General features: G+C 52.0%; 30 protein-coding genes across 30 annotated transcripts; 16 read left to right on the top strand and 14 right to left on the bottom strand.

Annotated features, from left to right (window-relative positions):
* Positions 1-3,824: 3,824 nt before the first annotated feature.
* On the top strand, positions 3,825-4,816 carry UCRPA7_5509 (hypothetical protein; the record flags this gene model as incomplete). Its single annotated transcript, XM_007918056.1, has 2 exons — positions 3,825-4,260; positions 4,398-4,816. The coding sequence occupies 2 exons, from the start codon at positions 3,825-3,827 to the stop codon at positions 4,814-4,816; spliced, it is 855 nt and encodes a 284-aa protein (XP_007916247.1).
* Positions 4,817-7,682: 2,866 nt separating this feature from the next.
* UCRPA7_5508 (putative transmembrane protein pft27 protein) lies at positions 7,683-9,332 on the top strand (the record flags this gene model as incomplete). The annotated part of the gene is made up of 3 exons (XM_007918055.1): positions 7,683-8,237; positions 8,290-9,193; positions 9,262-9,332. 3 exons carry the CDS (start codon positions 7,683-7,685, stop codon positions 9,330-9,332), a joined length of 1,530 nt encoding a protein of 509 aa, XP_007916246.1.
* Positions 9,333-10,801: 1,469 nt separating this feature from the next.
* On the top strand, positions 10,802-13,317 carry UCRPA7_5507 (putative myb dna-binding domain protein; the record flags this gene model as incomplete). Its single annotated transcript, XM_007918054.1, has 5 exons — positions 10,802-10,874; positions 10,924-11,163; positions 11,219-12,275; positions 12,334-13,053; positions 13,152-13,317. The coding sequence occupies 5 exons, from the start codon at positions 10,802-10,804 to the stop codon at positions 13,315-13,317; spliced, it is 2,256 nt and encodes a 751-aa protein (XP_007916245.1).
* A 1,263-nt stretch (positions 13,318-14,580) lies between these two features.
* Positions 14,581-15,915, bottom strand: UCRPA7_5506 (putative septin protein; the record flags this gene model as incomplete). Its single annotated transcript, XM_007918053.1, has 2 exons — positions 14,581-15,667; positions 15,728-15,915. 2 exons carry the CDS (start codon positions 15,913-15,915, stop codon positions 14,581-14,583), a joined length of 1,275 nt encoding a protein of 424 aa, XP_007916244.1.
* A 4,380-nt stretch (positions 15,916-20,295) lies between these two features.
* UCRPA7_5505 (hypothetical protein) lies at positions 20,296-21,303 on the top strand (the record flags this gene model as incomplete). The annotated part of the gene is made up of 2 exons (XM_007918052.1): positions 20,296-20,311; positions 20,399-21,303. The coding sequence occupies 2 exons, from the start codon at positions 20,296-20,298 to the stop codon at positions 21,301-21,303; spliced, it is 921 nt and encodes a 306-aa protein (XP_007916243.1).
* A 1,099-nt stretch (positions 21,304-22,402) lies between these two features.
* UCRPA7_5504 (putative abc1 family protein) lies at positions 22,403-24,578 on the bottom strand (the record flags this gene model as incomplete). The annotated part of the gene is made up of 3 exons (XM_007918051.1): positions 22,403-22,423; positions 22,490-23,684; positions 23,743-24,578. 3 exons carry the CDS (start codon positions 24,576-24,578, stop codon positions 22,403-22,405), a joined length of 2,052 nt encoding a protein of 683 aa, XP_007916242.1.
* A 6,394-nt stretch (positions 24,579-30,972) lies between these two features.
* On the top strand, positions 30,973-32,191 carry UCRPA7_5503 (putative ph-response regulator protein pali rim9 protein; the record flags this gene model as incomplete). Its single annotated transcript, XM_007918050.1, has 3 exons — positions 30,973-31,159; positions 31,223-31,948; positions 31,998-32,191. 3 exons carry the CDS (start codon positions 30,973-30,975, stop codon positions 32,189-32,191), a joined length of 1,107 nt encoding a protein of 368 aa, XP_007916241.1.
* A 2,458-nt stretch (positions 32,192-34,649) lies between these two features.
* On the bottom strand, positions 34,650-36,107 carry UCRPA7_5502 (hypothetical protein; the record flags this gene model as incomplete). Its single annotated transcript, XM_007918049.1, has 1 exon — positions 34,650-36,107. One exon carries the CDS (start codon positions 36,105-36,107, stop codon positions 34,650-34,652), a length of 1,458 nt encoding a protein of 485 aa, XP_007916240.1.
* A 6,572-nt stretch (positions 36,108-42,679) lies between these two features.
* On the top strand, positions 42,680-44,067 carry UCRPA7_5501 (putative bzip transcription factor protein; the record flags this gene model as incomplete). The annotated part of the gene is made up of 3 exons (XM_007918048.1): positions 42,680-42,811; positions 43,035-43,375; positions 43,548-44,067. The coding sequence occupies 3 exons, from the start codon at positions 42,680-42,682 to the stop codon at positions 44,065-44,067; spliced, it is 993 nt and encodes a 330-aa protein (XP_007916239.1).
* Positions 44,068-45,248: 1,181 nt separating this feature from the next.
* Positions 45,249-46,728, bottom strand: UCRPA7_5500 (putative cdp-alcohol phosphatidyltransferase protein; the record flags this gene model as incomplete). Its single annotated transcript, XM_007918047.1, has 4 exons — positions 45,249-46,075; positions 46,133-46,275; positions 46,345-46,638; positions 46,715-46,728. 4 exons carry the CDS (start codon positions 46,726-46,728, stop codon positions 45,249-45,251), a joined length of 1,278 nt encoding a protein of 425 aa, XP_007916238.1.
* Positions 46,729-47,862: 1,134 nt separating this feature from the next.
* UCRPA7_5499 (putative coatomer subunit gamma protein) lies at positions 47,863-50,836 on the bottom strand (the record flags this gene model as incomplete). Its single annotated transcript, XM_007918046.1, has 5 exons — positions 47,863-48,095; positions 48,147-48,965; positions 49,018-50,332; positions 50,387-50,697; positions 50,761-50,836. The coding sequence occupies 5 exons, from the start codon at positions 50,834-50,836 to the stop codon at positions 47,863-47,865; spliced, it is 2,754 nt and encodes a 917-aa protein (XP_007916237.1).
* Positions 50,837-53,234: 2,398 nt separating this feature from the next.
* Positions 53,235-54,414, top strand: UCRPA7_5498 (putative protein family protein; the record flags this gene model as incomplete). The annotated part of the gene is made up of 6 exons (XM_007918045.1): positions 53,235-53,290; positions 53,351-53,426; positions 53,524-53,956; positions 54,008-54,072; positions 54,128-54,201; positions 54,339-54,414. 6 exons carry the CDS (start codon positions 53,235-53,237, stop codon positions 54,412-54,414), a joined length of 780 nt encoding a protein of 259 aa, XP_007916236.1.
* A 7,285-nt stretch (positions 54,415-61,699) lies between these two features.
* On the bottom strand, positions 61,700-62,815 carry UCRPA7_5497 (putative 5-methylcytosine g t mismatch-specific dna protein; the record flags this gene model as incomplete). Its single annotated transcript, XM_007918044.1, has 1 exon — positions 61,700-62,815. The coding sequence occupies one exon, from the start codon at positions 62,813-62,815 to the stop codon at positions 61,700-61,702; it is 1,116 nt and encodes a 371-aa protein (XP_007916235.1).
* Positions 62,816-66,015: 3,200 nt separating this feature from the next.
* Positions 66,016-67,993, bottom strand: UCRPA7_5496 (putative sulfate adenylyltransferase protein; the record flags this gene model as incomplete). The annotated part of the gene is made up of 4 exons (XM_007918043.1): positions 66,016-67,211; positions 67,266-67,411; positions 67,468-67,678; positions 67,825-67,993. 4 exons carry the CDS (start codon positions 67,991-67,993, stop codon positions 66,016-66,018), a joined length of 1,722 nt encoding a protein of 573 aa, XP_007916234.1.
* Positions 67,994-72,562: 4,569 nt separating this feature from the next.
* Positions 72,563-73,584, top strand: UCRPA7_5495 (putative cation diffusion facilitator 1 protein; the record flags this gene model as incomplete). Its single annotated transcript, XM_007918042.1, has 2 exons — positions 72,563-72,598; positions 73,048-73,584. The coding sequence occupies 2 exons, from the start codon at positions 72,563-72,565 to the stop codon at positions 73,582-73,584; spliced, it is 573 nt and encodes a 190-aa protein (XP_007916233.1).
* Positions 73,585-78,605: 5,021 nt separating this feature from the next.
* Positions 78,606-81,289, top strand: UCRPA7_5494 (putative transient receptor potential ion channel protein; the record flags this gene model as incomplete). The annotated part of the gene is made up of 2 exons (XM_007918041.1): positions 78,606-81,035; positions 81,239-81,289. 2 exons carry the CDS (start codon positions 78,606-78,608, stop codon positions 81,287-81,289), a joined length of 2,481 nt encoding a protein of 826 aa, XP_007916232.1.
* A 1,273-nt stretch (positions 81,290-82,562) lies between these two features.
* UCRPA7_5493 (putative hydroxyquinol -dioxygenase protein) lies at positions 82,563-83,729 on the top strand (the record flags this gene model as incomplete). The annotated part of the gene is made up of 3 exons (XM_007918040.1): positions 82,563-82,799; positions 82,910-83,391; positions 83,459-83,729. 3 exons carry the CDS (start codon positions 82,563-82,565, stop codon positions 83,727-83,729), a joined length of 990 nt encoding a protein of 329 aa, XP_007916231.1.
* Positions 83,730-83,840: 111 nt separating this feature from the next.
* UCRPA7_5492 (putative trna (uracil-o -)-methyltransferase protein) lies at positions 83,841-85,313 on the bottom strand (the record flags this gene model as incomplete). Its single annotated transcript, XM_007918039.1, has 1 exon — positions 83,841-85,313. One exon carries the CDS (start codon positions 85,311-85,313, stop codon positions 83,841-83,843), a length of 1,473 nt encoding a protein of 490 aa, XP_007916230.1.
* A 1,147-nt stretch (positions 85,314-86,460) lies between these two features.
* Positions 86,461-87,288, top strand: UCRPA7_5491 (putative translation initiation factor protein; the record flags this gene model as incomplete). The annotated part of the gene is made up of 4 exons (XM_007918038.1): positions 86,461-86,488; positions 86,757-86,831; positions 86,970-87,092; positions 87,143-87,288. 4 exons carry the CDS (start codon positions 86,461-86,463, stop codon positions 87,286-87,288), a joined length of 372 nt encoding a protein of 123 aa, XP_007916229.1.
* Positions 87,289-87,922: 634 nt separating this feature from the next.
* Positions 87,923-89,022, bottom strand: UCRPA7_5490 (hypothetical protein; the record flags this gene model as incomplete). The annotated part of the gene is made up of 4 exons (XM_007918037.1): positions 87,923-88,168; positions 88,252-88,399; positions 88,465-88,520; positions 88,585-89,022. The coding sequence occupies 4 exons, from the start codon at positions 89,020-89,022 to the stop codon at positions 87,923-87,925; spliced, it is 888 nt and encodes a 295-aa protein (XP_007916228.1).
* A 666-nt stretch (positions 89,023-89,688) lies between these two features.
* Positions 89,689-90,688, top strand: UCRPA7_5489 (hypothetical protein; the record flags this gene model as incomplete). Its single annotated transcript, XM_007918036.1, has 2 exons — positions 89,689-89,899; positions 89,955-90,688. The coding sequence occupies 2 exons, from the start codon at positions 89,689-89,691 to the stop codon at positions 90,686-90,688; spliced, it is 945 nt and encodes a 314-aa protein (XP_007916227.1).
* A 358-nt stretch (positions 90,689-91,046) lies between these two features.
* Positions 91,047-93,307, bottom strand: UCRPA7_5488 (putative urea transporter protein; the record flags this gene model as incomplete). The annotated part of the gene is made up of 4 exons (XM_007918035.1): positions 91,047-92,119; positions 92,181-92,525; positions 93,061-93,093; positions 93,211-93,307. 4 exons carry the CDS (start codon positions 93,305-93,307, stop codon positions 91,047-91,049), a joined length of 1,548 nt encoding a protein of 515 aa, XP_007916226.1.
* A 1,783-nt stretch (positions 93,308-95,090) lies between these two features.
* On the bottom strand, positions 95,091-96,490 carry UCRPA7_5487 (putative rna recognition domain-containing protein; the record flags this gene model as incomplete). Its single annotated transcript, XM_007918034.1, has 6 exons — positions 95,091-95,588; positions 95,668-95,738; positions 95,791-96,025; positions 96,083-96,270; positions 96,318-96,408; positions 96,464-96,490. The coding sequence occupies 6 exons, from the start codon at positions 96,488-96,490 to the stop codon at positions 95,091-95,093; spliced, it is 1,110 nt and encodes a 369-aa protein (XP_007916225.1).
* Positions 96,491-107,327: 10,837 nt separating this feature from the next.
* UCRPA7_5486 (putative elongation factor 1-alpha protein) lies at positions 107,328-109,375 on the top strand (the record flags this gene model as incomplete). Its single annotated transcript, XM_007918033.1, has 5 exons — positions 107,328-107,332; positions 107,500-107,566; positions 107,680-107,742; positions 107,987-108,125; positions 108,267-109,375. The coding sequence occupies 5 exons, from the start codon at positions 107,328-107,330 to the stop codon at positions 109,373-109,375; spliced, it is 1,383 nt and encodes a 460-aa protein (XP_007916224.1).
* A 449-nt stretch (positions 109,376-109,824) lies between these two features.
* Positions 109,825-112,133, bottom strand: UCRPA7_5485 (hypothetical protein; the record flags this gene model as incomplete). The annotated part of the gene is made up of 2 exons (XM_007918032.1): positions 109,825-111,440; positions 111,518-112,133. The coding sequence occupies 2 exons, from the start codon at positions 112,131-112,133 to the stop codon at positions 109,825-109,827; spliced, it is 2,232 nt and encodes a 743-aa protein (XP_007916223.1).
* A 733-nt stretch (positions 112,134-112,866) lies between these two features.
* Positions 112,867-114,055, top strand: UCRPA7_5484 (putative mage family protein; the record flags this gene model as incomplete). Its single annotated transcript, XM_007918031.1, has 4 exons — positions 112,867-112,896; positions 112,951-113,197; positions 113,249-113,380; positions 113,433-114,055. 4 exons carry the CDS (start codon positions 112,867-112,869, stop codon positions 114,053-114,055), a joined length of 1,032 nt encoding a protein of 343 aa, XP_007916222.1.
* A 319-nt stretch (positions 114,056-114,374) lies between these two features.
* Positions 114,375-114,773, bottom strand: UCRPA7_5483 (putative splicing factor 3b subunit 5 protein; the record flags this gene model as incomplete). Its single annotated transcript, XM_007918030.1, has 3 exons — positions 114,375-114,455; positions 114,508-114,714; positions 114,771-114,773. 3 exons carry the CDS (start codon positions 114,771-114,773, stop codon positions 114,375-114,377), a joined length of 291 nt encoding a protein of 96 aa, XP_007916221.1.
* A 519-nt stretch (positions 114,774-115,292) lies between these two features.
* On the top strand, positions 115,293-116,248 carry UCRPA7_5482 (hypothetical protein; the record flags this gene model as incomplete). Its single annotated transcript, XM_007918029.1, has 2 exons — positions 115,293-116,124; positions 116,202-116,248. 2 exons carry the CDS (start codon positions 115,293-115,295, stop codon positions 116,246-116,248), a joined length of 879 nt encoding a protein of 292 aa, XP_007916220.1.
* Positions 116,249-118,698: 2,450 nt separating this feature from the next.
* Positions 118,699-120,952, top strand: UCRPA7_5481 (putative lyr family protein; the record flags this gene model as incomplete). The annotated part of the gene is made up of 4 exons (XM_007918028.1): positions 118,699-118,710; positions 118,777-118,843; positions 118,909-119,636; positions 119,684-120,952. 4 exons carry the CDS (start codon positions 118,699-118,701, stop codon positions 120,950-120,952), a joined length of 2,076 nt encoding a protein of 691 aa, XP_007916219.1.
* An 8,656-nt stretch (positions 120,953-129,608) lies between these two features.
* UCRPA7_5480 (putative aaa family atpase protein) lies at positions 129,609-130,166 on the bottom strand (the record flags this gene model as incomplete). Its single annotated transcript, XM_007918027.1, has 1 exon — positions 129,609-130,166. One exon carries the CDS (start codon positions 130,164-130,166, stop codon positions 129,609-129,611), a length of 558 nt encoding a protein of 185 aa, XP_007916218.1.
* Between the last annotated feature and the right edge of the window lie 7,517 nt (positions 130,167-137,683).

Genomic DNA, 137,683 nt, shown 5'->3' with positions numbered 1-137,683 from the left:
CAGATAGTGACTTGAAGACCAGTATGGAGGAAAGTTTATTCAAATATTGTAGGGTTGTAGGTGTTATTATTGTTGTGATAGGTGACAGTTAGGCTGTCACCGCTAAGGAAGCTATGGAGGGCTATCTATATTTGGCACCTGGTGGTCACCTGGTGACCACCTGGTAGCCAACAAAATATACAATCGTTCTTTACAAAGTCGTATTGGGCGTGCAAAACGTCCCGTCACCCAATAGGTAAACAAAACTAATGGTCCACATAACCGTGCCGTCAAGGGGGGAAACTCCCTGAAAAGTCCCAGCAGCCTAGAAACCTGCACCACTCCATAGCTTGTAATATTAAGACTTCTTAAAACAAGAGGAAAAGTTTGATGATTTTATAGAAGACGAATTCAAGATCCAGAAGAACCAAAATTGAGATTCAAAGTCAAAAAGACAAAAAGATAAAAAGTTTTTGTAATTATTTTATAAAGCTTAGAAAAAACATTCCTCTATGAAGCTGGCTACGAGGATAATAGCCGGCCGAGGTCTCCAAACATACTCTTTCCTAGCCTGACAATGCCTAACGAAGTTGACTAATATGTGTTTCATGCAGTGATGGGGCCAGCAGACGTCATCCTCATTTCACTAAAACGACCCTTCGCCAAGAGCCAGACGCGGCTGACTGTCTTCCTAGCTAACATTGGAATACATCATGATCTTGCATGACCTGGATGCACAAGCCCACCAGAATAGCCTGGTAAGAGAGTTCGTCGTAATCAGCGCTAGGTGTGGGAGTCACTGTCACCGTGCTGGTGGCCTACGAGAGAAATGATTAGTCAAGTTGGCTGGCTTGCCTCCTCTTTTTGATAGTTTGTCAGAGGTCTCACGTCTTTTTTTACGATGCGTGTGGGAGGCTCATTCCTGGGCGACGTGGGCGGAACTGCAACTGCGACGGAGACAATGCTGCCAGCAAGGAAGACAGTCACGAGAGAGGACTTCATGATGAGAGGCTCAAGACAGGCTGTTGTCAGAATATTAGAATAATATCGTGGGCAAAAGAAGACGGGGAGCGTCAACGCCCTGCGCCTGTCTTCTCCCTGTATATAGACAATGGCAAGATCTTGCCGAAGAAAGACGAAGCTGATACTGAACTAATCATCGACATAGGCTGCATTCGCAATCACACAGGTGCATGTCAAGTAATGACGTTCTGTCGGCACCTTGATGGTCCTGATAAGCCAAATGCAATGCGAAGATGCAGTCGCTTACCATGCATGGCACTTATGAGCCACTAATCTGTACCTGGTCTCGCCTGATGCAGCCTCAGCTATAAAATGAATTCAAGGTTCACATTTTTGGAAGTAAAACTATGCATCGCAGGCCTTTGAACAGTCGAGCATTCGGGCGAATGGGAGTGGGAGCGGTTGGTTCCCGTTGGAAAAACCGTTCACCCTCATCTCAGGCACTGGAGGGCGGACGCGAGGCTGAAAAGGGTTCAACTTGGGGTTGGGCGACTGCCCCAATGGGGCTATCTTAAACTAAAATGGCCAACATTTTCAAGTAAAGCGGCGTTGTCTTGACACTACGCTGGAGCACTGCAACAAGATAGGATGTGATAAGCGGCTTTGTAGGGTAAGTTATATGTTCGGTGGGATGTCTCTGCCGGTGCAGGGCTCAAATATCAAGAATCAAATATGGGTAGCATTCTAGCCTGTAGTGCTTGTTGTGTTTAACTTGTATTTCATTCGGGAAGATGGAGATCAACATGCTAACTAACGTACGTAGTAAAAAGCAAATTTCGCGGAGATACCGGAAGAGTTTGCAAAGTCACGCAGAGCAACACTAGGATACGAGCGGTTGCAGAACCTCTGCGATTTGCATCGAAATAGTAATGCATGCACGGCAGCTCTGGAATCCTGTGCACAAATCGCTGCTTTCCTGAAGATAAGGGCTGGTCTCATAGATGGAGGAGTCCTTACGTTGATGAAGTTGCACACTACTCAGTATTAGAACCTCAGCTCACTGTAGTCATGCACTGGATCGCCTTTGCCTATAGCCGCCTGTATATGATGCTAGCAGCAATGGAGAAACCGGCTCCCGTGGCATTAATCGGAACAGGAGTGGCATTTATAAAGCACTCGGATTTGAGACACATCAGTTGCAGCGCATTTACTTGTGACGTAAATAGTCAATGGTCGGGAAATCTAGACACATAGTATAGCACTTGGGCTCCGGCAATGGTGTATCTTCTTGGTATGCTTAAATGCCTATGTTCGTGATCAACGACGATTCAGATGTTTCAGTCAGTGTATGTGACAAAAGTCCTTGGGTAAATGGAGACAACGAGTCGCTCTGGAGGAGAAATATTGCTAGGTGTATTTCGCATGTTTTGCAGTGCCAATTAGGCTAGGCGAGCACGAGGATGGCCCAGGGATGCCCGTATGCTGTCTGGCAGCTATAAAGTATGGGCTTAGTTCATGATATTGTCTTTTGGAGAGTAGAGTGCTGCAATGGCAGAGTGGCCGATTCTGGGCATCCGGCTTGTGGATAGGGACGGCATCGGTTCCGGCTGCGACGAGGATGGTGACCCAGGGGTGAGGGAGACAAGCCTCGGATGTCTTGCAAATCTGCCATTAGTGAAGTCTATTGTTATAAACAATCTGCAAGCTGTAAATGAATTTTTACAGCCTGGATTTCATCTTTGCGACAAAGTAATCATGATATGCCTCAGAGGTGTGTTGTTGATTCCTTGCAACACAACACCGCACAGCATGCAACTTGTTCAGATGTGAAAAGGGGGGAGTGCCAAGGTGGTAAGGATGTGGTCCCAGCGTATCCGATCACATGAGCGCTACCTCTTCGACCACAAAGGAACCCGACTCCTGGCTTTCTTTGCTGCCTCTTCCATAGCAAAGCCAAAAGAAAAAAGTCGTTCAACCAGAGTGCAAAGCAGACAAGTAAAGCATGTTGGTCGGCCACAAGGACGTCCAAAACGAGAAGAAGATGGCGCAACAACAAAACTTCACGGAGGTCGACGAGGACAAGAACCAGAAGCTCGCTGTAGCTGACCTTGTTGATAATTCAGGGGGACGTGCTGTGTCTGTGAGCAACGCAAATGATCCCGTCGTCAACATCGCAGAATATGGTAAGTAGGATGGAGAGTTGACACTGCTACTCCAGATGTCATCATATCATTTCATTTTACATGATACCCCAGATATAATGCTAACACATCTCTCGTGCTAGGCCGATGTGACCTCCCAACAGATTTTTATGAGCAGGATCGTACACCTCAAAAAGGCTCAGAGCCGGTGAATGCCGGTGACAGTCCCGGTGGCTGCAACAAAAGTGTGAACAGCAGCAATGAGGAGAGCTCCAAATCCTCAAGCTGTGAGAGCGATGCATAGCACCACCAATCACCATATTGTGGGTGCGCTCAAGTTGGCGGCTTGCCTTTACCTCCCAATGCGAAAAAGGTCCTCAAGGCCCTGTATCAGTATCGTACTGGCATTCTCGATGCCCAGACCGTGGAAGCCGTGCCACTGGACCCTGCTGAATTTGACCTGCTGGTAGAGTACCTCTATACTCGTGCACAGCGTGAGGATATCCCGGGCTACTCTATCAAATCAACCTCTACCGTCAGCAGCAGCAGCAAAGACCCTTCTCATATCTGCTGCAGTGACCTTGACCTTGACCTTGACCTTGACCAAACAGATGGCGACCGAGTCCGGCGTTTTGTTCAACACAACAGCATTCTTTGGGACTACCAAATTGTATCGCGCCAAGTTGCTATCACCATGAAAGAGTCAAAGCTTCGCAAGGAGCTCAAATTGAGCTTTACACAATGCTGCCTGGAATTGCCGCAGAAATGGCCAACAGCCACGACCAACCCAAATATGGCACGAATATCCAAAGTCTCGAGGCCGACACAGAATATATCCTGCCCATTGCCACAGAGAACGATCCAGATAGCGACTACTTCCCGGACGATGTCAACATGGTCGAGTCGGCACCGCGAGATTCAGAGGGTCATGGTGAGTGCTCCGTCACGCAGGCGACACGGTCCCTCCTTTCAGCGACACGCCAGGCTCCCTCTCCACCACATTCGGAGGAAGACAGCCAGGAAGAGTCCGATCACGAGTACGTGTCACGGAACAAGATCGTCGATGGTGTCATTAGACACATCGTTTCAGAACCCGGCGACTTCCAGAATATGTTGCCGCCTTACATGATCTTCGAAATCGAGTTCGCAAACCCGACGAAGGCGGAGGACATCGAGTGTAAGCCGAAACCGCCCCTCTGTTACTTCTCCGCTTGCGATGCCCCGTTTCCCTAAACCTTGATCATTGAGACTGACCAAATATATCTTACCTACCAGATCTATTGCTTCAATACAAGGGCGCAATCCGATGTGCAGTCTGCCTCACTGTCTCAAACCGCGACCGGCAGAGACGCCTGGAGAACCCCGACCTTCCGTTTGGCGTGAAGATCAACGCATGGAGATGCGCCAAAGACGAGCGCGATGCAGAGCAACGATGCGCCGTGTCGCACATCATCACCAACCTCGTCCTACGCCCCGACCCCCTCCGTCCTTCCGAAGTCTCTGCTCTCGCAAACACCCATGCATCAGACGAGGCTGTCGACTTGCGCCTCAGCGACTTCCACCCCGGCTTGCCGTCCGATGTCCCAGTACGCATCACGAAGCAGGCGATCTTGGAACTTGTCGATCGAGCAGCCGTGGCGCAGTGCAAGGAAGATGCTCAGGTGGCAGCGATGAGGAACTCCCAGAAACAGATTTGCGGGCGTCGAATCGATCGGCAAAGACCAGCTCACTAGCTGCTTCCACCAGATATCTTACCCCTTAGGTAAAAGGTCAAGATTTCCTGCAATGCTATTTGCGAGTTGTCAAAGAACTAGCTCACGCAAAACAATGACTTCTGGAATGGCCAAGCCACGTGGATTAGCGTTGCAGATGAATATGAATAGGCTGCGAACCTTATATTGAGGCAGGATGAAGGGTATTCGTGGATTCGCAAGGGCTACTTGCAAACCCTTCAGAAGTGGTGTTCCCCAAAAAGGTTGACTATGTACGCTCCAGATTGGCTTACTGTCCCACTACATTCCCTCTAGACTAGAGTGCTACGAGGCACTACAGTCTATGCTACTGCAGTGACCACATCGTAGATGGAACAATTTTGCTTTAGCCAGCCACTTCGTGATATACTGCTGACCCACGGTCCTCCAAAAGGTCATCTAGATCAAGGAGGCAAGGGCTGTCCGCAGCTGCTGAGAGAGATTTGGCGAGCTCGACCACGACTGGTCGTGTTCGGCCACATCCATGAAGGATATGAGCGGGAGCATATCTCTTACGATGATGTCTGTCCAAGCCGCATATGACGGAGTGTTGATGGGGTGATGGAGGGCTGGCTGCGGTTGTCCTCATGGCGTGCAGGCTTCTTGCGAGATTCGCTTTGCAGTGTGTTCTCGCCCCCCTCGATGGTCACGCAGCCATCTCAGAGATGCTGTTCTTGTCAATGCAGCCGTGTCAGCTGGGCGTCCGGCAATCGTCGTCGAGCTTTGAGGTTCAGCCTCAGCAGCAGTCCTCAAGATCGAGCGTCTTTTGCTACCCCCTGGATGATCCCCGAGGCGAGAGGCTAGAGGCCGACATCACCGTGCCCCCTCTTCCGCAAGGAAAAAATAAATAAAATCAAATACGTTCGACTCATGCCCGTGCGTTCTGGCGTAGCGCTCGAGGAATTACATGGGCGCAACCCTAGTGACTGACTGATTTCTTAATGACCATTATCAAGATGCTCGAGTCGTCATAAGTAACAACTGCCAGCAACATTGTTTTCCCCTACCACGCAGGTGCCGGCGACATCCTGTCAAGTGACAGCTGACCTGCAATATAGTCATGTTTGTCTACGAAAAGGCGGGCGTCAAAGGGTGAGCGCTGACGAGTTGGGGTGAACCAGTTGCAGTTTGCTTCATGGACCAATATCACATTCTGTAACAACAGTCCGAGGCAGGCGAAGGCCGTGCTGACAAGCGACGTGACTGGCTAATTCCGTCCGTGCAGTTTGGAGCTTTTCGGTGGAAGTTCAGAAATAGGAATAGGTGAAAGGCATGTGACTCTTCTGTAGAGGCTGGGTAGGAATGTGCCTGGTGATACAAGACGATTTTAGTTGTTGGACGTTTCCTATCCTGGGATCTGTCCAACGACAGAAGTGACAGAAGGACAAAAACTTGCTGGGATGGATGACCCCAAGTTTCTTTTCACCGGCTGAATAATGTAAATGGGGCTCTTGCGAGGTATTTGAAGAGGATGGCTTTGGGTTGTGGTTGGGAAAGGGGGGAGAGATTCCCCGTGCATGCGGCGCGCACACAAGATGTAGTCTATCCAGGGGCTGCATTGGCAGCTTACAGAGCAAATACGGTACAACCAACAGTCCAGGAAGACACCGAATGAATGAATGAATGGTGGTCCAACGCGAACAGCAAGTACAGTAAGTAATTACCGATACCTTATCTCCCTGCCGAGATCCCCATCTTGCACCTTGTTCGTTCGTGGAAGCTTTTGGATGGCATTCTCGAACAAGGTTTTGCTAGGGGCAGGCCAATTAGCAGTCAATCTATAATAGGCTTTTTTTAAAATTGGACATACGTACAACGGTCCAAGCTTCCAAGCTTCTCAGCCGATCGCCATCCCGCTCCGCTCCTCATTCAAGTCTCAAGTCTCGCAAGCAGCCAAGACCAAGATGGCGCGTGGCTGAGCCAGGGGTTGATTAAGTTAAAGTAGCGTAAAAGCGAATTCCTGGCACCAGGTACCTAGGTAGAGTCTGGCCCACTGGCGCGCCCTAGCACTAACACTGCACTGCACTGCTCTGCGCTGCGCTGCATCGTACCGCACCGCGCCGCGTTGTATACGTAATAATAAATGGGAAATGGAAATGGGGCTGAACAGGCCAGCGAGGCGAGCCAGGGCCCCATCAATCAATCAATCAATCTCCCTTTCCCTAACGTTATCCCTTTGCCTGCATGCACATACATGCACATGGATGAGCCGGACCTACTACTTTATTAGCGATACCCCGGTTAGGTTAGTTATACCGTATACCTAGGCCAGGTAGGTTAGGTAGTTTAGAGGAAAAGCTCACGAGGCTCTTCATAGATTTCACAGTCTGTCTTCCATCACTACCAGTACTCGTCCTCCTCATAGCGCACGCATCATCGACACTTTTTTCGTGTCATATCTCCCTCCCTTCGCTCGCTAACTGTCCTTTCTCGTCTCAAAACGGAGCCCCGCGTTACGGCAGTGCGGCATTGGTACTGCACTCTTTTCGGTGCTTGCTATTCATTCAGGCACCGTGGTCCCCTCCAGCGCAGGGCAGCGCAGGGGGCGAACGCCAGGAGCCAATCGCTGGGAAACGAGAAACACGTTAGCACCGCCGGCCCGTCATCATCTTCTTTCTGCCCTCCTTTCCTCGTTCCTTAACACGACACGACGCTCGCGGGCATTCCTCTTCCTCTTCGGGCCACGACTCTGCCAATCGTCTCCTTTTGCGAATTGGGGATTGTTTCACTTCTCCATCGCCCATAATCCCATTCTTCTGCTTCCCCTTTCCCCCCCAATCCCGCCGTCGCTGTCCCGACTTTCCGATTTCCTCATCTCTACCATTTGCACCAAATCCACACATTCAAGATGAGGCTACACACTCGCCGACCGCTGGCGATCTTCCTGATCTCCTCCCTAGCTGCCACCGCCCTGGCTGGCTCGGCCGCCGATGATGCCCTCGCCAACCCGTCAATGAAGAAATACGACATTGGCACAAAAGACGCTCCCGTCGACGGCAAGGACGGCAGGCCGCACGAAGGCCCTTTCGTCGAGATAGAAAACCTTCGGAAGCAAGATGGCAGGTCAAGCGACGACCTCCCTGACCTGAAGGACAGGCCAGCAGATCCAACCGTAGTCGACGGCGAGAAAATACCACAGACCAACGATGGCATCATGTTTGACAAGAACAGGCCCGAGCCCAAGGAGGGCACAACGGGAACATCAGGCGGCGTGAGCGAGAAGGACAAGGCGCGAGCCGCAAAGGAGGCGCAGACTGGCGAGAGGGTAGAGAATAGACCAGAGACCCCCAAGGAGGCGCCGCCGCTGCCACATAGCGAGCAGGAGAAGATCTTGGGCAGCGAGGGCAAAGACAAGAGCAAGGCCAAGGACGGCCAATCCCCCGACGAAATCGCCGGGTTTGATGTAGGTTGGAAATAGCCCTTACAATGGCTACAGCTTTCTAATGTGCTCTTAGAAACCGACCGATCTGCCAGGCAAGACACACGATGCCGCTCCTCCCGTCCCCGAATCTGCGAACAAAGACCACCTCGATGTTTCAGCAGGCGGCTCTGGATCTTCCACCAGCAAGGGCAAATACGAGGAAGAGAGCCCCGACGGGCTTATTCGGCCCTTCCACTCCTTCTTCCTCTCCTTGACCATGATTCTCTTCTCCGAGGTTGGAGACAAGACATTCCTTGTCGCTGCGCTGATGGCCATGAAACATGACCGGATGGTTGTCTTCTCTGCGGCTTTCAGCGCCCTCATCACCATGACCGTGCTGTCTGCCGTCATGGGCCACGCCGTGCCAACACTCATCCCCAAGCGCCTCACCAACTTCCTCGCCGCCGGCCTGTTCCTTGTCTTTGGCGTGCGCTTGCTCCGAGAGGGCATGGGAATGAGCCCCGACGAGGGCGTGTCCGCCGAGATGGCCGAGGTCGAGATGGAGCTGAACGAGAAGGAGAGCCAGGCCCGTAAGCAGGGCCGGCGCCGCAGCTCCATCTCTCCCTACGCTCTGGAAATGGGCGTTAACAGGGCTCACACCAGGAAGTCGCGATCGCAGTCCCGTTTCCCCACGCCTCCCCGAAGCCCGTCGACTTCGCCCGGCCGCAGCCCTTCGCCACGAAGGGGCGCCCTGGGTGCCTTTGTCGACGGCGCGCAAAACCTCTTCTCTCTGCTGCTCAGCCCGGCTTGGGTCCAGACCTTCGTCATGACCTTCCTCGGCGAGTGGGGCGACCGCAGCCAGATCGCAACCATTGCCATGGCTGCTGGCCAGGACTACTGGTGGGTGACTCTCGGCGCTGTTCTCGGACACGGCTGCTGCACTGGCGTTGCTGTCATCGGTGGCCGAGCTATTGCGGGCAAAGTCAGCCTCAAAGTTGGTGAGTAACTTCGTTCACTGACCTCCAGTCTACCTAGACCCCTTGTACTGACACTGTCCTTTTTGCAGTGACCATTGGCGGCGCAGTTGCCTTCTTACTCTTCGGCTTTATCTACTTCGTCGAGGCCATCTACACATAGAGCTGTCCACACGATCCAACCGGCCTCGAATTCAATGCTTTGCACAATACACACTCATGGGGCGTTTTATCTCCTACAGACATATAATACACTCGTCACACCCACTAAGCGCTGACGACCATTCTCTTCCTGCGAGCAAAGCGAACGGGGCGCAAATTCCAGGGCCAGGGGCATCCATCCTTCTATCATCAACTCTCATACTCGCACACGCACATCACGGCCGACCAAATTCTGTTGTATAATAAACCATCACTGGAGCAAACACAAAGACACAATTACACATTGTGAAAAAATATGGGAATCAGGAGGGGAGGGTCCGTCACTTGTCTAATTGCATGGGCGGAGTCTAACGGGGGACCAGACCTTGCTTTCTGGATGGATATGAAAAGAGTCCATCTGTATCGTCGTTCGTCCTGCGTATCGTATGTAGAGGTTGGACGGTATCAGATCAGGGTTTGGGGCTTGCGAGGTGGAATTCTCTCCAAGCCAACGGGGGATATATCGTTCCGGCCATGTCATGTAGGAAGATAGAGTAAGATGTGAGCGAATTCGTCGTCACTGTAATGGAGGTTGTTCTCTCTCGTGTCTGAACATGTGCGCATGTAAAAGTGTGCGCCAGTGTTTGCGAATGATGATGCTTTGCAAAGTGATGTTTCATGTAGCATTGTGCAGTATATGCTTATTTGGGGCCCTGGATGTACACACACATATTGCTGATGCAAGAGGCTCCCAGATCTACGGGATGCCAAGGTACATTGGGGAGATCCCCTGATTATAATATCCCAAACCGTGGAAGGGGGATAAATAATTAGGCGTCCATTTAAACCCCAGTCTTCTCGTCTTCTTTCTTGTCTTGGTTCCTGGGACGTGAATAGCACCGCTGAATAACAGGCTTTAGAGATATATGGATCTTAAGCTCATCTCGATTCAACCAGCTCAGTCTCAGCTCAGCTCAATTATTCAGTCGCTTGGTGAGACACTTGGAGCACAAGAGCGAACTTGGAGCGGCGTCGTACTCAAACAAGGTCCGGTAGGCGGGTAGTGAGTGGCTCCAGTCTAAAGTCCCAGGTCCGTCCAACATTCAGCGTCTGTTTTTCCAACGGGTAATTATCGATGCAGTGGGGGTAAGCATAGCGTGCGATATAAAGAAAATCTTAAAGGATAGCATTCTTTGAAAGTTACCTAGCAGCCTAAGTACGAAGGGGCGGAACATACTGGGAGATGCATACCTCCCTACGTAGGTAGTGGTCCCATTTTGGGGCTAGCGGCAGGCTACAAGAGGCAATTCTCTCTGACCCTGACCCTGACCAACCAAAACAAACCTCCTCCACATAAAACGAGCAGTGTCCTAGCAAAAACCCTAACCCTTCTTCTTTCTCCTAACCCTCGTTCTTCAACTCAACCTCGACTTACACGAGTGGCCCTATCTTCACACATCACACACTATACTCAAGACATCAGTCTCAACCATGACAGGCCGCGGCCGTGGTCGCAACGGTAAGGCTGCGGCAAATCGCGCCGGTGAAGATGCCCCTGCACCTGGTAAGCCATATATGCACACGTCCAGCAAGACAAGTTTACATACTGATAGGTCCAGAAAATACAATGCCGCCCCCGGCAACTACCAGAGTGACCAGAAGCGCCCAGGCGCAGTCCAAGGAGGCCAATAATGAGCCTCAAGTCCCTGTGAGGCAGCTGGAAATCCCTCGACGAGGGACGCGCCGAGAGGACCGCGCACAAAGTAAGGCTAGTGTCGCGAGCATCTCGTCACTCCGCTCCGCTCGCACCGGAACCGATTTCTTCCAGTCTCAACAATCTCAGGAACCTCAGGGTAGGCATCTTGTTCTGAACTGGCAAATTTTTATTTGCTGATGGAATCATTTTAGTTGCAGCGAGTGATGTCTCAGAGGATGATGACAACCGGGACCGCGAAACCACGGCTGTTTCCGTAGTAGAATCGCCTGCCCAACAAAAGGCCAGGTTCAGACTGATGAACAAGTTTCTTGAGAGGCTTTACACATCAGCTAGGGATCTCCTAGACCATCTGATTGAGCCAGACCAGGATGATGTCTGGCATGCGGAGTTGCCTGCCTTCCGCGATGCGTTCAACCGCGACCGTGAGCATTATTATCGCGAAGGCAGTCCCTACTTCCTTGACCTTAACTATGTCCTCGAAAGTCTGCAGGCTGACCTTAGCTCTACATCTGGTCTAGCTGCAGCAAGAGTTATCGCTGCGGAGAATGTTGTTTCTTATCTCGCCAACATCAAAGCCACGACTCTGAGTGGACCAGAAAGCGAGATGCCCTTGACCATGCTACAGGCGATGGACAATGCTCTCGGCAAAGTCCTGGTTTCGCTCCAGGCATGTGGTATTCCGCGCTGGGCAGATGATCGCGATAGGGCCGCGCTTGAGCTGGCTTTGGAACTCCGCACACAGCTCTTCATTGCGACCTACAAACAATTCGGCTCGCAACAAGAAGATCCCCTCGGATTACTTGCCCACGTGTTCTGTCATCCTAATGCCGTCGAGAATGCCGAAGATGAGGGGTCGCTCCGTGGACTGTTGGATCGAGGCCCTTATGCACGGCTGATGGGAACCGATGTGAATCTGGCAGTATATATTCGCAATCACTATCAAAACCGAATCAAGGCCATTCTTGGAACGTTCGAATACGAAGGCAATGATCGATACAATATCATTGTCACCCGGCTGGAAAGCGAATTCTCGTATGACGGCTTTGTGGATGATGTAGAGGACTGGGTCCGAGAAACCTTTGACCATATTGAGGATGTGCGGATGAGCAGGAATGCATCGCAGCAGTCTCCGAGCCTGGCACTTGGACCTCGAGAGCAGTCTATGGAGCAATCACAAGCTGATGACTCCCAAACCGACTCGGATCTCAACTCTCAGCCCATTGTTCGTGGCCCGCCGAACTCGTCAGCGTAAGTCCTCCCCCCTTCCTCACCCGTTCTGATCTGAGTGAAGACTAACATCTTCAAGACCTAGCTTGCTCACCTCAGACTCAATCCTGAGACTGAAGCAGCTGGAATCTGGATCTGTAGCCATTCCGCCTTCGAATCAGCGAGCCGCAGCCAATGGCTCCAGCAGTGCCAGCCTGTGGCACCAAGCAGCCACTCCCGGCCCTTCGAACAATGGTACCTTGTATGCCGAGTCTGCAGCGAACTCTGCAAAGCGGCCATATGTGGTGGGTGATGGGCAGTTCGACAACGACGATGACGACGCCTTCGAGACAGACAACAGGGCTCCCAGCTCCCAGCGTCGTGCTCAAGCACCCGGCCGTCAACGGACATCCCCAAAGAGAGTACGCATCGCACCCGGAGAGACCGAGATGCTGCCGCCGCCACCACGTTCGCGCGTGGCCCCGTCCAGCGCTCCACCGCGGCCGTCCGCCTCGGCCTCGGCACTCGGCGCCTCGCAGAAGCTGCCGCCGCCGCCCCCATCCACGGAGCCGGACCTGCTGCAGCTCTCGCAGATGTCCCGGCAGATCTCCATTGCCCACCGCCGGCCTAGGGAGCCGCAGCGCAGACAGGCGTGGAGCCGCGACGACACCAAGACGCTGATCCGCGCCGTGTACACGTACGAGTGCAAGTGGGCCCTGATCGCGCGGCTGGCCGCCCAGCGGCAGATCCCCTTCGACCACGTCCGCGACCAGCAGGCGCTGCGGGACAAGGCGCGCCTCGTCAAGGTCGACTTCCTGAAGTAAGTACGCTGCACACTGCCACTGTCTCTCCGAATCCAAAGACCCTACCTTGTAGAATAGAGAAACTAAAGCTAACGCCTGCGCCTCTCGCACGCAGAACCGACAGCGTCCTGCCGCCCGGCTTCGACGGCGTCGTCCTCGGCCAGAAGGAGCGCCGGATCGTCGTGGACTGCGGCCGGAACCCCGATCGGAAGGAGGCGGACATCGACCCGGAGACCAACCTGCCGACCAACACGGTCTACGTCGAGGATCCGTTCGCGTAGGTGATATTCAGAGGGGGGCGTTCTTCGTTACAGTTGGCTTTCGCTATCGCTATGCGTGTAGAGAGGGGTTCTCTCGTAGGAATATTGAGCTCCCAAGTGTCGTGACTGGCTGCGTCTATTCCCTTTTGGCTTGAGCTTGGGGTCCTTTCGATGCATGGATGGATGGATGGGTGGATGGACGGAGTCTCAAAGGATGATGATGCAAAGTATTGGAGGGCAATTAGCATTCAGATCTGTTTTATTACTTTAATTCTCTCCTACGTGCGCTGTACAGAACAAACCGCTTCTTTTTATGAGTACGTAGCTGCTCCCAAGGACTTCGATTACAATCACTAGGCAGCAAAAAGGCACGAGAAAATGTGAATAGAATTGGAAGAAAGCCTCTGATACTACTTGCATGCTGGCTCGCGCAATCGTAAAGATAGGCAGTTTCATTCTCTCCTGCTCATTCTCCCTCCTCCTGGCTAACAAAAGAGAAACTTATAAAAATATCCACGCATTCTCGATGCTCCTTCTCAGCACACTCCCTGCTTTCAAGCTTCAGTAAGGCTAATATTTGTTGGGTCACAGTACTTGTTCATTCATGCACCCTCCGAAACACTTGTCGTCCTGCAAACCAGCCCTTCCACGCATCTTGGGGGAATCCTAGAAGAGAAGAAAAAGAAGATAGAAAAGCTCAATCAATACAATACTCCTGACATAACACGACTTTCTTGCTTTTCCGGACGTCAAGAGACCTCAGATGCGCAACTCTCAGCCCGCCTAGTCGTTCAGAGCAGAAAACAAACCGTGACATACTCTTTTGAGCAGTGCGGTCGTTCAGGTTCTGAAGTACAAATAGAAGGAAGACATGAGAGGGAGTAGCCGTCCATCTCCGGGTGCGCCCTGGCACATTGATCCGTGTATGTGGGACCAAAATTCCGTGAGGCCGCTATAATGAGGTAGTCTTTCCCATATCGAGATTTTTTACAGCCGAAGAAGTAGATGAGCCGATCCATGGAAAAAAGGAAATTGGGTATGCTGCTGTACGTAGTGGGTTTTTGATGACAGTAAGACAGGTAAAGAAACGTAAATATCGAAGTGTCCGCTAAGCAATCCAGCAAGGGATGTCGGCATGTGGCGCTTTTAATCGAGTCGTCATATGATAAGCCAAACTGTAAGAGCATAAAGAGCATGCAGAACGTCTTCTAGTTTGATGATCCGGACAGATCCAAAGTCCCGAAAAGCACCATAGCGGCTCTGCCCGGACACCTTTTGCATCGATCATCGTCTTCGGCTTGGGCCATCTCGCTGCTTGAGACGGCTGGTTCTCCAGCCCTCGTACCATTGCTCCCTGCTTGCCTCACGAAGCTCGGCACGCCACTCGCTGAAGACTGCATCCTTGAGCCTCAGGAAATCGCAGTGCTCATCATTGTAAGGGTCCGCGAAACCCCACGGGAACTGACGGCCAACAATGCCGGGCTCGTAGATATCGGGGCTGATGATTGACATGGGGATAAATGGGGCCTCATCCTCTTTGAGCTCGTCTTGCCCTCTGCTGCGACGAACAGATTGGCCAGAAAGTCTCTTGGAACTCTTTGAGGCGGGTGACTGCGAACCCTGGATGGGGAGTTCATCCTCTTCCGGAGTCTCGGCATCGCTGCGTACGAGCTCATCCTCGTCCTCCTCTTCAATTCTGCTAGAATCAGGAGTGGCTTCCGAGGCATCATCGTCCAGGCCAAGAACATCAAGAGGATCAAGGTTAGCCTTCTTGAGGCTGTCCCAGACTGCCTTCTTGAGCACATTCATGTGCTTAGTCGTGATAGTGTCGGCTTTTGCAATCACGGGGATCACAGTAGTCTTGCCCTGCAAAGTACGTAGGACCTGAAGATCGAGATCTTCATCAAGACTGCCAATGACACGAGACTGCGGGTGGTATTTCCCATTCTGGCCGTTGGAAGACAGTGCCTTCGCTGCGGAGATGTTGCGATCAAGACGTGCAGGATCGAGGACTAGGAAGGCAGCATGAATGTGGGTATCCTGTACACCAGGTGATCTTACGACCTTCATCTCCTCTGTGAATGTCTCCTCAAACTTGCTCTCCAGGAATGTCGACATCTCTCGGAGCTGCAGGTCGACAACATTCTTCTCCAAACCTTCCGAGTCCCATAGTGTCAGTCCCACACGCTCGCCATCAATTTCTGTCTCTAGATAGTGGGGAATGAAGTTGCCGGATGGTGGCGACCTTGGGGTGAACTCCTCTGGGTCGATGGTGCTCTTGGATCGCTTCTTCGGCGGCAGGGCGAGGGCGCTCTTGAGGAACTCGAGGAACGAAGTCTTGCCTGCGTTCCGGGTGCCAATGATGAGAATACTAAATTGGGATTAGTCATTTGATGCCTTGCGCGAGAGATATGGGAACGGCTTCACATACTTGAAAGGGGTGGGGTCCTTGCGTCTACGGACCCTCCTTGGGCTGTTGATGGTGCTGATCGCACTGCTGGCGTAACTATATCGCCCACGGTGTGTCATGCTCTCAGTGCGGGCGTATGGGTCGACCCAGGCACCGTTCGGGATGGGAGGAACGGGAACGCTGGTCGAGGCACGACCTGGAGGATCCATTGAAGGACGAGGTGTGTAGTCGCCGCGGCCGGAGACGATTGCTACAGAGTCGGGACGAGTCTCGCCACCAAATGACTGAAGCTGAGGTGCGGGAGCGCCGTTGTAGAGTTGAGGCAGACGTGGGGGGGATTTGGGAATTGCAGCATCGCGTTGTCGCTGGAGCTCTTGCTCTCTGAGAGCCTGCTGCTTCTTGGATCCCTTCCCCAGGTCGCCGGATTTACTGCGTCGCAACAACATTCCGAGGCTCGAACGACGAGGCGGGGGGCTCATTCTAGTTGTAAAGGTGAGCACTCAAATGAGCATAGATAAATCGTTTCAGCTCCCAAAGAGGTACTGCGGGAGCAGATTGGCAGGTGAGACCGGGAATGACCACAGCTTGCAGCGCCAATGGTCAAGCTGATACCAGAAGCTCCACGGGAAGGAGCCACACACACACACGCACACTGCAAGGAACTGCACTGAGCAGTTATCGAGGTAAGGTGCGATTTGAAAGGTGGTGGGTGCGGAAGGCACTGGGCGCGGTTTCCCTTCACAGCCTAGACGCTTTTCCTGTGGTTCTTGCCGTTGGCGGCTTTAATGGATAGGTTGGGATGGGGATGGGGTGTAGGTAGGGGAAAGCGCTTGGTTGATTGGCGCTTCAGTCGGGTCGATCTTCGAGCGCCGCTTCTGCTGCTCGCTTGGTGGATATGTTCAAAAAAGGTGAGAGCGACGGAACAGTCGATGGAGCCAAAAGGGGCAGTCGGGTAAAGGCAGGTCTGGTCCAGTCAGGCCAGGTTAAGAAGGGGCAATGTACGTCAAACTCTCGATGTGAGTGAGGGAGTGACTGACGTGGGCGACACGGCGGTAGCTGGCGGGTTTGATGTCTGGAGTAATTATTCTGGTCAGCCTATGACAACTGATCGTCGCCCACTCTTGCAATGGACACCAATTGACGTTGGTCAACCGATGGCAATTGCGACTGTCTGCGACTCGCCCGCCAGAGCTGGATGCTGGATGGATAACTGATGGCCACTCGTCGCAGTTGCAGCAGCAAATTGACACCCGTGAAATTGGCACTAGGGGACCGATTGCTCAGACAGTTTCCACTTTGCCCGTTTCTGCAGCGTACCGGTATGCACAATGCAGCCGGTTGAAGACAGTGCTCATCTCATACACCCAATCCTGCCAATTCCAAAGAAAAGATTATAATACGCACGCTTTTTCAAGAAGGCGAGACTTCGATCGATGGAAATCGCACGCGGCACGGTGGTTCGGCCGTTCTGGTGAGGCGGGTTCAGGGGGAAACGAAGGGTCGAGCTGACGCTGTTTCCAAAGGGGCGGGTCAACGGTGGAGTGAACCGAAGCGAAAGAGAAGGAGAGACGCAAAAGATACGCTTGAAGAAGCGAAACGAGGGTAGAGAAGAGACGCAGAATCAAAGCTGCTAAACACGCCTACAGAGCTCGAGCTTCTGTGTGCAGTTTGGCCCGGTGGTGAGGCTGCCAAAATCCAGAAACCAGAATCCAGGTGCTGCTGCTGCAACCAGGAAATTCCGGGACGGTTTGAGGGGGCAGAAAAAGGTTACACTACTCGCGACGACCACGCAGAAAAGCCCCGACGAGATGCCAATCAAAACGACCTGGTGGACTGTGCTGCGCTGGGCGAATGCTGCGTGAGCCGGGGTGCATCAAGGCCACGCAGGTACGGGATGAGGGAGCAAGCTGCCTGTGTGGAGCTGGCTAACTTACTGCGTAGTAGTTGGAGCCTGACGCCGCTAACCGCAATTTGGAGCATGCGGAAAGGAGCTTCGCCAAAAGGTTGAAGAGCGACAGACACTTGGACAGAACTATCGCAAGCCCGGAATCGGACGAGATCTCAAAGTTTGTCTCCCGTTGCGTTGCAGTCCGAACGGTGGAGGTGTTTCAATTCAAAGTTGGCAATCTACAACGGCGTCCAGCAAGTCGGGGTTGAGTTGCATCACTCTGTCTTAGACGGCGTGGCATATGAGACAATGTCTGATATGTAGTCTCCCGTATCTGGGGCGGTCGCTCGCTGCCGATTACCGCTGGGTTATCTACAACACTTGCTCCGTCTCTTTTCATCCCCCGTTTACCTGCTCTCCACCATGATATCGTCTTCTCAGGCTGCACTGCTTACGAGGTCGCCGCCGGTACTCGAGACGCGCCCCCTTTCTTCTGCCGATGGGCTGACTCCCCAGAGATCTCGAAGAAATAGGAGAAGCAGCTAACAGCCAGATCCTAGGCTACCTGGCATGTATCGCATGTCTCTCCTAAGCCAGTGGAGCTGCTGGATTGGCTCCAGAGTTAGGTAGCCCAGTTTGATGACAGGCGACGCGACCCCTTTAAATTGCAGGCAGCGGGGTGGGTTGCTGGGCCCTTGAAAGTCGCAGGATAGGCCAGGCCAATTAAATCGCGTGCGCTCCGACCAGCGTGAAAGGTGACCATTCCGGACACATTTTCGAACCAAGGCGCTCCATTTTCATGCCCCTACGGCTTCCTACAGGCCCGCCTGCCACGAGCCATGCCTTTTTGCTCTGTATCACCGAATCTATCGAAGCGGCCAGGCAAGACGCCGCTGATAGTGGACGGTCAGCAACAGAAATGCTAATCTTTAGCACTCTTCACCGTATCCACTTGTGCAGCTACCTTCAGCTGAGTTGATTTCGAGACCAGATCTGTAGTGAAGAGTGAAGAGAGCTGTCGTTGTCAGATTTCAACTTTGCAAAAAGGACCTCCGCAAATGCGGAAAAAAAAACCCTGCTATGCCTATCGAGACAATGATTATCAAATCTCCACTGTTTCTTAAAGGGAATCTATATAGATGCTAAAGCAGTATATTTTAATACTAAATGTATCAAATATATAAGGCGCACATGGTTCTGTATACTTATATGTTTGGAATGAGTATGCTCTCGCTAATATCCACGAAGTGTTCGTGACGCATGATTGGGTTGTATTTGAGAATGCATCAAGATACTATGCGCAGTAAGTCCCTTGATTCACATACTCACAACCTGGCTCAACCCATTTTTGGAAAGGGCCTTCTACCAAGATGGGGTCCGTGCACACACGTACGGACCCCGCCGTGAAAGCTGCCGACGACTGGCGGCCGGGGGAGGGGCCATTGTCTTTCTGTCCCACACAACTCACACAACTCGCGATGATCGTCAACAACCGTGACCGCCATGAAAACATAAAGCATATATGCAAGCTCATTCTGATAGCAGAATGATGGCAAATACTATGCGCTCGACAGACCGGAACGGTCTTGTCCCTAGACACCGTTCTCGACATTTGTGTGACGCACCAGACCCACGCTCGTGGCCAGAGAACGTCTGCACCGTCCTCAACTTCATCCAGCAGCATCGCGATCACGAGGGCAATTCCAACAAAGACTCTTTTTCCAATTGGGAGACCGAGTTCTGTGCGCAAACCTCGCTGCCTCTCGAGCCTGCTGAGTACGACTTGCTCATTGAGCTGCTGCAGCTGACCGACACCGACGATGTCACAGACCTTAAGGCCAAGGCTCAAACTCAGGCTCAAAATGTCGTCGAGGATTTCGACGTCGATGCGCTAGATGACGTGCCACCGGAGACAACAGGCAAGTCAAGAGCTTTAGCTTCTATTTTTCCGTTTCCTTTCACTTTCCTTCCTCTCTCTGTTGTACGCGCGATATTCGCCTCTGCCTGCTGCCCGGATAAGACAGCCCACCCAGAGTCCTGCCTACTGTAGTCATTTCCTGCGATCTAGCACACGCGTCTCCAATCACCCTCCCTCGCTCGTTGTTGTATGACATTAGACGGAATCAGATTTTGCTAACTTGCCAACGTTTGCCTACCTGCAGTTTCCAGCGTCCCCATCCCCATCGCTCCCACTGCGGCCCACTTGCTCGAGCTCGACAACGAAAACAAACACATCCAGAGCGACGTGCTCTCTGTTACTTCTCGTGCTCTACTTCGACAGGACCTTGCCTCCCTGGGCCGCCATCTGCACCAGCACATGCGCCCGCTCCTCTACAACCCCCGCCTGTGCACGATGACCATCACACGCCAGCCCGAGACGTCCTTCCACCTGTGTTTCAAGGACTCTTTCGGTCAACTTCTTGCCGAGCGTTCGCAGAGGGCCTGCTCCGGCTAGTACCGGGAGCAGAAACAGCAGCGGAAGAAGTGCGAGAAACAGTGCGGCGAGAAAGACCAGGAGACAACACATGTAAATGAGCTTTTCGAAGGATGCTATTATGAAGAGCTCCACCCGGCCGGCATCCGGTGCCGGTTCGAGCTGCCGCTGCCCGACGGGAGCGCCAGGCCGGGTATACAGCTTGGGTGGGCTTGGCAGTTTCCCAGGCCGATTGTTGTGGAGGTGGACTTCGCGAGCAAGACGAAAATGCGGCAGGCAAAAGGTAGGCTGGCCAGTTTGATTTTCTTTTTTGCTCTGTGCGCCTCAACCGTAGAACTACCATCAAGCTAATCAAAGACATCCACGACAGACTACATCCTCGGAACAAATGGCAAGATCCGTGCCGTCATCATTCTCAATTGCACCTACGCCAGCCGCCAGAAGCGCCTACAGCACCTGAGCAACAGCAACACCAGCAAGCACAAGCACAATCTGGAGCTTCCCGGCAAACTATTCAAGCTCACCATGACGATCCTCCACGCTATCACTACTCTCGAAGGAGCTGAGATCAAGGCCGAGGAGGGTTCCAAGAAGAAGACCGAAGTCTCTCACAGCATCAAGACCAATGGCAAGCCCGAGCCCGAGCAGCATCATCTCCGCCTCGGAGTACACATCTCGGCGGCCCACGTCCCCATCACGTCCACGTCCACCGGCTGCCTCGCCCTCTCCCTCCACGACCTGGACCCACGCCTCCCGCGCCACGTCCCAATCGACATGCCCCTGCGCGACGTTTACGCGCTTGCCGAGCAGGCGGCCGAGGAGCAGGCCTTCGCGGACAGCTACTACCCCGCTGCCACGGCTTCATCAGCGCCAGCGGGAGACAGCAAGGACCAAGGTGACGGCACGAGGAAGCAGAAGGGGCTGAAGCAGGACCAGATTGCAGGCAAGCCGAATGCCACTGCGATGCGCCACTCGGTATTGGCACAGATCAAGGCGAGGTGTGTGGAGGAATACGCAGGGAAGAAGAGGTTCTACAGCACGCAAAGCTGGAGCCGCACCGTCCACAATCCTACCACTGTCACGTCGTCGTCTCTGTCTCCGATGGTGGCTCCAGCCCCACCAGGCCAGGACTCTCGCCGTGCCCTCTCCCGGCCTACAGCATCGGCTGGTCTCGTCGCAACACGACGACCTCTTGGTCTCGCTCTCCTTCATGCTCGCGACGCCGCGCGTGCGGTCAAATGGGCAGGCGGCTTGTTTTCTCGACGTCTACGATGAATGGATAAATGGGGGTGGATAAATAGGCGCACGACTGAACGGAATATGCCTGGATATTGCAAGCAAGGACAGGATGCGTCGAGTGAGAAGTCAGAGGTCTCCTTTTTCCAGCATGGCATGATGTTTGCCACGGCGTTCTGTACGAGTGGACGTTAATCGAGGGTCCTTGCATGGTGTGTTGTGGGAATACAATCTGAATATTCATTCCATATCCTAGTCTGTAGAGGTGTAGTATTAGGTCAAGGTCAAGACGATTTCCCCGCTGCTGGAATAGCCCTCTTGATTGCCGGCTGTCGCTGTTCGTTGCTTCGTTGATGATCCTTACTTAATGGAGTATAATAGGGGTTTTTTTTTTTCGCATTTACAGAGGTCCTTTTTGCAAAGTTGGTCAGATTTGTGCTTCTATATGACCTGCTCCGGATTGAACGCATGGTCAATTATACATTGATTGCTGCATTCTGTATTTCCCTCATTGCGCAGACCCATTAAGTGCGAGGGTCTCGCCCAGCGTGAATCCCTGCAGTTGGGGCTCAAATTCTGTCTCGGAGATCTGCTCTGTGGACAGAGTGGGTTAGTCTGCTCCTACCAGTTCTCATGTCAGTTCTCGAATTTCCGGCTCTTGGAGGCCCAGGATTAGAGGGAAAGCAACGGTTTGGCTTGTTTCAGGATGGCGCCCGCATGAACCATCTTCCTGAAAACCTAATATCCCTTGGAGATGGATATTGCTGGGAGGGACCCGCGTCCTGATTCTTATGCTACAAGAGTCTTGATCATGCTGCCTATGCCAGGAGAGACTACCCTCCTCCACCTGAGGCTGAACGCCGGTGGGCTCATTGTTTGGTTCTTTGGTGCACAGTCTTATGGATAGTATGTCATAACAAGATCAAGATCATAACAAACAAAACTCCAGCCGCAACGCGGCATTGGATCTAATTGACAAGGGTATTGCCTATATACAGCATCGCCAACTCCTTTTGGACCATGAACCTCTTACCGCTTCCGCCTTTCTCTCTTAAGACGGTATGCGTCTATGCTGTCTATGTTGTATAATTTTACAGTAGTATGAGTACAATGGCCTCATTCCACATCTCAGCTTCATTTAGCCTTCAAAGACATCGTGCTAGAATAGCCATGTCAGTAATCTCGTCGACTTGGAAGGATGGGACGAAGTCCGATAGTCACTCACCTGCAGTTCAACTCCAAAGTCCTTGGCCATCCCCTTCATCCTCGCCTCGACCTCATCTTCCATGCCGCCACCAATGCCGAGGATCTGGCGGATGCGGAAGAAGTAGAAGACCACGTCCGTGCCAAACATAACCGTCTTGAACAGCACATGGCGCCACATGTTCTCGAGCCGCTGGTGCCAGGGAAGGCTGCGGTCCTCGAACAGGCTGCGGCTGGCCCACTCACCCATCATCTTGACGCGGTTGACGGGCGAGCCGAGGAACTGGTTGTTCCCCTGGACGATGCGCATGTTGCGCCCGATGAAGATGAGCTCCTTGGGCCACTTCTCCTCGTCGTGCAGCATCTCCCGGATGCCCTGCTTCATCCGCTGCTGCATCTCGTAGTGCCGCTCCGCCGGCGTCTTGCCTTCGAACTCGCCCAGCATGCGGTTCTTGAACGACTCGTCGCCGCCCTCGTACGGCCGCATCAGCGTCGCGCTCGCGAACAAGTCTGCCGCTTTGATGCCCCACTCCTCTGTGATGGCCGTAATGGTCTTGTTGTCGAACGTCATGAGGGACTTCCAGAAGACGCCGTACTCACGGCGGAATTTTTGTGACATGTAGACGTACAAGCCGTGGTCGATGAGGACCAGCTCCGATCTACCGGATGGCAACCTCCGGATGAAGATGTTTCCTGGGTGAGGATCGCAGTGAACGACTCCGAACTTGAATATCTGTGCCGAGAAGAGGTCGATCATGGTGGTCATCACTTCCTTGGGAGACAGTCCCAGTCCACCCTTTCCGCGCGGACCCTTCCAGCCTGTCCTGTCAGGCTTGAGCTGCTGGCTCTGCGGATTCTCCCGCAACTCCCGTCGGACCTCATCCATGTTAGGCGGTTCCAGAGGGGCACCGTGTACACCGGGCGAGCCTTTGCCTCTGCCACCTAGCCACGGCCCAGTCATGGATTCCTTGTCCCATAACCTAATGCCCTCGATCCATTCTGTTGTAAGCACGCGCTTCGAGCTGAGCTCGGGGTACACCGTGGGAACATAGACTCGTCCACGGAGGGAAGGCTCCTCGTTGATAAGCTGGCGCATTGTCTCCGAGTTCTTTGCCTCATTGATAAAGTCCGTCTCCAAAAATAGCCGCTCAGTGATGAAGGGGACAAGACTGTATAACGGGAGATCGAACCACTCTGTATAGATCTTCATCACCACTCTGTCCACGAATTAGCAAGATGACGAGGTAGGCCCATCAACAATGAACAATGACTTACTTGAAAGCCCACAGATCCCACCCGATCTGTTTCGCTATCTCAGGCTTCTGGATCTTGACTGCCACCTCCCTCCCATCTGGCAGTCTCGCCCAATGCACCTGCGCCACGCTGGCACTCGCCCTCGCCGTCCTCTCCATAACGCCCTTGCCCTCCTCCCCAGTGAAGCTCACTCCAAACACCTCCTGGACGCTCCGCCCGCCAAAGTCCGCCTTGACCACCGCCTCGACGGCCTCCCACGTGTCCTGCGGCGCATCGTCGAACATGCGCGCAAACATCTTCTGGAACTCGGGCGGGAGCACGGCACTCTGCATCGCGATCGCCTGGCCGATCTTGAGGTACAGCCCGCCGTTGTGCCGCAGCAGGTCGAACAGGCGCTCGGCGTTGCGGCGGTGCAGGTCCTCGATGCCGCCGGCGGCCCCGATCAGCGGCAGCGGCGCCGGGCGGAAGTTGATCTTGTAGTCGAGCGCGACGAACAGCCCCAGCGCGAACGTGTTGACCGACCGCGCGATGCCGCTCGCGTACACCTGCCGGTCCGCCACGTACACGGTGCCCAGCACCGCCGACAGGATCGCCAGCCGCCGCAGCCATTTGCGCGTGCGGCGGAAGTCGCGGGCGGCGCGGGGGGCGCCGAGCGAGGAGGGTGTCGGTGGACGGAGGGGCTGGAAGGGCGCTTGGGACTGGTAGAGGCGGAGGGAGGAGGGAGGTCGTGTGCGTGGTGAGAAGGTCGGGAATTGCCAGAGCGGCGTCGAGGTTCTTCGGAGGAGGACTGGTGTCGGTAGGCCTTGTGTAGTGGCCCCGGTCCGCCGACACAATCCCACTATGCTCTGACGGAGCATGATTGTCTGTCTGTCTGTCGTTGCCGAGGTGGAAGTCGTAAGCTTCCGAGCCTCATGTAAGTCGTGACAGGACAGAAAAAGAAGGATTAAGAAAATTTGAGTGTGCGATGTGGTTTGGAGCCGGGAGGATCAATGACATCGACGGCCTTATCGGTGTTCTGGTCGCCGGTGTGTCCGATCCTGCCAGGCGGTCTTTTTTTCGGCCGACCAGCGACCAGTCCCCGAACTTAAGCTCCGTAACTGATCGGGTATACAAACCCAGCTCAAGATCAGAGCCTCAACCAGCCGGAGTGATATTCGCAGGTTCGGTCATAATACTGTGAAATTCTTACTTTCGCCCGTTTATTTAGTGGTACCTTTGCTCTTGATTTTGCGGAAGCATCTCAGAGCAGACCATTCTCACGAGGGCAATCGCCGCATTCAGACCGAAGATTATAGCGGCAGATCCGTGGAGTCTCCGGTCTGTCGCTATTAGAGTGCAATGGCTTTCACGGCTGCATTTTCCCCCCTTCTATTTGCATGACATGGAGGGACAGCATCCGCCCATTTCGTGCTCCCCCTTTCCATTCTATGCCGCTACGTTCCATATCATACAAACCCTACCTGTCCGCCTGCACGATGCGAAATTGGCCGCATCAGACCCTCGACTCCCCGGGCTTAGCCCTTTATGACGGTGCCGGTCCGTCTTTGATTCGTCATGAAGGATAAGCCTTGCATGTACGTATTCCTCAAGACCCCCCATCCCACCTCTCCTGCTTCTTCCTGGGAGGCACGGGCTCAAAGTCCGAGTCCTCAGCATCCGCCTTCTCTCTCCTCCTGGCACTCAAACCACCGCTCATCAGACGACGTCATCTCCTCGGGCGAAAAGTCCCGCTCCTTCGCGAGCGGTGTCCAGTTCACCGTCACCATGCCCGGCCTCGGCCTCTGCCTGTCCGTCTGGCGCCGTGCCCTATCGAGCATCTCTGCGAGCCACTTGAACGAGATTCGCACTTCGGCTACTTCCCCGCCTCTATAGATGATCTCGGGCGCGAAGTCGGCTAGGGAAAGACGGATCTCTTTCTCTGTATTCTGATGATCGTGGGAGCTCGATTGGAAGGGCTAAATGGAACAAGAAAACAGTTAGCTTATCGCTCATTCAATGCGTATGGCGCGCGCGCACAAACCCTAGAAAAAGCAGGCATGGTTGGTTGGTGGACGACGGAAGAATGCAGAGAGAAGGAGAGGTCGTGTCGGAGGGGATATGTTGAGAAGGGAAGCAATACCTCTTGTTCAATGATGGATTGTATACCGAGGCAGTCATGTCCGTTTGTGACGACATGTTTGGCTCGGTAAAGGGAGACTGTTGATGGAGCATTAGAGCCGTTGGGGCCAGGAGGGTACGCGATACTGATGGCGATGGCTGTGCTTATATTTCCCACTCCACGCGTAATATGTCCTCGGGCACATTTGGCTACAAGGCGTTCTGCCTGAGAGTATCCAATTTCCAATACTACCCCCGGATAGAGAGCATCATGGTGCTTGAATTGGCCGTCGGGATCGGCTCGGTTGAGACTCCTATCATCACTATCTTTATCTTTGGCAGCGGTTGTTTCGGTACTCGAAGAAGGGCCTCTCTAAGGCTTAATTTCGGTCGATCTCCCGTCAATTATCAGACTAGCAAATTGCCGAGTCTTCTCTGAGAACTGGGTTGATGTAGCGATTGCTTTAAGCTGATCGACAATCTCGGTTGAGAGGAAGCTTAAGAAGTATTCGTGGATAGGAGTAAGCATTTTGATGATGAGGACAGCAGACGTTGGACTGTAATTCAGCCTGTAGCAACCGAAAAGAGATTTGCTCGTCAGCCAGCTGGTCAATCAGGCATTACGTTGTGGAGTGCTAATGGGGTCAGAGCATGGCAAGGAAGAGGGAGGAGGAAGGAGGGAGAAGGATTGTCGACACTAAGCACAAGATGGAGATGGGCAAAACTGACCGTAATTTATCCCGAACGTAGGCATCCAATGTAGGCTGGAGCCTCAACTCTCCAAGCAGTTGGTGGTAGTGACTAGGGCTCATTTTGATGGGAGGAACGGGTAATGAGGGTGGTCTGCCGTTGAAGCACTGCCTGAAGATGAGCACGGCAGGTAGATCGAAGTCGGAGTTTTGGGTACCAGATGCAGGTACATATGCTGAAGGTATTGATAGGCTGTTGTTGTTTATGTCGTTGTTCCTGTTGTCTTGGTTGATGCTGGTTTTGGTGTCGTTGTGAACCGGATCATCAATCCGGACACTGTTGCTACTCGATTCGAAGGTAGGAGTGTGAGGATGATGTCTTGACATGACTGTTTCGGGATGTCGGAGTCCATCGTGTAACCACAAGTGCCTCACTGCACGGCATTCGACGTGTTCGACGAAACCAGGGCAAGACAGAGAGCCAAGCAGTAATTGCGTCTGACTTGACAGTCGTATCTAATGAATGTTCATACAATAAATCGAAGTCGACATCTGAAAGGAGCCTGAAGGGGATAGAAAGACAACGAAAGAGAAAAAGAGAGGTTGTGCGTCATCTTGTGATAGCGCATGTGTTTGTCTTGTCTACACGTAAATACTATCAGGAAGCTGTTAGTGGATGAGTTATCGATTGTGAGCTGTTAGTGGATGAGTTATCGATTGTGCACGCACCCCTACCCCTACCCCACATTTCCAAAGGTTACCCAAGAACATCAGGATTCAGCAGCAAATCCATATGTTTGGCAAATAGCACGTAGTGAAGGGCCTAAAGAGGCCCACAAGGTAGATCCTTTTGAAAGGAGTATAGAAATACCCATAATAACATTGTGGAGGTATTCAAGGTCAGGTTCAAAGCCGGAACTTATTATTTTAGCTGCTGTAGCGCTGTTCAGTGGATTTTAGATCTTGGGGCCCATCTATTAAAAGTGTCATGATGCATATTTGCTATATTTCAGCGCCAGCGACGACTACGTTCGCCAATAGGACTGGCATAAGCATTTCCTGAAAGTCGTCAAGATTGGTCAGAAAAGTACATAGGAGGTAGGCTTTGGGTTGAATCCATGTGGGGTATCTCTCTACTAACCAAGAGATTACAAGAGTAGGAAGTTAGTTTTGCACACACCTGTGCTGTCATAATCGAGAAGAAATGCACGTTATACTTACTAGTTGAGATTGTTGTACCCTCCGAGCGAGTGAGCATTCTGTGCCAGCTTTGCAATCAGAAAGTTCCACTTACAGCGCGTCCTGAGACAAGCAAGCAGAATGGCATAAGCCAACCAATCCACCTGCACAGCGACCTCGACTCGGCGCGGCGTTTGGAGTGATGGAAACTGGAGCCTCACAGCCACACTTGAAGGGATAGATCCTTTCTCTTCTTCAATGGCGAATTGACAAGCTTCCTGAGACAGAGGTCGTAGTACGTAAGCCGCCGCATCAGACCAGAGACTTCATGCGACCACGGCAAGCGAGGCTACTCTTCCCAGGCTACGTCGCAAGCAAACCTCGCCTCAGACAGACCAGACGATAATCATGGCCAGGGCTGCCTCGCTGATACGAGGCGCTGATTGGCGAGCCGCGCGTTGGAATTTCCTCTTTCGCCTTTCGGATACACCACTTGTTTGAGCCTTCGGTTTGGATGTCACTGCCCAGCATTACGGTACTGCAACAGCGGCCCAGGCAGTTGAAGGTCTGATGACGCTTTGCCACTTTGGGACTGCCCCAATACTCCCATCAAAGCATCGATATTGCGTTGGGTCATTTAGATGGCTGTTCATACTTTGAAAGCCTTGCACAAGAAGACACTTGAATGACTCTGATAATTCTAGATGTCCGTCATGGGAGCATTGATAAAGTGACCGGCTTTCATAGGCTCGGATCAGTTGAAATCACAACATATACGGCCATAGCAATTGCCCAAATCAGATCGTAACATCCCCAGTAAGCCCTGCTGAAAGGGCATGCAGTGCCAATCACTGCCAGCTGGTTCACCATGCAGGCTGTATGCAACCAAAACAGGTTGCGAAAGGGCAGATTGGATGCATCTGGAGAAGTCCAGGAAGGCTGCAGGTCTGAGGATGCTCTGCATCTGCATCATCATCATTCCAGCTGGTCATCATGACGGCCTTCGCAGTAATATGCGGCCCTTGGGGATTCCAGTCTGTGGCAGAACGACTCCGTCGCCCCACGTCAGTAGCATTCGGCAGAGGCTCAACCATCTTGGAGCCCTCACCTATGCACTGAGAGCTAAAAATTTGGGAGGGAAGAGTGCCAGCCAATAATTGCATCTCTGGTCCTCGATTTTGGCCATCGATGATGCAAATTGACCAACTTTCTTATCCCCTCGTTGCTAGTGAACCTCTGTCATTCGCCAGGAAAGATAGGGAGGACAGTCCGCCGAGGCGACAAGCCACAGCACACACGCAATCGCAGGTGCAGTGGGCGAATGTCGAGTGCGGCGGCGGGGATGTGTGGCCAACCCTCCCCGTAGCCCTCCCATAGGATCTTGGATCTGCTTGAGGTTCCTTTGGTTCCCTTGTTGCAGACGGGATGCACAGATGGACCTGGACTATTGGAATCGCCCTGGGATGCACCATGAGTGGTGATTGGTGGGATCCAGGGGTTACGTCGAGGGTGCAGGGAGCCATTCTGCATTCGAGCTGGCGCAGCAGGCAAGTCTCTCAAGTGGGGCCGTGGGCACATCATGGCTGCTCCTTGGGACCTTCTGCATCGAGGGCCGACGGGCCTTGATAAGACGGGGGGTTGTAGATAGATTAGCTTCCCCCCTCGCCTTCGGGACAGAACAGTGCTGAGAGGCATACATACATAGTAGAGAGGACTGTCCACCGGCCCAGGCCGTGATGGGATGAGATGAGATGATTAATTCAGGAACAGATCCTTCTCGTCAGGTGCTCGTATTCTGAGGTTCGAAGAGAAAGCGTGTCAAAAAGGGAGGATGCCACTTACTTTAGCTGAGTTAGTCGCTCGACGGCGCCTTCCATTTGGGCGAACACGACATGTTCGTATCGAAGTCGACGATGACCCGAACCTGGAAGTCACGATGCGATGGAGGAAAGCAGAGTGCCTTCCTACTTACTCATTCGCTCTTTCCTCTGTAGCAGTAGCACATAGCACATGCAGTTGGCGGACTGCAGGCTCCGGTTCCACCAGCCTCCTTTTTAGCCTACAATACTGCAAGTACCTAGTTTTTAGCGACATCTGCACTGGAGGAGGACGCCGTCTCTATTTGGGGATATCCGGTGGGCACATACTGCATAGTAGATAGGAGATATCAGCACTGCACTACCTACATATCTTCTGTAGCAGATCCCATGTCGGACTGGGATCTGGGAGTTGTTAGCACAGCACATTACGGTACATACGTACATACACGTACAGCGGAGAGGAGAGCAGTCCACTTGGCGGCGTATCAGCTCTAGACCCTCCGCTAATAAATAAGGAGACTGGGCGACGTTTGCCCAATGCACGCGGAAGCTTGGTTATTAGCAGTTTGATAGCGAGACAGCATGGGTAGGGCGTCCCTCAGGAGGCTACTTGGGCTTGCTGGGACAAGGGATACGCTGGCTCTGGTACTACTGGTAGGAGGTGCAGGATCCACACGTGGGCAACGAGACGGGCGGGAATTGCACTAAGCAAGCGGCCCTTAACGTGCCATTAGCGCTGGACTAGCAGCCAAACGGTCCCAGGCCAGCACGCAAGCCCACCTCCAATCTCCGCCCAGAGCAGTGGGCACTGTGGGCTGGCTCGCTGGCTTCCTTCGCTGGGGCAAGTCCCGCCACAATCCATCTCTCTCACACACACCACTACGCACCACGCACCACGCACGCACGCCCCAGCACCGACCGACTCCTCTGCTTGCTTGCTGGCGTTGCGCTCCTCCTCCTCCAAAACCTGCCGCAACATTCGATAGCGACAGCAATTCAATCCCTACGCTTTCGTGCGGGGATCGATTCGAACGAACAAGCAAAGCGACGACCGGCCAAAGACGAGAGAGAGAGACCAGCGGCAGTGGCTTGGACAAGAATGCCATTGTCTCCCTAGAGACGTCTCCTGCTCAATCGGCCAATTGCACCTGAGACCCAACGGCGGCACTCAGTAGATAGACTACGACTACGACGACGACGACGACTTCCAACTGCGCCTCCTGTTGCCGCCCGCCGCCTTCGTATCGTATCGCCTTTCATGTCGTCGAAACCGCTCACGATCGCTTCCGAGACCGCACATACCCATACCCTTCTGTCACGGACCCTCCCCGCTGCTAGATAGGAAGGGCCTCCTGTGAATTGGTCGGCGACTCCCTCGCCCGCCGCGTCTTGACGGCGCCGGCCCCCGACCTTCTCTCACCCATTCGACCTCTCCTGATCTCGACTTCACCTTAACCGCCGTCACCATGTTGCGACCCGCGACCCCCTTGACGGTGCTGCTCTTGATAGCTTTCGCTTTACTCTTGATATCCGTTCTTTCTACCCCTATCATTCAGGCAATCCCTCTCGGCTCGTTCCAAGGTGCCAACTTTGGTGTCTTTGGCTACTGCAATTCCGGTGGCTGCAGCAAGATCGAGATTGGCTATGATACTTGTTCGTCTACTTCCCCCATACATGCTGGAACTATAGCAATCGACAATACTGACTTCGGTGTAGCGGACGTCTTGCAAAAGCAAGATGCCTCGGACTTCGACCTCCCCAACTCTACCAGGACCACCCTGTCCGCCATTCTCGTCGTCCACCCCGTTGCCGCACTCATTACCTTGATCATGCTCGTCCTCGCCTTCATCTCTCACTTCCACTCGCCTTCTCACTCATCCAGATATCTTCTCATTCTCTTCATCGTTGGAATCATTGACTTCCTCCTCTGCTTGCTCGCATTCCTCATCGATGTGCTCCTATTCGTTCCCCATCTGGCTTGGGGCTCCTACCTCGTGCTGGCGGCAACCATTCTCGTGGCCCTTGGTGGACTAGTATCTTGTGCTATGCGCCGAACTCTAGTCAATCGCAAGGCTCGCAAGAAGAGAATTGCTGAGAACGCTGAGATGAGCGGCGAAAACTACTATAATCGGCAAGCTCAAGAATCGACCGCCCCGGTTCCAATGCAGCCAACCATGCCTGTCGTTAGTGGTGCCAATGGAACGGCCGATAAGCTTCCTACATTTGCGTCATATGAGAAGAAAGACGACCGCAGTAGTGACGAGCGCATTCCCCTCACTGCTCGAAGCCCTTCCGACAGGTCTCCGAATAACATGCCCACAGACATGTCTACCGCAGAGACTGCTTACAACATGTCCAATGGGCCACGACGTTCGCCGTCCGCAAATCGCATGCAGACAGACCAGTACGGGAACCCAATCAATGGACCGCCAGATGCATATGGTGCCGGCATGCGAAGACCATCCTCTATAGATCGGCCGCCCTCTGCAAGCTCAAGAGGCAGCAGAGGAGGTGGAGGCTACCGAGGCCGTGGAGGCTATGGTGGCCGAGGAGGATACGGTCCTTACGGTGGACCACCGCCAGGAAGAGGCGGCTATGGACCTCCGGGCCGAGGGGGTTATGGCCCACCGCCTGGTGGTAGGGGAGGATATGGGCCACCACCGAGAGGTTATGGTGGTCCGATGATGCGAGGCGGCAGACCCCCTCCCCCCGGCTATAATGGTGGACCGTATGACCGGAGAGGCTCACCAGCAGAGGCTTATGGAGCGTATGGCGGCAGAGGGCCTTCGCCTGGACCACCATCAGCGCCGGGGTATAACATGAACCCATCCATGCCAGGTGTCTCCACTGGGAGCTACGATGCATACAATCCCGATCGGGACAGTGAACTTCCCAGAGCTGAGTCACCTCCGCCGCTACCAGGCGCACCTGGTCAAGCTGTAGAGATGGATGCTACTACGGGGAGCCCTCAACATGCACCACAAGGGTTCGGTCAATTCCGTGACAGCGATGCTGATATTGCGGGTATGGTTGGTCTACAACAAGGAAGGGGTCCGACACCTAACCGTCACGATACATATATGAGCGAAACCAGCAAGTATTCCACTGATGAGTAAGTTCTCTCCCTCATGAAAAATCTCTAGCAATCTGTCCTAATCTTCTTCTAGACAGCAGTATGTGCCTCCGCGGCAACAATGGAACCAAGGACAGGGGCGAAACTCTCCATCAGTACCATCGCCATTGAACATCAACCGATCTGCGGAAGGTAGCAGAAGCCCACCTCCAGCAGCAAAGCCAAGCGGCGGTGACAATTACTACGAGGACATAGATCCACGATTCGAGGCGCCGTCCAGACCGACGCCGCCACCTGGTCCCCCAGCGATCCCGGCGACGAACTCATATGAGAGCATACCTGACGGAGCACGGAGCCCGGCGGAGTCGGAGCGTTCAAATTTCACATCAATATCGCAAAGGGGCGTGAACCCGCGATGGAATCCTCCTCCTCCCCCAGCGCCATACCAGCAGCTGCCAGCTCGCCGGCCCATCAACCGGAACGATATGCTGTTGAACAACAACCCTGACTTCCAGCTTCCGGGTACGCGCGCAGCCCCGAGCCCACCTCGTGGATCGCCCGGTATGGTGCCCGGCAGTGCATATCCCGGTGGAGTGTAATCCCATCTCCCAGCCTCTTCCTCAATCCGAATAATGAAAATCATCGGTCTTTCTTGGCTTCATACCGATGTCCTTGATTCCTTCCATACATGTTCATAGACTTCGGTTCTCGGCTTTGCCTTTTGGACGCATCTTTTGATTTCACAAACCTCTTCTCTTGGAAGACAGTACGGAGGCGCAACATCTTGTCTATAGAGCCCGGCTTCTAGGCGGTTCATCGTAATTATCGCCCTCCTCTACCATCATGCACACATCGCACGATATATACCCGCACGACTACCACTTCTTCTTCCAACTTCTCCTACCAACCAGTCCATCACGGGCTGGTGTTTCAGATCGCGGGCTCTCGGCTCTGAAAATAAACCAGACAAGTGCGCGCTTGCTCGGTCGAATAGGCATATTTTTTTTGGCTTCTGGAAAAAGCTCATACGTGCGGACACACATGCACATGCACATGCACATCGGAGGAGTTTGTTTGCTGCTGCTGCTGCTGCTGCTTTTCTTCGATCTGGACTATACCTTCCTGCCGTCTCCTCGATTCATTCTTGAGTCTCAATATCATAGAGACGAAAACGACTTTGTTGGTCCCAACACTTCCATGGGTTCCATCCAAACCAACCTTTTTTCCCGTATAACGATCCGCCGCCACAATTCTTGAGTGGGAGGACAGTCCGAAACCACAGGCTCGATATTTCCTTTTCTTATTTTTTTTCTCGCGTGTGTTTTCTATGTGAATACCAGGGGGCGGCGAGGCGTGTGATGGAGGTTCCGTCCGTCTCCTGGAATGAAAGAGCAGGAGGAAGGCTGGCAGAGCAGAGCATGGCAGCAACAGTGGATGATTTGTGGATGGGAGAAAGATACCATGGACGACGATTCGCTTGTTGCATTGATTGTGTGCCCGTTTTAATGGGGCCGGGCCTATTATGTAGGATAACCAAGCAAATCGAGATGTGAATGGGAAAGAAGCATTTGAAACGAGACATATCGAAGCTATCACCACTATGTGACCCATGGGATTTGACGATGGATCATTATTCATGTCTTTCTGTTTGTCTGCGTGCCTGACCGGCTGTAAGCTGTCCCTAATGGCCAAAGTGTATCAGAGCGGTAATCTCCAACTCAGACTGATGAGGATAGGAATAGCTAGATAGGCCATGGCGGAGCTATCGGATGGTGATACAGTGTAGTACAATATGCCACAAGACTTCGCGCCTGCGGTGCTGTCCGCCCTTGCCAAAGGCTATCCTCAAGAGAGTTCATCTCCAACGCACTCCCTTAGCTGTCCATCACCGGTAGCTACGGGGCCGCGACTCCCGGCATCCATCCAGTCTTCGTCCTTGTCCTAATGTTGGGTAGATCTAATCCTATAGTCCCTTTCCGGCAATGCTATCCCTTTTCTATTTTCTTGGTCTTTTTCGTTTCCTCGCTCTTACGAGGCATAAACCCCAGATCGCCATCCAAAACCAACAGACTAATTAGTCCGTGGTCGCAAGGTTCTCGGCCTCACTGGGACATCTCCAAAGATGCTTGACCTCGCTCGTGCGCTGCGGTCGATATAAAAAGGGGGCGGGTCAATGTCCCAGCCGCTCAAGGTCTTCTTCTCGCCATCGTCTTCCTGATAGCTCAGCAGAGTCGCAAAAGCCATGTTCAGAAGCGGCTCGGCAGCCTCGCAGGTGTCCTGGCTGTTAACCTCTTCGATTGACAGGTGTGGGTAGACCATCCTGCGGCCGCCGGAGATGTTGAAGGTCTGGGCAAGCTCGAGTTCCCGGTTCAGCGCCCGCTCGCCTTCTTCGTCGTTGACGCCGAGCTGTCGATCAAAGTCTCGGCGCTGCGCCTCGCGGGACGCTGCATCCATGGTCTTGCCTAGAAGGGGGTTGCCGTTGTAGAAGCTCGCGTTCACTTTGGCGTTGTGACGCCGGATTTCATCGGGGGTACGGCACCAGTCCTTGCGATCGTGCAGCGGATATCTCTCTGTCCAGTTCGAAGACATTGGCTCCACATTGTGAGAGTTGTAGTTGGTTGGGAAGCCATTTGGGAAGTATCTGGCGGCTGCTTCCACGGGGAGAGAGTCGCGGACACCCTGAATGCGAATACTCGACGACTCTTGGAATTGATAGGCGGACTGATGAAGCACAAGCTCACCACCGATGGGGTCCTTAGCGGCCAGAGAGCGAGTCTCCAAGGGAGACAAAGCTCGAGAAGGGAGTGTGCTAGCTGGTCTGCCGCTACTAACCGCAGCGTTGAAGTCTGATTCGCATTTGATATCTTGTCCTATCGGGCCCCACGGTTTGCCGTTGCCGTCCTGCAAGCGCTTGATACAGGTCTCGAAATTAGGAGCTTTAAGCTGTCTCTGGCCTGGAGGTCCAGCCGTAAGTGGTCGAGGCGCACCTGGTCCGGTCGCGAGCGTAGTGTAGCCGGAAGTTGACCCGGTCGCTGGCTGCTTCGTCTCACCCTGACGGGACTCGCTCCGCTGGAAGCTTGGGAATGAGAGTAGGTCAGGGTGGTTTCGCATGAGATCAGCTCTATCTGGACCATGCTTGCCCATGTCAACACCGGTCAGAACCGATGGATCTGTTCGTGCAGCTCGTAAGAGGGCTGGAGTGATTTTGACCTCCGGCTTCACAGACGGTGCTAAATGGCGTCCATATAATGGGGTCACAGCCCGCAGAGTGTTAGGGCCACTCGCAGCGAGAGGAACACGGGCTCGAGCCAGCTTCTTCTGGGCGGCCTTCTGCATGGGGTTGTCGTATGAGGCTAGATTCGTGATGCCTTTGACGCCGAGCTGTCTAAACATGTATTCTGCTGCCATATCTCCGCTCTCGTCTTCTTCATCATGGCCTCCGTCAGTGATGTTGCTGTTCACTTGTTTGCCCAACTCTGCTGAGGCTGGCCAGCCTGACGGAACCGGTATTCCAGGCGGCGGGGCCATGGTGCCAGGCTTGATCCTGGTCGTTGTTTGTGCTGGTTTGCTCGACAAAATTTGCTCGATCTTGGTGCTGGAAGTGCCAGGGTTCACAGCGCGATCATAATTCTGCTGGAGAGGTGAATACTGCTGCAAGCTGGAGGCAGTTGTTGGTGGAGAGTGACGGCCTTGCGTAGGTAAGTTGGCGAGGAGGGATCTAGGCAGACCTGCGAGATCCGACGGAGAATTGTATGGCCACCGATTATTCCGTCCTCGACGCGTAGGTGGTTGAATAGGTGTGTTGGCCTGTGGGTTATAGACGGAGCCAACAGTAGTATATGTGGCAGGCCTGGACGGAGGTGCATTGGCGGACATGTCTCGTGGTGAACGAGTGTTCACAGTGGAAAGAGCACCGCTCATCTTGCCCCCTTTTCTGGTCAATGGTTTCCTTGGCGAGTCGAAGTGTCTTGGCTATGAAAGGGCCTGTGTGCTCTTGTTAATGATAAGAGAAAGAACGGAGAGGCCTTGTGTCCAAATGGCCCCGACATGAGTTTGAGGCAGTAGCCGCAGTGGTGTAGGTGAAAGTGGTTTGGTAGAAATAGAAAGTGCTGGTAAACAAAGGAAAGAACGGCTTCAAGTGTGCATCGCAACCTTGATGTTCAGGGAGAAACAATCAGGGAATGGTAAGGCATCACAGGTTGTGCCTCAAGCTGTACCAACATAAAGCAAACCAGCAGGAAAACGCCTCTTCAACTTCGCTGATTGAATGAAGATGCGGCGTGAACTGATTGCACCCTCGCAACAGAAGATGATTGTATTTAGTATATCGAGACTACTCATGTCGCTTTGGTGTATCACTTGATTTTGGCCCTGACTGCTACTGTGGCTTCACAATAGACGAAATAGGCAAGTGCGACCTCGAACCTACTGTGACTTCTGCAAAATGATGACTCCACGGGGAAAGAAAGGGCCAAGATCTGTCCCCTTCCAAGCTAGTCAGTCAGTCACCCAAACCTTTGAAACCCTTAACTGACTGCCTGAACTGTCATTTGGCAACTCAATACCAAATCTTTCACATATTTCACGAAGATGCTTGCATGGCTCTGCCAAGCAATTCGTGCTGTTTCTTCAGATAAGAGCTCTTTTAAAGCCACCGCCCTTCCTGACTGATTCCCAGCAAGGCCAGAATCGTATGTTGACAACATTGTGCGAGCACACCACGCCTACTCCCAGCCATCTCCCCTCCTATCACAAAAGGTCAGGCAAAAAGGAGCCGAATAAGGACAAACAGTGCTGCGACTTCTATCAACACTTCAAGGGCTTGAGACGCTCATCTTTTGCCGCTCACTTCCTGCCTACCTACCTAGTCCTGCCGGAACCAATGCAGCTGAGAAGAGAGTATACTTTGAAGTCAATGCCAACAGTCCCTCGTTTAGTTACGAATGATAGCGTAGGTTGGAAAATTCAGCATGCGCTCAACGATCAAATGGGGAGGTGGTGGGAAAATGGCAGCTCACTGCAGGGTATGGGCCAGCAGTAAAGGGGCAATAATTCTCTGACCAGAAAACGGCAGGCAACAATACACCAGATCCCCGGACAGGTTGAGGCCGGTTTACTTCCCTTTTCAGTCATATCTTTCAACAGCTCTAGGACTGAGGGGGGTCGACAACCGATCGGGGTAAAACATTTCATAGCGGATGCTTTGCTGAGGGAGAGTGATCTGCCACCTAGCGCGCATCCATCATGACCAGGGCAGCTCCTTATTAGAATGGTATCCAGCAGGTTTATGACACATTCAAAGATCCTGCAGGTGCACTCCTGTCGGCACTGTGCCATGGTTGAGCTCCAACTTGTATTAGAGGTCATAGTATCATTGACGGCCTGCCATCTTGCCCCTAGTATGCATACATGAATACAACAGAGTCTAAAAAGCAGTATGGCGAGGGTCTCAATCCTGCATCATTCTTTCCAGAGAAAGAGACGTTCAAGACTACCTATAAATATGTTTCAGTCTTGGTCAACCTTGCTTCCAATCAACTGAGAGAGACACCAAACCCTAATTATCATCGGAATCTTCGTACGGAAAGAGATGCTGAAAACCATCATCGACTCGTCAAGAGCCCCAGTACTCGAAACCCAGGCACACGGACCATGTGATTGTGGCTCTCGGGACTGGTGTCGACAGAACTTGGGACAGACAACTTTTTGGGCTGGATGACCCAGACGCTGAACTTGTCCCATCCGACAATAATACAATAGTGCCGGATCGTGGTGCTGTCCTCGTCCTCGTCCTCGTCAATCTTACGGTTGTTCACCGCGCTACTACCGCCGCTACGGGTCACGACTCTTCGCCTAAGTAGCATTTTCTCGTGTAGGAGAAAGCGATTATAGAGGGCGGCGCTGCTAGTCTTGGCAAGTCCCTTGATTGCCTTCGCCTCGGCGTCTTCCTCCGTGGCGTCTTGGTGACCGTTGTCTGCTTGGTATTCGATTCAGAAGAAGGGACACACGGCGTGGTCTTCGCCAATGGTGTACGCCGCGGCCTGAAGACGGACTTAGCACGAAGTTCTTGTCGTCCGTCGGCTACGGGGTCAGCCAGAACGTGATGCTTGCCGAGGTGTTTTGCTGGTGGTGGTTCATTTGGATAGTGCTCTTGGGAAGAGGCTGCCAGTCAACCTCGCCACTGTTCTTGTTCCCCAGCACGTCAACCAGAAGGAATCGAACGGAGCCATGCGATGCGGTGAGCGTTTGTGGGTCCGTCTGTGGTTGCTGAAGGAGTCGCGTCTACCATGTGGGAGCTATCCGGCTGGGAGATAAGACGAGATCCGATAATCAATTTGAGCTCGTCGAGAGTGCGGTATGCCTTGTGGATGTGGTGCTTCATGAGGGTATCGAGGAAATCACTGGGCAGGACGACTCGATACGGTGTTGCGAACGTGACGGTGCTGTGTCTTTTGAGGCAAGGTTGGGAAGCTCGTCAGAGACGACTCGTCCCAGAGGGCATTACAAGTACTGTCCCCACAACCAGCAAGACTGCAATGCTAGGAGGGCGTCATCACGCTGATCCGGTCAAGATAGTTTTGATCTACCGCGATCTTCACTCGTATTAGCGTTAATACGTCAGTGAGTGTCCCTCAGGCATCCTTGCTTCGTCGAACAAGCTCAGGAAAACAACCCTGCCGATGTAGAGGGCTCTCCATATTAATACCACACACCTTTCCTGCAGAACGGGAACCTGTCAATCGATATCCGGCTGGCAAGACAATCCTGTCAAGTATTGAGATTTCTTGAGTTCTACTCGATAAAAGTCTAGTAGATATATGGTAGCCTTTCTTAGTGATAGTATTGGACTGACAGTAAGTGTAGTTAGTTCTTCCATCTCGGAGGCTAAGCACCCAGCATTACTATCAGGGGTTCGAACTCGTGTGGACAGCCTTGCAGGTAGCCCCGGGCCGGCGGCACGGTCACAGTCATCATGGCCAGTGAATTGGCACAATGCTATGAGTGGTGGTGAAGGTCCTTTTGGTGGGATGGTTGATTCTCTCCGATATCGATGTATCTGTGCCGGAGAGAGCCTTCTAGCCTTCTAGGGCTGAGGTTCTGGACCAGACAACGGCCGAGAGTGGATAGAGACCGTGCCAATCCTTCGGGGGACGACCCGGATCCACTGGTGTGTCAGCATATCTATTTTTATGCGGCTCTGAATAAGCTTAAAAGCCTTCCAGATTGGAACCAGTCGACAACTCTTTTTCGTTCAATGCTAAAAGCACAGTGTTAAGCAGTCAAGAGGAACTTCATTCTCGGCACTCACTTGTACCAGCATTCGAAGAACGGTTGATTAGTCCACTCGTATATCCATTTAGTTGATGGCGTCGACATTACTTAGATGTGTCTCAGTGGGGCAGAAACCATGCGCTTGCTTGATCCCTGTCAGGGAAGCTTGCGTGGCAGTGGAGTAGATTTTTAGACCCCAAGCTCTACAACAGGACCGTGCGAGGAGCATCAGATCTTCAAGAAGAAGAAAACACTGGCAGTTGACAACGAAGTGGGAAGATTAGAATGATCTCGTGGCGCTTGTAGTGCCGGCTGTCTGCAGGAGCGTACCTGGCTGCGTGGATAGGGCCTTCATCAGATCAGATCCCCTGCACACCGTTGCACGTGTTCTCCAGATCGGCCTCCGTGATAGCCAGCAGCAGTAAATGCAGCCAAAAGAGGCCGAGACCTACTAGTACGCCAATGCAGAACCCAGTGAGCCTGGAAGCAGGAGTGCTAGAACGATCCAGAACACGGGTAAGGCGTTGATCACGGTCGCTGTCAACGGACGATGAGATGTTCCTTTGCTGGATTTCCATTGGCAAACCAAGTTTCTCGCATGCATACCTAGGTACACTGGTGCTAAAGTCGACTTTACCCGGAGACAAGTAATTGGTCGCTGCATCAGATTCACCTTCCTCTCGAGACTGGTGTAGACGGAATTCTCTCAGCTGTTCTCGGCCCCCCAGCGTCTTGGAGAAAGCAGGCAATCGCTACGGAGAATTGCACCGTTGCACACCAGCCGGGGTGAGAGCGCATCAATGGCAGATTATAGGGGTGAGAAGAGGCGAAGTTCGATCTCTTTCTGCACCTGATGCATCCCGTCGAGAAGATGAGGAAACACTACATGGGTCTATCCCGAACATGCATCTCCAGCTGTATTCGTCTCGCTTGCCGATCTGCAGTGGACCGGGCTTGTCTTGTTTTCACCTCCTATGGTTATAGACTGTCCAACACAGCCATTTGTGGTGTCTCGTATTGGACTGGGTGATCTACTTGACAGAATCAGAGGTTCTGAGGATGGACAAGAGCCCGGACAACGTTCTTAAGCCTTGTCATTCAACTAACCGATCCCTGCCGAGCACTACCAGACTGCGATGTATCCAGCGGTGCCTCTTTATTTCCAGCTCACTTGCAGCCAACTAGTGAATACTGACTGGCATGGATCTCTTGAAGATGTGGGCGGGTATCTTGAGATACATGCAGGCTGTTCATCAAGGACTCCACCGGCGCTAGGCCTGCCTGGTTGTCAATGAGTCGGCGATAGGTGATGATTGCAGTGCCAACCGTCTTACACTGGAGCCAGAGACCAGGCCGCCATCAGCGGTGTCTGCTGGCTCTGGGTCAATGCGTTGGGCTGCCGGTGTGCATCATGACGGCTTCTCCATTTTGGTGATCCGCGCATAGCTTCCTAACGTGTCGTTTAGTGTGGAGGCCAACGACGAAGCCCGGGCGGACTTCCCTTTAAAAATGGAGGCCGCTCATTGCGCATCAGTGGCAAGATGTAGCTCTCTGCTACCGACTCTCAGGACTTGATGGATGATCGCTCAATTGAAACTTGATTTTGAAGCTTTGCTCTCAGACTGTGGTACGTTGGGATGCACAACAGCAGCCAATTTACCGAAGTCGAGTCGAGTCGAACTTCTAATCACGTCGTTCCCGTCTCCAATCACACCCTACCGCCCTCCCTCCCCTCCCAAGACCTGCCCACCCAGACTAATAATAATCACAACAAGCTTCTTTTGCACGCACCATACTGCGAGCTTGTTGGTGCTCCCGATCAGAGCGGCGGTGGTGCTGCCTGAGCTTAGGTTGTCTAGCCTTGTCTGCCTCCGCTGGCCTCAAGATAGCTTTCTGCGGCTCTGCTGCGTGATTTGATCCAAACAGGAGGCCATTCATTGCCCAGCATCCTCCTCCCTACCGACCTTTATTAAGCAATTGCAAGCTGCCGTTACTCACGAACCCGGGTGCCAGTCTTGCCCCTTTCGGTACCCTGTGGGACAAGCAATAACAGAACAGCACACGAGGCAAGGCTGCCAAGGTACCTTCTCACTTCAGCGGACAGTCGCAGCCACGCACCGGGGTGTGTTGGTGTGTGTGTGTGTGCATGCATTCCAGATTCCTCCCCCGGCTCAAGGTCAAGGTCAATGTCAAGGTAGACTGGTAGAGTGGCATTGCGGCGTGAAGGAACCCGTGCCGCTGGACGGGCACACGAAAGGAGTGAGTGAGTGAGTGAGTGAGTGGACGAAGAGAGCGGGAGCGAATTGTCGGGCTGGCTGGCTGGCAGTTCGTCTGTCTGGCGCCCAGTGTGGAGTAACGTTATTTGTAACGCCCACAAATCTCCACTTTCTGCTCTCTTGTCCCTCCTGCTCCCTGTCCGGGTCCCCCCCAGCTTTACTGCATAGTACACCACTCCGACCCCTACCGCCTTCCGCCTGCCGCCATACCACCCTGCGACCTGAGGTCCGCACCAACGCGCACTTCGAGCTCCTCTCCTCAGTCCCCGAGACGGCGAGCACCACCACCAGCACACCTTTCTTTACCTACTTACCTACCTTCCCTACCTCCTACCCTACCCTACCTAACCTACCTACTTACGGGGGGCCACCTCCCAAAAACGCCTTTCATTCTCTTCGACTCCTCGCTCGAGGCACACAATCGCAGCCCGCTTCGCAACGTCTCGCTTCACTCTGGACGTATACAGACAGACAGATAGACAGACAGACAGCACGAGGGACAAGAACAGGCACGCACGCAAGCAGCCGGCCAGCAGCATCATCATCATCATCATGGATTACTCGCACGCCGCCTACTTTGCTGGAGCACAGCCCTCCTACCACCAGTTCATCGGCATTCCTCCCTTGACCCCTTCGCATTCCAACTCCGCCGGCTCCGACGACTTCAACACGACCTCTCCACCGGTAAGTGTCTCTCTCTGTCTCGCTCTCTGTGCTCGCATTTGGATCCCCGTTTGGCCCTTTATATATATATATATATATCCCATATATATATCCATGCCCGCGGCTCGTCTGCTCTCCGCTTTTCTCTTGATAATACCTTACCCAGCAATGCTCTGCAGACTGCAGCCCACTCCTTAGCGCCTCATTGCAACTGGACGAGAAGGCTTACACAATCATTACTCAGGAGGGCTTCGACCATTTCCCCAATGACCAGTTCCAAAACTTCGAGCAGTATGCTGCCCATTTCAACCCCCAGCAGACCTTCCCCGGTCCCCCGGGTCCGCCCACGCCGCCGAACCAGCACCCTGCTGCCCTTGGCGGCCAGCAGCAGCAGCAGCAGCAGCAAGCGCAGACACTCAATGGCGGCGCAGCGGCGGCCAACATGAAGGCGATCCCCGCCGATGTCCTGGCCATGACCAAGGCGGAACCGAACGATGATCTACGGGGCGGGCGCCAGGGATCCAATTCGGACGAGGATGAGCTCACACCGGCTCAATCGAGGCGGAAGGCCCAGAATCGAGCTGCGTATGTAGTCCCCCACCTCCGTTGCGCATGTACACTTCGCTATAATTGTCTCTATCCCCCTTCGCCTACCTAGCTACGTGCGAGAGAGTCTTGCCTGCCTCGCTAGTTCCGTGCTTAAACAATGGCTGCTCCTTTCTTTCTTTGAGGTCCAACACTGACTGGAGTTGTATAGTCAACGTGCCTTCCGAGAGAGGAAAGAACGCCATGTCAAGGATCTGGAAGCCAAGCTGGCCTCTCTCGAGGCTGCTCAGCAGCATACGGCCACCGAGAATGAGCGACTGAAGCGGGATCTCCAGAAGATAAGCACGGAGAACGAGATCCTGCGGGCTACGTCCTCCATGCAGGGTGCGGGCTCGCCGGGATCCAACGGCGGTGCGCCGACCACGACAGGGCCCATGTCCTACAACCCGACAGATTTCTACTCCAACGTCTTGTCCAACCACCCCAACAAAACACCCAGCCACCGCATAGTGACCAGTGACGACGGCGAGCGGCTGTATGCGGCCGGTGCGACCTGGGACTTCATCATCGGCCACGACCTGTACAAGAGAGGCCTGGTGGACATTGCTGATATCAGCAATAGGCTGAAGTCTCAGGCGAAATGTGACGGACAGGGTCCTGTCTTTGAGGAGCGGGCCATTGTCCAGGCTATCGAGGAGAGCGTTGCGAGCGGCAGCGACGAACTCCTGTAAGAGGCGGGGTTTGGCGATGGAACGAATCTGCGATTACGGTCACTACTTTGCTATTGTGGGAATCGGGGAAGGGGCATTGGAACCCCATCTGCCTTGGACAGATGGGCATCAGGGCTTCTTCGTGCCGGCGTTAGCGAGTCTGGAGTTACTCCGAATCTTGGCGTTTCTGGTCTTTTTATGACGATTTGCGGTGTAGAACGGAGCAAAACCTGGCTGGGGCGAGCTCACAAAGCTGGCAGCCTTGATTCCCTTATCATCTGGCTGCGTTATGCTGGTGTTGGGATGGCCGTGGGCCGGAGACTACTTTCGCTCATTAGAGGATCTACAGTCACCTGAGGCCCGTCTCAGCGATATCAGGGTGCAGAGTCCTGGACCCGGCTGGCAGGTCGACAGCTGAGCTTGAATTAGATATGAATTTGAGCATCTCCTTCTGCCATCGCAGTCACAGCACACGAAAGGACCCTGCAGACTGCATCGGGCAGGCACACTCAAGAACAGACGTCTACGAATCGGGGAACGCAGGTAAATGGGGGTCCGGGCAAACCGGGGTGGCTTTCGGAACATCTATGCATATGGGTTCAGGAGGCCAAGGATTTTCCGGGAACATATTGGTTTCTGTCATGATGCCTAGCTAGGGTGCGAAATTGCTGGTGATGGCGATCGATCGATCTGTTGCTTTTGCAGTTGAAAAATATACCTCCACCGAAAAAAATCTCCTCCCAACCGCTCGGGGCTTTACCCTGCTTCTTCTTAATTAATCTAGGGACATGCATTGTCCTTCTGGTGCATATGATAGATGGTAATCTCATGGCTTCCCGACTTTTGAATCCGTCAAATTAGTTGGTATCTCTGGTGAAAAGCCCCGTAGCCACACATATCTGTCTGTCTGTTTGTCTGTCCATCCATCCATAATATATCTGATCGAAACGCTTCCCTGGCGTTCTGACGCCGCAAAACACCGCCCATATGCTGATTACCTACCCCGCGAGGCCGTGGGCTCGCACAGCTCGCAACTTTCTTCCTGGAAGGTCATTACATTTTACCGTTTCTGGTTTCCCATCTCATTGCAGTCTTTAAATCTCGCAGGCACACTCGAGGTAGCTTACCCCTGTCTCAGAGTCTCAACGTGAACGCCCTCCCTCCCCAGAAGCTCTCAAGCCGTTTCGTCTCTTTTGGCCCATCTACTGAGACTTCTTCTCCTGCGCCGCGCCGTTCGTCTTGCCGTTCTGCTGCTCCTGCTCCTGCTCGGGCTCGACGTACGGGTGCTTGATGGTCAGGCACCAGATGTCGAGGTAGTCACAGATGGTGACGATGACGTCGACGACGAAGGAGCCGTAGACGCCGATGGCGGCGCCGAGCATGAGGAACATGTAGGCGACCTGGTAGACGCCGTCGCCGAGGGCGGAGGGCCAGCCGAGCCAGGAGCGGCCGAACTCGTACTGCAGCCAGGGGCCGAGGGAGTCGATGACGCCGTAGGCGAGCGGCAGCACCAGCACGTTGTAGTAGGGGAAGTCGAGCTTGACCAGGTGCGCCGTGATCATCTGCCCGACCGAGTAGGCGTTGACGATGCCGGCGAACATGGCGAAGGGCACCAGGTGGCAGTGCAGGATGTTGGGCTGCAGGGCCAGGTACGCGACGATGAAGGTCCATGTCAGGAAGAAGGGAACGAGTCCCACTAGCGCATAGCGGCTGCGGTCGCCGCGCGCGCGCCGCGCCTTGATCACATTGCGCGCGGACTCGATCGTGTTGAGAACCAGCACGAACGTCCCCTGCACCATGTACCAGTCCGTGAAGGAGAGCTTGTAGAGGATGTCCGGCAGGAAGAGCTGCGGCACGCCGAGCGTCGGCAGCATCGCCTGCTGCCAGAAGTGCGCGCCGCCGAGGAAGCCGGTCGCGGCGTACACGAACACCAGGATCAGGATGCCCTCGACGGGCCCGTTGACGATGCCGAGCGTCAGGGTCTTGGTGTGGTACTCATCCCAGGTCTGGACGTAGAAGGTGAGGAGAGCTGTGAAGTACTGTGTCAGCGAGATTGCGTTGCCTGGGATGTAGACGGTTAACTTACATGCGAAAAGGGTTGCGACAGTCCTCCATCCCATGCCCATGTTCTGCGAAGCGGCGAAGATGAGGACCTCAAGCGAAGTGTTCAGCGCGTCGACACCATGGTCGAAAAGCTCTCCAAGAGGACCGCTTTGGTGTGTCCGGCGCCTGTGATCGCAAAATTAGCGTCTCGTCACTCACTTTGCACACGGGTTAGTCTTGGGCCGTCTAACTTACGCCTGGGTTCCGTCTACTGCGTCAAAAGTCTGATATAGAAATAATCCGGCTGCCCAAGTGAAGTATACCCAGGTCGGACAATCCTGATCCAGCGTTGGGTTGTACCAGAGCAGAGTAAGCAGGTTTATGACGACGAACGAGAAGCCCGTAAGGGTGATGGCGTTCGGCGCCATGGACATCGGGAAGCACTTGATGACGACATTGGTGTAGAAGGGCTTGAGGATGTATTTGGAAGTTATGGAGTGGTCGACGCTCGAGTATTTGTACTGCTTGAGGTTCGGCAGCTGGTCCTGCCTGGATAGTGTATTAGTCTATCTGATGGAGGAGCGCATTTCGTGGGATGTCTGATTAGATCAGAGGTGAAGCATACCGTACGTAAACCATCTTGGCGATTTGGTCCTCGTGTCTGAACGAGGTAGCTGCAATAGTTTAAGGGGAAGTGCTTTGCTTTGCACAGGAAGCTGTAGGCTTCAGAGGCGATGTGGGATTGAAGCAACTCAAAAGAAGTTCGAAAAGAGACTGAGGAGGAGGGTGTGCACAAGGGAACGACAACGAAGACGAGCGAAATACCTGAAAGTGAAAGACGGTTTGGTCGGTCGCAATCAAGCGATTCAATCCAACGCGTTCGGTGAAACGAGCTAACCATAATGACGTTAAGCTCTCACTAGGTGGATACAATAAATAAACCCCACTCTCGCTACAACCACCCCAGTTAGCGTGGCGCACCCTCCGACCTCACACCTTTATCATCCTCCTCTATTATTTCTCCGCTATAAACGCTTCAGTAGAAATGAAGCAGCAGGTAGGCAATTTAGGTTTCTTGAGATAGGCAAAGTGCTTGAAGGAGGAGTGGGAAGGTTGCTTCAGTAGTTACAGCACAGAAGATATGATGCGCGTGGTAGGAACCGTGGTTTGCTTTGCCTTGCTTGTTTTCTTTGTTTCTTACATAGGCGATGAATGATGAAAGGAACTCGACAGGCAACTCTTCGTTCTCCCTCTTCTTCAGTTCTTCAGAGAAATGACGTGACCTATACTATACCGATGCAATCAATCAATCAATCAACTTATCATTTGATTCCAGTAGCAGTATAGCACTTGACCCAGCGAGCAAGCCACACCTTGCTCGGCGCTCATGCTTGGCATCCTCCAACCTTGACAACTTGAATCAAGGTTAAAAGCACCAATGGCAACAGCCACACCTGGCTTCAGAGTGTCAAGGGAACCTTGGAATGGTCTCATAAACATGCATATGCCCCTCACATTATCAATGTCACCGCTATTAGATCGGACCTTGTTGGTTGGTGTTCATTTGTTTGCAAGGTAGATACGCTTAGACATCATTCCTGCCAGCGCTTAGAGACGCAGGCAGGCAGAACTGACTTCATTTCGCCCTTTAGTCCCTTATCCATCTATAAGACACATCGGTTTATTTAGAAGTCGGCTTGACACTGGGCTCCCCTGGCAACACTTTTGTCCGTTTTCTCAACTCATTCAGCAAACGCCAACATCCAATAGTCATTACGCAATTGATGCCACAACCAGGGCAGCCACATTCTCCTCCTCTGCTCGCACCGTAACCTTGGTGGTAACTCCAGACTTCGACGAGTATGCCATCCTGATATTCGCAACCACTCTGCCGCCGTTGACGGTCTTGCCGAGGAGCTTGAGTGTGTGCGTTGTTTGATTGACAGGGACGTCGGTGCCCTCCAGCGGCTGCAGAGACAACGTCTTGGCTAGTTGTTCCGTGGCATCTACAAATACGTCAGTAAACAGTAATGAATGGTTGGCAGAGTAGCACATACCTGCTATGCTCTTCATGCCGCTCAGCTGCAATGTCTCCTCTGCTTCTTCTCCAGCGGCGCCGACCTGCTCCCAGATGTGTGCAAAGTTGCCAGCAAATGTCGGGATGACATAGTCGCTGCCAGCCAAGTCGAACTCAGCAACCTCGTACTCATCATCGTATCCAGTGTCCTCAGGCTCGTTGGTAGTAGGATCAATCTCCTTGCTGGTGAACTTGAGGGTATTGGAGAACGTGGTAATAGGTAGTGAAGCCTCGCCATTGATCTTCTTGAAGGCGACGTAAACCTTTCCAGGCTCGTTCTGTGAAAGCTTTTCCGCTGGAATGATGAATACTTCCTCGAGGTCTTCCTCATCTGCCGGTGTTGCTACAACAGACACGTTCTCAAGAAGAACAGAGTCAAGAGTGTTCGTAATCTCGTATTGTAGAACCACATGCTCCTTGAAGATGTGCTTGACAACCCTGACAACGTACTCGGTCTCGGCCTCAGTGAGCTCAACAACAGTCGCTGACTTGAGCACGGTGCCAAACTCCTTCATCTCGGGAATCTGCATCAGTTCTTGAGCGTACTTCTGGGCAATAGCCGAAGCCGAAGCAGTAGGATCTGCTCCAGTGCCCGCAGCCTTGCTTGGTGCAACCTTGGGAGGTTTGAGGGAAGGGGTAGTGGCGGTGAGCTTCTTCGTCCTGTCCTCGGCATCGGCCTGCTCCCGTGTGACGACAGGGATCTTGGAGATGTCGAAGGCAGAATCGAAGGTCGACTTGTCGTCGGAAGTGACATACATGACAAGCTGATGCTCGAAATAAGACAGAGAAAACATGCTGTCTGTAAAATGGTTAGCACTGAAGCCAAAGTCAACGGTAGCAGTGGAACTTACCATTCTTGACGAATCGCTCCGCCATGTCGTCAGTCTCGTTCATGAGTCTGAGGTTGAGAGCTGCACGATCCCGGACCTCGTCATCTACGTCGTCAAGGCATCGAGTAAGGAGCACTTCCACGCTTCTCTTGACCTCTGGATCCTTCTGCCCAACTCCAAACTTAGCCAGTGCTGTGACAGCGGCAGCTCGGACGATTGCGTTTTCTAGGACAACTCGATTGTAGATGTAGCGGATGTACTTTGTGGGCTGTGAAGTCTTTGGTCCTTCAAGTCCAAGAAGGTGCAATATCCTGACAGCCAGTTTGGTGAACTCGCAGTCCTCAATGAACTCGCACAGATGAGCCAGAGCATCCTCCTTAGAGTCCGGCACAAACTTGATGAGATCGAACATGCTCTCCACAACAGCACGCTTGAACTCATATCCACCCTCATCCCGCAAGATTCCACTAAGGAACTGGAGCATCCCAGCTTGCTTGCTAGGGAACTTCAAGCATAGTGTGCGAATCGCCTCAACAATTGTGATCTTGAACTCGTCAGTGATCTCGGACATAAAGCCCGAGATCTGCTTCATCAATCGATCGACACTGGCCTCATTGCCAGTCTTCAAAAGAGTGGTAATCGCAAAAGTGGCAATGGATCTATTGCTGTTGGAAATAAGTAGCTCAATGTCGGGGTTGCAGACATTGACGGCTTGCGGCTTGAAGGAAGCGAAGTTGTGGAGGATACGGAGAGCGGCGAATTTGGTGACGGCTCGAGGAGAGGTGAGGAATAGCTGAAGAACATGAACTGCCTGGGCAACCTCCGCATCTGTGACATCTCTCATGTCGCAGATTGCCTTGGCTGCCTCAAAGTTCACCATCTCGCTCTTATGTCTCAGCCAGCCATCGAGCAGTTGCATCATAGGTTTCCTGAGCTGTGCATCCTCCTCGGCGAGTTGGGCAGCGAGCCTGACAAGCAGCACAATGGCGGCAGGGCTCTTGACTGCGCCGGCTGCGCCGAACTGCTGGACCATCTTAACTAGAGCCATCCTGTCGTGCATTCGCATTTGATATAACAAGCCAATAGCGTGGTATTGAGTCATTGTGGAGTTGTTGACCGGTAGCTGGCCGGACGAGGAGGAGAAACCAAGGGAGAAGCCACCAGATGACTTGGTGCTGGCAGCCGCCTCTTGCGTTTCGCTCTGCCACCGCCTAACGACATCTCTTGCAATTGGAAGTAGGTGATAGGAGGACACGAGGGCAGCTGATGAGACCGATGGGTTCTTGTCGACAATCGCAGTCTTCATTACTCGCTCAATGGACTGGACAGTCGTCGCCTACTGAATGTTAGTACGAGAAAGGAGGGCCAAACAGTTGCAGCGCACGCGTACATCAATAATACGGCACAAAGCCCGGATAGCATTGGGTCGGAATATTATGTCGGTACTGCCACCAGTATCCTTCATGATTGTGCTGGTCACCATGATGATGTCCTCGGCGGAGCTGGCGAGCTCCTTGATAACAAGGTGGACCATCTGGCGCAAGCTGGCATCTTTGTTCTGGAACAGCTTCGAGATGCCGAAGAACAGGGTGGTAGCTTCATTCGTAGGGAATTTATCGCCCGTGTAGAGCAATAGGGCAATCTTGGTAAGGAGGATTCGGCATCGTCGAGGCTGGATCGGGGAGCTGTTGAATAATCGTGCTATCCCGCCTCATTAGCACCTTCAGGGGAGCATTTCGGGTAGCCATTTTGTGGGAAATGTACCTTCTTGAAAGACCTGGGTACGGTCGACCTTCACCAGGCCGGCGTCGGCATCCTCATCCTTCTTGCCGTAATTCATGATGGGCGAACTTGACGGCAATTCGATGGGTTGGCGAGGACGGTGAGGGCGTAAACGTGTAGTCGTCGGTCTGGCTGTCTAAGGGCCCGCGAAACGTCGCCAGAATTCACGAGCTCCCACACGCAAGGGCCGCCTGGGCCCCACCAAAAACTGGCCTTTGGGTACATCACATGCCCGATCACGTGACCTAGACTACCCCTTTTCCATCGTTTAAGTCAATTCAGGGCCTTAATTGATTGAGTGTCTTTAGACAAAGTCAATATGGCGAAGGCTTACTGTCTAGGCAATATTGCCCTAGCCTGTGAAAACCAGGAAGTCAATTGTCGAAGATCCAGCTAGAGAACTCTTCAGATTATAAACCTTGTGTGATACATAGGCTCACCACTCTCGATAACGTTTGGTCCCAGACCAGAAACAAACTCCTGAAGATAACAGAATGAATAAACGAAGCTTTCAGGTATAGGTAGAATTAATAATGAGGTGCAGAATCATTTCTAAAAAGGCGAGCGCTTAGATATCATTATAAGCTATGACGCCCAGAGACCTCTTCTCGTGCATCATGAAGGCCCAAGCAGCACCAGGTGCATAACTCGTCGTTGTGCTGTAGCCAACACCGTAGTCACATGGTTCAAACATTGTGTGATCCATTCTCTTCCACTCCCTAACACTGTCTGGTTTTGCTACCGCGAGGAAGTGATCTTGCTGCGGCCCAGACGGAAGTGCACTGATATTCATATAAGACTAGTACATAGGATGCTTATGAAGGAAGGAAGGGTGTCACCCTTACAGTGCATTTCCCAAAATCCCATGGCATAGGTTGGGTTCTTTGCGGAGCAATCCTTCTTCCCAGATACACTCACGACCAGCCTCTATGGCCGAATCGATTCGGTGTTCGAGTTGAGGAAAGTACGGCCGAAGCGAGATTAGTGAAGTAACAAAACCTGGAGCTCCATGACAGAACTGGACGAGGGATATCTTCTCCTTGCTACCCACAGAGCTTGGCCAGTTGCCAGTAGGGTGTTGCAAATCCAGAAGCTCGAGCATCTTTGTCTCGAGTTCTTGCGCAAGACCTGGTGTTGTCAGCACCAATTGCGTGACTATGGAAATATCGCCGTGAACAGCGCCAAGATATCGCTTTCCGTACCAAACCCACTCGGGACCCTCGGCAATGATCTTTTGAGACACGGCAGTGATTGCTTTCTCAAGAAGAGGCGCGCTGCCCGGAATCCAGTGGCGCATCAAGCGCAGTAAGTACAATGTACCGGCACGGCCATGAAGTAGTTCATTGGGATACTCGCCGTCCAGAACTGACTCTATGTATGATAAGAACTCGTTAACTTCGCCCAGATCTTCCATAATGCAGGCTCGGACCGCATGACCTGCCAGAAGTTCGCTACCAATCCCACAGCGCTTTGGGTCAAGATGGAGAAGATCCCGGCCGCCGTGAATGTAGCGCTTGGCCCAAGTGAGAGCATGGTGTCCAGCAATCTTGAGGTGTGGATAAGCATTAGACACATAGAAGAACAGATACGCCAAGCCTGTTGGACCATGCCAGAATCCAGCGAGCTCTCTCGGCTCATATACCTCTCTTGGGGGATAGTTGGTCACAATATCTGTCAGAGTGTCTTGCACATAAGTATTGGATTTGGCGAGTGTGAAAAGGGGCTCGAAGTTATTCGGGATGAAGCGAGACTCCATGAGGACGTCCTGAGGCCAATGCAAGTTTAGATGGTGGCACGACTAGAAATGGGCAGGAAATTCCCGATCTCTCGGCACGATGTCTTGGTTGGAGAGTGGGAATCTTCTGCGCCAAAATGTTTGGTGAGCAAAGCCTCGTGAAGACCATCATCTCATCCGATGCGCTTTGGTGGTAGAGTGCAGGTACACCTTCCTACCCGGGTAAAACCTACCTAAGTACCTAGAGCCGCGTGTAGGTAGGTAAATCAGCCAGCCCACCGTTGAGTGGAAGCTTTCCAAGGGTCCGATTTAGGCTTGTTTTAAGTGCGTAGATCGCCTATAGAGGTCTTACTAGGAAGGCACCGACCAGCGAGAGTCTAGTGGCTGCTAGGCCTGATAGCGGGGTAGTTGCCGCATCCAGCCCATCACATGCACCAGGTATGGGTTGTAGGAGAGTGACTGCAAAATGATGACGTCGCTTCCTCAAGCTTATTGCCAAACAAATGATCCAATACCCTCGTAGCCCGGAGCATAACCACCGCCCAAACAGCTTCACGAGGGCTGGCATTTAAGACACTCTCGCCCCTCTATTTTGCGTATTTCTACAACATCTAATTTCTGCCTCTCAAAACTTTATTGCTTCTGAATCACAGTAACTCGCACGTCTCACGAACAAACATCGTCCTACCACTCTAATTCATCAACGAGGCGTCAAGACACGATGTCGCAACGACCAGGTTTCGTGGAGTCTATCCAGAGCAAGGCTCAGGAAGTCGCGTATGCATCACCATACAGCCCAGTCGCAGCTTTGCTACATGTTTCACTAACTCAGCATAGCACAGAGGACTTCGGACGAGCCAAAGTGATGGCAACTGATGCCGCGAGGAGCGGCTCGTACTGGTACCCTATCAAGGTATGAAATGGCATAACCGAGGGGCCGAAACCCGGCAATTGCACTCCCATTCTGTTCGACCCGAAATAAACTGGCCTGTATACTGACCAAGCTTCAGGGTATCTTCTACTTCGCCAGCCACCCCGCCTTGTGGAAGCCATTGGCATCTAGAATCCTCCCAACACTAGCTCTGTCGGCGGGAGTTATCGGCTCGATGTTCCTATTCACCTACATCCCGCAAGTTTCGGTTCTCGTATTCGTCAACGGTCCTCTTGCCGTCTTCACAACTGTCCTCCTCATCCTCAGCGAAAGCTCCACGATCATAAACATCATTTCGCGAACCTGGTTTCTCCAAGATGCAATTCTCGATACATTCGACGGCACGCTGGTTGCCAAGGATGCCACCAGCCTTGTCACGGAGGGAAGAGAGCTGAAGTCCGGCTCCGATCCCATCGCGAGGCTTGGCAAGATTCTCAAGAATCCATTCGAGAGATTCAGTCCTAAGGCCCTGGTTCGCTATGTCATGTACCTACCGCTAAATTTCATACCTGGTCAGCAACTTTGTACCCTTTAAAATAGACTCGTGCTAATTTACCAAATAGTGGTGGGGACCGTCATCTTCATCTTCTTGCAAGGACGAACCAGAGGCAAAGCGGTTCACGGTCGAGTAAGTTCTGTGCTTACACAGGCAACACTATGTACCGATGCTTACGCTTCTGCAGTACTTCCAATTGAAGAAGTGGTCTAACTCACAGAAATCTGCATGGTTACAGGAGCACACTGCTCCTTACACAGCGTATGTCAAGTCCTTGCGCTCCACACCATTCCCATATCACTACAGCCATTTGTTGGTCCTCACTACTGAATTTCCACGATTATATTCATCTGTTGATTTATTCGAGACAAGCAAGATTGCTGACATTCCCAACTTAGTTTCGGCACGGTAGCTACCCTACTTGAGTTGGTTCCTTTCGCCTCTATCTTCTTTACATTCACAAACACCGGTTAGTGCAAACATGACAAGTCAAGCTAAGTTGAATGTGATAAGTGACTGACAACTGGCATCCGTAGTTGGTGCTGCACTGTGGGCTGCCGATATTGAAGCCAAGGGGACCGAAATGACCCACAGCACCGCTCCAAACTTGCGAGAAACCGCTAAGCAAGCCGAATAGAAGTGCTGCATGTGTGCACGGCAGAGGCCATTTCGATCGATTCTGCAGTGCGTTAGGTGCTCATTGACCGATCTGCGTCTTGGCGCGGTACGTTGATCTAGCACAGCGACAAGGTTCCTTTTGCTGGTAACGAATAAGGACAAGGGACTTGGCTTTCACCTGTGGAGTTGTGCGACCATCTGAGCGATGTTGTCCGGCTCCGGCAGCAAGGTACCGGTTTGGTTGGTTTGAGAAAAGGCACAAACATTGATATATGTTAACACAAGTCTCTCATATCTTGAGAGCGTGGACAAACAAGACACCTCAGGTGGAGGTCTCAGGAAAAAGGGGTAATTGGGCTCATACCTAGGAGGGGCACCTTGATGTCGGCAATTTGACCGTAACACCTCAAAATCTTTCGTACCTAAATTACACGTGCCCATACCTTGAGGGGTTCTCGCCTGTAGTGATGTGAGATGCGTCTCGGTTAAGGCTTAGAAGTTGACCAGTACTGTCTCAAAGCTGATGACTGTCTCAGCATGCTTGATTACTCACCCAATTTCACCTATTCTCTCAAAAGAATTAAGTGATCAAGATGAAGAGATGCGCATCAGAGTCCCTCAATATCACCTACTGATCTTTCTGTCGCCCATCCTGACACGGCCAGTTGCTACATCGGACTGCGTTTGCAATCATGCTTGCTATGCGATAGCTCATAACTAGCAAGACTCCCAATGCAACTTGACGGGTTCAGAGTGGTACGAGTTTAGTACGACAGTTGCTGTGTGCAAATATTCGCAAGGAAACTTGGTCGGGAATCTCACAGAGAACGCCACAACCCATCGAACAGAGGTACAAGATTCCCCACAAGCTGGCACAAGACGGTTTACCGTCGTCTCTCAACAGCACGTCAACGGGGCAGACTCCGGGACTTCCGAGATTTGATGCAGGCTTTGATAAACACATATGATTCCAGGACTATTGCAGTCAACGTGCAACACCAATCCAGGAACCGATGGGAGTGACAACGGGTACCAGCATTCTAGGTCTTTGCTTTCCGCGGCTTGTTACATGCTGCTGCATACAACCATGGCAATCGGCCATGAAGCAGTGATACACTGTGATCTAGACTTGACCTGTATCCCCGCAGATACCTCTCGGTAGCTAGAAATCCGCCCAAGCTTTCGCCAAGTCTCATCTCTCATTCGAGCAGATCTACCATGAACGTTGCTGAATGCGTGACTGGTCACTCGTGTCCCAGGTTACCTGAGGAGCTCACCTTGATAAGTGTACTACGTATCTATAGACTCTGGCAAGCCACATTTGGCGAACAAGGCGAGAGATCTGGCTGATTTAACGAGAATCGATAGGCAGGTGGAAGAAACCAGGCCAAACCGCCACCTCCACGAGAGTGACCAGCTACCATCACATCTCGAGATTGACGCGCGGTCTGTTGGCGCTGTTTAACATAAGTCCTAGGGGTGAAGACGACTCTTCTCGGCAAGTAAGCTGGGAAGATAGAAGCCGGGTCGCGGTGTGGGCTGGATGATTTTTCCGCGTATGATCTGCAGCTATCAGCAACGGTCCGCACGCCTCGTTTGCAGTATTTTGGTCCTCCATGGAAATAATCACTGCATATTGAGAGCGACGTCATGATCCGCGGCCAGACATCTCATAGACGGAGAAGGCCGGAAACACAAAGGTACATTTGTTAGGATGAATGAGCAGGCCTTACCGAGTTAATGTCTGCCACTAACACGATATCGTGACATTGGGTCAAGAACATCTCCTGTGGGGATGTTGCCATTCTGGGAAGGGACGAGAGACAATCTACATGAAATCTCAGCTCTCCGCATTCGGAGAATTGCACCTTGATGTGCTGAGCTTGATTCGGTAGGCACGAAGCTCACGCCATGGTATGGCACGCTCTTTCTATAACTGACTTCTGTCCCTCACCCCCAGGGAAGCCTCTTCCATGCGCCCCTTTTCATTTCCTTCCTCAATCCTCTACCAAGTGGTCAGAGGACATATCACATCCCAGGTGACTTACTGCATCTGAGAGACGGCCAGCAGGCGGGCTTTCGTTCGTTTCCCCATTCTCTTCTCACTGCCTTGTCTTGGTCGCCTCTTTTGACAAGTTGTTGGTATCTACCATTATTCGAGCTCAGACATCTTGTGGGGGTATTCATCTCAAAGGCTCTTCACCATGAGGACATCCTCCTTGACCGTCGACATCCTGTCGGCTATTAGCATCGTCAGCTATGTTAGTGGAGTCTCCGCCCAACAGGACAGTTTCTTCTGGCGGCTCCGTGGAGCAGTTGGAGGGGGCTCGAAAGCAAGAGAACCGTCGTCTGGGAGCTACGGAGGTCCTGGTCCTCATGAGAGGGAGTACAGTTTGCCACCACCGTATGGCTATCCTCCTAAATCGACAACCTCGGAAGAGTCTATCACGTACGTCACGGTCCATGTTACGGATACAGTAACTGGTAAGTGCTCAGCCTTACGCAAGACAGTGCATTGATATTGATATACGCCACTCAGAAACGCACGAAGTGAGCTTGACATCGTTCCTAGCGACCTCTTCTGCCGACGCATATGGTTCGAGTTTGACTTCAAGCTTATCATCTGTGGTTGAAAGCATTCCAACTTCGGCCCCTTTTCCTGCAAACACAAGCTCAGCTCCACTTGAGACATTTCCCACAATCATCCTGCCTAGTACTACAACAGGTAGCACAAGCCTGGGCTCTCTCACAACGGCTTTACCCTCAAACACATCAAGCCTATTTACATCAACAGAGTTTGTAAGTTCGGGACCCCCGACAGGGACACTGAGTGGAACTTCGACACTGTCGATACCGGCAAATGAGTCTTCCATATTTTCTACTTCCACGAGACTTAATTCCACCGTCTCCTCTGCGCTGCCAGTAAGCCCTACTGTGCCAGGAACTAGTGTTAGTGGGAATTTCACGATACTGCCGGTGTCATCGACGACGCTCTCAGCCCCTGTATCAGGCACTAGTGCAACAGAGGCGCTATCAGGTAGCAGCTCGTCAAGTAGTTCTGCTTTGCCGACACTTCCGGGGAATTTGTCTCTGAGCTCCTCCCTGAGCTCTACGATTACCCCTATTTTGAACACCACGACGCTGCCTACACTGAGTGTCTCACCGTTCCTGTCTACCACGTCTTCAGCTCCATTTAGCAACACAACCTTCCCCAGCGGTCCATCTACAGGGATCCCTTCACTCAGTGGAACTTCTATCAGCTTTGTTTCGTCTTCTGCATTTTCGACATATAGTTCAGTCATTCTGAGTACCGCATCTTTGAGTCTGTCGACTTCTGTCCCGCTCAGCTCTGCCCCTTTCCCAAATGCTACATCGGCAACAAGTTCGACTGAAGCACTCAGTGAGACCAGTCCGACTTCTTCACTTCCAGTGACATTATCTTCAAGCACCTCATTGCTAAACTGGACATCGACTGGCGGGCCATTGACTTCACCCATTTCAAGTACGGAGATCACCAGCGTAACGGGGACTTCTTCACGGGTATTTTCAACGTCGGCCCCATATCCAGTGTCAAACTCGTCGTTCGCAACATCTGGATCATCTGGCACGGCGCCAACACTGCCAACCTCATCTATTCTTCCCCTCCCATCGTCATCTATTTCATCGGAACTTAGCTCGAGCATTCCGATCAGCGGTTTCAGCTCCGCTGAGCCTGTGCGATCTTCCATCTCTGGATCATCTTCTCTCACTGCGCTGCCGACTCTGTCGTCATCATCGTCAAGCGGTCCTGGTTATGGTGAGACCTCAGCCACAGAACGACCTAGTTCATCCACCTTGCCACCATTTCCAGTGTCTAATTCCACGACACTACCTGTCCCGACGAGGAGTAGCAGTGTGCCCAGTAACAGTGGATTTTCCAGTGCACTGCCTGTCTCATCTTCACTGCCACCGTTCCCCTCAAATTCATCAGCAAGTCCTCTTAGCCCGACAGCACCTTCATCAAGTACGCTTCCCACTTCTTCCCTTTCGTCACTGCCCCCTTTTCCTACCTTCAACTCTACCAGCTCAAATATCAGTCCAACTGGCTCCAGCAGCTCTGGAATAAGCATTAGTGGAATCTCAAGTGCTTTACCGATTTCATCGTCCTTGCCAGTCTTATCAGTCAACTCGACGGCCTCAAACTCAAGCCCTGCCTTAAGCACTGAATACCCGAGTTCACGCCCCGTGCCATACCCTACAAATGCCACAGTCTCAGGCTCTGGGACGGCAGGTACGGACACCTCAGGCCCAGTGCCGACAACAACTCCGGCCCTGAGCACGTCAGCCCCATACCCACTGTCCAATGTGACTTCACTTCCAGGAAGCAGTACCAGCTCCTCGCCTTCTGTGAGCAACCTTAGCTCCAGGTTGCCTGTGTCCGGTTCAGCTTCACATACATGGTTGAACTCAACTGTGCTCTCATCAACCTCCAGTCTACTTTCCACCGCTCCATTACCATCGATAAATTCCTCAACGAGCGGGCCGACATGGACGGGTCCGCTTTCAACTGGGATTTCTTCTAGTGCTCCCGTTCCAACGACGTCGACTCCTCTGTATCCACTGAGTAACTCGAGCACATTCCCAAGCAGTGCAACTGGAACCGCCCCTTCGTCCAGTTCCAGCCTCTCCACGATATCTGGGACCGTCCTTTCGTCATCGGCAACAGCCCCCTTCCCTACCTCGAATGCAACACACCTGAGCACACCGACTGAGAGTTTGCCAGGGACTGGTACTATCGGCTCCTCTTTCACAGCACTTTCGTCTAATTTACCTGTGAGGAGTAGCATTGAAACAACTTTGCAACCAACAACTTCAACTCTGCCACCGTTCCCTTCGTTGAATTCTACATTACTGCCAAGCTCAATTACAACTGCCAGTAGTACATTTATTTCATCGTTGCCCGGTACTGGAACAACTGCTTCAGTGTCTTCAAACTCTCCGCCGTATCCCACCTTCAATTCAACAGCAACCTCAGGACCCAGCGGTCGGACTGGAAGTGTGTCTTCTATAGTATCAGAAACCAGTGCCACTGAAGCTGTTTCAGGTAGTTCAAGCTCCGTGCTTCGCTTGACAAGCAGCTCCCGAACAATCACTGGGACCGCACCAACGTCTTTGGTATCAACAAGCTCTCCGCCGTTCCCAACGTTGAACTCAACTTTGCCAGGAGGTGTTTCAAGTACTTGGAGTGGCATCAGTCCAAGCACTTCAGGTTTTGGGACAGCTATCACAACTATTACCTCGGTGATTTCTTCGTCGACTCTTCTGACAATTTTCAACACGACAAGCTTTACAGCTCCCATTAGTGGATCTACCAGCTCACCATCATACCCTTCGTCAAACTTGTCCTCTTCCCTGACCACTTTGGGATCAAACAGCATCAGTGGTACAGGCTGGCCAAGCTCTTTGACGACTCCGCCGTTGTCCTCGAGTACCATACCTACAGGAAATGTCACCATTCCTGTATCTGGAACTTCAGCAACCGAGGCAATTTCGGGATCGTCAACAATTTCTCCCCCATTCCCAAGCACCAACACGACTATTTCCGTCAGTTCTACTGTCACCACGTCAGCATCAGTCATTAGCAGCCCCAGTCCTCTAACGACGACCTCTTTCTCTGGTACTGGTACCGCAATTTCCACCTCGAATGGTTTCTCTTCCACACCACCATACCCGTCTTTGAACAGTTCCACATGTACCGAAGAGACACCGACCATTGCCCCGGACACGACATGTACAACTCTCACGACCTATGTGAGTGGCACTGCAAGCGAGACGACTATCTCTGAGGTAACGAGTAGCGCGGAAGCACTGTCAGGCTCTGAGGTTCCGACATCAACCTTCAATGTAACGTCTCTATCATCGTTGATTTCGTCATGGACATCTTCATCAGAATATAGTACTTCACCAACATCTCTAGTGATAACAACAAGTAAGAAGGTTCCGTTTGCACCAAATATTACTATATGCTGATATCTGCATAGCTCCCTCGCCAACTACTCTGATCACAGAGACAAGTGCAGGATATCCACCACCAGCTACGCCTGCTTGGGACGCTGGACTGGGTCCGTTGGACCACCGCCACAACTTCAGCACCATGATACCACCAGAAGGCGCTAGTCCACCACGTGGAGGAGGTATTCATGATCCTTCTGATCCTAGTCGCATATCACACTGGTGGTCAAAGCTGAAGCGATTTGTTGGAAAGCTTGGAATAGACGCTCGTGCCCAGGGCGTCGATGTAGGCTTGCATCATCATCATCGACGCCCATGGAGGACTTGAGTCAAATCACACTTCGTAAGCAAACGGCAATGGAGGTACTTTGGTGCTGCTTCTATTTTGGCTAAGAAGGGTTGTCTCGAATCCTGGGGCTCTAGTTCTTGGCTGTACAATCATATTTGACACAAATCGTTCCTATGCTGATCAATAACTGCTATAAGTCTTGGGTCTTCAAAGCAAATGAGCATTGTCATGCTAAATAATACAAGCTTTCAATGTCCCTGTTCGAAGACATGCAAACATTCACTCGAAAGTATAAGAAGTTCAAGTTCGCAGACTGTTCATGCTAACTGTATATTCCTGTCTGCTAGAATTATAGCATCGTATTTGTGCCAACTTGCAGTTTACGCAAGTGCTCAAGTCATGTAACAGATGAGACTCCGCCAATATGCAAGCCGTTTCAGAGCTGAATGATTTGAAATGATCCCTACAGGATAGATAGTTTGAGCCTCCGTTCTTGACTCAGAGAAGACTGATTGATATACGTGCCAAATCTTTTCTTTAGCAAGAACTCCGACAACTTGATCTTGATCTCCTCCACAGTATCCCTTCCCTTCCTTCAGCTACAGAGATGCACTTTCTTTTGAATCGCCAGCTCTGTTCAATAGGTTGTGGACATACTTTGCCAAGCAGGACATTTCCTCCTTTGCCTGCTGTAGCTATAGCTATTCGCTTGCGGCGGGCAGATGTGCCCGCGTGGCGGTAAATTGAAAACAAACAATTACAACAATTGGTATCCGTGTCAACTATAAACGTGAAGGTCGTAAACTGTCATCTCATGTTTGGAGGGAGACCGATGAGGCCCAAGGAGAAGCGATGGCGCTCTTAGACCTCGTCCTCCTCCTGAATGGGCGCGGGCGTGCGCCTCTCGTCGCGACGCCGCGGCCGGCGCTGTCGCGAGCTGCTGATGTTGCTGGCCGAGTCGTCAGGGGCAATCTCAAAGTCGTCGCCGCCCCAGTCGCTCTCGCTGGCCGTGGACTCGTCGGCCCACGAGGGGCGGTCGAGCGGGCCAAAGTCGCCGGACTGCGGCAGGACGTCGATGTGCGAGGCGCCAAAGCCGCCGCGGCGGTTCTGCAGGCTCATGGAGAGGCCGGCACCGCGTTGGCGTAGGGCGGTTCTAACGAGTTCCGCTTTGCGGTGCAGCACCTCGAAGGCGTCCTCGAGCGCCTCCATGCCCATGAAGATCTCGCGCTCGAGCTCGGCCAGCACGGCGATCTCGGTCTCCTCGTCGTTGGAGACGGCTTGCCGGTTGGGGTGGGCGGACGAGGCCATCGAGGTGCCGCTGACAAAGGAAGCTGGTGTTGCACCTCGTGAGAACGGCGTTGTGTTCCGCGTGCCGATGCCAAGAGCAGGAGTGAATCGAGCGATGCCGCCAGGGCTCATGGTGCCGACTCGTGTCGGGGGAAAGAATGCGTTGGCCGGGGTGGGACCACGCGATGGGTTCTCTGCCGTCGGGGTGACTGCCTCGTCCTCGCCATCCGCACCAGACCAGAGGAAGCCATCAAAGCGGCCTGATATAAGAATTTCCCACTCTTGTGCGTTGATGTCGCATATAGTGTGGAGAAGGTCATGCATATGAGGATTTTTGACTAGGTACATGACAGTTTCGGCATCTCGCGGAGCTTGCTGGAGGCGATAAAGTCTCTGTATTGCTAGGCCTGATTTCACAACGAAGTCGTTCCGAGCTTTGCGCATCGGGGTAGGAGCTCGAAGTGCCGGTTGCAACTCTCGAGCACCTGAAAGAAGAGCATTGAAGAATGGCTGGTCGTCTTGGTCGAGGTTGGTCATGATGGCGAAAGTGAGGGTCTCGTCATCCACTTCTTGAGGCGGCGGTGCTGGAGTTTCTGCGCAGTGATTTAGCCACTTGTCAACCGCAGACCTCACTTTCTTCGATTGTCTTAGATAATGTCCCCTGAACTCTTCAGCAATGTCGGGGTCCATCTTGACGGGTGATTCTGGCCGAGGTGGCATATCCGCAAGCTCCTCCACAGCTTTTACGCCGAGGGTTGCTAGGTCGAATGGTGGCCACTGAGGAATCTCGACTCGCCCGCTGACTCGCTCGAGAACCTCTCCCCATTGCAAGCCCCTGTGAAGCACACCGGATCGCTCACACATGATACAAAAGCATCCTTCACGGGGTAGATCTCTGCTAAAGACATTCTCCAGTCGATCGAGCAGACGTCGCGCCACCGTTCTGTGACCTGTTGCAACGGCTATCGAGCCATTTTTGTTGATAACGGACTGATATTGCTCGAGGAGGCCGAAGAAGGGAGCGAAGAGTGTCTCGGCTCCTCTCAGTGGAGGATTTGATGGTCGCGAGGCATTTTGGCGAGGTAAAACAGCAAGAAAGTTCTTCGGCACAGCGGTGGGTAACCCGCCGTTCTGCATGAGGTAATCTACACGAGGTGCTTCCTGGAAATTCAGCTGTGGGGGAGGTGGAGGGGGCGGCGGTGGAGGAGGAGGTCCGGCTGTACTGATATCTGTCAAATCTGTAGCGGGAGTCTGCACTTCGGAACGATAACCCGGTTGCTCAAAGCGGATGTGGTGTGGCAGTGGGTGTTTGTCGTCGTGGAACATAACACCCGGCGGAAACTGAGGGGTTGTAATAGTTGGAGTCTTTGGAGATGAACTATCCTGAGCAGAATCGGGTGAGTCGTCTAAGGTTTCGAGAGTTTCTGGTCGCGCTGTCGAGGTCGATGGGGTCCTCTTGGTCGCTACAGATGTAGATGCGGACCGTGAGCTGACTTTGAGGTCGCTAAGAACAGACTCCTTCTCTTTCTCAGTCTCGGCTGTCGGAGGCATGAAAGTAGGTGATTTGATATAGGTGGCCTGACTTGAAGTTTTTGACTTCATCGAGAGCTTCGACCGGTCGTCATTTCGGGACGCTGATCGGGATATGCCCGACGTTCTCGAGCGCGGTCTCTCGTCCCCTAGCTCCCGTTCCTTCACTGTAGATGGCGTGCCTCCCCTCTTCTCGCCCGATAGGTTCGTATCAGGAGGGCTTGGTGGCCGTTCGGCCTTCCGAGACGAGGAAGGCTTTCGACCAGATCCATAATCCGCAGACTTTGATCGATGCATATCCCCGGCACCAAGGTCAGTCGAAGTCGCCTCTGGGGTCAAAGGATCGGTCCGTCGACCGCCCGGTGTCGAGACATCATCGCGGCTGTGTACTGCTTCCTTGCTATGAGCCTTGCTGAAGCTCGGATACGGCATGTGCACCCTCTCCCCACTCCGGTTCAGCTCGGGCACGAGGTCGATCATGGACGACGAGGCGGCCTTCGCCCTGGATGATCCAGTCTTGGATCGTTGTTTGGGAGAGTAGGAGACGTAGGAGCTGTCGTCCCGTCGTGAGGGGCGACCGGATTTCTGGGTGTGAGAATGGCGGCGGTGTGATGACGACTCTTTATCGGGGTCTCTTTCTCTGTCCTTTTCACGGTCGGCCTTGCTGCGTTCACTTTTGCTGCGGTGGCGTTTCTCTCGGGGAGGATCGTCCATATCGACGTCCCTGTCCTTGGGCATGGTGAACCATGCCAGAAGGGTGCGTCAAGCCGAGGTTTTGTGTGTGTGTGCTTGCTGCACAAGCGAACTAGCGTTGGGATCTGTTTCTTGCTAAACTAGCAGCAAGAAGCTCGTAGTGTCACATAAAAGGCCGCGCCTGAGGAAGCCGAGCTCGGGAACGTGGAAGGGGCGAGAACAGGGTGCCACGGCAAGGCAGGATTTGGAGTGGTATGAGGTATGGTGGTGCGTAAGATAGAGAGAGAGAGGAAGGCGTAAGGTGATTCTCTAAAGAAGCAAGGCCGAGAAGAGGGTGGTGGTTCAGCGCTTGCGGGCGTTGACGAGAGCAACGCAGCCGAATGTGATTCGCCGGCTGTGACCAATGCGAGCTGGGGGCTTGCTTGATGGTTGCGGGAAGAGGCGCACGGAGCCCATTAAAGGCAAGCCTGCCCCGGTCGCTAGCTGGCTAGTAGGTAGCGAGGAGCCCCCGCCGTCTCCAGCTGGGCCTGAATTAGGCTGTGACAGTGCACTGCTGGCGGCGTGTCTAGTGGGGTCGATAGCGTTGCAGCGGGACGGCCAGCGCAACCGTTTCTGTTTCTTTAGAGCCGACTTGTGAGCTTCGAGTTCACAATTGTCCGTACCGTAGTGCAGAATAGACACAATTACAGCATAAAGCAACCTCGAGAACAATAAGAGGCAGAACTCGACGGGGTTGATGACAATAGAAGAGACCTGGGAGCAATCCAGTCATACTCGTGCTTTTGAGCTTCAATCTAGGGTCACTCCTTCCCTTGATCAAAGTGCCATTCGCACTTGCCTCGAGATGTGGCTTACGACTGTCTTCGCTGGCAAGCACGACCGACCAGCTCTAGTTGGCTCCTTCTCGGTACGGTATTGTGCAAACAAGCGGAAGAATGGCTCTGCGAGGTATTGGGTACGAAGGTCCTGTCCTACCTGCAGTTGGGCATCAAGTCTCAATACCATGATTTGGGGGCCTGTCGTTAAGCGCGCATCTGTCATCGGTCTGCCTATCAACCACCAACCAGGAACCGGCCTGGCCATCCATCTCCTCTTCCCATCACCTTTCACACACCTTGGCCCAGGCACTACACTTAATTCTGCATCCCCGTCCTGCATGTGCTTTCCCGTGCGATTCAATCGCTGTTCGTGATCGCGGCACCTTGCATCAATGTCTATTCGATTTCTCGAGTTGCTTGCTATACGGGCTGTCGCACCCATCACGATACTTCGATCGGGATGCTGTGAATGAATGTCTGCACGACGCACCGATAGAATGGCAGCAGAGACAACCGGTAAATGAATTCTACTTGTTCTTTGCTCTGACTGTGCGTGGCAACACACACCATTTCTCTTCTCTAATATAGTCCAACCGCAATGCCATCATGCGAAACCGGCATATCCCAAATGCAACCTGATACCAAGCGAAAACTTCTGTCTCTTCTCTAATCCAATCCATTCGATCCCGCGTCGTGTTGCAGGTAGTGCAACATATGGACCTGAACTTCGCTCCCGCGGGTTTTCTTGACCCGTGGAGCAACCAATGGTCACGGCGTGAGAGCAAGACATTTGTCAATGTCCACCACTTTTAACTTTTGTTCCGAATCCCCTGAAAAGCTCTAGAGGGTTCACAGCCTATCCAGTAGTCCCTGGCTCTCGAGAAGAAGGACGATCTGGTGAACGATGGATCGCACTGTCTGCTTCTCGGCATCGACCACCAACTCGGCCTTGGCAGGCACCTCATACGGGTCATCGACACCGGTGAAGCCCTTGATCTCACCGGCACGAGCCTTCTTATAGATGCCTCTTTTGTCGGTCTTCTCGCAGTACTCGAGAGAAGTCGCCACGTGGATGAGGTAGAAATCACCGTACTTCTCGACGAGCTCACGAGCGTGTTGTCTTGAGTCCTCGAAAGGCGCAATGGGGGCGGCGATGACGGCGGCACCAGATCGGGTCAGCTCTGATGCGACAAAGGCAATGCGGCCAATGTTCTTGGTACGATCTTCACGGCTGAAGCCGAGCTCAGAGGAAAGCTCGCTTCGGACAGTCTCTCCGAGAAGCATGGAGACGGAGCGCCCGCCCTGCTGGTTCAGAGTCACCTGCAGCGCTCTGGCAATCTGATCCTTTCCGCTGTTCTGGTAACCGGTCAGGAAGATGGTGAAACCTTGTTGAGATCGTGGAGGGTGAGACTCTCGGAGGACCTTGACAACCTCGGGGTAAGAAAACCACTCAGGAATGTCGCGTCCGCTTCGCAATCTCGCACGGAGCTCTGTGCCGGAAATGTTCAGGGTGCGGACACCCTTGGGAATCTCGTCGACGGGAGCGTACTCGTCGCTGTCCGGTAGGTATGTCATCATCTGGAAGGGAACGACCTCAATACCAAGCTCGTCGCGGTACTTCTCAACAGCATATTGAGCGTCGTATGGCCCGTAAAAGTCCACGCCCTTGCTGTTCTTGCCCGGGCCGGCATGGTCGCGGCCGACAATGAAGTGGGTAGCGCCGTGGTTCTTGCGGATAATGGCGTGCCAGATAGCCTCACGGGGACCTCCCATGCGCATAGCAAGAGGTAGCAGACCCAACACGGCCATGCCATTGGGATATCTCGGCAGCAACGCCTTGTAGACGCGGACACGAGTGAAGTGGTCGATATCACCGGGCTTAGTCAAGCCAACCACGGGGTGAATGAGTACGTTAGCGTGGTGGGAGCGAGCAGCGCGGACGGTCAGCTCTCTGTGTGCTCTGTGCATGGGGTTTCGGGTCTGGAAAGCAACGACTCTAGACCAGCCTAGCTTGTCGAAGTGCAATCGGAGCTCGGCAGGAGTGTCTAAAACTCATCAGCAGGTTATTCTTGAGGCTCTCGATCCAAGTGGAACCCTACATCTGAGGTCGACAAAGTCATAATGCTGTAGGCGGTTGATTGCCTCCAGCTTACCACCAACGTAGTACTCATTGGCAGTCTTGAAGAGATACCTTACAGCAGGGTGCTCCTCATCACCGCCAAAAACCTCCTTTGCCTCAACAGCCCTGTAGATCCAGCTTTATTAGCTCTGCGGCACTGCCCGATCTTCATGTCTACTCACTTATCCGGTTTGTACACATCCTCGACTGTCAAGATGGCGAGGTTGCGATCGTCGCGGAAGTCTCTCAGCACGACTCGCACACCGGCCTTCAGGCCCAGCTCTGCGATGGTCTCCTTGGTCAAGTCCAGAGTAATGGGCATGCTGAAGAGCAAGCCATTGGCCAAACGGTTCTCCTTGACAACGCCATTGTAGTCCTGCTCGTTCATGAAACCTGCGAATTCAGTCCCCGTTAGCCACTAATCGTCAACAGCGCACACGACCATGGGTGGGGTCCGCCAGGGGACCCCTCGATGGTGGGGTGTCAAAGCAATAGCTCAAGATGGAGCAAGATGGAGCTGTTGCGCGTCGCTTACGAACCTTCAAGGGGAGAGAAACCGCCATTGAGGATCAGTTCCAGATCGCAAAGCTGGCGCTCGCTCAACAGGATCGAGGGCAGAGTCTCGGCCTCGGCCTCGAGCTGATCATGGCGAGGAGCGTCTCGTGCGAGCAAATCCTTGAGGATACCGCCGTGGGGAGGGTTCGCCATGGTTTCGAGAGTTCGACTACGGTCAATTGGTGAAGGGGACGGACAAGAAGGAAGCTGACGAGAGTTTCGAGGAAGCACGGCTTGTGGCAGGAGCTCGAGCTTTAAAAGATCCTGCAACCAGAACCCAAGGGCTGACAAATATTGGCTGGCAGAAAGGCTGACACGTACAGGGCAGGACAGGGCAGACGGACAGAATGCAACGTCTCCGGAGGCCCGACTCCTTACGCAAGTGCTCTTATATACTCTAGTCTAAACAGGTGGCCAGCATTCGCTCGCGGCATAAACTAATGAAGGAGCGGATGAAGGTAAAAAATAATTTCCATCCGGGGCAAAATCGGACGCTGTGGTCCAGCCATTGAAGGGCCGTCCTCATGCTCAATGTAGAGCCCCGCGGGTGTTCGAGGTGGGATTTGCTCAGCTAGCTCGGATGACGTGCTCAGGGACGTACCAGTCTAGTGGGCTGGTGGCCGTCATGGAGACCTACAGACCACCTACAGCGTCCTGCACGCGGCTCCGCCGAGGCATGGCCAAGAGTCATTCACCACCCGAGGGCGTTATGATGGAAGAAATGCGTCTCTTGGGAGGTCTTGGAACGGCCAATCTGAAGAGAGATCGATGGTGAATAGCGCACGCGGGCAGGCCTCCTCAGCCTTGGGGAGTGCTACGAATGAGGCCCTCTCGAGACAATCTGGTGGCTGCCTGTCATGGGAATTGAGGTTAGAGCCAATGCACGTTCGTGTTTTTATTTTTGGGCAGATGCTCTTTGGTGGCTTGCTCGCCTACTGTGGGGGCATTTTGCATATGGATAAATGCTACCTTGCACTCTTCAGATCAAGGCGAGACAGCATTCTATAATAATGGGCATAACTCTCGAGAGCTCGAGAGTTACTACAGCTGGAGACTCGAGGAAAGAAACAAAGCCCTCCATCGGTGAGGCTTCACCTGGAAAGCCAATGCCTGAATGAGCGTCGGTTTGACGACTTCACCACCACCGAGACGAGAGACCTTACGACGACACTGACCCCACCAGAATCACCAACACTACCATGTCCTTGTCCAGGGCAATTGAGGGGCAGTGTGGCTATCGGCTCTAGCCGCTGCTGCAGATTCTCAAACACGCAAACACGCCCTCTCTAGACGAGGCTGCAAGATGCGTTTCGAGCCTCTAACGTTGCGTGCGAAGATGGTGAAAATCGCCCATCTTAAAACTTCCATTTGACACCACCTAGAGACTATTTTGGCCAAGGACCATAGAGATATTCCAAAGCAGGCGGAATGCTTCTCCTCGGCGGTCGAGCTCCGGCTCTCGGTAGGTTGCCGCTCCAAGTGCCGAACGCTAAAGGAAGTCGGCCTATTACTAGTCTAGCGATATGGCTTTCTCTGAATACCCATGCAGCCATGGTGGGTATATCAATAATGCTCTGGGTATGGGCGGATCAATGCTGTGGGACATCGCCGTGAATACACATAGCGAGACGCGCGGCTGGAGGGGGGTTTAAAGAAATCTAGCACTGTGATTTGGAGGACATTGTCTTCAATCTTTGACATAAAACAGACTTGAGTGCTTTATGCTCCCCTCTCAGCAAGCATTGGCTTGAAAGTAGAATATCGTATCGGGTGATTGTCGAAATATTAGGAATCAATATGCACTCTTTTCTACCTATGACTTCAAACTCCATGTCTACTACTACCCTTTCGATGTCTTCTCGTCGAAAATCATTCCTCGACAACCGAAGTCTACCTACATACTCCCGTTGTCGAGTATATCATCCGTGGACGAACAGGGATGAACTGATCAGCACAGGGTCTAATCAAGATTGATCTTGTCAGTAATCCATCGCCCTTCACCATTCAATTCCATTCGAGCAATTTTCGAAATTTGGGTACCATTGCTCGATGGTTGGCGTCGCCGGCCGCGACAGCAACATCGGGCTAACGCCTGAGTAATCGAAACATGGATTCAGAGTGTCTTTATTTGCTTGGGAGACTCCTGATGGTATGAATGGTATACCCATACCTTGGGTTGTCAAAGACAGGGTTGCATCCCCTGAAAACCAATCTGTGTCAGCAGAATAGCCATTCCTGAAAAGCTTGATCGAGAGAGGTGGCGAACCTGAGTGGTGCGTCTGCAGAAAAGCAAAACAAATGGCAAATTCTGGTCCAGTCACTATTTGAATGACAGAGGAGTCAATATTCCAATCGTTCATTGCCGTCTGCACGAAAGCAGCGATATTTGGGCAGACCTGTTTATCAGGTGGGTATACGCTTATTGCGGCTTGCGAGTGTGTTGGTGAGATATGGCCGCCTAGCATATTGTAAGGGGTTCTATTGATAAGCATCTTGCTTCGGTCCGGCGGCTCATTTTCAACAGATCGAGACTTTGAAAATCTATCGGCATTATTTTGGAGCAGAAATCCAGCTGCAATTTCCCTGAGATTGAGTAAGTTTTGCTGCACCTCGACACTTGGACTATCAGATAAGAAATCAAGGTCGATATCCCACAGTGACTTCACCGCTTCTCGAAACGCCAACTTTTCCCTGAACGTATGGAAGATTTCCGTCCAAGACATCAGACCGCTCGGAAACACCTCCAGATAGGAACCACCATCCAAGACCTCGGAGATTGCACGAACGAGACATAAAAAAGGGATGATGCGGCTTAAGTCCCCGGGATGCATTAATCTCCAAAGCATACTCAGCGTTAGAATGGCACCTAACAATGCGTGCTCCTCTGAGGAGAACAGGCCGCAGATCGACTGGAAGTTCGTCACGGAGACTTCGCTGGCCCGTTTCAATTTTTGAAGGTGATACATGAATCTCGATTGAAGGCCTTTTAGTTCTACCAGCGTGTCTAGCGGTCCCAACTTCCTGATGGATCGTGAGCCGAGTGGTGGATGTTGTCTAGGATTGCATTCTCCAAGGAAGACACTCCAGGGCTCCAAACCTCTCCCCCCGGCTTTACCAGTCGTTGAAACATATACAGGAAAATCAACACAGAAATCTGTGGCAAGAAATTCAGTTAGGCAATTCGCAATGGCTTGCAATAATTTTGCTGCTGAGAATGCTCCTTTGACCACATTGACTGAAATAGTGACACTACTATCTCTGAGCGAGGTGAGCTCTTGCGCATTTGATGAGCTAAAGATGCAGGTGCCGTTGACTTTAATAAATGTAAAAAACCGACTACAAATCTCGTGGACAGCTGTGGCCTGAAAGCTCGGAGGCACGTCCGAGGGTGGCACGCTGGTATTCTCGGCCGCTGCATAGCTGGATGTAGGTGGTATTGCTGAATCCATGGATATCGCTTTATTATTTTGATGGAAGCCTTGTCGTGACGGATCGCCATGGAATGAAGATGTACTGCTGCAAGCAAAGAGAATATTAAACCTGTTGGGTCCAAGCTCTTCTCTCTTTCGTCTTATGAAGCGATCAACTTTGATACAGTCGATCTCTTCTCCGTTCATCAAGAGGCCAGGAGGCCTGCCAATGGCTTCGCACTCGATCTTATAACGTGCAAGTTGGAGCATGTCGCAAGTGCGAATGTTCTTTCTTAATTTCCAGTCTTTGAGACGCTTCTTGTATTGTTTAGGCCTTGTGACTGGTCAACTTGGGACTGATTTTGGGATCCTTTCATAGAGACTACATACGTAGCTGAGAAGTTATACGTGACTTTCATAGTCTTGATGACTTCATTCAAACTTTTTTTCTCAATGAACCAGAGCCTTGTAATCTCATCTCGGAATCTGGCAAAGCCAACCGATTCCTTGCTGGGCCGGCCGGGTCCACGGCGTGAAGGTTTAGGACTGGTGTCCATGTAAACAATAATAAAACAACACGATGGGTCTTGCTCTGCAAAAGCGTGGATTCGAGAAATTGTCTTCACCTTGTGGTTGCGATAATTGTTCAGACTGTGTCAGTCCTATATACAACAAGAGGTGGGGAAAAGAGGTTGGGTGTACCTCAAAAGTGCCAAATTCGGTGATTGGCCGCCGTCTGGATGCATCTAGGCACCTTGCTTAGGTCCATAGAACACCACAATTTTGTAAAACAGTCAGCCACACAAAAGTCCCAAATTCGCTCAGTGGTCAGTCATAAAGCCGAGTGGCAAGCCACCTGCGCCTGCGAATTTATAGAGCGACAACTGCGATGTATATGACACTCTCCCGCGCAGTGGTTGTATTCAACACAAGTAACGTTGTTGCACCCATTGCTGAGAGCCTCGTTCATCCCAGACATGGCATTCTCACAAGATACGAGGATCTTGTCAAAGTTGAAACAATTCATCTTGCAGACTCCCTAATGAGGACAGGAAAATGAGCCCATTAAAAGCAATACACCGTGCCCAACAAGCTGTGTGAGTTAAAACTTAATGAATCTTTGAGTGAGGCTTAGACATAGTCTCTCTATCGTAGCCTCTTGGCAGATCTCTACCTCATGGGCCCAGAAATACTGCTTTTCGCTCTCGAACGCCTCAACTCAATGTATTACAAAGTGATCGGCAAAGTGTTCTGATTACCATCAGTTCACATGAATTCCTAGAAATGTCCGCAGAGAAATGCCGTGAATCCCATGCAAGTAGCAGTACCTGGTTATGAAGTGCCAAGTGTAAGTCGTTGATTTCAACATCACTGAATCGCCGCTAGCTCCATAGTTTTCACCGTAGCTGGCGAGTATCCAGAAGATGTGGGTTACCTGCTTTGCCCGACTGCGTTTTTATGAGATCGAGAATCTTTCAGAAGTCTGTTCAGATCAAATGCGACCTTGGAGAATCAAGAATTTCCGTAATAAACCGACTTATCACCATGAAGCAAAATAAGACTGGGTCGTCTTCAACAGGCGCAGACGTTGCGCTAAACCAGCTTCGTCCGTCTACTTCTCAGCCCAGCCATCACTCGGTCCAGGGCAAAGACGTCGAATTCCAGCACAGCGTAGGCGATCCTTTTGGGCTGTCTGTACACCTGAAGGAGGAATCTGAGATCAAGGCCAACATCTCCCGTAGGCGTCAGGGGGCGAACAGGGCTGCCGACGGCCTAAAGTAATTCTACGAGAGCCAGAATGAGGATATCAACGCTATGCTCAAGTCGGTGGATGAGCACGAGCCGGGAGAGAGGGAGTCTTTCGAGAAGCACAACCTGCTGTGCCAAATTTGTACAAAGGGATCGCTCATTGCCAACGTCTTCCTTGCCGCGCTGCAGCTGTACGGTGCCATTTCCTCCGGCTCGCTTTCGCTCATCACCACCTGCGCTGACTCCGTCCTGGATCCCATGGCCGGCCTCATGCTGTACATGTCCCACCGTGCCGTGGACAAGGTCGACCACCACAAGTTTCTCTCTGGCCGCGCGCGAATTTCGACGGCGGGCAACATCGTCTTCTCGTTCATCATGTTCTCCATCTCCCTCGTCCTGATCGTCCTGTCTGCGCGTGACCTCGCCGCCGGCTCCCAGGTAGAAACCAACGGCTTCCACCTACCTTCAGTGATAGCCGTCACCTGTGCTTTCGCCACGAAGCTGGGCCTGTTCTTCTTGTGCTGGACGCGGCTTGTTGTGGAAGTCGACATTGTCATTGATCGCAATGAGCGGCTCGAGTCATGACGTTGCTGAGGACCTCCAAATCAAGCTGGAGAAGCTACCTAGCGTTGAGCGTGCCTTTGTGCATATTGATTATGAGACTAGCCACAAACCTGTAAGTCGATACTGTTTGATGTCCTTTAGCGGCTGCTTGTCTAGGATATTGGCTCTAATTTCTAATTAACTACAGGAGCATAACTTCAAGAAGCTTCGTTGATGCGCAAGGGAGATTGCCATGAGCAGACTGGGGATTTGAAGTTGTTCATCACAGATATCTCATTCAAAAATTGAAAATGCAATGTTCGGCAGTTCCCAATGCGAGCAGATGGTGGGCTTCTCGAACATGTGGCCAATGTGATTGTCCGGGCTCCTGTACCCCCGCATTCCCGGATCCCCGGGTTGGCGCCTTAGCATGCATGCTAGACGCCGTCTCGCCGAGACCCTGGGACGGAAGCTAGCGCCACTTTTGTCGCCTCAGCATCAATAGAGCCCGAGTCGAAAGCCTTTTGCCCTTCTTCTGCTGAAAGTCCGGCCTTTATGTTGCCCCGAATTGGAATCTAAGGTGCGTATGGACTGCAGGGACCCGGCAACGGGCCGGGGTCCACAGAGAGGCTGGCACTCGACGTCCACGTTCTGAGCAGGCACTGGCATTACTTGTCGAGTTCGACGAGATGTGCGGACCACAACATGACAGGCAGCAAACAAATGCGACCGAGCGCCCCATCCCCATCATCGAGATCACCCGCCAACGACGCCTAATGAGATCCGCGCCTCTTTCACTCAAGCGTACCTATAAACGTCGAGAATGGCTGCCCTTATGCCTCGCGGTTATCGCTCCGTCACCGAATACCGTTTCTGCGAGGAACAGACCGACGCCATTGTTCGAGTCGCCTCCTACCATCGCAAAGACTACTGTCGCTCCGTGATATAGTTCTCGCCTCACGACCACGTCAGTATTCGTCTGTCGATAGCAACGCCCTTTCGGTGGACTTCTAATATGGGACTCGGCTCTCTCGATTGGGTACCCCTTAAGCTCTTGTATGACGTATTGTTACTTCTGGACATGCATTCTCTATTCAACTTTCGACAACTAAATCTCAGATCGAGACAGACGGCAGACTCTCTCAAGCGATATCAGGTCTTGCATGGACTGAACCTTCTCTGCGCCTTATTACGAATAGGACTTATCATGGGCGTTTCTCTGTTCGACTTTTACCACACACTATATACCAAGGCTTGTACTCTTTGCGGCGAATTCGCCGGATTTATATCCCTCCTGACCTGGAATCGATGCTGTTTTCCATGCCTCCAAGAGGCTCCGGAAACCCAAGTGCAAACTCTTGCCGCTGTCCGGAAGCAATTCCACTTGACCAAGGCCGAACTAGACCAGCTGAGGTCATTCAAGACTTGCCTAGAACATATTCGATGAATGACTCCGTATACAAATCCCGCATTACGGTCGTTTCTCTTCATCAGGCCATATTGGCTTCCGGACAGCAACCGCATGCACCAGCGCAGGCACAGGCAGCGAACTCGGGACGAAATAAAAAAATTCAAACTTTATGGGTTCGTGCGCACTTCCTTATTATGATAGACGAACCGGCAGAGCCGAACATGGCACGTCGTGTGGCTGGGTGCCAACTCGCTCTCGAAAAAGACATCATCGGCTCCAGGGGCGAGGACTGGGCATTTGAGGCTTACGACAAGGTGTATGCGCAAGATGGCTTTTTTTTTTTGGAATAGTTTCGATGGTGTGAACAGGCACAGCTTCCTGTGGAGATCGAGTGGTGAAGGTAACAACCGGCCACCCGAGCTACCGGAGGCTGCTCGGAGAGGAGGCTACTTCAACAATAGATAGTATTAAGGACGTGGAAACTGTTCGCCAATGCGTCGCGGCTAGGCTGTCTACGAAGTGTCCTACAAGATTTGTCACAAAATCGAGGCCGATGCGCAGCTCACGGATCCGAGCGATCGGACACGACACAACCTACGATCAACGACGCGAGGTCGAGATCTGTCAGACCGTTGTGCCGCAATCAACTGACTGATCCAGCAGGAGCCAGAACTCATAGGCTAATTCTTTGCCGTGCTGACCTGGCTGCGACAAAGTCCTCAAAAGTAGGTGAAGTAGCTACGGGAAAGGCGTTGCACATACATGCAGTAGTAGGAGCGAGAGGGCCAGAACCGGCTGCCACACCTCCTCTTTTGGAAAATGTCCTTATCAGCCTGCATATATTGCAGATAACCACTGATTTTCACCGATCGCCGGCAGCACGATGGTACTCAAAGGGTGTTCGAGACGCAGCGATCTGCATCTGCGGTCTGTGTAGTCTGTCACAACCACTATGAGGGTCCAGTGGATGCGACAAATTGATTCGCTGACAGTGCGATTTAGTGCACCCAAGAGTTTTGGAAGGACTGTCTTTGTTTCAGTCCTGTAGTATCCTCACACTAACAAGTCGAGGTAAAGAATCTTGATTTTCAGCATGAGGGACACCCAAGATCCCAACTGATGACGGATGGTCGTTGCGCATTTCCCTCGCCGACGATTTGTGGAATTGTTAAAAGCTGGTTCTTGTCTACCCAAGCTTGATTTCGGCCATCAGATGACCGGGGGCGATGGATATCAATGGCTGGGGTGGGTGCATCCCGAACTTACCGAACGGGCGCCAAACTCGATCGCGGCGTTTTAGCCTGGTTCGATTGGCGATGGAAGAAGAGCGGTCTAAGAGATCGATGTCAGTCGCTGGAGTCGAGGTCTTTTGCGCGAGAGGTTGGTGCATCGAGCAGGCTCCATAATAAACGAAGTAAATGGATGAGCTGGCGGCGATGGGGAACTTTCAGGTGATCGGAGTCCCAATCATTACAAGTCATGCTGATGCCCAGCCAGGCGTCGTCGTTGTCGTTTTTTGTTCGGTTCACGGAAGCCGCCATGTATGTAAATGCTGAGCACTGCTGACGGAAGGTGGCACGGCGCCAAGATAAGATGGCATCAGTGGTGACCAGTGCCCAGGACCCCCACCTTGTGAAGCGTCTTGGCCTGCTTGGCCTGCTTGGCCCAGCGCCTTGTTGCGTTGCCCGAGCTGGTGCGTGGTCGATTTTATGGTTATCCCAAATGCCAAGTGGTCCCTGACCCTGTTCCCTGCCTGCCTGCCCTTCTGCCCTTTCTTAGCAATTATGAGCAGGGGCGGCGGATACAACGGATACGAACAATATCCCTGGACTCTGAGCGTTTCCTCCATTTCCACTGGATGAATTGGATGGTCAGCAGCGGATTATTGCAACTGCGTATCGCGCGCGCACGGAAAGGGGGGCTTGTGGGAAGTAATCAAAATAAGACCTTACCTAGGAAGTCAACATTCCAGTACTCAGCTGAAAGAAATGAAAGTGAAGAGAGATTGGTGAGGACAACCGCTCTAGGTTCTGTAAGCCCCAAACGGCCTGATTCAGCACCCAAACAGTACGTGGATACATTGCTGCAACAACACGATAGGCATATTACCCCCCTGTCGCGCCGCCACTATCATCATCATGGTGGCGCCCAGCCTGCATTGCAGGGCTGCTGCAGCACACACGAGATTTCCCAAGACAGAGCACCACGTTAGATTGCAAGCGTAGAAGGGTGCATTTGCAGGTTGTACTCTAGTACCCTACGCCGCCTACCTAATGCTAATGGCAGAAGCAATTGACAACAACAAAGTCTGGCGGGAATAGACTTTTCTGGGCAAGATACCAAGAGTCCGCCGGTGTACAGAGAGTTTTCTTGTAAGGCAGGCACAACAAGGTTATCTTAATTAAGGTGGCACTTGTAATCGCGTTTAGGTTTGGCTTGGGCCGCAGCTTCCCATCTTTCGTACCTAATAATCTACCTCACTCGCTGTAATATCGTATTGTATTGCGCGGTACGCCCGGCACCTGCCGTACATGTATACTGCCCTAGTCCATGTACCTTGGTGGTGACTTCCTCGCTAGGAGTGTTGTGGTGGGTGGTGAATGGAAGGTGCAAACTGGTGTGTGGTCCACTGGTCCCTTGTTGTTGTGGTGCTTGCCCAAATGGTCTCGAATTTGTTGATTCCACTTATTATTCCCACTCACACCTGTACCTTATGTTACCTTTATCCAGACCATCTACCCGTTCGGGTCCGGGCCTTCCATTCTTTCCCTCGCCTGCTCGCTCTTTTCCTCTCCGGTTGTTGTTCGTTCGTTTTATCTATCAATCAATCAATCAATCTGCCACGAGGGAAAGTTGAGGCTTTATCTATCCTCTTGTCACCTGCCTGCTGCTCGGTAGTGGTGTCATTTGTTCTTGTTGTTGCACAGTGGATGCATGTCTCACTCACATACAGCACCGCTGCAAGCCTGCTAGGTCACTCAACAACACCACGATCCCCAAGCTAGCTGAGAAGCACCTCCACGAGCAGACTATTTCGCACGACTCGGCCCATATCCGACGCTTGACAGCACCTTAATCCACAGTCCATCAACAGACACTAGACTAGTCGCCTGCTACCTTATCCCTCGTTACAGCAAGAACACTGGGGTTGCCAGCCTTCGTTGCGCTCACCTAGATAAAACCCATTCCCGCCCCGTCCGGTGCAGCCGCCGAGAGACTTGGATACGAGAAGCCAAACGTTTCAGACCCACGGCCCCCGATCGACAGCCCGCTTGCTCAGATCTCGTCATTTCCCCGGCTTGCTCTTAAATGCCCTTACCCGCATTCATGCAAACTTTTGTTGGGTTTCTTCAGCCAAATATTGACCATCCGGCCGTGCGACGGTAACAATCACAACGGTATCGGGGGAGAGAAGACACCGGGGCGGCGCTGCCCCCGACATCCTCGCTTTTGGCAGGACAATTGTACACTGCTTGCATTGTGAGTCTTTGACGCCTGCTGCAGGCACTTTCCAATCCTGCATCGCGGTTGTGCGACACAGGCAGCGGCCATCTGGGCCATTATCGCGGGCGCGGCGCTGACTGTGACGTCTAGAGCAAGCCATAAACCCTCATATTCTTGGAGCAGGTGTCAAGTCGTACAACGGCCCACCATGGCTCGACTCACAAGTTTTGCGAGCACATTTGTGCTGTTATTATCCATGTTATCGATACAGCTTGCACGAGCACGAGAAGTCGCCTACATATACGGCACCGATAGCAAAGGTGTCACGCGCCAGTTGGATGCTGCTCGAACCCCCGCGCTTTTCACCAGGGATTTCGGGGATTGCCTGGGCGGCGAGAGTTTATTCAATATCACACGGTTCGATGCGGCGTACTACGAAGATAATTCGACGGTGCTGTTCCATCTGGACGGAACCTCAAACATCAAGAAGGAATCACTCATGATGTACATCGTCTTTGAGGCGTATGGACAAAGAAGATTCGAGATGGTCTTCGACCCATGCTCAGTCAATATCTACAGCCTATGTCCGCTCAACGCCAGCGTACCAGTTGCCGGCTGGGCCATTTTTCAGGTCGGCAAAGAGCAAGTAGGCTCCATCCCGCCTATTGCTTTCCAAATACCCGACTTTGAAGGCTATATCAAGTTGCAGATATTTGCAAATTCGAGCCAGACAGAGATTGGCTGTTTCCAGGCATTGGCGTCGAACGGGAAGAGCGTGGGCCACACTACAGCAATCGCTCCCGTTTTGGGTGTATTCACCGTTATTGCCATTCTTGCGTCTTTTGCGACAGCAGCATATGGTGTGAGCATTCCTCACATGCGATCCCACTTTGCCCATTCTATGTCGGTACTCCTGGTCTTTGAGACCTTCCAAAGCATATTCTTCTCTGGAGCCTTAACCGTCAACTTCCCGAGCATTTTGGTCGCGTGGTGGAGCAACTTTGCCTGGTCCGCCGGTCAGATTTACAGCTCTACCATTGTCAACTCGGTGAGCTCCTTTGTTGGTGTGTCTGGCAATGCTACACAAGTGGGTGGTGCTGGATCGACGGTGATCAACAATGGCGGCGGACTGGTGTCACAAATTTATGGTCGAGCGTTGGCAATGGAAACTCTCGCCAGCAATCTGATGAGGAGAGCCGACTACAATGCGAGCGACCCCTACGATTACACCTGGGCTGGTCGTCCAATCGCTCCTGGGTTGCCCTTGCCAGGGGATTGGACAGGTCTTCCAGGCACTCTATCCTACTCAGGCATTCCCGCTGCCGATGCTCTCATTGTGGGGCTCATATGGCTTCTTGTGGCCACCGGCCTTGTCATTGTCTGCACAATAGCCTTCAAATGGCTCCTCGAAGCCTTCATTCGTATCAAATGGGCGAGAGAGGATCGCCTAACCTATTTCCGCTCTCACTATCTCTCATACACCGGACTAGCAGTTCTACGAACACTCTTCATCGCCTTCTTCATGATCATGGTATTGTCAATCTACCAATTCACTCTTCATGGATCTACAGGAGCGACTGCGATCGCCGCTGTTGCCTTTATTATTTTCCTAGGCGGAGTTGGAGGTTTGGTGACTTACGCCTGCTATTTCCGCCTCCGGTTTGGCAAATATGCTGTTGAACCAGATCGAATTCTCTTCACACACGGAAAGATATTCAAGGGCATTCCTTTCCTAGTCCCAATTCGTTCAAGCAGATTGGGAGACGCGGAGCTACCAACACGCCCGGCCGGATCACTGCCATTTATTCGCATCCATTTTATCGATAATGATCCCGATCGTGTTACTGTTCACCAAGATAGCGCCTACATCAAGCGCTTTGGCTGGCTATCTTCGCGCTACCGGCGGACAAAGTGGTGGTTCTTCGCCTGGTACATACCAGCCCAGACCTTCCGTGCTGCTTTCATTGGAGGCGCAGCGACTAGTCCCCTCGCCCAAGTCTATGGCCTATTTGTTTACGATATCCTAATATTTGTGGCCATTGTCATGGTCAACCCATTTGAAGGACGTCGAAACACTGCGCTCGGTGTCTGGATGCTGAGTATCAGCAAAGTCGCCACTACAGGCCTGTCTATTGCCTTTTTGCCGGAATTCAACCTGGACCGTATTATCGCGACTGTCCTTGGTGTTATTATCATTGTTATACAAGGTTTCCTTGTTATCGCATTGCTCATATTGATCCTCTTGGGTGTAATGTCCTCATACATGTCACTGACCAGAAACCGCGAAGAGTTCAAGCCGGAAGGACTTGAAGGCGTCCGTGTCAAATTCTTCGAAAGCATGCAAGCAAGGGGCCCTGACACTCGAAAGCCCCTCTGGGAGAAGAGCGAGAAGAAGAAGGGCAAGGAGAAGGAGCTCGAGGAATCAGAACTCCAGGTTCCCAAAGAACCTTATTTTTCCGTCACCGCAGTGCGCAGAGCACCAAAGATCGAGGACGAGGATGGCGATGTCGTTGCCGATATGGAAGCGCCTCACAATAACTCTGTCATTTTCGATCCCAACAAGATCATCAACCGTGCGAGCAGAACCAACAGTATTTCCTCACGATACTCGACGCACAGCTTGCCCCGCGGTGCTCGTGTACATAGAGCATCTTGGAGCTCAAAAGACTTCGCTCAATGGGACGCGATGCAAAACGATCGACCGCACAGCGCGCTAGCCAATCGCCTTAGCACGAATGGTGGGAATGCATCAGCCAGTCAAGCAGCCAACACTGTAACAAGCCCTTCAGGACTTCGTCCCCAGGCATCTGCTAGTACTCTAAGGCTTTCGACGCCAGCTAGTGCCCCTTCAACTACCCCACAGAGTCCGACAAAACCAAAGTCGCCGACTAAAGAAACTCTTGAAGAGCATCCAGAAGAGCGGGTATCCGAAGCGCCAGCCCCTTAGGTTTGGGTTGCGAACATTTGATGGTTTACGAGATTACGACTACACTGCGAATACCCAGCTTACGAGTTTGAGCTACCCATCTGTAACAAAGAATCACCAACGGAACATACATCATTTCCTTAAGCGAAGTTATATTGGACCGCAGGTACCACCACATTCCCAATATCATCCATATTATCATTTGCATGGGCGGTTCTGGCATTGGTTCGGCTTTGCTGTTGCAAAGAGCATATGAGCGGCGTTTTGTGCTTTGCTTTGCTTGGATAGCCACCATTAGACTGGGATCCAGAGCGCGGAAAGGGGTAATGAGGCTATACAGAGCAATACTGTACACACCACCAAGGGAGTGATGTTAAGTAGCTTCAAATAGCTGATATCGCCTGTCCCGCCTTAACAATGGGTAATAGTCTGCCTAGTTCAGAAGAATAAAGACGAACTTTATACCTTCCGTTCAGCTCCAGCTCATCGTAGTCTAGATTTAGATGCCGTGATCCTTAACGCCGCTGCGCAAATAGGAGCACCTCATGTTGCTTTCGGTCTTTACAGGCTCAAGCGGCTCCAAGACGCCACAACGATCCCCCGCAGCGCCCTCGTCGATCAGCCTAGCTCATGCAATTACACTAGCAATCCGTCCCAAACTCCCGAGAACCCCTCATCCTCCCCCCCAAGGTGGCATGTGGGATGCGGCAGACGGGGAACTCCCAACCCCACATTGGCCTGGTGGTGAATGTTGGAGTCGTGTGATCTTATGTACTGCGACCTACCTGCCTTGGTATCTCAGAACACACGCGGGAAAGTTTTGCCTTGGAGGGAAGGAAGCTTGGTTCATGACGTCTCAGAATCGTGCATAGATATAATCGGACTCTTTCCCTTTTGGACATCTAAGAAAGGCAGCTCTTTCCTCTGCTTACAATTGATCGGCTTGTCACTGGCTGGAGCTCACTTCGCCTTTGAGAGCTTTCGGATCTGGGAAGACTGGATAGAGATCTGGTTGAATTGAGATCAGACGGTGGACAACCGATATTACATATCTTTCTGTATTGTCTCTACTGGAGGTGCTTGATTTCATAAGCGAACATCCCTTTGGTCATACTCATTCATATTCCTCGCCAGTCTGCCAATTGGGCCCGATACTCCTTCGATCGAACTACAGCAAGAGAGCAAGAGGGGAGGTTGATCGAGCAAAGGGACTGACGAAAAGAAAGAAGAAGACGCAAGATGGCGGCCCCAGAGAACGAGGCACCGCTGCTCCTCGATCTCACGATTGATAACATCACGCCGAACACGATACGCATCAACAACCAGACCAAGAATGACCGCCTCAAGTACATCCTCGAGCGGCTTGTCACGCACTTGCACGACTTTGCGCGAGAGACGCGCCTCAGTACGGACGAGTGGATGACGGGCATCATGTTCCTGATTGCAACGGGGCAGATCTGTAGTGATGTTCGCAATGTAAGTGCTTATACATATCGGCTTTCACACAGAAGCTAGCTGCTACTTCCTACGTCGCTACGATACACGAGACTTGGCAAGACGATGACGCTGACCTGGAGCCCCGGCAGGAATTCATCCTCCTCTCCGACGTGCTCGGGCTCTCCCTGCTCGTGGACAACATCAACCACCCCAAGCCGCCCGACTGCACCGAGGGCTCGGTGCTGGGGCCGTTCCACACGCACGACGCGCCGACGCTGCCCAGCGGCGCGAGCATGTCGTCGGACCCGGCGGGCGAGGCGATGCTGGCGCTGTGCACGGTGCGCGACCCGGCGGGCCAGCCCGTGGCGGGCGTGACCGTCGACATCTGGGAGACGGACAGCTCGGGCCACTACGACGTGCAGCACTCGGAGCGCGGCGAGCCCAGCGAGCGCTGCGTCATGGTCACGGACGAGCGGGGCCGCTTCTGCTTCAAGGGCATCAAGCCGGTGAGCTACCCGATCCCGCACGACGGGCCGGTGGGCAAGCTGCTGGCTCTGTTGGGCCGGCATTGTTGGAGGCCGGCGCATGTGCATTTCATGTTTGGCAAGGAGGGGTGGGATAAGCTCATAACGTGAGAAACACCAGCTTCTAGAGTGTGTTTGTGTGTTTTTTTGGGAGTTGGCTAACGTAGCATGCAGTGCTTTGTATCTCCGGGGAGACCCCTACGAGACGTCAGACGCGGTGTTTGGCGTGAAGAAAAGCCTGGTGATCGATCTCGACAAGGTCGACAAGGCTCTCGCCGAGGAGCATGATATCCCGGAGGGCAGCTGGCTGCTGAAGCATGACTTCGTGCTTGTATCCGAGGAGGAGACGTCCAGACTCAGAGACCAGAATGCCATGAATGCTCTGACGAAGTTGGGTCTGAGGATGAAGATGGTGGACCATCTGCCGGTCCCAGAGCTTGACTGAGGAGGCGCCTCGCCGTTCTTATTAGACTTTGAGTGTCCAAATTCAATATCCATAGCGTGACAACTTATGGAGCTAATCAATTCAATATCGATATGAAAATAGAGCAGATCTCTAGTGTCCGCGTGGATTTGATTTGAGCAGCTTGACGACATTGTCAAAGTAGCCCTCTGTCCCACCATATCTGTTGACCACTGCCTGGAAATCGATCGACGAGGAGTCTGCAGTTCTCCTTCGACCTATCACAGCTGCGTTGCGGGTGCTTGGTATGCGGAGCATCTCCTTCTCAACCTCCCAGCCGCAATCTGCTGCAATGTCCGAGACCCACGTCATCAAGGAGTAGTATGTTGACTTGGGCGCTGTTTTGCCCTTTGGCGGTGGGGCCCTGAACTTTGCCCCTGTCAAGTCGTGACTGCAGCACGGGATCATGATGAAGGGGCAGTCTGAGAGAGCGCCGAGGATCGGGGTCCATGGCGTCAGCTCGTCGGCGTGGTTCGAGACGATGAAAGTGCCTTTGGGGAAATGGCCGTTGTGTATTCTGTCAGTGGCGATGTCTCTGGTGTCAGAGTCTCCCTTCATAGCTATCGATGGCAACAATATGAGCTGTTGCAACGAGTCTTGCACGCCGGCAAATTCTGAAGTCGATGCTTTTGTGTTATAAGTGTCCCATGATTTCCGAGCTCTTGCGTCAAAGCCCCAGCCCGTGTACCCTTCCTGGTTCAAGATGTAGACTAGGAGCCCGTTACCGCAACCTATGTCGACGAAGCCGGGAAATTTGGAGTCCTTATACATATCATTCCACAATTCTATGAGAAATGCTGCTATGCACAGATCCTCAAAGACGTGCTTGCCTGGGTCTGTGCTCTCCATCCAGTTGTCTACAAGGGTTCTCGCATACTTCTGCTTCAGCTTTGCGTATCTGTCTTGGAGGATAGGTTGCGGCACAAGCACATCGTGCTGAACTCTTTTGACATATCCCTTGGCCTCACCCTCGCCATGCTTATACAGCATACCGAGGAGGGACAATGCTGTTCTTGTTACTTTCTGCGCAGCATTATCCCTGTCAAAGTAGACATAGTGAATCGAAATATGTCCTGCAGATTCTCCTTCCTTCCACTCGTGCAGAAACGCTATGCCCCGAACCGCAGGATGGTAGAACGGCACATCGGCCTCGGACTTGAAATGGGGAAGATATATGACCAGCGACCTGCCTGAATCAGTTCCTGTGTACAGCACACAAGTCTGATCCAGAGGCTGGTCTCTCTGTGCGTTTCGAGGGATCATACGGCGGACAATGACTCTTTCGCACTGGAAAGACTTGAACGTGGGAAGCGGCGGTTGGTTCTCAAAAGGGGCAACGCCCTCGAGGGCCTCGGCGCCTTCACGGTTCAGCAGGATATCAGCTCGAAACAGCCATGACGAGTTGATGTTTGGATTTTTGATGAGGTTCAACATGACTCTGTTGAATACTGCCCCGTCGAAGTTACATCCATGGCGGAAGACTGGCGACCAGACGGGGCCGTCTGCCACTGTCTCTTCCAAAAATGGGGAAGCATCCGAACCGAATGCGTCTGGAGAGAACCCCATTTTGTTTCAATTACAAAGAAGTTGATGGACTTTGCGGAGTACTTCCACCCGCAAGGCTGCCAAGTATACACTTCTTAGGGCCTAGCTTTGCAGGGATGATGCAATCACGTATTACAGCCTCGTCGAGTGCTCAAGTAAAGTACCGGTAATGCATGGTCGGCTGTCAGGGACACACCCGGAGCCCATGCAAAAAAGACAATGAGCTTGGGTAGCCGCCTGGCTTCCTCCAAGTCATTGAACAGAGGGCGCTTTGCTATAGAGAGGTCGCTCTGATCAACAAAGCGGCAAAGCGTCTGGATGACTTTGTCAACTTTGGAATTACACACGAGAGCAGAGTGAGGGCGTTGGTCGGAGATATGTGTGTTGAGATGGGTGGCACTGGGAAGTCCCTGGAAATAGGCGACTACCTAGGCAGTCTGGTGGATCGGAGGCCCCGAATGCACGATTGCAGGCGAGATCGGGCTAGACAGGCACAGCCAATTCAGCGTGGCTCAGCGGGTTGGTAGCCAGCAATAGCCAGTGGAAATGGGTGATGGAATTGCTACCTGCTACCTGCTATTCTAGAATTCCCGGCCGAATGTAGATCCTTTTTCCGTGACATTTCGCTGCCAGCGACAATGGAAAGAACGTGAGGACGAAGCAAGTACCTTGGTCGTACCTTCTCTATCCGTTTTTGCACAGATCAGGTGCCGGGATACGGGCAGGTACCTACGTTTACCTTTGGGCGTCCTTGAAATTCCAGTTGGTCCGTGCAGCAGCCTCTTCAAGCAGTGTGGGCCAATTGGGCCCCCGCCTGCCGCTTTCCCTGCTCTTGGTGGCCCTCCGGCCCTTTCCCCTTCTCTCTCCCTCTGTCTCTCTCTCTGTCCTCTCCCAATTCAAATACCAAGCATTCACTCACCACTCACCCACCCTCTCTTCTAGCACCATCCAACAACCGCCGCCGCCGCATCTTCTTCTGCAAACAACAACACCACCAAAAAAGACTCTTCACAGTCTTTCCACCGTCCCATCTCATCTCACCAGACCCGAACCCTCAATCAGCAGGAAGATCATCTTTCGGCGAGACACTTCCCACAGTAGTCTGTCGCTGCGCTCTCGACCCCTCAACAGAACCCTTCTCCCAGGTTACCCCGACAAACTCGAGTTTATGTCAATCGAAAATCTCAAGACCTACGGTACGCACCGCATTGCCTCGCTGCCCCCTTCTCTCCTCCTCATCTTCAATCGTCACACTCGTCTCCTGCGACTGCTGCCGCTGGCAAGTGTCGTCGAGGGGGCCGATGTCGTATCAGCTGCTTGCTGTCCCCCTGTCGAGTTCCTGTCAGCGGCGGTGACCGCGCGCCCACTGACCCCGCCACTTGCGAGACCCTCTGGCTGCCCCTCCTTGCCCTATGTCACTCTTTTGCTTGATGGCATCACTTTGCTAACGTCTCATCATCGCAGACCCCTTCGCCGAAGCCGACGAGGACACTGGTGAAAAAACCAAGGCCGCCGACTACATTCACATACGCATCCAACGTACGTACTCGCTTTTCTCTGCGGCAATTCTCTGAAAATTGCTCATCACTCTCACGTGCCACTGCCGGCAAAACGCCACTTTGGACGACATACTCTGCCTTTGATAGGTCATCTTACTGACTCAACCTTCCACAACAGAGCGTAATGGACGTAAGACCTTGACCACTGTTCAAGGCATTCCGCCCAAGTTTTCCCGCAAGAAGATCCTTGCCGTCGTCAAGAAGAAGTTTGGTAAGTTTTGCCCTCCGCCTTCCCCCAGACGTGAGTCACTATGCCTAGGAGCGTCATATGCTAACTGCGCCACCAAACAGCCTGCAATGGCACCATCGTCACTGACGCCGAGATGGGCGAGGTGATTCAGCTCCAGGGTGACCAGCGTAAGGCAATGCAGGAATTCCTCACTGCCAAGGACGGTCTTGAGCTTGATCCCAACACCATCAAGATCCACGGTTTCTAAGGCACTCATATCACGTCGTCCCGACAATTTATACATCACACTGTTCTGGGAATAGCTTTTCTCAAAGATGCGCCCGTGGGATGGATTTCTCCAATTCCACGGGCGCATCTTTCTTGCTGTTGCTCCTCGCCATTTGAGAGAGAGACCCGGACAGGAACGGGACACCTGATATGATACCCGACGCCGGTCTTGGTACGAACCTACCGATTGTGTGTCAACGGATTGCTTTTTTAAACCATTCAAGGAACGGATATTAGGTCGTCGTTTCCATTCACTTTTGACTTTGCTCATGGGGATAATGGATGGTCTCGGCTTGCGTATCGCTCGTTATAGACTTCCGCAAGATAGGCAATATCAGTCAATAGCCAGATTCAACCTCATGTCTCTTGTTTCGTTTCTGTGATAAATATACACGTGTCGTGATCATTCCTTCCAATGCCGCTTCCACTGCGGACTGCTCACAAATTGTATCTCCTCAACGCCGTCCACGTTCCTAAAGCTCTTAAAATGTCTGCAAAAATATCGGGGGTATATCCATAAAGCGATGGCAAGAAAACAAACAAAGAACAAGTCAAGCACACGGCGGACATGTACACTCAAGCCGATAGAACAATTTCCAGATGTAAGCAATCGTTCACAACTCCTTGGTCACGTTGGCATAGTCCAGAATGATGTCCGTTAGCTTGCCGACCTCCTCCCAGACCCGCTTGGCAATGGCGATGAAGGGGATGTTGACAAAGTCCGGGCGGTTCGAGTGCAGCTGGAGCAGCAGCAGGACGGTGCTGATGAAGCTGGCGATGGAGAAGATGCTGATCGAGGTGGACGTCTCCTTGCGGATGTTGATCTTGCGCTGGGTGATGTGGTAGAGCACGGTCAGGCTCTGGCGTGTGGGTGGGATGTTAGTAAAAAGGTATGGGCGTTTGGTGAAAAGAGATGGGAGGGGAGGGCGAGAGGGAGACGTACTGTTGCTATGCTGATCCACGCGGGCAGGAGCAGCATGGGGTTCTCGGAGCAGCCGCTGAGGTAGAGCGACCAGGAGGTGAGATAGCCGTTCAGGGCGTTGATGGCGAGGAGGCGGATGATGGTTGCTTGGGGCGTGTAGTTGAGGAGCCTATTGTGTCATTGTCTCAGCAAAAGAGTGTCGAGAGCCGAGCATAGATAGAGGGCATTGCTTACCATCTAGACATCAGGCAGTCTGTGAAGAAGAACGAAAGATATGCCGAGCAACCACACTACTCAGGTTGTTTAGCATCCCAAGTCCTTGCCCATAATTCGACCGGCAATATCATCACGCACCCATAGTATCGCCAGGAAGTTCTCCGTCAGGCGAAGCCGGTTATCAAACGACCACTTCAGCTCCCGGGGGACATCGGCAAGCACCAGGTGGTACACCTGCACGAGGAACCGCAGCGCACTCGGCAGCCCCCACCAGACGGCCGGGACGATGGAGAGCAGGCGGCACGCGAACAGCAACGCATGCCACTTCTCGGGGACGCCGAGCACGACGGCCATGCGCGGCTGCAGCAGCGACGGGGCAGCTACCGAGCAGTTGGACAGGCCCGAGGAGTCTGCACCGCCGCCGCCGGAGTCCTCCTGCTGCTGGCCTCTATTCTTGTTGTTGCTGTGGTTGTTCGTCGCCGCCGTGGTGGTGGTAGTGGTGCGGTCATTGGGGCTGGCAACAGCATCGTAGCTCTCATCCGACTGCCGCGCAGAGCTGGGTGCGGGAAGGGGCATCAAGGAGCCGGTTCGCTCCGATGTTGAGACGGATAAATGTCGTCGAGGTTGTGTCTGTCGTTTGCTCGAGCTACCAGACCGATTCGAATGGTCGGTGAGGTGCAATGCTCGTGGCAATGTGCTGGCGGATTGGCGAATGTTAAAGGGGGTCGAGAGGCGCGGCCCTGCAGCCCAGCGGCAGGATTAACGTACCTACAGCCTAGCACCAGGTCCCGGCCCCTCGTTTAGCAGATAAGATCGATAAGATCCAGCACGGGAAGCCCCCCTGTGAGCACCCAGTCGGATGCGTGGTTATTCCGCTACAGGGAGCTGTTAGCGCCTCTGCAGCCGGCTGGCACCTCTGGTCAGCAAAAATTCTGGGAGCTGATGCGTGAGGCTCGATTTTCTGTGGCGTGAGAGTAAGAGTGTAAGAGCGTGGAAGAGGTGGACGCACAACGACTCCTGTGGCCAAGGCGACAATCATATCACAACCAATTGGTTTGCCGTGGTACTTGCTACGGAGTGAGAGCCTCCCTGCATCCCGATTCGCTTCTCGTCGGGGCACTTTCGACCATCGCCAGGCCTCGATAGGGGTCAACAAGATACACCATGTCGGCCACTTTTCGAACCCGGCCTCTCCAGATGAGGTCGGCGCTTCTAGCGGGCGGCGGCAATGGAACATCGCGGATGACCCAGAGCATAATACGGGCGGCATGGGCACCGGCCGGCGCGCGAAATGCAAGCTCGGCTCTTCGACAGCAGAAGAGGAGCCAGGATGCCATGGCTAGGAAGAGTCGCAGCTCATATGAGTCGCCATCCGGCCTGGCGCAGACGGCGCAGGAGAACCTGTCCCAATCGAGCAAACGTTCACACAGTCTTCTCGACTTCCTACTTCCTCGTGAGTCTCACCTGCCATGACTGCAAAAGCCTCCCTCCTCTAATCGAGTCTCCAGGAACATTCGTCCCTCTCCCCCTTTCCAAAGCGCCCAGCGGCATAGCCAATTTCTTCGAGTACTACTGGGCGCGTATACGCTTCCGCGCCGTCGACATATTCTCCCTTTTTGCTATTAAGATGGGCTCCAAGCCCTCCTACTTCAAGAAGGCGCGCTTCACGCTCAACCGCACCTCCGTCATCCCCACCGCCCGGGCGCTGCACCGCACCATGTCCGAGGCGCTCGCCAGCGGCGACAAGGAGACGCTGCAGAAGGTCTGCGCCACGCAGCTGTACCTCGACCTGTGCCGGGCCATCGACCAGCGGCCGCGCGGGCGGCGCTACGGCTGGGAGGTCGTCCGGTACACGCGGCCGCTGCGGTTCCCGCGCATCGTGGACCACAAGCTGGCCATCTTCGGGGACGCGGCGTCGGGCGCGCCGGGGATCCGGCAGGCGGTCGTGGCCATCTCGAGCCGGCAGCGGCGCGTCGAGTACGACGACGCCCGGGGCGGCGCCGCGGTGCCGGGCAGCGAGCGGGAGATGGACGTCGTCGAGTACCTGGTCATCAACCGCACGGTGGACATGAAGACGTACGCGCAGAGCGACTGGCGGGTCTGGGGCACGCTCAACGAGACCTCGCTGCCGCAGCTGCGGGACGACATTGCCCTCATGAACCGCGCGCAGGAGGAGGAGAAGCAGAAGATGAGAGAGAAGCGCAAGGACAGGCTTGCGGCGATTAGGAGGTCGGGACAATAGGCTGGAGCTTGGAGGCTGGAGGCTGGAGGCTGTAATAGTTCACGAGTGTAAATTACGTGTCAGGACGGACTTGACGAGTGTAAATCTAAACTCCAAACAAAAACTAATTGCATGTAAAAGAAACGATTCTCTGGCGCGGGTGTTGAGACTCATGCCGGAGCGTATTATAGGGGGATAAATGACAGAAATAGCATCTTCCAACATAAGACAATCTCAACCAAATACCCTTCCAAAAGGAGCATTACCTCCACTTCCTCCTTCTGCTTCTACGTCGTGTAATATCCAATCACTAACCCAGTGATCTCACCTTTTTGATTTGATGTTGTTCGGCGCCAACTAGCAAGCCAAGGACAGTCCTTCAGAAGAACTTGCCCGCCTGCTTGCTGGTGCTACCGCTTTGGTACAGGGCATCAGCGTCGTCAGCCGAGCCGTAGGCACCAGCTCCCTCGTCAGCCGACAGGAACGCGGGGCGGTCGAGCGCATCGAAGCGACGACCGGTCACCTTGGCCTTGACGAGCTGGAAGGCCAGGCGCAGGGCGCAGCCGCCAAAGCCCCAGAGCAGACCGCCGACGGGCGCGGCGACGAACGCGCCAAAGGCGCCCCAGTCGCCCTCGTACAGGCCCTGCTCGAGCAGCATGAGCTGGGCGCCGGTCAGGGCGTCGCCGTAGTAGATGGTGCCGAAGATGAAGACGGTCAGGATGCCGCCGAGGCCGCCGACGACGATCTCGAAGCCGCGCCACCAGTACAGGCGGTCGGACAGGCCGAGGCACAGCACGGGGATGGTGGCGGCGGAGACGAGGTCTGAGATGAGGTAGATCTGCAGGATGCTGGGCGCCTTGAGGGCGAGCACGACGACGGGGATGATGATGAGCACGACGGCGCCGCGGATGAACCAGATGTTCAGCCGGTTGCGGAACAGATCGTTGGATGCGGATGAGACCATGGCAGACTGCAGGCTGTCGAAGGAAGCTGTGCTGAGACAGACGACCATGACCAGCACAATGCCCACTACCCATGAGGGCAGCTGCTCGAGAAGCAAGAAGAAGGCGATTGAGCCTTCCTGTGGCGGGTCGCCTGGCCAAGCGCCGGACCACGCTGCGAGGACACCAGTCATGCCAACCAGAGTCAGAATGACCAGGATGACACACGTTGCGATGGAGACACCGATTCTGAGATCCTTGTCTGTCTTGGAAGCAAAGGTACGCAGCCAAAAGTTGGAGAGGAAGAAGTCGTTCGTCAAGATGGCGATAGGTAGGATGTACAAGAGCTGCCACCCGAGCAAGTTGCCCTTGAGCAGTCCCGAGCTGTCAATGAGATCTTGATCGATGTCCGTCTTCACACCGATAGTGATGGTGGCAATGATGACTAGGCCTACGACCAGAGCACCTTGGATGTTGTCGGTGATGAACGAGATTTGGAAACCTCCAAGGGCTATAAAACAATAGTATTAGCGATGTTTCGAGCGCGGTGGTTGGCAGATTTGAACACATACAGGTGTAGATAGTCGTAACGACGCATTCCACAATAACCACGGGGAGGCCATCCAGACCGGTCAAGGTAGTAACGACCTGACCAACAGCGGACAGTTCTGCGACCATGTACAGGAACAAGGTCACAAGAGTCAAGAAACTCAGGAACAGAGCTGTGACGATTCCGTAACGCTGTCTCGTCCACTCAGTGAGGACGAAGCCTTCCGGGCACTTCCTCCGGATGATGGGTCCCAGAAAGGCGAATACAAGGAGTGGCAGAGCCGATGAGAGAGCATATACCAGCACTCCTTGCACGCCCGCAATAGTAGCGAGCTCAGGGTACGAGAAGAGAATACCAGATCCGAGACCTAAAATGATCAGTATTCTGAAGACGGGTTAGGGGGGATACTAGGGGAGATCGGAGCGGCAGCACGTTTCCCACGCAAGCATTAACTTGATCGAGTAATTACGGTACAATCTCAGCTTCATTTCCACAAGCCACGGGATCTCCTCTCTTGCTTTCGTGATAGGCAGGGTGCTACCACAAACCAGAGAAGTTGGATCTCGCGCATTGCTTCAAATCCGCGCCCGTAGTGAGCCGCAACCTTCGCCCCTTCTGGGAGTCGCTAGATCGCAGCACTGCCGTCGAAGACAGACGCTGACGACCTCACGGCCCCTTGAAGGGACGAAGATATGTAAACTTAAGTACGAACCTAGTGTCAGTCTCGCAACTCAAACAGCCCGTTCCAGTACCGGCCATCTATGCCGTGATGGCGTTACCCGAGCAAGGGGTATGCTCTTGTCGATATTCGTGTGATCATAATGCTTTTGCTTCTGCTTCTGCTACCGCTCTGGATTTCTATGGGAGAATGGTAGTGAGCGCTCCAGGCGTTCTCTACTCACCAGCAGCGATGAAGTTCAGAGCAAGGGGGAACGCTGTGTAGTCGTTAGTGATCGTCCCAACGGTAATAGGGGAGGGAGGAGACAGCGCGCGCGAGGAGCATTGGCTTGAAGTTGAGCTCCCACGCGCACGACACTCTGAGATGTCCTGACCAGTCCGAGTCCTGTTGCCAGAGAGGAACTCTTCCTTTGTTTCCCCCCGGAACTTCCAGGCAAGCCCCGTTCCTATTACTCTGTTGACGGTCAGCATTGGCTTTTACAGACCAGAATCTGGGCCTCGAGATGAGGCCGCTTTGAATAAGGGGATGGCGTACAAGAAGAGGCCATATGTGACGTAGATGACGGCGTTGGACGCCTCAGACGATGGCTGTCCCATGACAGAATTCTGTTTGTGAGGCGATTGTTTCCTCTACAATTTTCCAGGTGAAGAGACTGGGAGGCGAATAGTGGGCCTTAGTATAGTCGAGCGATATTAGTCCGCAGAGTCGAATTTGAAGAATCAACGTGAGAGATGAGAGGAGATGAGTCGAGGAGACTTAAGCCATAATATAAGGTAGGACTAGTGAAAAACACACGACGAGGATGGGCGATTACCTAACTAACTCACACCCAGAGGAGAAGGGAAGAAAAAACTCGCCAGGCGTAGAAAATATGGTGATTCCCCGATCTAGATAGCTCGATAGGTAGCAGACCACCGGGCGAGCTGCAGGAAGGGCGCTATTAGTGTGGGGGCAATCATGCACTAATTCCAGGGTGGTGTGCCTCACAATTGGGCCGTGAGAGGGACCGACATCGTGGTAAACGCGCTAACTGAGGGCCCATCTAGTATCATGCTTTGCGAATATTACGGCGACAAGCAAGAGTCGAGTAACGCAAGTGAGGGAGGGTAGGTAGGGCAAACCGGTGCATCTTCGGTCAGGGAAAGGAGACATGACAGTCATCCAACATCGATACGCAGCTTGCCACTTACACGACAAGACCATACGTCATGTTCTATTGAGACGTGTAAAGGGTTTGGCCTTTGTACTTCATTGAGTTAGGTCAAGCTTATACAGACATGTCATTGTGCAAAATCATTTCACTGCATCTGGACTCGAGTTTTTTTTGTAATATTACATTAAAATTATTTAACACTTCATTGTGCGTGTCACGTCGGTCGAGAACACCTGTAATGGCGATGACCAGCGTGAAGACCGAGCTTGAAAATCAGAAAATGCCGTCTGCGTCCTATCCGTAATGTGTGTACCGTGCCGTGTAACCTACCATCCCCCGAGGCCATGAACAGGTAACTTCGTTCCTAGTGATCGAGTACCTTCATGCCAGACCATCAAGGGCGGCAGCCAGCCAAAATCAATAAACGTCGTCCTGAAACCGAACTGTCGTGCCGAGCAAAAGTGCAGATAGTTGTGCAAGGTGATCTTTCGTGGGAAAGCGCGAGTAACAACTCCATTGCGATGAAGTCAAGATTCTCGCCACCATATCTCTCGTAAGCGTAGAGAGAAGAAAACGCAATGAACTGGGACAAGGTGGGGTGTCGACTCCATGATGATGAAGTCAAAATTCTCGTCGCAACATCTCTCGTAAAGGTTGAGAGAAGGAAACGAAACGTAACGCAAGGAAATGAAAAGGGGAACATGCAGACGTGTGAACAAACAAACGCGCAAATGTGACTGTCTTGATCGCCAACAGTCGCCGGACGAAGCCAAGGGGAAATTCCGGTCTGTGTCCTGACCCAGGTACCCAAGAACCAACAATGGCCAAATGCCTCAAGTCCAAACGGTTGTCAACTCCGAAGCTCGGTGAAGGGGGAAGAAAGCCTGAATACCAGCGAGGGAAAGCAGACGAGACATCGTCGATTCCGAACAGCCGTCAGTGTCGATGTCGTGAAAAGATGGTGGTCTGTGTCCTGACGAAGAAGCCCAAGAGTGATGCAGGGCAGAACGCTTCAAATCTATGTAATAGCCAGAGATGAAGCTGTGGGACGTTCACGGTCTGTGTCCTGACCAAACATCCTAGGGGCTAGCCATGCCAGCCTAAGCATTGTCACGAGATCTCTCACTGGGCTGAGAAGGACCTGTACCGGAATGACCTGGGCGGGAGGGCGTGTTCGTCTCTTCTTGACCAGCAGACTGTAGAGCCTGATACACCGGAGATGTGTAATTCGGGTAGAAACCCATCGTCGGCATCATGTACTCTTGTCCATACGGCATTGTTGGCCAGTAGTTAGGAGCATAGTATGGAGAGTTGCCGTACATGCCCGGCGTCTGCGGATTTCCTTGAGGCACCGCACCCTGCACGCCGTACGGAGACTGCTGAGGTCCAGCGACCCAGTTCCAGCTAGGGGGACGAGTAGTAGAAGACTGGGCCATAGCAGCCGAGGGGTACTGGCCATAGGGGGAGGAGCTCGGTCCAGCGTCAGTGGGCGAGTTGTAAGACATCATCTGGGAACGAGAACGACGGGCAGTGGGAGTCTGCTCCTTCATGACTTTACGCTCAACACGCAGAGTCATGCCACGGACGGAGACTTGATTCTGCGGGGGGTTTAGTAAATACTGCATGTTCATCGTCTACAGCCACGAAATCGAGAGATGGGAAAGACCAGAAACTTACGAATTTCTCAATCGCCACGTCTGGCAGGTCCGGCTGCTCGAACTCAATGAACGCAAAGACACGCATGACAGCTGAAGAGTGGTTAACAAAGAACACTAACGATAAGTCAAGAGAGACACATACAGTCTGGGTTCACTTGGCGACGAACCATCTGGCAGTCAGCGATCTTCCCAATGGTGCCGAACATGGCTTTCAGATCCGACTCCTTGAAGTCGGGGGAAATGTTCCCCACATAGACCGAGCGACGATCTGTCTCATAGCGAGCCAGGTACAACTCGTCAGCGTTCGGGCGAGAAGTCGTAACATTGCGCTTCAGATCATATGGTTGCACGCGCCATACATGATGGTGGCGGAAAGCCTACAGAGAGAGGTTTATAAGTACTTAGTTGAACAACAATCCTGATACTTGACTCACCGACTGAAGATCCCGAGAGGGATCAAACATTGCGAATTCCACAACTACAGCACGGGGGATGCCGAGAGCTTCCTGCAATTGCGGGTGCAAGAGCTCACACTTGCTCATAGGCCCGTACTGAGCCAGGAGAGCACGCACCTCCTCGGCAGTGATGCCATCATTAGTGACCTTGTAGGCCACGAAAGTCCCTTTCACCAGGTTAGTTGCGCCAGGATGGGAGAAAGAGATAACACACGATTGGCCTTGACCATTTCGGTCCGGCAGGCACGACCAAGAATCATAGTGCCCTTGCCATGCTCCATGGCAGCTTTCGCATCCTCATCCCGCTGCGATATGTGTTAATAGACATGGATGTGATCTATAAGTTAGAAGACAACTTACAGTGTACTGACAGAAAGCGAACGGCATATGCTGATTATCTCGACGGATTTTAACAAACACAGTGCCGTATTTGCTAAACTCTCGAGTCACAGCAGCCTCAAGAGACCGGTCGTCGCGAGGCTCGGGCAAGCTGAATAGAAGCGTTAGTTTGAAGGTGATAACGAGGAGATGAGGTTTCGCACTTCGCGACAAAGACGCAGGCAGTCGGGGGATAAACCCCCTGGGCATCGACTCCTCCAACATGATGACGTGTGATCAAGCCCGAAGAGCGAGATCGGAGGCCTTGTGGCGGAGTGTCCAGAGTCTGCGGGGCCGTCATGGTGACCTCGCGAGAAGACGGACCGGTAGTAGTAACCGATCGAGAAGCCTTCGGGACGAACGAAGGGGGCAGTGCCTTGGGAGGAGATGCGAAGACATCCCCGCCTGTGATATGTCCTACCTCGAAGGACGGAGAGCTTGAATTTCTATATTAGCACGAGAAGATAGCTGAAGCAAATTACTTACTTAACAGCCGTGTTAGTGGCCAGCTGGGCATTGGAGATCCGACCGGTAGACGGATTGGATCTGGACCTTAACCATGTAAGTTCCTAGCTTAAGCACAATAGGTGGAAAAATACTTACTTGGAGCGTCCAGAGCGCTCAGAGCGGTCCTCGATGGACAGCAGGTCAAGACGAACGCCTATACGCACAAGTTAGTATGGTAATAAAGCTTCCAGCGATAAACTGGAATTTGCTAGGAGATTTAAACAAAGCTAAGTGTGAAGAACTGTAGTATAGTCAAATGTCTTAGGATGGGCAATATACGGTCCTCGAAGCCCAGCTAGGGCAAATTCTCGACTTGTGTATATTTCCCCAGAAACTGAGGAGCCAACTTTGCAGCCGAACCCGACAAGTGACAAAAGGGAAGAACAGAACGAACGAAAGCAGAACAGTTTTCATCAGTAAGGAGAAGGAAAATAATGAGCCATATAGTGAAAACAACTCTCCCCAGACACACCAACAGCGGCAAGGAATATAGAAATAGGGATGAACGAGGTAAAGCGAATAAGAATAATCTGACGCAGCTACCGGATAAAGAAAAGGGTTTCATAGGCTGAGATCAGTCTTTCCATGGAAATACGACGCCATGTATGAAAATCATGAATCAGAGGAAGTGTGAGGGCTGGTGAGATGATGCGAGAAAGCTCGAGATTTTGTGATCAGATACAGGGGAAAGATGGTGAAATTAACGTAGGATGCCGGAGAACAACCACAACAGCAGACAAAATAACGAGTAAACAACGCAACAGGTGAGGTATCGTAAGACACAGGTAGCTCGACGTATGATGAGATGACGGGGGAAGCTCGATGATCATAAAGGGGGCAACGCAAGACAGCCAAGACAGTGTAGGGAGCTGGGCTATGACAAAGCGACAGCATGTAGATCAACGGAAAGCAACGTGAAGCTCAGGTATCGAGGTGAGATAGAGGTAAAAATGAATAAATCAAGGAGGGTTTGCGCTGTAAATACAGCTGCTGAAATCAAAACTCGCGCCGCTGGGGTCACAACTTACCTCCACCAACAGGAGAGCCGCCCGCGGAGGGAGAGGTTCGTGAGCTCATCGTGGTAGTTGATACGGTGGGCTGGTATCTTGTTAGAATTTGGCGCCGAACGCGACGGATGTGATGGATGTGATGGATGTGATGTGTGTGGTGATTGGGGTATGATGACGTTCGTCGCGTTCGCGATGACTGCGAGGTATTTCTGATCTTGGGAGATGTGTTGAGGAGAAATCAGTGCGAGCCGTAGGACCGCAAGGAAGCTTGAACTCGGGGTAATCTAATGTGCGAAAGGGTATGAGGAGGGCGGTCAGGATCACCGGAGCTTGGGAATACCTTGGTGAGATTGTCGTGTCGAGGATGAAGGTCGCGGAAGGATGAAGACCGCGGGATGGCTTACGTAGAGGAAGGATAGAGGCCGTGGGATAACTTCTGTAATGAAAGGATAGACTGGGGAGTGGGACGGTTTTTACCAGAGATGGTGACCTTTATGGTATTTGTCCGGAAGCTGGGAGAGATGACAAGAACGTAGCTTGGTAGTCCTCGATCAAGAATCTTCGGGAATCGTCTGAAACGATAAAGGAGTTGCTTGATGGCCTCGAAATTGTAGGGGACGCGTTGAATAAAATGGGGGGGTGCCGAGCCGAGGTGGTGGACAAACCCCTTATTTGAAGAGAATCCCGTGACCTCCCTCGGCGGCACCACCCACTGCCTAAGGCCTTCGATCCTGATCCCACGCCCCGTCTGGGGGTTACCCTTGAGAAATTCAAATCAACAACCATAAGGTTACAAATAATTATGAGTTTCTTTGTAAAAACTCAGACAACAGTGTACCTCGGTTGAGGTTATCTTTGTCCTTCTTTGGCCGACAAACAATGCAGGCGATTTCTGTCGACATCCACCTTGCTTTAGACACCATAAGGCGCCGAGATGCCCCGATAAAGACCTCATTAGGAGTAAGCAAACTCCCAGCTCCTGGGAATCTGGAGCAGGTCCCTAACTGACTGTGATCAAGAAAAGAGCCTCGAGTCCCGATAAAGGACTTCAATAGCTCTGCTTGAATGCGGACATAGCCAAGGGAAAGGGTACTGGGAATAGCTTCATACCCGACCTCCTGAGAACACGATACCGCTCAGAGCTGTCAAGGCTGGCTTTGCTGGGCAGCAAAAGCGACGCAATGACAGCTCCAGATGGTTAGGGGAGGAATATCATATCCTGCATACATCAGTCATTCCCGCTCGATGCTGCGGAATGCCTGAATAGGCGCCGTGGACCTTCATTCTCAGCGCGGCCGGATGGGATCTTCAGTCTGCCAGGGGAACAATAGACGTAAGCACTGAACATCTGGCTCACCGTCCAATCGAGAGCCCCGGCTGAGCTGGGTTCCAGTCAGGTACTTCACCGAATGTGCGGCAAAACCCCGAGTACAGGAGCTGCTGGATAAGAGCGGTTCGCAGAGACGATTACAGCTTCAGGAAATATCTGTGTAATATCTCGAAAGCGAGGCTCCAGGCATAGCTTGATGAGGATTGTGATTTCAAGATACCGGGGGAGCCTAAGAGATGTGTCCTAGCTCTGTTCGTGGAGACTGAATGCATTCCCTCGTCATCCCTTCTCACGGATTAACTCGTTATGAGACCTCTGGCAGCACTCTTGGTCCTAACTTCGATGAAGACTCGAAGAGCTCGCCTTCCAGCTATAGAACACCATCAGAGACGGAGGTTGAGTTAACAAGCCAAGTCTGGGAAAAGCTTCAAGATGAAAGCAATAAAATGGGTGGGTTGGGTGGCTTCCGTCTCGATAGCATCAGTCCTCCAGCTTGATTACCCTGTGAGATAGCTGAAAGCTCGAACAAGACCAAGCTTGTGGGTGGCAAATGTCTTGTTTGTTACCAAGAACATGACATTGTCCGTGGAACCTCAACAGCTGAGACAGGACCTCGATCCAACAAGAGCAGTTCGGCTAAAGAAATGCTCTATGCTTCCTGGAGGCATCGAAGAACAAGAACGACGATGACGCCTTCGAAGTGAAAGCACTACCCGAAGAGAGCTGGGAGATTGGTAGTACGCCTGGATGGGTACACTTGCCCCTTCAGCCATTGGCGAAAATGCTTTTGGGATCTCAGCAAACGGACAGAGGCAGGAAGTCGAAGACAACACATGAGGAGGCTTCTTCATAGGACTTAAGTTGGGTTCTATAGGAAAAGTTGTGAGTCCCGAGCGCCTTGTCGCGATAACCTGTTCAAGGCCAAGCTGATAAGTTGGGGCTGCAGATTGCCGGGAGCATGCATCAGAGTGTCGTCTCTGTAGGTCAAATGGTCAACCTCTGTGAACCAAGACTTGCCACGGGCCGCGAATATCTGGTACACTCAAACCCCCGGAAGAAGACGACTTCGAATCCTATCCTTAATAACGAGACCTCCAACGCTCGCCGAAAGAGGCAAGCAGAAAGGTGAACAGACAACCGTGAAACAGCCTGTCACGATTATAATCTAGCCGAGGGCTGTGACGATGACGGCGGCAAATATCATCAATATGTCTGCATCAGCAGAACTATCGTGGGGTCTCAAGCCCGAATTGCCGATCTGGTCCCTGAACCGTGAAGAAACAGACCAGCCGTTCTCAGTCACCCATCAAGATCAACGGGGAGTAGAAATCATTGTACTTATAACTGGCGCCTATCCCACGGATGTTGGCGATGGATTCTGCCAGACTCTTGGAGAGCTCGAACTTGAATAAAGCTCGTGGGGTAGTCTTCGCGGCAGCATACTGCTGTCGTTATGACTACTCAGGGGTGAAGAAGAAGCAGCACTTGGAGTTCGCAAACTTCGTAGAGAGGCAGCTGTTTTCATGTTCGGAAACTGTCCAAACCCACAAATGGAACATGGTAGAGGCTTTGCTTCAACTGGTTCGGCCATGTGTCCCATGCTCTCATCTGCCAATATCATTCAGAATTAAGCGATGTCAGTGTATGGACCTTGAGATAATGTCTGGTGATCAGGAGTTCTGCTGCTTTTGGAGATTGTGTTTCGTCTCAGGAAGTCAGTCTTGCATTCAGAGTTGATATACCCTGATCTCATTGACGTCAGAGAGTCTTTGCTGGGCTTCAATTTCTGACAAGGCTTGGCCATGCTCTGCTTCATTCCCTAAGGGGCAGCTTCGGGATGTCATGGACCTCAGCTTCGAGGTTGCATGAAGCACTTCAACTCTTATTCGTTGCTCTCGCCTTTTCAGCGAAGGGATCTAGAGAGGCACGACGGGGATGCCACTTCTGCGAACTTAAGATCTGAGGTCAAAGGAGCATGATCTGGTCTCATGCCGAAGTCTCTGAACGAGCAAAACGGCGTGCTGGTCTTTGACTAACGTGGAGCAAAAAGCTGCTCGGAACTGATGAGCGTAAGATCTACCCTTTGAAACACCTAAAGCTTAAACTGATGATGAGTCTGCTGCAGCGATGTATAAAGATTCTGGGTGACGACAGGCGGCGTATCCAGATACTGATGACACTGTCGCCACTCGCCAGCCTCTTTTGCAGAGCTGTTTATCGATGAGGCCCCTTATCGACTATTTAGCCTTAAGTCTACAAGGCGGTGAAACCGAATGCAAGTCTGGCTCTGTCTTCAGACCTGGCTTGTCTATCCCAGCTATCGATAAGGCTAGGCCAAGCATATCGACGTCGAATAATCTTTTCAACTCGCAAATGAGCCTGAAACTCCTCGAAGTTCCCCTTTCCCGCAATATGGGCTCATTTGGGGACAGCCTCCGCAGAGCTGAGTCTTGTCACCCTTTCGACTAGTTGAGGTAGCTATACAAACTCTGCGTCGATACTCTGAGTTCACGAGCTTTGGCTAGACTCATTGCCTACGGTTGTTCCTCCTTCAACCAAGAGGAGCAATACGGCAGTCAAGGGTCGTTTTTGCTCGTCTTGAGCAGTCGATAGACGACCGCAAATTCAACTTGCCGGATGATTACGCTGTTACAACGCTCCGTTTCCGCCCAAAGCGAGAACTTGTAACTTGATGGCTTTGCTTGTAACCAATCAAAGCGATGACCGCTCATAAGTATGAGCCTACATTGCTCTCACGATGGCGTTAATCAGGCCTTCTTGCTCGCCTGCCTTTGTCGATAGGAGGTCACAACCTGATACTCTGGTGCTCTTCACTGGCCAGGGATCAAGGCCGTACGCACGCATGAGCATCTCGGTTCTGGAACGGAAGAGTTTGACCTTTTCTCATGGTCTAGAGTTGATCCGCCTTACAGTGGCCTCCTTATCCTTTGATGAATAGCTGCTTGACGTGCTTTTCTTGCTGTGGGGATATCCGCCCTCGACTCCCGTTCCTCGAGGAAGCTGCCTTTCGGGTCTCTGAAGCGCCGGCTTGAGCAGCACTTTGTTTGCCTGTTCTGGCGTATGGATCTCTGCCGTGAAGACGCTGCTTGTTGAGTGTATCTAGGGCCTGCCTGGAGGATTTTTGGTGTCTCTAGCTGCACCACCTGCTGATGTCTGAGTCTTTGAAACCGCGTCAAGGCCGATGGTAAGTTCCAGGTACGTCTGCTCCTTGCCGGCATTTCTTGACCAAGGCTAACCATGATCTTGTTTCTCCAGGTAATGTCGACGAATAGTGAAGCCCTGAAACCTCGTACGCAAGGAACGTAATCCCCGGCCGGTGTTATCGCTGCCTTCTACTCCGAACAGCAGACAAACAAGACGCAAGCTGTATAGAGCTAAAGATTACTGGAGGATGGAAACACTTGCCATCAGGTTCAAGACGACAGTCCTGTGAGCACAACAAAGTACCCCTGGAACGTCCTGGACTCCGAATAATAGCCAATCTTCGAGTTCAAGATGCTGTGCTAGTTCTCTCCTGAGACCTACTGGCCGAGAACGACCGTGGTACCGTACCTTTAGCTGAACGGCGACTACCGAGAGCGAGGAGACTGTTGAGGAATGCAGCAAAGAGCAGAAAGAGCTGGAATATACAATAAGTTACTCAGTGACTTCGGAGTAACTATGGCCGCGAGGCATAAGCTCCTAGCCGACCAGACTGGCGACAGAGAGCTGTAAAGAGGTGGCGGGAAGAAGAGTCAAAGGTGTATACTCAAGGGCCGGTACTCATCTCCGGTGCCCCGATACAGCCTTGAGAGGAGACTTACTCGCCAAGAGCAGTCCTCAGAGAGTCGTATTGAGCTCTTGAGCGAAATGGGTTCAGAGAAGCTCTCTTGGGAGACTACTGTGCGAAAACCGAAGTGTCGAAGCCCTATACGGGAAGATCAAGGACGAAGCTCTCCATCCGATGGTCTCAGAGGCCCCTTCGGAGTTTTTAAGCGAGATCAGCTCACAGGGATCCCTCTTGGAAGGCTGCTGTCTTGAATGTCGAAGTGTCGAAGCCCTATAGGGGTAGACAGGGAACGGCCCTCTAGCCCACGAGATCTCAGAGGCCCTTCCCGCTCCTTTGAAGACAGAAGTTGGGTAGCACTTGCCATTACAGCTTCTTTAAGCCTGAATGGACTCAGTAATCGCCAGCACTGGAGGATGACGGCCCTCCCAGCGCCACGGACGACTACCGGACGTTTGTTGAATATTAGAGCTGGAAAGAGCTGGAATTACACTCAGCTATTGAAGGAAGCTGTGTCGGTAGCTCTTTCCTGCTGGTGGATGAAGGATAATACCTCTTGATGACTTCGCGCGTGGAGCGAAGCTCAAGCGCTAGAGTGAGCTTAGATGGAGCTTCAGACCCTCAATAAGTCCCTGAAAATGGTCCAGATAATGTTGTCTTTGAAGGGTTTATGTGCTAAGGGTAGTATGAATCGATCCATGCCCATGCGCAGGTTGCGCAGGCCAAAGGACGATGTGGCCCCTGAAGAAAGGGGTGAGTGTCGTCGTCAGGATGAGGTTGTTGGTGAGGATTGGGGGCGGAAAGATCACGTCGCTACCGGGCGTAATTGGGGAAACAACGAACGAACGCACGGACCTAGACTAAGCGGAGCGGATCTATACAGCAACCGATAGAGCTCCATGGTCCGAGCGCATGCACCTACTATAAGCACTATTGAGGCTTGTAGGTAGGTCCTACCACTGCTTTTCCACCCAAGTCTCTTTGTCGCACTCACCAATTTGGACAGGAGCTGAGAGTATCAAGCCACTTACACTTCATTCCTTAGATCCTTTGGTGGCGGCGAAGGCTATGGAAGCTGCGCACTGAGCCAATTGGCTCTCAGTTTCTCAAGAAAAGAAAAATCCGATATCCTACCGTTCCGAAGATGCGCGCGACGACGGCATGTTTGTCGAAGGGCTTCTTCGGCAGGAGCATCGACGAGTTCAAGAGGCTCTCGCATATAGGTGAGTTGTCTTGGATGCAGCTTTGCGAGCTTGTGGGTGCTAATCGGGTGGGGAACTGTAGCGTTCAGCCTCGAGGGCATCAAAGGGGCGTCGACGCCCTACGAGCTGCATTCGTTCCGGAGCGCGGAGTCACTGAAGGACTGTAAGGTCATGTCGGATGTGGACATAGGGGGCTTCTCAAAAGCGCAGTTGGATTGGATACCACCGAGCTCGCCATCAGACTCACTGACGTCGACCGAACAACCACACGGATACGCTAGATTTCATGGATCGATATCTACACAATTACCGAGAAACAGACCCGATATCGAGAGGACGGGATATGCAGCGTGGAGGACCTGGGACAGGCCCCCGACATTGTTCGGGCGAAGCTTGTGGAATATCGATCCCTACGTATACCTCGCGCTGAGGATCAAGTCGGACGGACGAAGTTACTTCGTCAATGTCCAAACAGAATCGGTCGTACCAACCGACCTACATCAACACCGGCTCTTCAGCAAACGGCCGGGAGAGTGGGAGACGGTTCTCATCAAGTGGAATGACTTTGTGAGAACAAACCATGGCTTCGTCGTGGAGCCGCAGACAGAGCTCCTGCGACAGAAAGTCCGAACAATCGGCATTGGCCTGACAGACCGTATACCCGGACCATTTGACCTGTCCATCGATAGGATCTGGGCTACGAATAATCCCACCGAAGCTGAAGGAATCGATCTTGGTACTACGAAGGAGGGGGAGCTGAAGAACAAGCATGGGCAGGCAGTCAAATGGGGAGGTGATTGATTTCACCGTCTCTGCAGCATCGTAAATGAAAGGGTACATTCAAGGAGAATGGGAGTAGACTGTATGCGAGGATACCTTCAAAGTTGTCAGAAGGACTAGATAATGTAACAAATAGGAGCGATTGTGAGCACGCAGCTCGCCAGCTCGAGACATCAGTCATCATGATTGAGATGATATGCCGATGGCTTATGGATCATATGGCGTTTGAATCAACTGAAAAATCAATACGCATATCTTGTCACATTGAGCCACTTTCATATCGTGAAAACTGAGGCCATGCTCGATGTTAGGATTATATGAGAATCTCAGGCATCAGTAATGCAAAGTTAGAGTGACTTGATAGTGCTTTCGTCCACTCATATGTAACAGAGCTAGCCTTACCATTCCCAATATCTTGATAAGACCTGTCATCTTGTAACAACCTTATGTTCTGATTTTGCTCGAATGCCGTCCGGAAAGCGAATCACTCGCGGAGTCATGGCCGGATTCATCGTCACTCCCGATAGTTCGAAGCATTGTTGCCCCTGGTTTGGACTCATTTGTTTATTACATGTTGTAGCGTCTGCTTGAAATAACATGTGATCTGGGGAGGTCTAGTGTGCCACCGGCTTGTAGCGGCTGATGAACGACGACAAGCAGCTTCTTGGGCCAGCTACCACGATAAGAAGGCAAAAGAAGCAAAGAACATTCCGGAATGAACTTCAAGTGTCATCCGGGGAAGTGGATGACTCTTGATAGCTTGAAGTCCCAGTGGTGGCTAGAAGTCGATATGGCAAGGGGCAACTACAAGTATGGTGCGGTAATTCAATTTGGGGGGCAGATGGGTTGGGGAAATCTACTTCTACCACTCCGCATTCGATTTTCTCTAGATACAAGTGAAAACGAAGACCTTTCAAGTGAGTCCTAGATAGAGCATCCAAGCATAATCAAACGAGTATTGGGCGGTGTTTAGAGGATCGTGATTGATTGACCCCTTGCTTCCACAAGTAGAAACTCGAATGATTTGCGGTTACTTCAGGATTGATGTCACCCAGTGCCGTAGTCTGCTGTTCTGCGGACTTTAGACGGCGCAGATCTTGCCACGCTCCACACGGCTAGAATACCGACCGCCACAAATTTGATCTGTGGATAGCTCAAATGGCCAGGTTGCTGGGAGACAGGCCCTAGCTAAGAGGCCTGTCCACCAGGCATATTCCAAACTAACAAAAGCTTTCATGGGAGCTAGAGCACGCAGTGGCACCACAGGCAGTAGCGGCACAGCTGCGAAGAAAAAAACGTCGTGAAGAGCTCGCATGAGATGGCAAGGCTCTCCGTGGGAGCTTTGCCCAATCCTGACTCACGCCGGTAAGAAAAGAGAAACCTGGGCGGCGCCAGGCTGTGAGATCTGGTGGATGGTTGGGCTGGAACCAAGGGTCAAGGTCTGCCCAAAGGCCTTACCGCCATTGTGCCGTCTGCCATCTGGGAGTAATTCCTATCAAGGAGGGAGTACCGTGAGACATGAAACACGGAGAGATGCAATGTGCAGCATAGCCGCGAAGCAGTTATTCAGAGTCAGGTTGCTAGGATACCGGTAGTCTAGAGATAGCCCGTTTCGGCTGGACCGAAGGAGTTGCTCCTCAAGTCATTCTGTGACGTTCGAGGACGGCTCAACGACAGACGTCATGAGGGGTCTATTTGTTTGATAAGCAAGGGCATAAGGTTGAGTATCTAGATGTTGGCGGAAAAGCTAGCTCGAAGCCATCAAAAGGATACTTGATCAAGATATCGAGATACATGTACATGTCAATGCCGGCGTAGAGATTGGACGCTTGAGATATCCCAGCGGCAACATGCGGCAGAGTAAACGCAGTGATGCACCGTCGTGGTAGGTGGCATGTAGGTGTGGAGGAGGGGGATAAGATCCAGTGGCAGCCAGGTGCCAGCCTGCAAAAATTCAAATTGCCCCACTCCTTCTTGTTTTTGCCCCTCTATGAGCACAGAGGGCGACTAAGGCCCCCCCTCCTACCACAGCCCACTGCACACTACCCCTCCTGCCCTCCTCGTCCGTCCGAATAAATTCTTTCTGGCCCGCTCCCGATTTCAAACCTTTTCCCTCTTTTTCTCCTTGTCCTGCATACCTTCTGTCAACGGCACAGATATCTGCAAACTTCCATTCTGCACATTCGCAGTCCATCAATCACACAGTTCTCTCAAACAAACAACCGCCAACATGGGGTAAGCTCTTTCTGATCGCGATCGCGGCAGCTGGTGGCCGGCGAGATGCCTGCGACTACGATGCCCAGCCAAACAGCCTCGGTATCGTGAGAGCAGCAGCCTCATCGCCGACATCTCAGCCAGCCGCGCCGCTGTATCCATCGATCGTCTTGCTAACTCATCATCAGTAAGGAGGATAAGGCTCACATCAACGTCGTCGTCATCGGCCACGTCGACTCTGGCAAGTCGACCACTGTAAGTTGAACCCGTCGTCGCGCAACGGTGACACTATCCATACGTCTCACCCTCGAGGCGGGGTGATAACCGCTGCTATCTTACGGACACGATGCTGACTTTCGCTATCCAAGACCGGTCACTTGATCTACCAGTGCGGTGGTATCGACAAGCGTACCATCGAGAAGTTCGAGAAGGTTAGTCTTGACTCCCTTGATTGCAATCTACCCTCTGTCTGCACTCTATCTATCCTGTCTGTTTCATGGCCAGCCTGGCGATGAAATCGAATTTTGTGCCCCGCTCTCTGATTGTTATCGTGGCGGGGCAACAAACCCCCACTGCACAAAAATTTTCCTTGCCTGCGCACGGACCACTTTTCTCCTACCGCAGCAACGTACGACAAACGGGAGAGCAGCAATTTGCTAATGCACTGCAAAACAGGAAGCCGCTGAGTTGGGCAAGGGTTCCTTCAAGTATGCCTGGGTTCTTGACAAGCTCAAGGCCGAGCGTGAGCGTGGTATCACCATTGATATCGCCCTCTGGAAGTTCGAGACCCCCAAGTACTATGTCACCGTCATTGGTAGGTCCCAACCCTCTTCGCGGGGCGATGTCGTGCATACAGGCCTGCCCTGCATCGCAAGACGGGCAGGCTACTGCTGGCCCCGCCCACCGCCTATCTGCACATGGAAGAACCCATGCTAACGTCCGTGCTATCGCGCAGATGCCCCCGGTCACCGTGACTTCATCAAGAACATGATTACTGGTACTTCCCAGGCCGACTGCGCCATTCTCATCATTGCCGCTGGTACTGGTGAGTTCGAGGCTGGTATCTCCAAGGATGGCCAGACTCGTGAGCACGCTCTGCTCGCCTACACCCTGGGTGTCAAGCAGCTCATTGTCGCCATCAACAAGATGGACACCACCAAGTGGTCCGAGGAGCGTTACCTCGAGATCATCAAGGAGACCTCCAACTTCATCAAGAAGGTCGGCTACAACCCCAAGACTGTTGCCTTCGTCCCCATCTCCGGCTTCAACGGCGACAACATGTTGACTGCCTCCACCAACTGCCCCTGGTACAAGGGCTGGAAGAAGGAGACCAAGGGTGGTGAGGTCACCGGCAAGACCCTCCTCGAGGCCATCGACGCCATCGACCTGCCCAAGCGTCCCACCGACAAGCCCCTCCGTCTCCCTCTCCAGGATGTCTACAAGATCGGCGGTATTGGAACTGTGCCCGTCGGCCGTATCGAGACTGGTATCCTCAAGCCCGGTATGGTCGTTACCTTCGCCCCCGCCAACGTCACCACTGAAGTCAAGTCCGTCGAGATGCACCACGAGCAGCTTACTGAGGGTGTCCCCGGTGACAACGTCGGCTTCAACGTGAAGAACGTCTCCGTCAAGGAGATTCGTCGTGGCAACGTCGCTGGTGACTCCAAGAACGACCCCCCTGCTGGTGCCGCCAGCTTCACCGCCCAGGTCATCGTCCTGAACCACCCTGGTCAGGTCGGTGCTGGATACGCCCCGGTTCTTGACTGCCACACTGCCCACATTGCCTGCAAGTTTGCCGAGATCCAGGAGAAGATTGACCGCCGTACCGGAAAGTCTGTTGAGAGCAACCCCAAGTTCATCAAGTCTGGTGACGCTGCCATCGTCAAGATGATTCCGTCCAAGCCCATGTGCGTTGAGGCTTTCACTGACTACCCTCCTCTGGGTCGTTTCGCCGTCCGTGACATGCGTCAGACCGTCGCTGTCGGTGTCATCAAGGCCGTCGACAAGTCCGTTGGTGGTAGTGGCAAGGTCACCAAGTCCGCTGCCAAGGCTGGCAAGAAATAAGCAACTTGCCAACACCTACTCATCCCTCCATGATGGGCCAGCCGGTCAATTATTTCGCCTCATCACCACCTGTATGCAAGTACAGCACGATCACATCGACACGAATCTTCCCTTTGCTTTTGCATCACGAGTTCTCGGCAATTTCAGTCTTGGGGCACATACAATGAGAGGAAAGGGTCTGGGATTTCTGCGAATCAAAACTTCTCATCGTGTGCTTTAGTACAGAAAATAGAGTTCTCTTAGACGTGATCCCCAATCTGAGGTTCTTTCCTAATACTTTCCTGACAAGAATTGTGACATGTGCTCTGCTGCTCCGTGAAATGGTCCTCGTAGGAATGACAAGACAAGATGGGTATTGATCTATGTTATATAAGTATTACATGCCTATCATACAGTATTTACATCTTGCTATGCTGCTGTACACATTACTTGCCCAACTTGACGAACTTTCATTCTGACTCGGCCCAGGATAGAAGCTTGCCCTCAGCCATCTTGTACGCCGAGTCCAAGAATGCGTCGCCGCTAACATCACCCGCCTTCCTAGCCAAGTCCCAGTCCCAACCTGGCGTCGCCTCGAGGCTCAGCTCCGCGCGCTGTCCGCCGCCCTGCCCGGCCTCGATGCTCGTGTAGACCAGCTTCCAGCCGTCGAGCGTCGTCTCCAGCGCGCGCCGCACCTCCAGGCCCGCGAAGATGTAGTCCGCCTCGACGAGCTCGTCTGCCGACGTGTTGACGCCTTCTTGCTCGGCGGCTTGGTCTTGCGCGGGCGAGAACAGTCGTCGGGGCAGAGCCACCCCCGAGAGGCGAGCGGGCGTCTCCAGCTTCCCGTTCTGCGGCTCCAGGCGCGACTTTGTGAGGAAGGCCTGCAGGGAGGACAGGCCTGGTGCGTTGAACATTGCGTCGCCGAGGAGCTCCGCCGCGAGGCTCTGCGTGAGGCGGAAGTCGACGGGCTGGTCGGGCAGGCTCACGTCGGTGATTTGTGAGCTCTTGATGGCTCGAAGATGGGAGATGCCACTGATGTAGCCCTCTTCGATGCGTGGCTCGCGGACGTTGATGGCGAGTTCTAGAGATGGGGCCTGTTGGCTTGGATTGCCCGCGTCTTGCTTCAGTACGGGGAGAAACCGCATGAGGATCGTCGAGTCGAGGTAGGTGGGCCGGATCTTGCCTGGGAGTTCTAGTTTGAACAGAGGCGGCAGGGCGGGTGATAGGATCCTGTGAGCACCCTGATTGATCGGCGCCTTTAGAATTATTTGCTTGCTTCCGCCAGGTTGTTGGTGAAGGAGATGACCGAAGACGGCGGTGGTTTTGGTCGTCTCCGGGGACCAGCCACGGGATATTGGGGCGGGCTCGTCTCCTGGTAGCGGATGATCGACTTGCATATTCAAGAGAGGTGCTATGGGTGATGAAGACTGTGCTCCCTTGAGGTGGGACACATCTTGGTCCTTGTCAAGAGCCTCTGCAAGTTGTCGCGTGAAGTCATCACTTGACATGACACTTGACGTGACCGCATCTTCGCTCTGTGATGCATTCTTCTTAGATGGTGTCGCTGCGCCCTTGGCGGGACTTGCTGCAGTCCACCGAGCCCATGTGTGCAGCCTATCGCTCCAAGTCAGCTTCTCCTTGCCTCCATATTCAGCGACAAGTCTCGCAGATTCATGCTGAGCAGGATGTACAAGTAGCTTATTGGCTACAGACTGGTGCTGGTGTGAGGTCAGGAGTAGCCGAAAGACTCTGTCGCCAAGGTTCTCCAGCTCTGGCCTCCCGTCATCACTGTTCACCCATGTGATGCGGATATTTTCTCTGGATTCGAGGGGGGTAATAACAGAGTTCGTCAGCCGTGCAACTTCTGTTAGGAGAGTTGGATCGAGAGGAGAGGAGGATATAGAGTGGATGTCAACTATCCTCGACTGGACATTCTGGAGGGTGCCATTGATCTCGGCCAGTACTGTTTCAGCGATCGCTTTCGGGGCAACTATCCGGATAGCCGCTTCGGAAGGTATGATCTCGATTTGTCTGCCTGGGCCGAGCAGACGGCGAGCTATTTCTCGAAGCCATTGTTGAGTGCCGACTGTAGACATCCATCATTAGTTTCGTATTGCGGGCTGAGAGTGGTTCTAAAGAGTAGAAAGGGGATGGGAGACTTACGGGTCAACAGGGAAAATTCTGGTTCCCGAATCTGGACATCTAGATATCCCTCTCCGGCCATGATTTCTAGAATAGAAAGTTCCCAGTATTGGCGCATCAATCGAACGACCAACTTCTCCTTTGGAGTCATTGCTTCCAAAAGATAACCTCTCAAGCCAGCTTCGATGGCTTCTTCGCCCTTACGCACTTCCGGTAGCCATTGACTTCGCGAGACAATCCAGGGGTATACATCCTCGTATTGCGGTTGAGCGGCTGTGGGAAGATCGACAAGACTGCCATCAATCTCGTGGTTATTAAGAAGCTCGTATCTTCTGATGTAGCTAGCCAGCTGGGTAGCCGTGAAGCCATGAAGCAGAACCTTTTTTAGTTTGTCGAATTCGCGGGAGGATACTGTCAAATGCTCCGGTTTGAGCTCTTCGATGTTTTGGAGCACCTCGTCTAGCTCTGGACTGCTACCCTCCTTCTCTAGGATAGCCCCGAGATCGACATGCTCGACGGGAACGGTCAAGTCCTCGTCAACGGGGAACTCTTTTCGCTGAATACGGCCGCCATTTTTCATCACGATAGCCTGCGCGGGCTTTCCCAGTATGCCCGTTCCGAGCTCCTCTGCTTTCATAAAAACTCTGCTTCCCTTGTTCTTGAATATTTGCTTCGGTCGCGGTGACCTCGGCGACCGTTGCGGAAGCCTCCCATTCTCCTGCCTCTCTACCGCTGCCTCGGACGCGTCGTGGTCTGTATGAAGTTGTCGCTGGGGCACAATTGAGGTAGGGCGAAATGCAGTCCGAGCGAGGTGCAGTCGACACCGGAGGCAAATTGGGCCACTCCTTGCCCTTGTAACAAACATTGAGGCAAAAGAACCGCTCTATTGGCATCTATTCATCATGCCCAGGCTGCTGTGGTAGCTTGCAAAGGTTCAATGTCAAAAGCATTGACGAATTACTCCTCCACCAGGGTGATAATTGTTAGTTCGGCAAGGGTATGACTACCTCCTTAACAGAGGATCAGCACCTTTGTAGATTTAATAGACCTATAGTAATAAACAGCATATTCAAGAGCTTGATGAGTATTACGACTCACAATGTTGAGTATCTTTACTATTTAAGAATCAACGTTTATTACCCGGGTGCGAGCTACAAAATTTCCTGGCGGGCAGCCTAAAAAACGGATCCGTGCACCGAAACGCGTCTTAAAGTGCCCCTCCATCGCGTCTCCCAGCTTAATACCCTCCTGATCGGCAATCCCCAAAAGACATATCCTGTGTGAATCTGGCACTTCTTGGTGATCCTCGCAAGTCTTGATACTATGACGGTTCTAGAGTCTTCCACCACGATATCTGATCACCAGTCATAATGCCGGTCCTTCAGCGACGACCCCGTCGAGTAAGCGAAAGAGCATCCCCAGATCTACAAGCTCCATAGAACTGACACAGCCAGGTGGTTGACGATGACGAGCAGTCAGAACACGAGCAACGACCACGACAAAGACAACGGCGGGGCGAGCCGGAGCCGGAGGATAGCGAAGCGCCGGTATCCGACGATGAACAAGACCAAGATCAAGATATAGATGGCGTCCAACGAGACGACTCAGAGCAGAACCAGATGGTGAAGAAGCTGGTCAGATATGCGCTTGCGTGCGAGTACTCCAGGACACCCATAAGGAGGGAAGGCATCAAGGAGAAAGGTACTCGCGCACTGATCGCCTCTAGACCCAAAAGTTGCTAACGGCGGGCAGTACTCGGCGACCAAGGCAGGGCATTCAAGAAGGTGTTTGAGGGAGCGCAGAAACAACTACGAGCAGTTTTTGGCATGGAGATGGTGGAGCTGCCAGCTAGAGATAAGCTCACGAAAGAGGAGAAGAGAAAAGGTGAGCACAGACTGCAACCTCGAGCCAACCAACAGCTGACTTTGCTTTGAAGCTGTGAAATCACAGTCTGCTGGCCAGGGCGGACAATCGGCAGCCTCGAACGCCTACATGCTCGTGTCTACCCTTCCAGAACAGTACCGAGCGGCCAGAATTATCGCGCCATCGAAAGTTCAGAGTGCCGACGACGAGGCGGCGTATACGGGCTTCTACACCCTGATCGTGTCTATCATCACTCTGAACGGCGGCGAGCTCAGTCACCCCAAGCTGAAGCAGTACCTTCGAATGCTGAACACCGAGACGAACGTTCACAACAGCAACAAGACAGATGACGTCCTTGCCAAGCTACAGAGACAAGGCTATATCGTGAAGATGTCTGATAAAGATGCGAGGCAAAACGGGGAAGATGACAACACCACGTGGTATGTCGGCCCGAGAGGGAAGAAGGAGATCCCGCCTGAGGCGATTGCGGGCGTTGTCCGAGCTGTCTATGGTGAAGAGAGTGATGAACTGGAGGCTAAGTTGCGGGCTAGTCTTCGCATAAAGGAGAGGGTGCCCGGAGATGACCAAGAAGAAGAGGCCGTTGAGCAAGATGGCGCCGCCAACGACACACCGGTAAATGGTGGATCGAGAAGGAGATCAAGACGGACAGCGGCAAATGATGACTACGATGATTAAAAGTAGCTTGGGAAGCTGGTGGATTTGGAGTTTATGGTATCATTATGGCTTTGTCGCGAGACCTATTAATCGTATAGACCCAGGGTAACTTCCTTGCCCTCCTCGCCGCTTTCACTCCTCCTCGCGCTTCGACGGCTTCCTTCCTCTTGGTGCTCATACTATCTGGTGACTGTAGCTATGCTAACGTTGACTTGATCTTCTGTCCAGTCTCCTGCACCGCTGATACCGGAGGGTCCTGAAATTTCGATGGCGCATTCCTACGATGCGCGGACTTGTACGCCGTGTGGGCGTCGTGATACCGTTACGTTCGGTCTACCGTTCATGCTCCCTCCTCCTGTCGTATCGCTCGAGGCTCTTCACCCTCGCGGGGCGGCGGCGGTCCTGCTGGCTGAACCATTTTCTGTGGCGCAAAACGTTAGTTTGGTCCTGACAAGTAGAATCTCCAGACTTACGCGGATCAGCTGCGCGCGAATTTTTGCCATGGGCTCATTCTGCGCAAGAGCGGTATATGCTAGCATCGGAGGGTGTCCTACAATGCTGGCGTAGGTGTCACGGTGGATGTTCGTCTTCCATTCCCAACTGGTCGTATCAGGGTGGCCAGTGCCAATGAACTTGGCCTGGAGGCGCTCGAGCTCTTGTTGTGTGCGGAGCTTGTCCGCCTGTGTAGGGTTAGCAAACTACTGCAGGAGTCAGACAAATCAAGAAGTCTACTCACCATGTTGATCGATACGCAACAGTCCTCGGCGTTGACGGTGGAATGTTGTCGCGAGGTCCCGAGAGCTATCTAAGAAAACATCTGCTCTCACCTAGGTGAAGCGGAGTTTGGCTATTCTGCCGCCGTTCACCTCCTTCAACCTCATCAACCGCGTTCCCTTCAGAAGGAACAATTGGGTACTCAATGCTTTCAGCCCCGTATATTTAGCTTATATATCCTCTTTCATCTATCTGACTGGGTCTGTTGGGCGCCTGGGTAAAACATTCTCTGGGTTCGGGCGTAACACGCGTGGCTACGCTGGACCAGCCGCCTCATCTTATCACCTGAGAGACACGCGGATATGCTGGCGCACTTCATATAAGCCAGGGAGTAAGGAATATCCTCCCGACACTTCGGCCATTGGCAGTAGCGTAAAGGGACTCCGAGGTTCTGGGCTGGCCACCGTTGCCTGGCCTTTTATTGCCGGGTGGACTGATATCGCTGGCGATTACTCACATGGGGCTTGGCCAGTCGAGTAACAGAATGAGGGAGACTTGGGATCGTCTCGCAGCCGCGCGGGATCTGCGCGAGAAATACATCGCAGACATCAGCCAGATCAAGAAGACATGCGATGCTGAACATGGCAAGCAACATGTTGCCGAGTGCCCTGATTGCTATCCTCAAATCGTGGACAAGATACGGATGTTCTATCTTGAGAACCCCGACTTTGACTGGTTTCCTGGGAGGGAGGATTCGGTCGCTGACCTGAAGGAGATGTTTGCTGGTGCGAAGGAGTACAAGGTCGATCTCGAGGCAATCGACTCGCTCATTGAAGCCGAGAAGAAGCAGGTCTACCTACAAGATCTGAAGAGCAACAATGTTATCCGGAAGGCTCTTGAGGATGTCCTTGAGAAGCGCAGCTTGTTGGCTAAGATAAGGACTGGAAACGGAAACGGCGGCTTTGAAGATCTGGTCAAAGAGATTCGCAATGCGCTGAATCAAGATTCTAAACAAAGTCCGGATGATGTTTCAAAGATCTTGGCAAGACTCAACTCAACTAAAACACCAGAAGAACGCCATGAAGTTTACTCAAATGCTTTCTTCAAAGACGGCCCCGATCAGGAGGTATCCTCCAAAAATCAGAAATACCTTGAAAGCTTGCGAGATGGCATGTCGCTAGAATTTGTCATGAGCCAGGTTCTCTCGGACAGAAAGGCCAGCCTGGCCGCTCAAGACGAAGAAGAGAAGCACAAGCGAAGGTTGGGTGAACTACGGAGAGCAAGGACAGCACACGAATTACAAAAGACCAAGAAGAAAGGCGGCGCAAGCACTGCAGGACCTCAGCCAGCGGATTGGCTCTACAATATCCCTCCGTGTTTCGTCTGCTCAAAGGTCCCAAACCCAGCGGAAGTTATTGCTTGTGGTCTTTGCGAAGTGCTTGTGGATGCACAGATTCGGGACGTGCCCGTGGTATTCTGCTCGACAGCATGCGGAGATGAGGGACAGGTGAGGCGCTCGGAAGGGTTTCAAAGCATTCGTGGCCTAACACATTTGCAGTCAATACATACAGAAGAGTCACACCAATGTGCGAGCGGAGAAGACTGCGTTCAGCTTCATGATGAGGACGTCGATATGGATGCCGATGAGGCAGAGGCCGTCTTGTGCAAAACGTGCACAAGCTCTCTGAAGGTTGAGTCACTATTTTGCTCCGAAAAATGTGCTGGAATAAATTTCCAACCCCACCGCGAGAGCATTCATGTCCCTAAGTGGGAAGATCAAGGAGACGGCGTTATTGATGCAGATCAACTTGAATTTTATGATGAGGAAAAGACAAAATATCGCGCGCGGAATCTTCAAGAACATATCCTGCCATTAAGTTACGCGATAGAAGAGTTTCAACAGCGTAACGGGCTTGAGCTATCTCGACATGACTGATGCAGTACATCAAACGACAGGGAATTCTTTAGGAGACTACAATAGCAGCGAAGTCCGGTGTTTTGGGCTGGGAATGTGGACAAGTATATTAGCTACGTAGACGGTTAGTTTCCAGGAGAAATCGCTGAAAGACCTATACATTGTAGCCTACATGTGCTCTGGCGTTCTAAGCCCGAATGTCCAGCAACCTAATGAGCCGAGAGACCCCTTTCTTTGCTGGGAATTGTGGGGTCTCCTGCACGTCTGGCAGTGCCCGTAAGGGATTCGGTCACAGCCAGCGCTTATTTGGCGCAACTCGGATTTATGCATGAGCTCGCCCGAGTGGTACGTACCGAATATCCCGAAATCGAATTGCCATCCGCAGGCCGCCTTGGCGAAATTTATGTCGGCCTTATTGCATCATTGGCGATTTCTAAACACCAGCTCCCCAAAGTTTCTCAAAGCCTTCTACAACTGTGCGATACTCGCCCACCACTCAAGATGTCGGTCACACCAGCGCTGAAGGGCGATTCAGCGCAGCAGGTCCGCTCATTAGTGAGTCTCACCCTCTCTCTCATTCCATTTTGCGCAGTTGCAGAGAGCTTCGCGGCTCGGCTGGTTTGCTCTAGCAGAGCCGAGTGTCAACGCAGACGCCCTTGTGCAGACATGGCAGACACAAGGCTATATATGTATGCTGACGATTGTTGCACTGCAGTACCGTCAATTATTACGGCAAGGCGGGCAATTTTCTGCTTACAACTTCAGAGAATATGCGAAGAGGCGCACACGAGATGCTTTCCGCGAAAACAAGGACATCGACGATCCGAGGCGAGTACAGGAACTGATACAGAAAGGGTTGAAGGAGCTTCAGAGCATGAAGGTATGCTTCTAGTCTCGCAATGCAGCACAACAGTTTCGACATCACGGTGCTCGCAGTTAGTACAGACGGGCCGTCGCTAACTCGCGAACAGAGACAAACCATCGTTAGTCAGTTCTACCAGATGGACAAGCTTGTGGTCGAGGGAGGTATCTCGGTATGTAACCATCTTTTCGCGCCATACCCCCTTCTAATGCGCAGTAGGGCAAACAAAAAGGTGGCAAAGGCGACATTGCCCGACAGAAAGATACTGGGTAAGGAGAATTGTTCAAGAGTTGTGCATTACATGACTGACAAATGGCAATAGCTGGGACTGAACACCGCAATCGATTCTAGCACAGCAGGCAGGAGATGACAGGAAATGGCCGAGACCAGAAGCAATACAGGGGTCCTAAGAGGCTTGTGTAATACGACATCCGTTCTGTATCATTAAAAGGAGCGCGAGGAAGGCGTTGGCGACACGTACCATCACTGCGCAGGGGAAGCTTTGAGGGCGTGCAATACTTTTGGGGGCTATTATGAGCCTTGGTCCACAATGAGGATCCTGGAGAAATGACATAGATCTATGCGAAAGCAAACCACTCGACTTTCAACAGGCGTTTATCGCAGAAACCCCCATATAGTCCATCAATTTCAAGAAAATACCGAATTCTTTTCCCCGGCCCCGGTCGGCGCACTCACCCGTAAATGCATTGCGAAAGCCGAGTCGGGCGCCGGAGTTATCTACTATGCTTTGGTGCATCTTTGCTATAGATGATTAGCTCTGTTTTCCTATCGCTTTAAAAGAATCTATGCTTCAAACGCGATATGCAAGGTTTAGCCCAGATTCGGACAGGTCGTCGCGACAAGGCTGGAAATCCAATTGCAACAGAGCGCCATCAAGTACGTCGCAAGTTTTCGAATGCCCGCATCTAGCACAGGCCGTGTGATAATTCCATGTTGGAACTATTGAAAGTGCTTTTGAAAGACAGCGCATTTCTGAGTGGTCTGTCGGTGATTCCGCCCCAGCTTAGTCACCACCTCGTCTGATCAGCTCGGCTCCATTCGCGACGACTTTCTGGCGCATCCATCGTATCGTCGCCCACCCACTCAGTGAAGTGTGCTTAAACCGGGACAGTGTTGATTCTGTTTGTATTGAAAATCTGAGTGGTTCTCAAGATGGCTCCAGGGGTAAGTTCAAACGCAACAGTTGATCACAATCGTGACCACTGGTCTAATGACCTGCCCGCTAATTAGTACCGCACGGCGACCCAGACGCGACGAGGAAATCGTAGTGGATTCCCTGAACATGATGACTTTGAAGGTACCAGGCCTCCATCACTAGCTGCGACGAGGGCCATCATGAGAAACTAACCCTCAATCCGATAGGCCTACCAGTGCGACAATGGCGTCAAGAATGGGTCAGCATCGCCCCTCCTCCACCTCTAGAGACAACACAACAAAATGATCGATGGGCTGTTGAGCTGCCGCATGGCATGCCGAAGGACTATCAACTCCTCGCTCCCCACAGTCAAGAATTGCTACGAGCAGCCCGCTCAGGGCGACTTTACAAGAGGCCCGCCCCAGAGGATGATGAGCCTGATGCTGATGCCGGCGCCGACAAAGCGGATAAAAAAGACGAGGGTGCGGTCAATGGCTTCCAGGTGAAGATGTGGAAACAGGTGCCCAGGAACATTGAAGGTGCAACCGTTTCACATCTAGCCAAGCGCCACAAGAACACCATCACACTCGCCGCTAAGGCCGTCGCAGTGCAGATTGGCGGGCCTACCGTAACAAGAGCAACGGTGCGACGGATAGATGCGGCTGGAAATCCCTATACTCAGGAGATGGTCGTCACAGATGGACAGCCAGTCGATGGTGAAATCATCTCAACAAGGGTCGTTTCTGCCGCGGCAGTCCCGAATGGAGACGTCGCATCACAAGCGGCTACACCAGCGAAGAAAAGGCCACCGCCACCCAAACGGAAAGCGAAGCTAGGGCGTGGCCGTGGCAGAGGTCGAAAGATCGGTGCCCCAAGCATTTCCCGACCACCACTGCCAGGAGGCACAGGTACCGACGGGACAGCGGAAATTAAGCGTGAAGCTACAGGACCTGATGTGAGTTTCAAACTGCCATACGTCGAAACAATTCTAATCTCTCGCAGGCCATCAAACAGGAGGGTGATAATGACGCTTCTACGAATGTGGATAGTGAGATGGCGGATGCTTCTGTGCTTGATGACGAGGAGGGCGATGACGATGAAGGCGAGGAAGGTGAAGAGGGTGAAGGCGAAGGCGACGAGGGTGGTGATGATGACCAAGAGGATCTCACACCCGAAGTCGACAGTGGTGTGGATCAGGATCAAGATCAGGAGATGGAGGAGCCGTCCCCACCTATCACCCATCCCCTATCCCAATCGTCAGTGCCGCCAGTCGAGGGAGAGGTGTCATCCGACGAAGATCTGAGTGCCTCGAAGAGTGTCATTTCAGATACATCTCCTGGCCTAGCGCCGCCCCTTGCGGTACCACTCCTGCAATCGCCGCGTCTTGAAGGCAGTCCGTTAAAGAACGTGCTCGTGCCTTCACCAACGGAGCCGTCGCCAGCCCTGTCACCAAACGGAACAGGCGCTCTAGATACAGCTGTAGAGGAGACTCCAGCAACGTTAACGAGCGTTTCTGAGGTCTTGGAGATTGCTCAGCCTGCTGTATCTGAGCAGCTCACAGCAACAGCCGAAACTACACAAGACCCAGAGCCCGTCTCCGCTATTGATTTGAACACTACTGTGGTAGGGGTTGGCATTTCCGAGCCAGTAATTGTACAAGAGCAAGTCATGCAAGACGCGCCCAATCCCGAACGGGAAAGTGAAGCGGTAGCTGAGGAGGCCTTCTCTGCAACCGCGTCTATCGACAGCAAGCAAAAGGCGGATTTCACAGAGACCTTGAACTCGGCCGTTGGTGATGTGGACGAGAAACTCCCCGCGGAGGCCACGCCAGTGTTAGAAGAGACTCCCGCCGTGGCGCTAGCCTCGTTGGAGCAGCCACCTGCTCCAGAGCCGGAAGTGCCAGCACCAGAAGATATTCCCATGCCGACTCGGGAAGAGCCAATGCCTGGGCAAGAGCCGATAGTCGAGCCTCCCCAACCACCTCCGTCGCCTCCTCTAGAGCCTAAGAAGATTGACGATGATGATGATGGCCCGGACCTGCTCGGTGGGCTGGAGGCCATGCTTGACCGTCAAGCAAAGGAGAGCCAGCCACCTACACAGCCGTCTTTACCCCCGCCAGAGTCTGAGGAGCCTGCTGGCTCGGTTCCTACAGAATCCGCTCCAGCTGTGACGGAACCAGCTGTGGCGCAACCGGAGCCTGCAGAGGCTGCAGCAGAGCAACCAGTCAGTGAGGTGAAAACAGAACCTCAGGATGCTGCCAGTGGCGCTTGAAGTTCAGTAGATTCTGGCTTCGCTTAGGACATACATGTAATTATAGTAGCATGAGAACGATATACCCTCCTGATAAGTGTATAGAGTTTCTCTAGTGGGATTAGGCTGCGTCAGAGCATCATCTATGTTTAGGTTCATCTTCTGCTGTAATCAGGCGCATGGCGATCTAGTATAGTCCACAATTCGTTATCACTCAAGTGTACGGACCAGAGTCTCCAGCATTCCAGTCTCTTAACACTGGGAATCATCTACCTTGGCCACCGCAACACATTCACTAAGTAGCTAGTACATCCCAGCTAAGCAAAAGGCAATACACTGCAAGCATTCAGGTGTGGCCTCTGTAGATGTGTTTCCATCATCCCGAATGCCTGACCAGAGTCTGCACTTGCCCGCGATAATCATTGCAGTATCCAGTTGTAAGGTTACATCTGCCCCAGGAGACTGGCCTTCGTCCTCCCAGATCATAGCTTTGATCGAGCTTGGAAACGATAGTGGTATCAACAAGATACAATCGTCCACTCTGGGTACAATATCACGAAGCGAGCACCAACCTCCATGAAACCGGAGGACATGAGCTTGAGTTGAGAGATACTGCACTGCGGGTTGGACTCGTTCTGCCTTTGAGAGAAGCTGAGAGCTTGACTTAGTCAAGTCACAAAGGTATTTGGTATCACAGCATTAGAGATAAGCCAACTAACTTGAACACGATTCTTCACCAGGCATCTTCGTAAGTGGCTCATGTGACTCAAAACGTCCCCGGAAACCGGCACTGTAGAAAACTTTTCCGAGTTTTGATCCTCTTGGGGCTCGTCTGGAAGCAATCCAGCAATCGTCTGGCACAGGTGTTGCATTTCTAGAGTGAGACGAAATGGCTGAGATAGCGTCGGCTGGCTGGGCGTCGCCTGACTGGCTCTCGGCATTGTGTCAGTGTCGGCGATGAGAGATGAGAGATCGGTATCCAAGGCGTCAGGAAGGGAGTCCCGCGTATTGAGGTGGTTTGGTTTAGGTGCACTGCATGCACCGTAGGTCATCAGGCACTACAGACACGTCAAACTCAAACGCGTTCTCATTCGCTTGAAGTTTTGATACCTCCACCACCTCGAAAACGCTTATCAGAGGACGTCCAGAATAAGCTGATAACGCCTCTAGTATGCAATGAGGACTAGATTATCTTGCTCGATGGCTTTGCCTGTTTTAAAAACTTATAGGGTTCTTACTCAATGTTTGGGAACTGCAAAGCAGGTGGGAAATCCGCAAATGCTGGTTCTATATGATTGGTTCGCAGTATCGGTGACCTCGGAGCCTTGTCTGCCCAGGTGCCATGTTTAGGCTCATCATGTGTAAAAATGGCTTTCCGGTGGCTGGCATCGCACATGTACTTTGGCTGGTCAATAATCTTCCTCGGGCTTGCTCAGGCCACGCGCGACAATCTCGAGTTCACTGTCCACGTCTTCCAACCTTATTCTTCGCAGAAACAATCAGCAATAAAAGTCAGGATAAAGTAAAGAAATGAACCATGAACAATAGTCTCAGAAAGCCTTCAGCCAAACGTCGAGATAGCTGCCCTGAAAATCCACCGCCTGCTAAAAGGGTCGCAGGGGAACCCGATGATCTTGCCTACAGCCTTTGCGCGCGTTGCATCAAATTACCATGGGCCGATCTCAGGCAGCGACGCCCCGAATCTTCGAAAGGGGAATTGGTAGCCAGAGTACCAGACTCTCACCTTCAGCTGCTACAATCTAGTTGCGAAGTGTGTCAACTGCTCGCCCTAGTAAAGCCACCGTCGCTGGATACTGCTAGGTGCTCCTTAAGACTATACTCTGGTGCAAAGGCGTTGTCAGCAGCTTCTGGCCGTCGCCGTAAAGGTTTCAAAGACTGTTCAGTCATGGGAGTCGCGCCGACCGGAAAATCGTATACAGCTTGCCAAGAAACGGGTTTCGTAGCGGTCCTCGAAGCTAATATTAATGACGCCAACTATGACATTGGGCCACGCGAAGTTCTCCCTCATAAACTCAACTACGATCTCATTCGTCAGTGGATCTCGTACTGTGAGGTTAATCATGGGAAACCATGCGAATCTCGGCAGAAAACACTTCCCGACGGATTTCGTGTCATTGACTGCAATAGTCGGCAAGTCATTCAAGCGCCCTCAGAATGCGATTATGTTGCACTTTCATATGTTTGGGGAGGGGCAGCATCGAACAACCATAACCGCGCGCTTCTGGACGATGAACGCCTGAATCAAGTCCCCGCAGTAATCGAAGATAGCATTGTTGCAACAAAGTGTTTAGGCTACCGCTACCTCTGGGTTGATCGCTATGTCAGTACTCTCAAAGTTGCGTGAATTTGGCAATTCTAATGTTGCAGTTTCGAAGTGTATCAAACAAGATAGCCATGATAAGCACCAGCAAATACGCTGTATGGATGAAATTTACGCCAAATCCAAGATAACTTTTATCGCAGCTGCTGGACACGATGCTGGCTACGGTCTTCCTGGCGTTGGCTACCGTCCTCGTGTCCGGCAAAAAAGCGTCAAGGTCCACGATGTGCATCTTATCCAGATATTCGGCCATGTAGCTCACCCTTTACGGAAGTCCACCTGGGCCTCTCGTGGCTGGACTTTTCAAGAAGGCTTCCTAAGTAAGCGAAGACTGATCTTTACGGACCATCAGGTCGCATATGCTTGCAATGACAGGTATTTTGCCGAGTCGGTTTTGCAACCCCCCGAGTCGGTCAACGCCTACGGCCTTCTACCCTTCGTCCCCTTAATCCCACATGCCGGGACCATCAAAGGCAACTATGCGCCGAATTGGACACCAGCAGAAGGTATGCGTAAATTTATCGAATTATATGCTGCACGACATCTATCCTACGATGCAGATATCTTGAATGCTTGCTGGGGGATCCTACGCTCTTATGAGCGCTACTACTCTCCCATGTATCATTATTGGGGTGTTCCAATTAGGACCGGTTACGAAATGGCTTCCAATGGGATAAATCTGGCATGGCATCATACTACTCCCACAATTAGAAGAGATGGCTTTCCCAGCTGGAGCTGGATGGGGTGGATGGGACCATTTTGTGCAACGAAGCACTTTCTGTGGAATACAGAAGATACCTGCAAGATCAAATTGCACGGAAATGATGGTCGCCCGGCCCCTATCTCGGATTTAATAAGAGCCACAATATCACAGAAAAGATCTTTTCAAGATATTCCTTACTCACCTCATATCCATGTAACAGGCCTTGTCGTCAATCTTTCTTTTCAATATTTGGATTGGGCCAAAGTGAACTGCGGAACCAAGACGGTCATTCACACTAGGATCTCTCCCGATGACTACACAGGCAACAGATGCATTACCGTACGCAAGAATGGCTACCATTGTTTATTGAAACTGACTAGAGATTTGGTGGCTCTTTGTTATGTCTTTTCTGACCATTACGCAGCACCGAGACAAGGTGCGCTAGGTCTGATCATCCATTCGGAAAGAGACAGAATATATAGCGGACCTTGTTCTCAAAGGATACTGATCATGGAGCGTTGTGGAGATTATTATGAGAGAACTGGACTTCTGAGAGTTCATTACGACCATGGTCCTACATACATGTCTTTCATGGATAATGGTGGTTCGATTCTGAGTCAAGTCATTGTTACACCTAACTGTCGGCTTTGGCTGGACGAAGCACGAGAGGAGACGCTCGTACTAGGATAATTATTGAAAGCAGTTTGAATCTCGCAAGAGTCGCACATACTTTCACTTCTCTAATCGCTAGTTGTAGTTTGGCGTGAAAACATTCTAGTTGCATTTACTTCAAAGCGCGAGTTGAAAAAGGGTATCATCTACATACCCCCGTAGATACTCTTTATTTATTCTAAATTACTGGCCTAAAAAGTTAACATAAGACGTGTGACTTGAATAGACGAGAAATCATGAGTTGTAATGAATAAAGATTTAGAGGTGTAAATGATTTGTCTTTAAGGTTATAGGAGTACCGACTAATAGGCGGCATCTAGATTAGCAACCTCTCCTTCATAAGCCGCAATATAGTCAGGCACATGCCAGTAAAAGGGCCTGAACTCCTTGATCTTCCCATCCACCACCGTCACAACATGCACCATGGGGCGCCTCATGACTTCTCCAGTTTTTCTTGACTTGGTGACCAGAGTATTCCTCACGACAACTTGATTCCCATTTTCAAAAAATTGAGCGTCTTGAACTTCTAGTTCTTGAAAGCAATCGCTCATCATGGCCCCCCATTCAGCAAAACGTTCAACACCATGGTACTCGCCTCCCCATGGGAGATCTGGACTCTGGTGAAGAACCACATCGTGCGCCATGGTTGCCGCGAATTCGTCGAACGAGGCACCCCCAGCTTTACCTCCAGCACTCATATAGCGGCGCTCCGCTTCATAAAATCGGAGCAGGACTGCTGTGGGAGAATTGTCAGGTAGTTGGGCCATTGCAATAGTCGGTGTCTATTGATAAGCAAGTCAGTGCTAAAGCAATCATTATGTGGTAGAGACAATATACAATATATCGTGGAGCAAACCTTTGAGATAAACTCGCTTGATTTGCACGTCAGTATGTTGGTCAAGCCAACACAGAAAAGTCTATATAGTCAATGTCGGTTGCAGCGACTAGTAAAACAGCACCGTTCGGCTCGCAGGTGCTTTATAAGACAAAACCTCTCACTATGATTTCTTTTACACAGTTTAAGTATGTGACCGTTTTGTGGAGGCGTCAACTAGCCTAGACCGAAAGCGGGTGCCTCGGAGTCAACGGCCCCACTTTCCCCGGGGTCATCGGAGATGCTCCGTTTCACTCCGGGACGCAGTCAATGGACACCGGGACGGCTGTTTCACTTTAGGAGTAGCTTACTGTCTACACATCATGCCAGTACCCAACCCTAGAAGTGCATCACGTCGTAGTCGCCAACCAGGCAACCAGAATCGAAGATACAAGATATCATTTTCTGGCCCGAATAAACACGGGGTCAAGATAATGCTAAACACGAAGAACCCCGCCCCCTCCACACAATTCATGATGATGGTTGCCCGTCAAAAGCGACTCGACGCCTGGGCCAATAGCCCTGGTAGAGACGCGACAATCGAGCCCTGAGATATTGCCGCTAATACTCGCTTTCTGGGCTAGATATTGTATAATGTTCATCATTAGAAAGCTTCTTCATGAGAGTCCTAGTTTCCGGTACGTAGAGGCATGAACTACGCATTATTTTGCGGATTCCGGTCTCTCGCGGACTCCTGCGGAGATGCCCCTGGAGCCCACCCAAACCCTTGAAGATTACCGTATTGGTTTTGTCCTGGGATCAGTGGTTGCATATTCTGCCACGGGCCAGGAGCCAAGCCTTGCCAGGGGACCTGAGTCTGACCCGGAGCTGGTACAGTCGTCTGATGGACAGCCTGTGGTCTCAAGCTTCCTGGCCCAGGCTGCAAAGGATGCATCATCTGGCCGAGTGGTTGTTGATAGTAAATCGGATAGGGGTATTGTTCGGATGATACCAATGGCGTGGGGTTATTCATCTGAGCTGAAGCTGGTCCTGGACTTGGTTCGGTCTGCCTAACAGCTTCACCGAGTGATGAGCTGGTGCGCTGATGACTCAACAGTGAACCATCTTTCCCGATGCTGCTGTCATCCTTTAATATCGCGTCCATCTCTCGGGCACGAATACGCGACTCTTTTGCTCTCCTATCCGAGTCCTTGCCATACAGCTTAGTAAGATACAAATTAAAATCTCGGTAAGCATCAGACACGATCTGCAGATGTTCAACCTGTAATTTGACTGCTGCATGGGCGTCCTTGACTCGTTCGTGGCTGCCACCCTGGGCATCGAATTCCGCTAGGGCTAGGGCGGTTTGACATCCATTTCGTATTTGCCGTCCGTTCCACCGTATCTTCTCATGGTCTGTCCAGTAATCCTGAGCAAATTTCAGTATGCTATCGTCGTCAATGTTGATTTCGCGGTTCTTGTTAGTGAATCGTTTTCGAATCAACTTTAGATTCAGCTTGAAGACCTCTATTGTTGATTTTAGGTCGAGGGGCGGATAATAAAGGCTAATATGAATTCGTGAAGTAAAGGCCTCGTCAAAGTCGCCGATTCGATTGGTAGTGAGGAACAAGACACCGGCATAGTACTCAAGTACACGAAGGAATACTTCTCGTATTAGCTTGACACAACATTTTTGAGGTTATAACGTGTTTCGAACCTGCTACTAATCCGTTACGAACAAAGTCATCTCGAGACCGAGCGGTGAGGAACACATCCGCTTCATCTAGGAGGAGAATGCAGTCCCACCTATTGGCCAGAGTAAAGTTTCTCTCGAGAGTCTCCTCGACCTCTTTGGCTGTAACCCCCAAGTCGCCTATGGAACCACGTGAAAATTAGCTTGACAATATTTGAACTCTGCTAGGGGACAACGGACCACAAGTTATCTGAAACAGAGGCTTCTGAAACATCTCCGCCACTCCCTCTACCACATGACACAATCAGTATCACACCAGTAGTACAACCGGATGTTAAAATTTACTAACCGGCTGTAGTTGTTTTGCCCACACCAGGGGCGCCGTGTAAAAGGAGGATCAAGCCCTTTCCTACAGAGAATAAGCATGTCGTATCAGCACTGGACTTAATATGTACCTTTGCCACGAACAATATCAACTTGCTCAGTGTCTGTTGTGCCGGATTCCTTGTCTCGAAAGTGTTGTGCGATCAGGGATAAAACCATCTTTTTGTGACCTTCTGGCAATACCAACTGATCGAAAGCTGTTTCCTGCTTTTGTGGGGGTTCTTCTAGTCGATCTTCTTCATTCACTAGTTGATTGACACTTTCACGAGAGTTTTTGAAGCTGATAGAACTCAGAAAAGTCAAGTCGAGCAATGCTATATGCCGCAAGTGCGGAACTTAGTTAGATTCACTGTCTACTCAATGTGAGGAGCGAAGATTTCAGGGATCTTGAAGTGATAACACTGAATGAGATTTACTCACCCCATTTCCTGCTTCGAAGAACAAAGCCAAAGACACGGTATGACATGATGACGAGCTCTTCGTCAACGAGTGCATTATCGGGAGACTTTGTTTCACCCAAAGTACGGGGATACACAGCCACCGAAGGGTATTTGTTGCGATCTTCTGGGATGAGACTGGCAATATAGTCTCGATTACGCTGGGTCTCTGCGTCGGTGTCTTTATGAATGTTTTCGTCTCTACAACACTCCGCAACACATGGCTCATTCGCAACCTTTTCGATCTTTGACGCTCCAATTAATCTTTCAACAGTTGGCCTCCACTCCGCGTTGCCTTTTGCTGCGAAGGCTTCCTCAAAGTCCACCACTACTTGGCTATCGACTTCGTCTCTTGCATCCAGAGTCAGGCCAGCATAATGCATGTGGCGAATCTCTGCCACATCAAGAAACATCCTTCCCCTGGCCACAAGCTTCTGCCTGAATGAACCATTGGGGACTCTGTCACTTTCGGCAAAGCGTAATGGATAGATGTCGAGCGAAGTAACGGCTCTGTCTCCGTCATAGCGTGGGATTTCGAAAACCTTGCTTATAGGACCGATGTTCTTTCCATCGAAGTCCACATAAACACAGTGTATGTAAACTGGCGTCTGGTCTGACTTTCCTGAAGATACATCGTAGTAGTTCTGCCATGGGGGTACGACCTTATGGCTCACACTAGCAACCTCGATGACTCGGTAGGCTTGCTTATGGTTCTGATCAATCACCTCGTCCCCAGGCTTGAACAGATACCACAAATCCGTAAAGGGAACTCTGTCGCACTTATTGCTTGTCAAGTACTCTAGCTTCTTTCGTATTTCGGTGTCCATGAACTTTATCAAGCATCCCACTTGTTCATACACCGTAGGCGATTTCTCATCTGCATCGAGGTCTCCATCAACTTTGTCTTCGGTCGCTAAATAAGAGTCTCGGGGCTTATCTATGGTTGGGCCTGCATCGCTATTACCGAGACGATCCTGATTAGCTATTGTTGTAGCAAGTTCCTCGGTGGGCTCATTTGCGGCATGTGATGATGCCTCTGCAGCGTCTAGGCGGGCAGTAACTCCATGCTCCCCGAATTTAGCCTGGAGCTTCTGAAACCTTTGACGGATTTGGTCCTCATAGCAGACCAAGAACTTGTATGGGCGTATCATGACAACTGAGTCGGCATTAGAGGATAAATTCTCCCCACTTACTTTGTCCAAGAACTTGACAATCTGTTTCGAATGAATACGTATTCTCTCAGGTAGATGAGCCTGTTCGGGAAGTAGGGCTTGTTTCTTCTTGATGTTCAAGGTTGGCTTGCCTTTTCCCAATTCATCTCCTTTGCCGCGGCCACGGTCGGATTTTTTCTTGAACCAGTAATTGGTATGGTCGAAAGTGATCACCGGTTCGCCCCTCAATACATCAATAGCACAGGAATCTTCTTGCGCATCCTCCCGAAGTGCCTTGAATGTTGACCAGTCGACGTAATTGAGCCTCGGCGTGGAGAATGTAGGGGGAGTATGGATCGTGTCTTCGCCTTCCTCCAGTCCCCCTGATGGCGGAGGTGCTCCATCTATCTCTATGGCTTTCACACTCTCTTCTGTGTGTTCTAGACCAGCCACTTCAACTCTGCTAAGATAAGCTCCCTTCTTTAGCTGCTTTCGAACCCTTTCGAGTTTACGGCGTTCCTTCTCCATTCGCGCTCTTTCTCAACGAGGGTATCGCGATCTTTTCGTAGCAACCTAATGTCCTTGATCATCTCTTTTTCTCGCCTCAAGTCTTTAAGTTCTCGCACAAGAACACGCTCCATTCGTCTTCTGCGGTGATCGAATTGCGTATAGTCATCGGAGTCGGAGTCGGAGTCGGAAGAGTCTTCGCTGTAGCGGCGACGCTGTAAGTCAAACTTGTGCTCGGCGAGCATCGTGAAAGGATCATCGTAGTCTCTTTCCTTTACTTGGTCCTGGCTAGTAACTAGCTCGGCCAGCTTTGCTTTCAAGTCATGGATCTCTGATTCCAAGTCCATGGGCCCGGCTGCCGTCTTTTGCTGATCATTCTTGCTCTCATTAGACTCATCTCCGGGCCTTTCCTCGCAACTGGCGTCTTCTGTTGTGGCATTTTTGGCTTTATCTCTGCCTTCGTCTTGATGATCACCCGATTCTGCTTTTAATTCGGGACTAATTAAAACGGGAACATCATGCGCGGCATCCATGATCCGATTGCTTGCGGTGCAACAAGGAAGAGGACGATCTCTGTTGCTCTAGAAAATATTGAGCATTCCTTAAGTCGGTGGACTGGAGGGAAGAACTTGAGGCAACCACAACGCGGCTCTGGAGTAGATACCTTAGCCGTTCAGCTATTTATTGCTCTGTTGGGTTTGTACTATAGCTGCAGCATAACTTATGCAGGCATACCTGAGGCTAGAACCAAATTCCTCCACGGTTTGCACGCATTTACATGAGCTATTTGTTGGACAAATCGCAGCTTTGGTTTCTCAAAGTGCAATTCTGGGAAGTGTAGATTTCTCCTGCATGATACTGCTGTTCAACACTTATTCATGAGCTTGGTCAGCAACTTGCAGGGGATGTGGCGCTGTAGCGCATAAGTATTGGTCACAAAGGTGCTGATCTTTGGGATGGTGTTAGTAGTCTCTATGTTGCGGGAAGTATAGCTACAGCATTCGTGTACTGCAAGGCGCGCAGCTCACCCCTCTTGTTGAAAATGCATGCCCGCCCTTCTCCCGATTTTCTCAGAATCTCGCATGCTTATGTGTGTGTATGTGTGCGCGCGCACGATTGGAGCATCACATTTATATGTTCAAGCTTGAATTCCATTAAAGAAAGTGATGATGTACGTGCTTGATCGCTAACTGGCAGCTAATACTTATGGACACTGAATCTACACCAAGAGCCATTCCGATCCTCAGTCTTCAGCCGCCATCAGTAGACTTCATTGACAATCATCTCTCGAAGTACCATGAAGCCTTTAGAAGTCACTCGGCTCGATACGATCCAAGCCTGAAGCGCTACGTTCCAATTTCACCAATCATGACTTCAAATATTACACCAGCAGCGTCAATTCGGCATTATGGGTCCGAAGGGAATGATACAAACCAAAGTATGATCGTAGCAGATCCTTCGGCAGTAGGAGAGGTAATGAAGTTCTGGGCTGCCTTATACAACGACTCATTGAGCGAGTTCAAAGCACGCTTTCCTGAACCGAAGGGACGAACACAATCACCCTACAACATCAGAAACGCTGTGGATTGGAACGCAATCTATTTACAACTTCAGCTAGCTCGAGAGACCTACGATGGAAATAAAAAGGGTTTCTGGGGCAATGTTAAGAGAGCTTCTCGTGGAGTTGCCGATCATGCTGCCTCGGCAACCCGGCTGGCAAAATTCGTCCCGGAAGGCGAACTTACGACACCAATCCGCGCTGCAGTAGAGGTTCTCTTAGATGTATGACATTTTTTATGGTCCCCATCAGCGGAAATTCTTGGCTAACAGTCCCAAGGCGTTCAAAATGGCTTCTGCTACTAGAAAGAAAATTACGAAAAGCCTAGATGACAAGAGTCTCGAACGGATGTTCGGCGATATTGAGGTGTTCCTTGCAACATTCCCTAAGGACGAGAGTATCAACAAAGCCTCTATAAGGTTAGTGGTAGCTATCATGAAGGCAATAGAGGACGCAATCGGGTTCTACGTAAAGCACACAAGTGAGGCCGTCCTGTTCTGTATTTTGCTTCATTTTAGCCGAGATGTCTATTAACATACACAAATCAGTTACGCGAGGTCTTTCTGCGGTAATACAGGGCGAGAAATATCAGGAACCACTACTTGATAGTATAAATGAAGTCGTCGAGTGCAGCAATGATTTGATACATCAAGCTATGAATTCTCACATCGCAACGACGAGACACGCGATGAATAGTGTGCTAGAGAGTAAGGACCACGCTTGACAAAGAGAAGATACTCTTGCATCGAAGCACCACTAATTAATACACTACTTCAGGTAATAGCCGAATTGAATCAATGCAGCAGACGACTAGCGAAGGCATTAAAAGTATCATCGATGATATGAACCTCAATAAAGACAGTGGGGCTCGTCTTTTGAACAATATTCAGAAACTGCTCCACGAACACGAACGGACCCGAGAGCAGGTATTCGGTAAGATCTATAACCTCTGACGGAATGCAAATTTCGAAAGTGTGAAGTTAACAAGATATATAGGGAGACTCGATATGATGACTGAACAACAAGACCGTTTAATAAGACAACTTACTCCATCACCACAACCGGCGCTACAAGGTCATTGGTTACCCCCTCATACTGTCCAGCAGGCACCCATTCAACTACTGCCGAGCTCGTATCAACAGCTACAACTTTCCTGGATTCCTTCAACGTCGATGGCCTATACGTCTCCTGAGTCTATGCAGATACAAGCTGTCTGGGGAGCGCAGGCTGCTATGCAGCCATGGCCGACCCCCAATACTATATATCACGGTCTTTACGAAGTACTCGTCATGGGGGACATAGACAAGACCGACCTGGACCATATCACGGAGAGCAGAGATCTCACACCTGCAAGATACCGAAACAGGATGGAACTGGTAACTACCACCCCACAATTTCGTGATTGGATTGTTACCTCAAATTCACGAGAATTACTTGTTCAAGGGGATGATGCAGATGATATTCACGCTTCGTCTGCATTGATGTTGCTGTGTGCCACCCTTACACACGCTCTCAGAAGACGGCCACGATATATCGGACTGGTCTTCTTTTGCAGCCTTCATATTGAAAGGGACGATGCATATACTGGTGGAGCCGCCATCATGCGGAGTTTCATTGTACAGCTTTTGCGATACCACTCGTTTGACACAACCACTTTACATCGCGAAATCGATTGGAGAGGCCTAAAATCCGCCGAAATTGCACCCCTTTGCGCGTTGTTTTACTGGCTGGTAAGGCAGCTGCCGTCAGAAATCACACTTATGTGTCTTATAGATGGCATAGCACACTATGAGAATGATGAGTACGAGGCAAACATGTTGACTGTGCTCACAAATCTACTTCGCATCGCCAGAGATGACTGTCTCCTTGCTGCTGTCAAGCTTCTAGTCACGAGTTCATCTTTGGCAGACAAAGTTCAAGAAGCTTTCAAGGACGATGAGTCATGTTTTGTTTCCGTGGCTGAGCTCCCATGGGGTAGTCAGGAGTTTAGCATGTTGCAGTTGGGTGATCTGTCAGATGGCGGCGAATCTGAAGGCTCGGTATATGAAGCCAATTAGCACCAGCAAAAGACGGGGGGAAAATAAAACCTATGCGCCACGGTACGATCAGAAAACTCAGAAAGGCTACGTGAGCAAGTTGTAGAAGCGCAGAATCATTACGCGCGACCGAGAGTCATGGTAATCGGGCCAGCACAATCATACAAGGAGAAAACCACACCTATAGTATCCTGTATCAGATGGAATATTGGGCAACGCTATCAAAGCTTTCCGATTTCCATCCCTGTACTCACTGATACTTGGGTATACTTCAAGATACATGACTTGGGGGCGATAAACCCAAGTCCACGCAGCTATGCAAGGCTCGGGAAAGTTGTCGGCGAAATTTGCAGAGGCAAGGTCGGATTGGGCACCAAGCCAGAGCTGCCGTCCGCCCAGCTGAACTTTGGGGCTGTGATTCTCTGGTTGCCCCTCCCCTCACTAAGGTAGCATTGGACTCCATGAATTACAAGCGTTTACATAGCATGGCCTTGAATGAATGCGAATTCTATCTCAAGTTCACTGTCTCCTCACAAACAAACGAGTAGCGTCGATTTGATAAATAATACAACGAACAACACATGGCGCGGACAATTTCCAGACGAGATGCGCGCGACGGAGATGTAGTCGACGCGATGGACGACTATTTCTTAAGGAAGACTGAGACGTGCGATCCGCAACATGACAAATTCCGCCTTACCGAAATGTGTGGGTTCTCGAAAAAACAGTGCTGGATCACCACAAGCCTAGAGTTTACGCAATTGCGTGATGATAAAACGAAGTCTTTGTTTTGGATCAAAGGTAGCCCTGGAACTGGCAAGACTATACAGCTGTGTGGTTTACTCGATGAGCTATGTAAAGTTGACAAAAGAAGCGACATTACATCTTTCTTCTTTTGCCAAAGTACGGATTCACGAAAAAACTCCACAGCCGCCATCCTGCGCGGCCTGATACGCACCCTGGTGCAGCAGCAACCATCACTGGTCAGACACATCCGCGGTAAACGCATAAATAAACGTCAGACCAGAAAAACCAATCCAATGATTAAGCTTATGGATGTTCTTGGAAACATGCTTCAGGATACGGGGTTGAGGAAGCGTCGCATCTGGTTCGTGGTTGATTCAGTGGATGAATGCAGCGACATATCAAACCTTCTCCGTTTGATTCGACAGACAATATCAGTAGCAACTAATCTAAAATGGGTTATCTCAAGTCACAGTGTGCCAGATATAGAAACTTGGGTACAGAAATCGGGTGATGTAATTCAACTGAACTTCGACCAACCTAGGGAGGAGCTCACTGCAGCCATCAACGCATACACGCGCCAACGAGTACAACAACTGGCGAAGAGGAACCAGTACGATACCGAAACAGAATGTGCTATACGCAAGTACCTCAATGAAGCAGGCGAAAGAGTGCTTTGGATTGCACTGGTGTGCCAGAGTCTTGAGGGCATTCCACAATGCGATGCCCTAGCTCAGCTGAGAGAGATCCCGCCTGGTCTTCGACCCTTCTACTTACACATGATGCGGAGACTCGAGAGGTTGAACGATGGAGATTTCTATAAACAAATCCTCGCTACGGTAGCGACTGTTTACAGACCCATTACCATGCTAGAGCTGTCTCTTTACATTGATAGTTTTGGAGGAGCTCCCAATGAGCTGAATGGCCTAACACAGGCTGTACAGCAATGCAGCGCATTCGTGACTGTTCTTAACAGCACAATCTACTCTGTTCATTCGTCGGCAAGAAATTACCTACTCGAGAATCTGAAAGCTTCCGACGGCAGCTTTGGTCCATGGCTCACTAATGCACATGAGAGCATATTCTTCAAGTCTCTTGAGCACATGAATAGTATCCTTCATAGAGATATGTATCATCTCATGCAACCAGCAGTAACCGCTCATAATGTCCAACGACCAAATCCAGATCCGCTGGCCGGGTCAAAATACGCATGCATCTACTGGATTGATCACCTAGAAGCTTCAGGGCAACCCGTGTTGAAGTATTGCGACGACAGCCTGCAAAGCAATGGATGCGTTGTGAAATTTTTCCGGGAGAAATACCTGTACTGGCTCGAATGCCTCAGCCTGCTTGGATGCGTAACAGAAGGCGTATGTGCAATGAACAAGCTTCTGGGCTTTATTGTGAGTGTTTTCGGGAACTGCTGAATGACGGGGGAACATGCTGACGTTCCTTGAGAAACAGTCTGCTCTGCCAACGCCGGTGCAGAATCTCATATGCAGCGCCTATGAATTCCTTATGAGAAATAAGGAGACTATAGGGTTTGCTCCGCTTCAAACCTACATGTCCGCTTTACTGTTCAGTCCAGCCACCAGCTTGATTAAAACTCTATACAAACACGAAGACTCCCACTGGATAGTTCAACCCCAACCATACATGGAGTCTTCTATACATGAATCTCAGGAATCTCACGGCGGCGCGACTACGTCCGTAGCCTTCGCGCCAGACGACAGCGGCATAGCTGTATCAGCATTCGACGACAAGTCTCTCAAAATTTGGGACTCAACAACAGGAAAATGCATTCGGACACTTCATGGTCACAATGATCGGATCTGGTCTTTCAGTTTTTCCAAAAACGGCGAGCGGATAGCCTCAGCTTCTGACGACAATACGGTCAGGATTTGGCATGTGCCTACGGGTAGCTGCATCCAAACGCTTGACGGCTATGGTAATGGGGCCTTTTCAAAGTTGAGAACAATAAAGGGCCATGACGATATAGTATGGTCTATCGCATTTTCGCACAACAGTAAACTGATTGCATCGGGCTCGTCAGATGGCAACGCAAAAGTATGGAAGTTTTCAACGGGCGAGCTACTCCAAGTTCTCAGACACGAAGGAAGTATTAGGGTTGTTGACTTCTGGCGCAATGATTACGTTGCTACAGCGTCAATAGACCACAATGTTAGAATTTGGAACGCAAGGACTGGCACTTGTATTCGGACCTTAGAGCACGAGAGTGCACTGCTGAGCCTGAGTTATTCATCTGACGGTCAACGCATTGTTACTGGCACTCGCCTAGGCGAGATAATGATTTGGGACACTGCAACGGGACAAGCGATTCAAACGATCTCAGCCGCGGGCTATCCAAGTTCACTTGCCTACTCTCACGATGATACGGCAATTGCTGTAGGGACCATGAACTTGAAGATCTTGAACCCGCAAAATTTGACAGTAACTTCGGAGCTCGATTTCCGCAATGGCCTCGTTGATTCAGTCGCTTTCTCCAAGGATGGGCGGTTGGTCGCCGGTGGCTCTAGTCTCGGTTATCTGAAGCTCTGGGATGTGAGAACTGGAATATGCCTTAAAACACTGAGTCACGAAGCGGCAACTATCTATGGACTGACATTTACGCATAATGGGGAACAAGTCTTGTCCGCCCATCAGGGTGGAATAATCAAGATCTGGAGCACGAGATCAGGCGAATGCCTCCAGGAGCTTGTAGCTGCTGACTCCAACTGCGATATCAATTCTATTGCATTTTCTCGTGACGGACATCAACTCGCTGCGGGAGATGACGATGGAAACATCACTATTTGGGACGCCGTGTATGGTGGTTCAGCGTGGTCAACAACATTTTCGAACAACGGCCAGTGGCTTGCAACGTGTACAGACGATGGCACGGTTCGAATATGGGAAATTGTCACTGGAGAATGCTTGCAAGTTTTGCGTCACCACACCGCCTCGGTTTACTCTACATCATTTGCGCATGACGACCAGTCTCTGGCCGCGGCCTCAGCTGATTGCACTGTCACAATCTCTAACAGAAGTGGTGAGTGCTTGCAGAGACTTCACGGTCACAGTGGATCTGTCTGGGCAGTCGCTTTCACACCTGATGACCGCCAAATTGCATCCGCCTCGAACGACCAGACCTTGAGGCTGTGGGATGTAGCAAGAGGGACCTGCTTGCAAGTGATTACTGTGGACGCTCCACTCTCAAGTATATCTTTTGATGCCAGTGGTTCTTCGCTATGCACTGAGATTGGACATATCAAAATCAAGTCCACGACTGAACCTGCATCACAGAAGCCCGAAGCAACCCAAGCACTTGCTGAAAATTTGAAGGAAGTGACGATTGGTACCGGGGACCCTGACGATTATCATTATGGCCTGAGTCTCGACAAGCGCTGGATCACCTATGATGGCGAACGTGTTTTGTTGCTGCCAATGCAATACATGCCTGTTTCTAGTGCCGTTTCAAAGGATAGGATATGCGTTGGCTGTGAATCAGGACAAGTATTATTTCTTAGTCTTCAAAGTAGCTGAGTATCATTTGATTTAGCAAATGTCTTATAAAGTCAAACCCTACATATCTGTGTGGCGTACTTAATGAACTTTTGTAGTTTTTGTGACCTTGGTATTGGTAAATAAAGATTTAGATTGAGTTGGAGGAGCATGGTTTTACCCCTGCCAGCAGTCAGGTGACTTATTTGCT

The sequence above is a fragment of the Phaeoacremonium minimum genome, assembly GCF_000392275.1.
Source record: "Phaeoacremonium minimum UCRPA7 unplaced genomic scaffold PA7_03_scaffold_413, whole genome shotgun sequence".
Classification (NCBI taxonomy): Eukaryota; Fungi; Ascomycota; class Sordariomycetes; order Togniniales; family Togniniaceae; genus Phaeoacremonium; species Phaeoacremonium minimum.
The sequence above is the reverse complement of the archived record's forward strand: the minus strand, read 5'-3'. Positions and strand labels throughout refer to the sequence as shown.